Here is a 144,179-nt window from a genome sequence, read left to right on the forward strand (position 1 = left end):
ATACATACCATACGTGTCTTTCTAAGTCTGTGTTATCTCACTTAGGAAGATATTATCAAGTTCCATTTATTTCTGTACAAAATTTTTAATGTCTTTGTTTTTAATAGCCGAATAGTGATCCACTGTGTACATATACCACATTTTAAAATTCATTCTTTATTTGAGGGCATCTAGTTGTTTGCAGTTTCTGGCTATTACAAATAAAGCTGATATGAACATATTTGTGCAAGTGTCCCTGTGGAATAGTTGGGTATCTTTAGGGTGTATACCAAGGAATGGCAAAGCTGGGTCTTGAGGTAGAGCTGTCCCATTACTAGAGAAACTTTCTGAGAAACTTCCAAATTGCTTTCCAACGCGGTTATACAAGCTTGCACCTCCATCAGCCATTGGAAGAGTGTTTCTCATGCTCTGCAACCTCATCAGCATGTGCTATCATTTAAGTTTTGATCTTAACCATTCTGACAGGTGTAAGTCGAAATCTCAGGCTCACTTGATTTACATTTCCCATTATTATCCTTGAATAGTGATATTCTGACTTCTTCCTTTTCAATTTGTATCCCTTTGATTGCCATTATATGTCTTATTGCTCTTGCTAGAATTTCAAGTACTATATTGAATGGATAGGGAGAGAGTGGGCAGCTTTGTCTTCCTAATTTTAGTGGAATTGCTTTAAGTTTTTCTCCATTTAAATTGATGTTGGTTATTGGCTCACTGTATATTGTTTTAATTATACTTAGGTATGTGTCTTTTATCTCTGATCCCTCCAAGACTTTTAACATAATTCTGGATTTTGTCTAAAGCGTTTTCAACATTTAATGAAATGATCAGATGGATTTTTTGTTTTGGTTTGGTTTGTTTTGGTTTGGTTTGTTTTGGTTTGGTTTGGGTTTTTTTTGTTGTTGTTGTTTTTGTTGTTGTTGCTGTTTTTGTGTTTGTATTAGTTTGTTCATATAATGAATTATGTTAGTGGATTTTTCTATATTGATCCATCACTGCATCCCTGGAATGAAGAAAACTTGATCATGATAGATGATGTTTTTTATGTACTCCAGGATTCAGTTTCTGAGTATTTTATTGAGTATTTTCACATCACTTTTCATAAGAAAAACTGGTCTGAGTTTCTCTTTCTTTGTTGAGACTTTGTGTGGTTTAGTTATCAGGGTGACTGTGACATCCCAGAATGAGTCTGGCAGTGTTCCTTTTGTTCCTATTTTGTGGGGTAGTTTGAGGAATATTGATATTATCTCTTTTTTGAAAGGCTGGTAGAATTCTGTACTATAACTACCTTGCCCTAGGCTTTTTGTGGTTGGTAGACTTTTAATGGCTGCTTCTCTTTTCTTAGGGGTTATAGGCATGTTTCAATTTTTTATCTGATCTTGATTTAACCTTATTTTGTGGTATCAGACTAGAAAGTCATCCATTTCCTTAAGATTTTTCCAATTTCTTGGAGTATGTGCTTTTTAAATAAGACCTAGTGATTCTTTGAATTTCCTCTTTGTCTTTTGTTGTCTCCTTTTTCATTTTTGATTTTATTTATTTGGATACTGTCTCTCTGTCTTTTAGTTAGTTTGGCTAAGAGTTTAGCTTTCTTGATTTTCTCAAAGAACTGACTCTTGATTTTTAAATTTTTCATATTGCTTTTTTTATTTCCCATTGATTGATTTTAGCCCTGATTTTTATTATTTTTGCCTTCCACCCATCTTTAGTTCATTTGCTCCTTTTTTCCTAGATGTTTCAGATATACTTTGAAATTGCTGGTATGAGAACTTCCTAATTTCCATATAAAGGTACTTAATGTTATAAGCTTTCCTCTGAGCATTGCTTTATTTGTGTCCCATAAATTTGAATACCTTGTGTCTTCTTTTTCATTGAATTCTAGAAAGTCTTTAATTTCTTTCTTTATTTCTTCCCTCACCCAGTGATCATTGAGTAGAGAGTTGTTCAATTTCCATGAGTATATGGACTTTCTGGTGTTCCTGTTGTTGTTCAATACCAGGTTTAATCCATGAGGGATCCGATAAGATACAAGGTGTTATTTCAATTTTCTTGAATCTGTTGAGGCTTGCTTTGTGATTGACTATATGACCAATTTTTTAGAAGGTTTCATGAGATGCTGAGATTTGTTCTTTTGTGTTTGGGTGATATGTTTTGTAGATGTCTGTCTGTTATGTCCATTTGGTTCATAGTGCCAGTTAGTCTCATTATTTCTCTGTTTAGTTTTTATCTGGATGACCTGTTGATTGATAAGAGTGGGGTCCTGAATTCTCACACTATTAATGTGTGGGGGTTTTTTGTACAATTTAAGCTTTTGCAATATTTCTTTTACAATTGTAAATGCCCTTGTATTTGAGGCAGAGATGTTCAAAATTCAGATATTATCATGATAGGTTTTTCCTTTTATCATAGGAAGTGTCCTTCTCTGTCCCTTTTGCTTAATTTTTCTAGAAAGTCTATTTTATTAGATATTAGAATGGCTTGTTTCTGTTGCTTCTTGGGTCCATGTGCTTAGAAAAATTTCTTCTACTCCTTTACTCTGAGGTAATGTCTGTCTTTATTGCAGATGTGTATTTCTTGCAACAGAATGGTGAGTTCTGATTTCATATCCATTCTGTTAGTTAACCCATGTCTTTTTATTGGGCAATTGAGTCCTTTTTTTTTTTTTTTTTTTTTTGAGAGATGCTACTGACCAGTGATTGTTAATTCTTATTATTTTGATCTTGGTGAAATACAGAAAGTCACTTCACATTCATTAAATGGATAATCCACAAAGAAGAAGACATAATTCTAAACACATACACATCAAACACAGGTGTATCTAATTTCATCAAACAAACCCCACCAGATTTAAAACCATAGATTAATTCCAACATCATTTATTTCAATATCATATTTTATTTCTTTTATACTACATGGTCAGTTTTGAAGAAAGTTCCATGTTCTGCTCACAAGAATTCCTGTTCTTCAATGTTTTGGTTTTTTATAGATGACTGTTAGAGGTATTAGATTCATTATGTAATTTAGCATCAATATTTCTCTGTGTTTCTTGTTTGGATAACCTGACTATAAGTAATGGCATTACTAGAGATTACCGAATGTATACCAACCCCTGGAGACAAAATATATATATATATATATTATCAGAAGGTAGGTCACTTACAAAATGAAAAATACAAAGCAAACCAAACAAACAATCTTCATATAATGAAATAAAAATTAAAACATGTTAATACATAAATATTTCGGGCACAAAAATGGCATACCCAAGCACAAAATTTATAGCTCATCATAATGTGCCAACATAAGAAAATTTAAGAGATCTAAAATTATTAATTTAATAATGTATCTTCAGGCCTTGGAAAAACAAAAAATAAATACAAAAGTAAAAAATAATAGATGGCAACAAATGATCAAATTCTGAGAAGAAATAAATAAAACAGAAACTGTGACAAATACCAAACAATGCATAGAATCAATGAAACAAAATTTGATTCTTTGAAACAATAAAATGAATGACATACTCTAAGTCAATTTTTTTTCAAATTGAAGAAAGACATGATTTAACACAGTTATAAAGCATAAGGAGACTTTAAAACAGATACCCATGAAATTCAGGGGAAAAAATGGAGAACTCTAAAAGAAACAGATTAATTTCTAGATAAATAATATATGACAAATTTAAAACAAGAAACAAATTATTTAAACTTATCTACAAACAACAATATTGAAGCAATAATAGAATGTTTCTCAAACTAAATACAGCCCAGAACTCAAAAAACTTTATGAAGAACTTCAAGGAATTATCACCAGTATTACAGAAGTTATTCCATGAAATGAAAAAGGAAGGAAAGCTTCCAAGACCCATTTATGAAACAATTAGAGAGAAATGTTTTCTTTATTACATTCTTTAATAATTTTTAATATTACATTTCATTTTTAAAATTCACCCTTAACTCATTTAACTTAAATATATAGCGTTAATAATCTTAAAAGATATATACGGTGCAAGCTAAACTTTTAGAATCATAACCAAGTATGCATTTAAATCTTTTTTCTATATATCATTTTGTTGAAATAATACCTCCAACAGAGCGTGATAAAATATCAAAGAAAGTGTGAAGGATCCTGTAGTACAGCAAATTTCCTTCAGGTACCAGCTTGTGACCTTGAGGTAAGAGTCGATCTTAAAGACTTTATGCTAAAGTTAAGATAAACATGTTCTTGTTTGGTTCATATAAGTGCAGTTCTAGGAAGTTATAATATAGCAAAGAGCACATAACCTACTTAGTGGATGAGTTGGTGTTCCTATTGTTATGAAGAGACACCATGACATCATGACAACTCTTTTAAAGGAAAATGTTTAACTGGGGCTGGTTTACATTTTTTCAGAATTTATTCCCTTGTTGTCATCATGGGAAGAATGGCAGGGTGCAGGCAGGTATGGTATTAGAGAAGGAGCAGACAGCTCTACATCTCCATAGGCAAGAGCAGGATGTGAACTGGCCTGAGATGCTGAGACCCAAAACCCTTCCCTAGTGACACACCTCCTCTACCTGCTCCAACAAGGCTATACTTTCTTTTTTTAAAAAAATATTTTTATTATAACATATTTTCCTCAATTACATTTAGAATGCTATCCCAAAAGTCCCCCATACCCTCCCCCCCACTTCCCTACCCTCCCATTCCCATTTTTTGGCCCTGGCATTCCCCTGTTCTGGGGCATATAAAGTTTGCATGTCCAATGGGCCTCTCCTTCCAGTGATGGCCGACTAGGCCATCTTTTGATACATATGCAGCTAGAGTCAAGAGCTCCGGATCTGGTTAGTTCATAATGTTGTTGCACCTACAGGGTTGCAGATCTCTTTAGCTCCTTGGATGCTTTCTTTAGCTCCTCCATTGGGGGCCCTGTGCTCCATCCAGTAGCTGACTGTGAGCATCTACTTATGTGTTTGCTAGGCCCTGGCCTAGTCTCACAAGAGACAGCTATATCAGGGTCCTTTCAGCAAACTCTTGCTAGTGTATGCAATGGTGTCATCGTTTGGAGGCTAATTATGGGATGGATCTCTGGATATGGCAGTCTCTAGATGGTCCATCCTTTTGTCTCAGCTCCAAACTTTGTCTCTGTAACTCCTTCCATGGGTGATTGTTTCCAATTCTAAGAAGGGGCAAAGTGTTCACACTTTGGTCTTCGTTCTTCTTCAGTTTCATGTGTTTTGCAAATTGTATCTTATATCTCAGGTATACTAAGTTTCTGGGCTAATTTCCACTTATCAGTGAGTACACAACATTTGAGTTCTTTTGTGATTGTGTTACCTCACTCAGGATGATGCCCTCCAGGTCCATCCATTTGCCTAGGAATTTTAATAGCTGAGTAGTACTCCATTGTGTAAATGTACCACATTTTTTGTATCCATTCCTCTGTTGAGGGGCATCTGGGTTCTTTCCAGCTTCTGGCTATTATAAATAAGGCTGCTATGATCATAGTGGAGCATGTGTCCTTAAATGCTCAGCATCCTTAATCATCAGAGAAATGCAAATCAAAACAACCCTGAGATTCCACCTCACACCAGTCAGAATGTCTAAGATCAAAAATTCAGGTGACAGCAGATGCTGGCGAGGATGTGGAGAAAGAGGAACACTCCTCCATTGTTGGTGGGATTGCAAGCTTGTACAACCACTCTGGAAATCAGTCTGGCGGTTCCTCAGAAAATTGGACATAGTACTTACGGAGGATCCCACAATACCTCTCATGGGCATATATCCATAAGGCTATACTTCCTAATAGTGCCAGTTCCTATGGGCCTATGGGGGCCATATTTATTCAAATCACCACTGTGGAGATAGGCATTTTCATGAGGAATTTCTGAAAAAAATTTTCAAAGGGATTGTTCCTAGTTCTATAAGCACTTCATGATTTGTTCCCTTTCACATATACATAGATGTTAATAACAAAGATTAAAATATAAGGAAATGTAATGGCAATTATAGCAAGATAAGTATTTTGATCTCTCTCTCTTTTTCTCTGTTTAGGGTGATAGCTATCAAAAAGAGCATAGAAAAAGATTTTTGGTAGGTGCCTTAATGAAGTTGATCTCTACTTTCTGTATACCACTCATGGTGAAAGAGTATGATGACATGTTTAGACTTAGGAGAATACATTGTAATAGATAGTACCATAATGGAAGAAGTGGACATAGCTTCTAAATATAGTCCTTTGTTTATGTCAATGTAAATGCCAAAGATGTAATCATCAAATGATATGAATGCCAAAATACATTTTATCTATTAACGTCTAACTATATTTAAGTAATGTTTGCCAAAGATGAAGAAGATAATAAATATGATGAACAACAGAAAAATCTATCAGAAAGACATGGGGATATTTTAGACCAAATGTTACATGCTTATATATTATAAAGAAAAGAGGTTTACTCTGGCTTATCATTCTAGATCAAGGTCAAGGGACTACATCTGGTAATTGCTTTTATGATATTAGAGCACTGAAGAACAGACCATTGTATGCTCAAAGACAGAGAATATAGCACTCTAGCCAAAACAGCATTTATGGATGATATATTCTCATGATAGCTTATTAGCATATAAGGCCACTAATGCATAAGCCAATTAACACATTTGTGAGGGCAAAGCCCTAATCATCTCTTAAAGATATCACAGAGGACCAGCTCCTAATATCCCACAAGGCAATTAAATTTCAGTATGAGTTTTGGAGGGAACAACCGAGCTGAAACAGTAGCAAGGAAAGCTGCAATCCCTTAGCTACCATTTACTGTGTATGTTCACTTACATATTCTGCAACCTACTACCTTCATCTCTAAAACTGTCATGGATGGTATTGAAATAATGCTATGATTACTAGTGAGCTGAGTAAAAGATAATGAACTTAACCAGTAATAATAATATCTTAACAGTGCTCTCCATAAGCCAGTCACTGATATGTGTAGTCATCAAATTCTGTATGAAAAATGATACTGTATTCATTTCAAGAAGCTTACAAGTACAAGTAAAAAGTCCATATAATACAAAAATCGAATAATAACACAACAATATTAAATGGTTAGAATCAGAAAGTAGAACGTAGTAGCATATGTGGAAAATATATCAAGTCCTTAATGTGTTTGACCTGTGAAACAGAAGAATAATTTAGTTACTACAAGAAGTTAAACATTCTGGTGGCTTCAATAGATGAAAAAAAAAATGAAAAGATACCCTTCTTAACCTTAAGTAGACTCTAATTAGAAGCTTATTTGGGAGCTGATACAAGTTCTCAAAACATTTATTTGTAGAATGAATGAAGGATCTGGCAGCATTTGTTTAAAAAAACAGATCTAGTGGGAAATTGATTATTACATTTAAATATCTGAAAGGAGTCAGAAGCACAGATGAGAGATCCAGCTGAACTGCCTCATATCCCAGATTTGTTTCCCAACAAAAGGATTCCCTCACCCTCCCCAACCCTCCCATCACACTTCCCATCTTGCTGTCCCCTGCTCAGGTACTGACCACATCTTTCAAAAGAGATGAGTGACCTGCCTGCCAGCTGAATGGCCCCATTGCCTACATTCTGTTCCCAAAGACTCATCTCTCCACCACTCCCACCTCACGGCTCACCAATGGCCTGGTCCCTGGCCCTAACTCCACAAGACTTCAGCTGCTCAGGTGCCAGTCAGAAGAACAGAGACACCCTGCTGCATCAAAGGTGAAGTTAGTCATGAGAACTTCATCCCCCAACCTAGACAAAGACTCCCTACTAGATCAGAAGTCACACAGCCAAATCTAGGCCACAAGATCAGAAGATGTAAGAGGAAGAGGAAAGAGAAACCAATGAATATACTACTTGTCCAACAAAGACAAATTCAGAACTCAGCACCTAGAACTATAATCATCCTAATCTTCAGTGTGAGATCACAATCAACAACATCCAGGGCAGCATGGCACCAACGGAGTCCAACTATCCTAAGACTGAAAGACCTGAATACAGCAGTGCAGCTGAAACACAAGAAAACCACCTTAAAACACACTGTATGAGGATGATAGAGGTCCTTAAAGGGGAAATGAAAGAAATCCCTTATTGAAATCAAAGGAAAGACAGTAAAAAAATATTAAAAATGCCAAGAAAACCAAGAAAAAAAACATAGTAAATGAGACTCTTCAAGATCCAAAAATGGAAATAAAAGGCATAAAGGACACACATTTCTGGAAATGGAAAATCTAGGTAAATGAACTGGACCTGTAAATACAAGCATCATAAAGAAACTACAAAGAGATGGAAGACAGACTTTCAGGTGTTGAAGATAGGATAAAAGAATAGATTGCTTAGTCAAAGAAAATGTTGAATTTTAAAATTTCCTAACATAAACCATCTATGAAATCTGGAACACTATGAGGAGAACAAAAATGAGAATATCAGCAATAGAAAAAGAAGAATCCAAGCTCAAAACACAGAAAATGTATTTAACATAATCATATAAGATTTTTCTAATATAAAATACATGCCTACTGTATTACTATAGTATACCCTGTAAAACTTGTAATCATAGATGAAAAAAACAAGATACTTTATAATAAAGTGAAATTTACACAATACCTATCCATAATTCCAGCCCTATAAAAAGTAATACAAAGAAAATATCCTAAGGAGGTTAACTATACCCAAAAACACTTAGGCAATAAAAAATCTTACACCAGCAGAACTCAGATAGGGGAAAAATAGACTCACAGACATATAGACACAGATACAGACACAGACACAGACACAGACACACACACACACACACACACACACACACACACACACACACACACACATATGCACCACCACCACAAAGCCAACAACAATAGCAATAACAACAACAGTATAACAGGATTTACCAATCACTAGTCATTAATATCTTTTAACATCAGTAGATTCAATTCTCCAATAAAAAAGATACAGGCTAACAGAGTGGGTACAAAAACAGAATCCCCTTCCCCCCCAAAAAAAACCCTAGAATCCATCCATCTGCTGAATTCAAGAAACATATTTCAACATCACAGTTAGACAGAACATCAGAGTAAAGGGTTGGAAAAAGATTTCTCAAGTAAATGGGAGCAAGCAGGTGTAGCTATTTATAAGAGAAACATTACTAAAACTTAAATCAAGCATCAAACCTCACACACCCATAGTAGGAGACTTCAATACTGTACTCTGCCCAAGGGAAAGGATATCCAGACGAAGAGTAAACAGAGAAATAATAGAGCTAACAGATGTTACGAATCACTTGGACTTAACAGGTATCTACGGAACATTTTATCTAAACAAAACAGAATAAGTCTTCTTCTCAACAGCTCAGAGAACTTTCACCAAAAAAACTTATAACATATTCAGTAACAAAGCAAGTCTCAACAGATATTAAAAAAAAATTGAAATAACCTCATGTCTTCTATCAGACCACTCCAGATTAAAGCTTGACATGAACAACAGAAACAACAGAAAGAATACAAAGTTATAGAAACTGAACAACACCCTACTGAAAACTACAGAGTCAAGGTAGAAATTTAAAAAAGAAAAAGAAAAAAAAGAAAAGAAAAAAAGAAAGAAAGAAAGAAAGAAAGAAGAAAGAGAGAGAGAGAAAGAAATTAAAGACTTCCTAGAATTCAATGAAAAGGAATGCCCAAAATACCCAAACTTAAGGGACACGATGAAAGTAGTTCTTTTTTTTTTAAATTATTTTATTTAAAATTTTTTTGCTCTCCCTATTACAAAAGAAAGTTCATAGCACTAAGTGCCTTTATACTAGAAACTTATCAGCAAACCATAAACCTCTAGAACAAAATGAAGCAAACACATCCCTAAGGAGTAGATGTTGGGAAATGAAAAAACTGAGGACTGGGATCAATAAAATGAAAGCAAAGAGCAATACAAAGAATTAATAAACGAACTAGTTCTTTAAGAAACTCAACAAGAGAGATTAGCCCTTATCCAAACTAACTAAAGACACAGTGAGAATATCCAAATTTAAAAAATTATAAATGAGAAGGGGACATAACAACAGACACTGAGAAAATCCAAAGAATCATTAGGACATACTTCAAAAAACCTGTACTTTACAAAACTTGAAAATCTACAAAAAATGTACAATTTTCTCAATAGACACCAGTTATCAAAGTTAAATCAAGATAAGCACACAATTTAAATAGACCTAATCCCTAAGAAAATATAAGAAGTCATTAAATCACTCCAACCCCCCCAAAAAAATCCAAGTATCAGATGATTCTCCAAATAATTCTACAAGATTTTCAAAGAAAACATAATAACAATACTCCTTAAATTATTCCACACAAGATAAATAAAAAGAACTTTGTCCAATTCATTTTATGAGGCTACAGTCACAGTGATACCAAAACCACACAAAGATACAACAAAGAGAAACACAGACTAATTTCGCTCATGAATATTGATGTTAAAATACTCACAAACTGAATCTAAGAATACGTCAAAAAATATCAACCACCATTATCAAGTAGTCTTCATCCCAGAGATGCAGAGATGATTCACATACAAAAATCTGTCTATGTAAGACATATATAAACAAACTGAAAGAAGAAAATTACTATCTTCTCATTAGAAGCTGAAAAAACTTAGACAAAATTCAATACCCCTTCATGATAAAGTCTTTGAAAAATGAGAGATCTATAGGACATACTTAATCATAAATAAAGGCAACTTATACTAAGGCTATAGCCAACATCAATTAAATGGAAGGAAACTTAAACCAATTCCACTGCAATCAAGGAACAAGACAAAGCCATATCTATTCAATATAGTATTTGAAGTTTTAGCTAAACCAATAAGACAACAAAAGGATATAAATGGGATACAAACTGAAAAGGAAGAAGTAAAAGTTTCTTGCTTTGCAGATGATATGATAATATTCATATCTGACCTCAGAATTCTTCTGGAAACCTCCTAGAGCTGATAACACCTTCAGTGAAGTGGCTGGATACAAGACTAAGTAAGGGGGTAGGTGAAGAGGGTTTTCAGAGGGGAAACCAGGAAAGGGGATAACCTTTGAAATGTAACAAAGAAAATATCTAATTAAAAAAAATCAATTGGTCTCCTCTATACAAATGACAAAGGTACTGAGAATGAAATCAGCAAAATAATATGGTTCACAATAAACACAAATGTTATAAAATATCTTAGGGTAATGCTAACCAGGCAAGTGACAGACCTATATGATATAAACTTCAATTCTTTAAAGAAAGCAAATGAAGAAAATATCAGAAGATGGAAAGACCTCCCATGCTCATGGATAGATAAGATTAATATAATAAAAGTATCAGTCCTACTGAAAGCAATACAATACAAATTCAATACAATTTTTATCAAGCTTCCAACACAATTCTTTTCAGACTAATCTATGAGATTAATCCTAGCAAAGACTCTGGCACTGGCCATTTTCTATAACCAGGAAATAACTCAGTAAAGAGATTAGAACATCAACCCAACCACAATACCTTTAACCCACAGTTTGCCCTGTCTAAGTAGTGTTGTGGGTCCAAAGCTTAGGAAAATTATTATCAAATTACCAGCAACTGATAGGAGCAGATGCAGAGTCTCATGCCCAAACATTAGGCAGAGTTTGGAAAGTCCTGGGGAGGCAACAGAGGAAGGACTGGAGGAACCAGATTGGTCAGAGACACCAAAAGGGCATAAGAACACAGGACACAAAATCAACTGACCAGGACTCACTGGGGCTCACAGAGATGATCTAATCTAGGTCTACTTTGTATATATTATGGCGAATTAGTAGTTTGTGTTCTTGTGGAAAACTTTAATAGTGGGAGCAGGGGCTGTCCCTGACTCTTTTGCTTACTCGTGGGACTCTTTTACTGGGTTGCCTCATCCAAACTTGATGTGATGGTCTGTGCCTGATCTTACTGTACCTTGTTATGTTGTGGGTATTGATATCACATCATGATTTTCTGTCCCTTAAAATCTTTCTTCCCTCTCTTTCACAATGTCCCTTGACCCTTAGATAAAGCAGTTGCATTGTATATGCACCCCTAGTCATTTATTCTCTGCATTTTTCCAGCTGTAGATCTCCATACTATCCTCAGCACGAGGACAGAGAGCACTAAGAATCCAGAACATGTCCAGGGTTGGAAGCAGCACATTCTTGAAACTTTGTAAGAAAGATGGTAGCTTTGATCTATTAACCAAAAGGAGTAACCGTGTGAAGAAGACATTTCTGGTTTCTTTAACAACTCAGTTGTGTCATGTGATGTTTTTCTAGAAGTGGTCTTGGGAGAGGGCATGTAATGTTTTGCTGAAAACAAATACTAGAGAGGGCAGATGAAAGAATATAAATGGAACCCCACAAACATTGGGAAAATGTTCTTGCATGGCTATGCCATGCAACATTTTGCCATGGGTCTTTGCTGGTCTTCACTGGTCTTCGCTAATCTCCAATTCATAGAGAGAAGCCACCAAAGGACTTGTCACAGTATTTCAGCTGATTCTGACAGCTTCCACTGACTTTGGAATTTGGCAGAGCCTTGCTGTTTCTGCTGGATTGTGCTAATCTTACTGATTTGCATTTGTTGTTTGCTATTGAGCTGGACTGCAGGTATCCTGACAATGAAGAGTGGAATTGCCCCAAAGGAACTACTTCTAAGGGTCCTCTAAACCCCTTTCCTCTTAACCTTCTTTTTCCCCTACTTCTGTTTGGTTGGTTAGAAGGGAGGTTGAAACGTTTAAGAACCCTAAATAAAGTAGGTTTTAAAACAAATCTAAGTCTACAAAGTAGCAACAAAATAACTTTTATAGTTGGGTGTCACCACAATATGAGGAACTATATTAAAGTGTCACAACACTAGGAAGTTTGAGAAGTTGTAGACTACAGTAATTTAGGAACATGGCAATAGTCTGCTCTTCTTTAAGGTGTATGGCCTTTTCAGCTATAGGTAGTTGACTAAATTTATAGTATCAGTAATACATTTTTCTCCCAGCAAATATGCCTTAAGTACAACTAGATAGCTAATGGTTACCCTCAAGATATAAGTGCCTCATTTCACCACTGTGGATATCTTGCTGGTCCAATCGTTGATGTGGTTGGCAGGTTTTACATTTAGGTGGAGCTATTAGTCTTTTTCCTTGGTGGCTTGCAGAGCACCTTAGATAGTGTGAGTGCTAGTCTTCACGGAGGAGGATTTCACATCAGTTCTATCTTGATCCCTCCAAGTCCTATGTATGGAGTGTGTGGTATCTTCAGTAATTTACCTTCTTATTTTTAAAGAGATCTACCAGAATTTCTGATGTATTTATTTCAAACCACCTGAAAATAAAATTCAGAGAACAGCTTTTAGGTCTTTTTATAAAAACTTTAGAACTGTGTAAATAAATAAGTTTATATTCATACAAGTTTTTTATTCATTCATAAAACCAACTGTAAAATATGCAATGTTATTATGTTGAATTATGTATGTTTTTAGTGAGTCTGTAGTAGCATAGTGAATAAGTAAATATAGTAAAATCTTTATCACATTGAGGCATTCAGAGTACTGCTGTTTGAATAAAAAGAGTTGGCTAGAAACAATTAAGCTTTTTGGAAGATCCTGAAAGCTTTGCTATTTTTTTTTCTATTTATTCAATTATGTGCTGAGTGTTGGAGACCAGCCAGTCAAAATAAAATATGTAACTTAAATTATATTAAATGGTTCTGCATGAATGTACTATAGACTTCATATTTTTATAAAATCTTTCATCATTTTTGCATTTGTTACAGGAAGATTTAGGTACCATCACTCCCATAAAACATTTTAGAATTCCAGTTATAATTATATGCTACAATATAAATTTCAACTATGTATATATATAATAAGAATTAAAGTATCTTAAGTGCATACAGGAATTCTATGGAAGTTAAGATATTCCTAACCACTAATAAGAATGTCGACTGTTCAGAGAAAATAGAAAGAAAATTTCTCTAGCTGCATTGAAAATGGTTTTTAGTGTTAGTCTTCTTGCACTAGGAAAACCTTTGAATCCATAACCAGTGATATGAAAGAAATAAGCAGATGTCATTTATCTTAAGAAAAATTCTACTTGTACTACTTTTGCATTTTTAAATCTTTCTACCTTCTTTGGGAAATTGTTTTGGCAGAAGTGGAAATATTAATGATAAGCACTCATATGGTTATGGTGTATGAAACTTCCATTCCCACCCAGTTTTTCACTCCATACCTTATTTGCTTTTAGTCAGTTCAAAGGTATCTGTTAGCAAAACTGAAGCACTCTTCAGAGGTACTTGATGGAGACACGTCTATCTACTACTTGCCTCACACCCTAATCTTTCTTCCAGACAACTCAAGCATTACCTAGTTCTCTTCCTCACACATCTGCCTTCTGCATACATTTATCCACAACATACAAGCATATGTTTTCATACAGATAGGGGATATGATGCAGTCATTAGCTCACAAGGCCCAGGTAAAACAATCGGAATGGGGACCACAACAATTCCCAAGTTAAAACAGGAAGAGTAAAATAGATTGTCAACTTACGGAATTCTCTTACAGAGATACCTTAGAGATTCCTAATAGTACTTTGTAGAGAAATTTCAGTCTGCCAACAATTAAAATATTTAGGAAAATAGATAATTATGAAAATGGAATAAAGTTAATATCAAACCAATAAAATATGTTTACATATAGACTTGTATACATAAATGGGAGTCTAGTACTCTGTCTCATAAAACAGGCATTGATTGTCATAGCTTTTCTCCAATGCAATTTATATACCTGCTGAGAGCAAATCACAAGAAAAGCATGTGACCCTTGGTCAGAACACAGTTGTGTTTAGTGGGAATTTTAATAGACACAGAGGAAAAAAAAAAGATTTAGAGACCAAAGCTTCTCAGTTGGAATGAAAATTATTTCTACAAACAGGAAACTCTTCTCTGCATCCAGAAGGCAAAAAGACAGGGGAGGCCCTGGAAAAGCCTGGCCACCGGTCAAAGCTCACAGTCAGTCTGGGGTCAGAACATAGTCTACTTGACATTGAGAAGAAGGAGGTGGCCTTATGTATCAAATCCTATAAGAGGCTATGTATATTGCAAGCTCTTCATTTTAGGATACTCTAAAGACTAGTGAAGGGGTTTAGGGTTTTTGTTGGTTTAGTTTTGTTCTCTATACACTTAAGAATTTGAATTTAAAGATGAGTTCAAAATGAGAGACAAAGTTGGGGTAAAGAAATAAAAATCAATGCCTTCCTTAAGTAACAGAGAGAGTGCTCAATTAGCTATTTACTGGCTTCCAGTGCAGCTGCAGGGAGGCATTTACTAGTGCCATTAATGTCACTGTTTCTGCGAGGAGAGTGCCCTGGAGTTCTGATTCTCACTAACTGCAAAATGAGGTCTCAGAGAACAAGAAATTTACCACTTCTCAGTAACCATGAAAAATTGTTTCCGAAATGTGGCCCCAATTCAGAGGGTGTTGTAGGTCAAGAGCAGATGTCAGAAAAGCTGCCTGGCTGTAAAATGTGAGCCAAGCTCTGGCAGGTACGACTTTCTGACCGAGAGGCCTGTGGCAGGGAAAATCTGTTCTAGGCTGCACAGCAAACAACCTGTCATATGCTATGGGATTCCTTCTCGACCTTCTGGTGCTTCCTTGGAGACTAAATTTACCTAGAACACAAGAAAGTGTATGCACCAATTGTACTTTTTTAAAAGAAGCAAATTATGAAAATAAAAAGAGCATATTCACGCAATTATCATTTTTACAAAATGTATGTTTCTAGGGACCAGTGTTTAAATGTTAACTTGCTATCTTTATTTTTGAGAAGTATGATTTACATTGCTTGCATTTCCGTTGCTCGTCATTAAAAAGTCACACCAGGAGTTTCCACCTCAATTCCTATTCAAGCATGGAATATTCCGCTCCTTACCTAGGTACACCCTGCTGTCTACCATAGTCAACTCTGCTTCCTGGGATGTCCAAAGTACACGATTTCACAGGCTTCCCAAGGTTTTGTCCTTTGCTTAAAGCCATGTTCAAGAGAACCATATTGGATTATATTTGCTACTCACAGAGTGGGAATCATGGCAATTTGACATTCTTCTTACTGAGCAGGCCAGAGAGATTTCAGAACAAGTTAGAAAAAAACAAGTTAGAAAAAAAAAAAAAAAACACCTCTGTGGTAGGTGCCACAGTGGAAGATGAGACACTTGGCTAGGGCTTTGACAACATAAATGTCAAAACACACTGACAACTACCATGGCTAAGTCTTGGGGACAGAGAGAATAACTGAAAGGTGGGGAAATGCTTAACGGTTATAAAGAAAGAAGATAGCTACAGCTAGGAGGAAGCTTTGAACTGGAACACCCTGGGAGTTTACAGAGACTGGGGAAGAAGGTTTTTGAGCCAGAATGCTCAGGGCCTTTTGATATGTCTTATAGGTATCTGTTAACAAGGGATGTGATGTCCAGTTTGCCCCATAGGTGAGGGAATAAGGAAGGGGCACTTCCTGGAAAAGAGACACTCTTTCACAGGTTGCTAAAGAATGCTGAGTATAAGCTTTTATCTATCCTGCCTGAGCTGAGCTCAGATTATCATGCTGGAATCTGTCAGTGGCACTGCCATTTTGTGGGGGTTGGCAGTTGGGACCTGATGATCGGCAGGTCAGATGGGGAGGCAGTGATAAGACATGATATTGCATTTCACACATCAGTTTAGATATAGGAGAGTAGAAAATATTTAAAGTATGCGGTATCATAACTTCAACTTATTTTTTTTTTTTCTGGAACAGGGTGTCAACTGTTCAAACTAGTGACCTGACTCACCACTGCTGTGCTAAAGGCCATCCAGCTCAACTGTTTGAGCTGTGTAATGTATATACAAAGGTGCCACAATTTTGCTGCTGAGTGCAACTGGTATGGGAGTTCCTCTCGGCTGTTCTTTCTTAGATGCTGTAAAACCAGTCTCTGACTTTTACCACATCACATTCAGTAGGAGTCCAGATTGCAAGATAATTTCCCCGTTCATAACTGGTGGAACATCAGTGTGCTGTGGTGCTTCCAACACTGAGTGCAGTGTGACTCAAATCTCAGCTTGAGCATTCCTTGCCCTTGTAACATTTATCACTCTCGCTTCTCTGAATCTCATATTTCCCTCTAATACCTGTCTCTCAGGCTTGTCAAAAGATAGCTAATAAAGTAGGTAATGTACAGCATACATGGACAGCTTTTATTATTGCTAACCATTTTTTAAGATTTATTTATTTATTATATGTAAGTACGCTGTAGGTGTCTTCAGTCACCCCAGAAGAGAGAGTCAGATCTCATTATGGATGGTTGTGAGCCACCATGTAGTTGCTGGAATTTGAACTCAGGACCTGTGGAAGAGCAGTCGGTGCTCTTAACCACTGAGCCATCTCACCAGCCCTTGTTAGTTGATTTTGTTTTGTTTTTCTGGAGGTTTGGTGGCCTACCACCTATGCAAGCCCAGGCACAAGAAATAAATAAGTAAAGATCTCAGAAACACAAATCTGGGGTTGGTACTAGCTGGCCCGCTAACCATTTTTTTACTGTCCAGTTAGCCTTTCTCATTGATATGTAACGTTAGGTCTATGTAGTGTTACTATATATTATGTTGACATTGGAAACTGAGAGAACTAAAAAGATGTAACGAAATTTTCTTGTAATATGAGTAAACTGAAATTTTCAAAGAAAATAGAGTTGGACCAGACACTCAACAATTGCCACCTGTAACCCAATGACCTCAATTACAGTAACAAAATTAGAGAAGAATCACTGGGTGAGTATTTATAGCAGAAGTATTTCTAGCAAACCCTATTTGTTGGAGCTGGAGAGAAGGTTCAGTGGGTAGGTTCACTTTCTGCTCTATGAGATGATAAGAACTCAGTTTTCAACACCTATATTGGGATAGCTCACAGATAGGAGTAATTCTATCTCTAGGGAACTGGGAACTTACATTTTGTTCTGGCTTTCATGGGCACACAGACACAGACACACAGACACAAATACACACACACAAGTAAGTAAATAAATGAATACAACCAAACCAAAATAAGCAGTGTGATTAAATTAATGCTACCCCACCTCCCTTCACAAAGCTCAAATTATCCTGCTTCTCTTTCCCATTTGTCCACCATATGCTTGCACATTGTGGTGGCACCAGCTGCAGGTGGGCCATGTAGCTGGTGGCCCTTTGATGACCTCCTCCTTTAGTGCTGAGTGATGTGGTAGCAAGTAGGCCTCTAGGTGTCTACCATCTGTCCACGTGGCATGGCAGTAGGCAGGCCTCTGTGTGTCTACACACTTGCTGTGCAGCAGAAGGCAGGTCTCTGGGTGTGCTTCCCAGGCAGTGCGGTGTTGCATGGTGGTTTGTGGGTCTCTGGATTCCTCTTGACAATTAACTTTTAACCTTCACTGCTGTCTGCACAGCACTGGGATACTATAATTACCTGCTTGTCCCTGACTTCAGCAAAGCACCCAGATGTCCCCAGCCCACGGCTTGTCAACATGCTACATTTTCTAAAGAGGCAATCCTGCACTTTTAAGTATCCCAAGGTGTCAAACATCCAAAGTTTCCACACTATATATTTGGAGAAAAAAAGCTAATTAATTAATTAATAAGAAAAATTTGACATAGGGAAGCAGACTACCCGGGCCTGACCTGGGACACAAGCCCCTTCCGCTCCACTCGAGCCCCGGGCTACCTTGCCAGCAGAGTCGCCTGACACCCACAAGGGCCCAGACAGGATTCCCCACGGGATCCTAAGACCTCTAGTGAGTGGAACACAACTTCTGCCAGGAGTCTGGTTCGAACACCAGATATCTGGGTACCTTCCCTGCAAGAAGAGAGCTTGCCTGCAGAGAATACTCTGCCCACTGAAACTAAGGAGAGTGCTACCCTCCAGGTCTGCTTATAGAGGCTAACAGAGTCACCTGAAGAACAAGCTCTTAACAGTGACAACTAAAACAGCTAGCTTCAGAGATTACCAGATGGCAAAAGGCAAACGTAAGAATCCTACTAACAGAAATCAAGACCACTCACCATCATCAGAACAAAGCACTCCCACACCACCTAGTCCTGGGCACCCCAACACAACCGAAAATCTAGACACAGATTTAAAAACATTTCTCAAGATGATGATAGAGGACATCAAGAAGGACATTCATAAGTCACTTAAAGAATTACAGGAGAGCACTGCTAAAGAGTTACAGGCCCTTAAAGAAAAGCAGGAAAACACAGCCTAACAAGTAGAAGTCATTAAAGAAAAACAGGAAAACACATCCAAACAGGTAATGGAAATGAACAAAACCATACTAGAACTAAAAAGGGAAGTAGACACAATAAAGAAAACCCAAAGCGAGGCAATGCTGGAGATAGAAACCCTCTTGCTTCAGAAGCATCAGAAACAGAATACAAGAAATGGAAGAGAGAATCTCAGGTGCAGAAGATTCCATAGAGAACATCGACACAACAGTCAAAGAAAATACAAAATGCAAAAGGATCCTAACTCAAAACATCCAGGTAATCCAGGACACAATGAGAAGACCAAACCTACGTACGGATAATAGGAATAGATGAGAATGAAGATTTTCAACTTAAAGGGCCAGCTAATATCTTCAACAAAATAATAGAAGAAAACTTCCCAAACATAAAAAAAGAGATGCCCATGATCATACAAGAAGCCTACAGAACTCCAAATAGACTGGACCAGAAAAGAAATTCCTCCCGACACATAATAATCAGAACAACAAATGCACTAAATAAAGATAGAATATTAAAAGCAGTAAGGGAGAAAGGTCAAGTAACATACAAAGGAAGGCCTATCAGAATTACACCAGACTTTTCACCAGAGACTATGAAAGCCAAAAGAGCCTGGACAGATGTTATACAGACACTAAGAGAACACAAATGCCAACCCAGGCTACTATACCCGGCCAAACTCTCAATTACCATAGATGGAGAAACCAAAGTATTCCACGACAAAACCAAATTCACACAATATCCAGCCCTTCAAAGGATAATAACAGAAATGAAGCAATACAAGGACGGAAATCACGCCCTAGAACAAGCAAGAAAGTAATCACTCAACAAACCAAAAAGAAGACAGCCACAAGAACAGAATGCCAACTCTAACAACAAAAATAAAAGGAAGCAACAATTACTTTTCCTTAATATCTCTTAATATCAATGGACTCAATTCCCCAATAAAAAGACATAGACTAACAGACTGGCTACACAAACAGGACCCAATATTCTGCTGCTTACAGGAAACCCATCTCAGGGAAAAAGACAGACACTACCTCAGAGTGAAAGGCTGGAAAACAATTTTCCAAGCAAATGGACTGAAGAAACAAGCTGGAGTAGCCATTTTAATATCGGATAAAATCGACTTCCAACCCAAAGTTATCAAAAAAAGAAAAGGAGGGACACTTCATACTCATCAAAGATAAAATCCTCCATGAGGAACTCTCAATTCTGAATATCTACGCACCAAATGCAAGGGCAGGCACATTCATTAAAGACACTTTATTAAAGCTCAAAGCACACATTGCACCTCACACAATAATAGTGGGAGACTTCAACACACCACTTTCATCAATGGACAGATCGATCGTGGAAACAGAAACTAAACAGGGACACAGTGAAACTAACTGAATTTATGAAACAAATGGACCTGACAGATATCTACAGAACATTTTATCCTAAAACAAAAGGATATACCTTCTTCTCAGCACCTCACGGGACCTTCTCCAAAATTGACCATATAATTGGTCACAAAACAGGCCTCAACAGATACAAAAATATTGAAATTGTCCCATGTATCCTATCAGACCACCATGGCCTAAGACTGATCTTCAATAACAACATAAATAATGAAAAGCCAACATTCAAGCGGAAACTGAATAACACTCTATTCAATGATACCTTGGTCAAGGAAGGAATAAAGAAAGAAATTAAAGACTTTTTAGAGTTTAATGAAAATGAAGCCACAACGTACCCAAACCTATGGGACACAATGAAAGCATTTCTAAGAGGGAAACTCATAGCTCTGAGTGCCTCCAAGAAGAAACGGGAGAGAGCATATACTAGCAGCTTGACAACACATCTAAAAGCTCTAGAAAAAAAGGAAGCAAATTCACCCAAGAGTAGACGGCAGGAAATAATCAAACTCAGGGGTGAAATTAACCAAGTGGAAACAAGAAGAACTATTCAAAGAATTAACCAAACGAGGAGTTGGTTCTTTGAGAAAATCAACAAGATAGATAAACCCTTAGCTAGACTCACTAGAGGGCACAGGGACAAAATCCTAATTAACAAAATCAGAAATGAAAAGGGAGACATAACAACAGATCCTGAAGAAATCCAAAACACCATCAGATCCTTCTACAAAAGGCTATACTCAACAAAACTGGAAAACCTGGACGAAATGGACAAATTTCTGGACAGAAACCAGGTACGAAAGTTGAATCAGGATCAAGTTAACCATCTAAACAGTCCCATATCACCTAAAGAAATAGAAGCAGTTATTAATAGTCTCCCAGCCAAAAAAAGCCCAGGACCAGACGGGTTTAGTGCAGAGTTCTATCAGACCTTCAAAGAAGATCTAATTCCAGTTCTGCACAAACTATTTCACAAAATAGAAGTAGAAGGTACTCTACCCAACTCATTTTACGAAGCCACTATTACTCTGATACCTAAACCACAGAAAGACCCAACAAAGATAGAGAACTTCAGACCAATTTCTCTTATGAATATCGATGCAAAAATCCTCAATAAAATCCTCGCTACCCGAATCCAAGAACACATTAAAGCAATCATCCATCCTGACCAAGTAGGTTTTATTCCAGAGATGCAGGGATGGTTTAATATACGAAAATCCATCAATGTAATCCATTATATAAACAAACTCAAAGACAAAAACCACATGATCATCTCGTTAGATGCAGAAAAAGCATTTGACAAGATCCAACACCCATTCATGATAAAAGTTTTGGAAAGATCAGGAATTCAAGGCCCATACCTAAACATGATAAAAGCAATCTACAGCAAACCAGTAGCCAACATCAAAGTAAATGGAGAGAAGCTGGAAGCAATCCCACTAAAATCAGGGACTAGACAAGGCTGCCCACTTTCTCCCTACCTTTTCAACATAGTACTTGAAGTATTAGCCAGAGCAATTCGACAACAAAAGGAGATCAAGGGGATACAAATTGGAAAAGAGGAAGTCAAAATATCACTTTTTGCAGAAGATATGATAGTATATATAAGTGACCCTAAAAATTCTACCAGAGAACTCCTAAACCTGATAAACAGCTTCGGTGAAGTAGCTGGATATAAAATAAACTCAAACTAGTCAATGGCCTTTCTCTATACAAAGAATAAACAGGCTGAGAAAGAAATTAGGGAAACAACACCCTTCTCAATAGTCACAAATAATATAAAATATCTTGGCGTGACTCTAACTAAGGAAGTGAAAGATCTGTATGATAAAAACTTCAAGTCTCTGAAGAAAGAAATTAAAGAAGATCTCAGAAGATGGAAAGATCTCCCATGCTCATGGATTGGCAGGATCAACATTGTAAAAATGGCTATCTTGCCAAAAGCAATCTACAGATTCAATGCAATCCCCATCAAAATTCCAACTCAATTCTTCAACGAATTAGAAGGAGCAATTTGCAAATTCATCTGGAATAACAAAAAACCTAGGATAGCAAAAACTCTTCTCAAGGATAAAAGAACTTCTGGTGGAATCACCATGCCTGACCTAAAGCTTTACTACAGAGCAATTGTGATAAAAACTGCATGGTACTGGTATAGAGACAGACAAGTAGAACAATGGAATAGAATTGAAGACCCAGAAATGAACCCACACACCTATGGTCACTTGATCTTCGACAAGGGAGCTAAAACCATCCAGTGGAAGAAAGACAGCATTTTCAACAATTGGTGCTGGCACAACTGGTTGTTATCGTGCACAAGAATCCGAATCGATCCATACTTATCTCCTTGTACTAAGGTCAAATCTAAGTGGATCAAGGAACTTCACATAAAACCCGAGACACTGAAACTTATAGAGGAGAAAGTGGGGAAAAGCCTTGAAGATATGGGCACAGGGGAAAAATTCCTGAATAGAACAGCAATGGCTTGTGCTGTAAGATCGAGAATTGACAAATGGGACCTAATGAAACTCCAAAGTTTCTGCAAGGCAAAAGACACCGTCAATAAGACAAAAAGACCAACAACAGATTGGGAAAGGAACCTTACCTATCCTAAATCAGATAGGGGACTAATATCCAACATATATAAAGAACTCAAGAAGGTGGACTTCAGAAAATCAAATAACCCCATTAAAAAATGGGGCTCAGAACTGAACAAAGAATTCTCACCTGACGAATACCGAATGGCAGAGAAGCACCTGAAAAAATGTTCAACATCCTTAATCATCAGGGAAATGCAAATCAAAACAACCCTGAGATTCCACCTCACACCAGTCAGAATGGCTAAGATCAAAAATTCAGATGACAGCAGATGCTGGCGTGGATGTGGAGAAAGAGGAACACTCCTCCATTGTTGGTGGGATTGTACAACCACTCTGGAAATCAGTCTGGCGGTTCCTCAGAAAATTGGACATAGTACTACCGGAGGATCCAGCAATACTTCTCCTGGGCATATATCCAGAAGATGCCCCACTGGTAAGAAGGACACATGCTCCACTATGTTCATAGCAGTCTTATTTATAATAGCCAGAAGCTGGAAAGAACCCAGATGCCCCTCAACAGAGGAATGGATACAGAAAATGTGGTACATCTACACAATAGAGTACTACTCAGCTATTAAAAAGAATGAATTTATGAAATTCCTAGCCAAATGGATGGACCTGGAGGGCATCATCCTGAGTGAGGTAACAGATTCACAAAGGAACTCACACAATATGTACTCACTGATAAGTGGATATTAGCCCCAAACCTAGGATACCCAAGATATAAGATACAATTTGCTAAACACATGAAACTCAAGAAGAATGAAGATTGAAGTGTGGACACTATGCCCCTCCTTAGAATTTGGAACAAAACACCCATGGAAGGAGTTACAGGGACAAAGTTTGGAGCTGAGATGAAAGGATGGACCATGTAGAGACTGCCATATCCAGGGATCCACACCATAATCAGCATCCAAACACTGACACCATTGCATATACTAGCAAGATTTTATTGAAAGGACCCAGATGTAGCTGTCTCTTGTGAGACTATGCCGGGGCCTAGCAAACATAGAAGTGGATGCTCACAGTCAGCTAATGGATGGATCACAGGGCTCCCAATGGAGGAGCTAGAGAAAGTACCCAAGGAGCTAAAGGGATCTGCAACCCTATAGGTGGAACAACATTATGAACTAACCAGTACCCCAGAGCTCTTGACTCTAGCTGCATATGTATCAAAAGATGGCCTAGTCGGCCATCACTGGAAAGAGAGGCCCATTGGACCTGCAAACTTTATATGCCCCAGTATAGGGGAACGCCAGGGCCAAAATGGGGGAGTGGGTGGGTAGGGGAGTGGGGGTGGGTGTGTATGGGGGACTTTTGTTATAGCATTGGAAATGTAAATGAGCTAAATACCTAATAAAAAATGGAAAAAAAGGAAAAAAAAAAGAAAAATTCACTGATGCACAGAAGGGCATACTAGAATATGAATAAGCATACTAGACAACTAGACATTTCTTTATGTTAATCTTAAAACAGAGCTGTCAGTGTTTATATTTAATGTTTTAAAAGTGTTTTATATTGTTATTTATGTGAATCTATGTCTGTATGCCAAGGGTGAGCAAGAACCTGTGGGAAGCAGAAGATAATATGGATCCTCTGGAACTGGAGCCACAGGTGGCTGTGAGCTGCCAACCTTAGGCATGAGGAACTAAATTTGAGTACTTCGGAAAAGAAGAAAGTCTTCTTATATCTGGAGAAAGCTCAAGAAGGCTTTAACCATACACAGAGTTACAGGCAACTGAGGGACACTGAAAGTAGGAGAAAGTCTTCCTTGAGGAAATACGCACTAATTGCCTACTTAATATCAAATTGTTCAACTTCTTAATACCCATTTCCTCATATAACCCTCTAGACAAGTCGATAGTGATAGCTTTCTCTAGCTTAATTTCACAGGAAGAAAAGAAGAATTTGAGACATCAAATAATTAGAAGAAACCAGAAAAAAATCCTCTCCATTTTATTTAGACTTGTTAAGAAATACTTTAAAATTAAATAAAAAGGAGGTAATGCCTGAAAAACATTTCCCCATGGACTGAGCATTCTGCTCATCGCCCGCCTTTATTCAGAAGGTAAGGAACCTGCCCAGGCTCAGAAATGTGGCTTTTCCTTCAGCTCTCAATATCACGTAAAGTGTGAAACCCAAACTCAGCACAGAGAGCCACAGGGAGTGTCCCCGACCATTAGACCTGTAATAGTGTGTGCTGCAAACATCAGACTAGAAACCACTTCCGTCAAAGTGTTTCCTATAACTCTTTCTCCTGAAATTCCTTGTAAGACTTTCTTTAAATTCTTTCTTTACGTAGATTCATGTTTGCTTTTCTTAGTTAAAAATACACAACCATCTTTAACTGAAAAGGGCATTCATTTTAAATAATACGTAAGATTTGTTTTTATTTGACTTGGCAATTTTAGTGTACTGTTTATAATGAATAACATGAGATGTGCAGCTAGAATGCATCTGAACATGTTTATAGAAGTAATTTAGAACTATACTATTTTTCCATAAATAAAAATCTTACAATTTGCAGTGTCAGTTACTTTAAATTCCTTTTTTTATTACAATAGAAGAAATGGCTTTTAAAGCTAAACACATTTGTTGTACAAATGAGAATGTTCTTGCTTTTCATAAAGTATGTGGCATGTAAGACATCATCTGACATTTTATGTTCTGTGCTTTGAGAAATGACAATTATATTTCTCACATCCTGAGGTATACCATTAGGAAGCATAATGGGAGTGTCCTGGTATTCTTTGGGGCAAATGAAGCATGCTATTGCTCAATATGAGAGTTCGTGACGGCACATTGAGTGTGTTCATTTTCAGATGGCTCAAGACCAGGTAGCTTCCAAACACATCCAATTAGGTATGAAATGAGATTTAATTTTTCTGATGCTTGATTTTTCTCATCCAAACATACTTCAAAGTAAAAATATGCTAACTAGGCTTTACTCTTCTTTACTTAATCTGGGTGTCTATACCCAGTCCTTTTCTTTTGGTATGTTTGGATACAGAGATTCATTGCATTTTTTTGGCTTTTGTTATTAATCATTGGTGTGTTTTTCCTCTTTTATATCGCAGAAACTCAACACTATGAAAAGATAGTTATTAATAATAACACTTTCCATTCTCCTTGTACCTTACTTTAAAAATAGTCTTTGATGTGTTTGTTTTATCAGAAAACCATCATGTGAGGAAGACTTTAGTATCTTGTTATCTGTGACATTCGTTCAATTATTGAATGACACTACTCCAAGCAGTTCTATTTAGCATGGAATGAGGATCCTTTTCTCCCCTGGAATTGCTATGAAAATTGTGCACAGTTCTTAAAGGAAAAATTCCTTGAACTCTGTGAGAAAAGGCATAGGATATTTCATCATTCCCCTTTAACCTAAAAATCCCATAGTGTACCATCTACTGAGCACAAAATACAGTAAAAGATCCAATGGGGAAGAGAGTGAACCACATAATGAAATATCTGCTCTCCAATGCCTAATGTTTTCTCCTGATGAGACACAGGTACCTGCGAAGTGTCTTTGGGGGAGGGTGTGTGAAAATATTTTTGTTAGATATTTTCTTTATTTACATTTCAAATGTTATTCCCTTTTCTACTTCATCTCTGAAAATCCCCTATTCCCTTCCCCTCCCCCTGCTCACCAACCCACCCACTACTGCTTCCTGGTCCTGGCACTCCTCTATACTGGGACATAGAACATTCATAGGATCAAGGGTCTCTCCTCTCATTGATGACCGACTAGGCCATCCTCTGCTACATATGCGGCTAGAGCCATGAGTCCCATCTGTTTTCTTTGGTTGTTGGTTTAGTCCCAGGGAGCTCTGGGGGTACTGGTTAGTTCATATTGTTGTTCCTCCTATGGGGCTGCAAACCTCTTCAGCTCCTTGGGTACTTTCTCTAGCTCCTGCATTGGGGACCCTGTGCTCTGTCCAATGAGTGGCTGTGAGCATCCACTTCTGTATTTGTCAGGCACTGGCAGAGCATTGCAAGCTGGTACAAACCACTCTGGAAATCAGTTTGGCGGATCCTCAGAAAATTGAACATATTACTACTGGAAGATCCAGCAATACCACTCCTGGGCATATACTCAGAAGACACTCCAACTTGTAATAAGGACACATGTTCCACTATGTTCACAGCAGCCTTATTTATAATAACAAGAAGCTGGAAAGAACCCAGATGTCCCTAAACAGAGGAATGGATACAGAAAATGTGGTACATTTACCAGTGGAGTACTACTCAGCTATTAAAAACCATGAATTTATGAAATTCGTAGACAAATGGATGAATCTGAAGGATACCATCCTGAGTGAGGTAACCCAATCACCAAAGAACACACATGATATGCACTCACTGATAAGTGGATATTAGCCCAGAAGCTCGGAATACCCAAGTTACAATTCACAAACCACATGAAACTCAAGAAGAAGGAAGACCAAAGTGTGGATACTTCAATACTTCTTAGAATGGGGAACAAAATCCCCATGGAAGGAGTTACAGAGACAAAGTTTAGAGCAGAGACTGAAGAAATGACCTAGAAAGGATCTTATGTTATTTTGAAAATCATTAGACATCTGAGATTCAGCATCTGTCCATCCATTGTTGGTCTGGATAAGTCATAACACATGTCACACTCACTTCCTTCCAAGATCACAGCCTGACAGCTCTGGAGACCTTCTTTCACAGTCACCTTGTAAACACAATGGGCAGCCTGTCTGGGAAGGAAACCAATATGAACATATGCTGTGACACAGGCACACCATAGAGTGGAGATTCTGACAGCTCTCTTATCCCAGGCATAGAATTTGACCAAAGCAAGCATTGCTCTTTGTTTAAACTATGAGGATTTATCCCACCAGAAATGTACTGCTTCCTCTCTAATATAGTCAAGAAAGAAAGAAGATATATAATGAGTAACTGCTCTAAATTCAACCCAAAATATGTAAAAGAAATATGTGCAGTTACAAGTATTCCTGTCACAAAAATCTATATTTCTATATATACTTCCCTGAATAAAATTGGAGAAATGAGGTTCTGTATATTCTTTTAAAAATTTAGCTCTTGTATAAAACCAATTTGTACAAGTTCTGAATTTTAAAAAGCACCAGACTTTATCCCAGGATGGAAATTTTTGTTCTAGAGTTTAACTAAAATTAGTTGTATTTTTAATAGAAACATTCAATGTTGTGTGACCTCTCCCTGTATGTAGATTGCCATGTGATCTGGAGGGACTGTCTTCTAGGAGCACTGAAAAAAAAGGAAATAGAGGAAAGAACATTATTGGATAAAATTTGATGTTCTCAGACATATTTGATTATTCAAAGATCTTTTTGGACTTTCTTCATTGATCCATAATTCTTTTTGTTTGGTTGGTTGGTTTGTGTTTTTGTTTTTGAGACAGGGTTTCTCTGTGTAGCCCTGGCTGTCCTGGAACTCACTTTGTAGACCAGGCTGGCCTCGAACTCGGAAATTCGCCTGCCTCTGCCTCTGGAGTGCTGGGATTAAAGGCATGTGCCACCACGCCTGGCTGATCCATAATTCTTACATGATATTCTGATGATCCCGCTAGAACTGGACCTTTTATATGAACTTTTAGAAGCTAAGATAATTAGGAAGCTATGCAACCTTATGGCTTTGGAAATAGAAGCAATGGGGTCACTGATCAATCTATCTAGATAGGCTACATCTGAGACTGTGATCTCAGGTTACCTGTAATCAAGTAATCAAATAGTATGATCTTTTCTGCATTCAAAGTTGAAAAGAAGTACTCTAATTTCACACCAAAAAAAGTCAATGGATATGATTCTTTGTGAGAGTTTGACACTTTTCTTATAGACAAGTTCTGAAATATGCTACCTGGAAATAAAGGAATGAGCAAGAGTAGTCAGAATAAAATATGTTCAGTTTTGAACACAAATGTCAAAAATGCATTTATCACAAGAACTTAGCCTTTCATAGATGCTATAAAGTTATAATGCATATATATAAGCCACAATGTACATATAAATTATATTTCATTTATATATAAAAGCTGTTATATATATATATATATATATATATATATATATATATATGAATGATAGATGCACACACATACACACACATATATACATATATATATATGTATATATATATATATATATATATATATATATATATATATATATATATATATATATGGAGAGAGAGAGAGGGAGAATATGCATATACATGTGCACAAATACACTAGTTTGCATGTGGAGATCAAGATCAATTGTCAACATTTTGTCTTCTCAATAGTTCTCATTATTATCATTCAACAGACTTCTCACTGAAGCTAGAGTTCCCTAATTCAGCTAAGCTAACGATTCATCAGCACCAAGAAGTTTCCATTCCTGCCTCCCCAGTACTGGGATTTTCACTAAGCATCATTCTCACTAAGCATCATGCCCCATTGCCTGGGCTTTGCACGTGAGTACTGAGAATAGAACTCATGTCTTCTTGTTTGTGCAGCAATCACTTTATAAAACTGAAGCAATTCCCAGCCCATAATCTTATATGGCTTATATTACATAACTCTTTACAAAACTATTTCTTGGTGTAAAGAATTCTGAATGCTGAAGATATGAATAAGTGCAGTGTATTTAACACAATCAAAAGCAACCAAATAAATTAATTAATAAAGTGATGCAGTTAAAATATGTCAAATGAATTCAATATAAAATTTATTTCTTGAGCTAACAATCTAGAGAATAAAAAGTCACATGTAGTACACACTCATCTTCTTTAGTCTCCAAACCTATTCTTAGGTTGTTTTGGAATGTGCAAGTTTTATCATCATTAGTATTAATTAAAATGAGCAGAAAGAAGGACAGGAAATCAGTTCTTCCCAAGGGGACCATTACAGCACTTTGACTGTAAAAACTCTTTGATATTTATACAGTCACATTTTAAAATTCTCCACAAAATGTGCAAAATAAGATTTAGAATCAGACCACTATACATATGCTCATTAAGTTAAAGGAATATTGTGCTTGACATTCATTTAATGCCAGCCACATTTTCCCAAGTAAGAAAAGTAGTTTTGGCTATTTACATTTTTAAATAAGATAAAATATATGATGATAAGAAAGATATTAACCAATTAAAGTAAGCAATAGCTCTTACTGCATGGAAGATTGTAGATAAAAATAAATCAAACACTTGTACTTTGTAACTCAAATCTAAGGTAATCATTCTATTAAGATCACAAGTGAAGCCCCACATGGATAAATTTATTTCTCACGTTATCCTAATAGACAGCCAACAAATGCCATGTTAAAAATCTTAACATCTATTTCTCTAAGTTCAATTATTAGTAGGCCAAAGAAGAAACTGAAATGATATGACATTTCTCAGCTGCAGAAGAATTTTCTACACGTGGACCACAAGGGAATTTTTTTAATAGAAATAACTCCATATATAGATACAAGCTCATGATTAGTTTATTGATTTTAGTTTTGTTTTATTGCTTTGCATAAGGTTTGAAATAGTGAAATGGATTTAATTAAGGTGAGTGTTCTTAGCACTATGTAGTAACATCTGTTATTTTAACAGTCTTACTTCCCAATGGAGTCCAGTGAAAATGCAAGGACTACATGACTTCTTCCCGTTGATCCACTGCAAAACAGCCATATTCTAGTCATCTACCATGTTATATTTAGATAAAACATTTTCTCTCCCTCTCTTCTGATATAAGATAGAAGTGTTTTGGTGGCCCAGGTGATTAGTTAATATACTAGCCAAACTCAGCTCTTTTGATTGTAGATGTTCTAAAGCTGCCCCAGGCAATTCATGAAGTTTCTAGAGAGCCACAGTCTTTGTTACATCTGCTTTCTTTTGGCTTTACAAACCTGTTCCCTTCGGTAGAGATAAGAGATCTACCACTCAGTCAGGACAATTTTCGTTCAGTGTCTTTGTGTCTTTAGCTTCAGATAAAGTTAGAAGAATTATGTAGATTAATGAACACATGTTGAAATAAATTCCAGTCCAAGTTCATTTTATCACTTATTAACAAGATTAACTCACAGTTTGAATGACATATAAAAAGACTTAGAGCTTGAATACTAATGTATACAAGAAGCAAGATAATTAAATACAGCATTAGTGGCATTAATGCATTCAAAGAGAATGTCCATGGAAGTCTTATGTAAATTTTACTACCAGCAATGTTATTCTCAATGATTATTTTGCTATTTCTACCTCAACCTGTATATATAAAATATACTATAGACAAGATAAATGGGGCATATTATAGCACTGTCTTATATTTCAGCTATTTGACAAATGCTACTCTTTAAGTAGCTTTGTTGTGTGCTCCTTAACTTGAACATCCAAGAGAAAGATTCTCTCCTCTATGAACATTTCCCTTCATGGACTCAAAGTTTTAGCTCTTTTTTTTATTCATCTTTGGAATGAGCCTACTGCCTTTAGACTTTAATTTTATTTTCACTATGAAAAGTATGATTATCTCCCTCTCCCTCCCCCTCTCCCTCCCCCTCTCCCTCCCCCCTCTCTCTTGCTCTCTCTGTATATGTACATATATATATATATGTGTGTGTGTGTGTGTGTGTGTGTGTGTGTGTGTATGTATATGTGTGTGTGTGTGTGTACATATTTCTATAAATATGTTTTTTTCATGTAATGGAGAAAGTTACATTAAGAGGAATATGTCAATCCGTTTAAACCTTGTCACCTAACGGTTCTGATATCAAATGAGCAAAGTAAGTTAAAGCAAAAATTAGCCCTTTGTGAATTCCCATGCAAAGAAAATCATCATTATTTTGAATTTATTTATAAAAGATCACATTAAATTGAGGAAAATGGATAGCTCTGGTTAAACAGCAAACATTGGGGGGGAAATGCACTGCCTGAAAAAGAAAACTCTGAAATGTAGAATAAAAGACGTTGATACAGAGTGAGCATCCCAGAGTTGGATATTCAAAACAAGTAGTGGGCCAAAACTTCATGCTTGAATATTACAGGGTGCTGTCCCTGTAAAATAATAACCTGAAGATGTATAAAGATGTTCTCACTCCTTATAATGTCAAGATGCTACAGGCTTAAGATACCGGCTATACTACATGCTGTGAGGCAACATACCCACCAACGAATTCCCTGAGCCACTGTAAGCATAGAACTCTTATTAACTACCAATAAGATAAAGAAAAATACCTAAGTGGATAGGGAAAGTAATGCTCAAAGGCAGAAAGTGGCCTAGGCAGGTGGAATAAAGAACCCACTTACTGAGACTGAGCAGTGAGATACCAAACTTTGGCCAGAATCATCACTCTACTAAATGACGATCTTTGGTACCCACCCAAAACTATACCCAGCACTTCAATAGAAACCCTCAAGATACAGACCTTCTTTACACTCCACAGTGAACTATCAAAGTCCTTTTATCATATAAAATTCCCAGAAAGAACTAGGTGGTCTCGGATTTTATGAAAAGGTAAACATGATTCTCAACACACCACACCAATTTGGCAACCACTAACTAACAGAGGAAGCAGAGTTCACACATCATCTCACCTCTGGTTTTGTGACCCTGTACTTTATTCACCTGTAAACTGGGTCCAAGTGACATCATAAAAGGTTCTAAGCCATCCTTGTGGTTTCTGCTTATTATGAGGGAATTATTCCTTGGTTGCTACCACATCAGTCTTCCACCCCATGACAAAGATTGTTAGTAACACATGAGCCTGGCCCATATGGCTCCCAGATCATATCCCCTCATATTAGTGATTTTGGTTATATTTAGAGTCCCTAACCTAGCCCAACAATGTATGTCTTTACTGAAGTAGACAAGTTTTATCTCTGAAACAAGAATATTTAACTTTAACTCATTTTAGAAGACATACTCTGTTTTTAGCTTTAGAGTTAGGAAGGCCAATAAATAGTATATCCAAGTTTTATTTATTTTTGCCTTGATTTGCATTTTAAATCTGATCCCTAATGGAAAGCTGTGGCTTCTACCAGAGACTGATAACTTAAGGAATCACCAAGAACACTTATCCTCAGAGAAGCATACGACAGTCTGCAATACCAAATAAGGATGAATCTGATGACTATTCAGGAGATAAAACTTGCTATGCAAGCTTTAGGACCTGAGTATAGACCCACAACACTCATCTCAGAGTGCAGTGAAGCGCCAGGCATTGACAGTCTCGGTGCTGGGATGGGATAAGAACAGACACATAGATCCCAGGATTTCACCAGCCAGCAAGGTTAACGAAAACAAGCACTAAGTTTCATGAAGAACTTTGTCTTAAAAAGCCACACCTCATTCCTAACCCAGAAGCTATCTCTAATTGGTAACTGCTCAAAATATTAGTTTTCTCTCACATTCTCTCTAGGTATACAACTCAGTCTTAATGGCAGGCCCTATAGCCAGCAGTAAATGGTAAATACAAAATGAACTAAAGAGCATTTTTGGAGGTACTATGTCTTTTAGTGCTTTGTCAAGGCTTTCTTTTTATAATTTTTTAAAACGTTACATGCCCTTTGTGTGTATAGTAGTGTTTCTTATTTTGTGCCCGTTGGAATTTCTCTGTGTTTGTGAGGATGTGTCTCTGCATCTACATACATTTCTTATGTTTTTCCTTTGGCTCCTTTACTTCTGTTCATTTGTCTACTCTGACTCTTCTGTAGTTATGGTCCAGTTTTTCCTCCCAGGTATATACACATAGACAAACTATTAATTCTGGGGGTTACAATAATATCCCTTCTTATTTTCACAGTTTTTAGTAATTATTTGCCAATTATTGAACTATTCTCTCTGTTAATGGCCTGAAATCAATAATGTTGGCTGTGTTCATGTTCAAAACATGTATGAACACTCTTATCTTTAGAAAGAAGTTGTATAAATCACACAACTCTATAAGTATTTCAACATTTTTTTATGCTCACAATTCAGAAGCTAACCTACCATAGTTGAAAATTACAGGAACCTTAAGTAGATAATTATCTTTGTAGGGTTAGTTTCCTCTGGGGAAGCTATTTTTACCTGAACAGGTTAGTGAAATACATTTCTCCTAAGAAAAATAACATTTTAATCCATTACAATCTTATATTCAGTCTGATTTTAAGCAACTTAAAAAAAAAAAGATTTAAAATATGTTAGTCAATGCCATAGCCTAAAGCTTTTCCCTGTTCAACATCCTTAAGAGAATTTTTCTTTTTTTTTTAATTAGGTATTTTCCTCATTTACATTTTCAATGCTATCCCAAAGGTCCCCCATACCCACCCCCCCCAATCCCCTACCCACCCACTCCCCCTTTTTGGCCCTGGCGTTCCCCTGTACTGGGGCATATAAAGTTTGCAAGTCCAATGGGCCTCTCTTTCCAGTGATGGCCGACTAGGCCATCTTTTGATACATATGCAGCTAGAGTCAAGAGCTCAGGGGTACTGGTTAGTTCATAATGTTGATCCACCTATAGGGTTGCAGATCCCTTTAGCTCCTTGGCTACTTTCTCTAGCTCCTCCATTAGGGGCCTTGTGATCCATCCAATAGCTGACTGTGATCATCCACTTCTGTGTTTGCTAGGCCCCGGCATAGTCTCACAAGAGAGAGCTATATCTGGGTCCTTTCAGCGAAATCTTGCTAGTGTATGCAATGGTGTCAGCATTTGGAAGCTGATTATGGTGTACAAAATGTAAGAGAATATAACACTTCTAATATAAAACTTAAAAAATTGTATATTATTAAAATCTTTTAGAAAAAAATAGAAGACAGAATGAGGACAGTAATCACAGTGATAGAAAAAAAAAAATTAAGTGAGTTCAAGAACTTTCCCAGGCCTGCTGTGAGCCAGTGTCCAGGTCATATCAGGGAAGGAAGCCCAGAGAGAAGGCATGGCAAATGATACCCATGCACAAAGCGTTACAGACTCTAAGAAATAAGCAAGGGTTAGGAGGAGAGTAGCTGCTCTGCGAGGAGGGTAAAGAGAATAAAGTTCTAAGATTGGTACCAAAGAAACAAAAGAATTTTAGAAAGAAAAGTCCCTCGTTTTTTTCCACAACACCCAGTGCTATTCTCCCAGTGTGGAATTAGTGGACTGCAGGAACCTGGAGCCTCTGCTAAAACAAAGACAGGACCTCAAAAAGTATCTCACTGTACTTTAAGTATGATATATTAAAAAAAGGAGAGAGAGAGAGAGAGAGAGAGAGAGAGAGAGAGAGAGAGAGAGAGACTGAGAGACTGGCATACATCATACACAACAGCTACGTTGTCAGAGGAAGTTGTAGGGAACAGAAATGATGAAATCAGAAATGAGCAATCACAATCAACGTTTAATGCCTCAGACAAGATCTATTGCTTAATCAGAAACAGGAATCTTGATGCACACAAGATACCATACAGGTGCTAAGAAAAATCTTCTCAGCACTCGACCACAGCAGTAGCAAGAAGCCATTGTAAAAGGATACTTCCTGCACTTGCAACCATGCAGTTCTAGAAGCAAATCTCCCTCGCATTCCAGTCTGTTAACCTAAAGCATGTGCCACAGGGCTAGAGACCTGGCTTGCAGAACATTAATGGGTAAAGGTTAAAACTTTGCACAGTGTTCTATGAGGTATAAATTAGTTTGAGTCTCCCACTGGAGTAGCTAACATAGAGAAACTCTCTACACTACATCCATGCAAAGAGCTGCATCGAGCGCAGCTCTGAATGTACACCCTCTTGTGATGCATAGAGACAGTTTCTATACCTGTAGCTGAGTGGTTACACAGAAGGCACATGAATCTAGATGAGACATAACATAGTTAGTTATAGGCTGAAAGAGCCACCCCATATCTTCCCTCTACTTTCATGTGCCCTTTATTTAATGTCTAATTTCAACTTAGTTGACTAACATTGACTTGTCCTCTACTCAGTCTCATTCTTCCTTTGTGGATTTATTTTGTTACTGTTGTTTTTATGTTTGTTTTTGAGATGGGCTTAGCCTGAAAATGCCCCAGTTTCCCAAGTGTTATGATGAATCTTGTTTTGGGGTATCAGATTGCATTTATTTTATAGCCTTTGCTTTCATTCCACTTTTACCCGAAAGTCTTTTATCATCTCACTGCACCTTTATCTTTCCTTCCTATTTACTTTTATGACTTTTATTATTTAATTGAATAGTAATCACTAGTCTTTCTGTACATATTTGTTTCACATTGGTGCCCTTATAACCACACATTAGTACATGCTGTACGAACTGTTGCTCCTTTATTCCCCCAAATCATCAAAGTAGAGGGACAGTTACTATTTTTTAAGATTTATTTATTTATTTATCTATTTTATGTATGAGTACACTGTAGCTGTCTTCAGACACACCAGAAGAGGGCATCAGATCCCATTACAGATGGTTGTGAGCCACCATGTGGTTGCTGGGAATTGAACTCAAGACCTTTGGAAGAACCGTCAGTGCTTTTAACCATGGAGCTGCTTTTCCAGCCCAGGGATGGTTACTTGTAATTAACTATTTCTACATTTTTATACTGGACCTCTCCACCAGTCATAGCTGCCTTTGCCATTCCTTTTCTACTCCAGAAGTTGGGCTCAAGATCAAGAATGGATCCCTGAACATAGTCTTTCATTTCAACCAATGATCTACACTTGCAGTCCATTGAGGAGAAATGACAGTTCAGTCATACTAATCTAGCATTAACATGTAGATATTAAACTGGGAATATGACTTAAAATGTCTAACCAAAGACATCTCAGACACTCGGATATCTCGTGAAATTTATCTTGTAAGGCACAATAAAAATAAACAAACAAAGGAACAATAACAAAAATGCTATAATATCAGAACCCTGGAGCAATAGTTCCTGCAGCTCTTTCCCACAGTTCCCTGAAATTTTATGAGCAAAATCATAGCAGCAGATATGTTATAACACCAGGTGCTCCATCTCTCCATGCCACCCACCATGACTGAAGACAGCAACCTTCTTCTCCACATTCAGGACAGATTTAGGGTTTGGCCTACACTCATCACACAGGAGGAGCTAGGAAAGTTGAGCAGATTGTTGCAGAATGGATGAATGATGTAGATTGTTCCACTCAGAGGAAACCACAGAAGTTTCTGTACTCAGTGTCTCACTCTTAATATGTAAACTTTTACATATTGCTCTACAGTGCTAATAAAAACTACATTCCGTTCAGTTCTATAACTCCAGCTGCCTATGTAATCTCTCTTTTCATGTCTATTCTACAAAATTTATTCAGCCAGACATCTTCTGGTTAAGAACTTGTCTTATGAGGAAGAAGATGAACAGGAAGTGTTCTGAGTTTATGATGTTTTGCAGGCTGCACTGAGTTTGCAAAACCATAGAGTGTCTCAGAGAGACACTTAGAGAGAGAGAGACAGAGACAGACAGAGAGAGATAGACAAGAGAGACAGACACATAGAGATAGACATATAGAGAGAGACAGGGAGAAAACAATTGAATTGTTTCTTTCATTTTAATCACAGAGATAATTTAAAGCCTGGAATTTTTGAACTGAAATATATTTACTATTGGCTTTAGAGTAAAAGCAGGATGCGTGATGATGATTTGTTTACTGTCTAACTGAAAGAACTATAGCTAGACACACACATGCACACCCACATGCACACAGTGTATACGTGGATAGAAAAACAAAAGAAATAAGTTTTAAAACTGAGGGTTTTTTTAGTGTAAGCAACAGCAAATAAAGTGGAGATTTCATATAAACCACTGAACTGTTATGATTTTTAGTTTAAAAGAGCTGTAATGCATTTTACACTGAGAATATGTAATTCTGATCGCACTCATGGAAAAATTGTGCAAACAGTGAATAAGCTGATAGCAACACATAGGCCAAAGACGGAGATTTTCTTTAAAAATAAAATAAATAGAAACTGTTGGATGAAAATAGTTTAAATCCAGAACTTGGAAGAGGAAATGAAGCAAACCTAGGGATGTTGTCATAACAGTTATTGAAGAAGCCATGGAAGATGATTATGGTCATGTGCAATGAAGAACTAATTTTCTTTTTCTTACCTCTCAAGGTGGGCTGACTTGGGCATAAAATGAACAAGTGTTCAAAGTAAAGTATGAAACAAGGACTTACTGTGTAAACTTTGAAGGATAATAGCAAATAATAGACCTTTTAGAGAAATTTTAAATGAAGGGAAACAAGCGAAGACTTCAATTTTATTTCTAGCATATCTATGGTGTGTAAGTGTAGTGCTTGCTGCTCAGAAGGGTGAGGCAGTATAATCAACTGGGACTAAGATTTCAAGACCACACTAGGCAGCAGAGTGAGACCACAGTCAAAACACATAAGCATCAAATTCCTTTTATTGTTCGAACTCTTCCGGAGAGCAATCAAATAGTGGAATCATACTTTGTTTAGGGAAATATTTTATTCAACAGAGAGAGAGACAGAGACAGAGACACAGAGAGACACAGAGAGACACAGAGAGACACACACAGAGAGAGAATAAATAGAATTAGAATGATTTTTTTTTTGTAAATGAATCGTGTAATTCCTAGGAATGGTCATGTCTGGTTTTTGAAAGCATAGAAGGAAGCTCTGTATTTCTTATGAAAAACTATAGTTAAGTATGTTTTTCCTCCCTAAAATCAAATTCTAATTTTATGCTATCTGTATATAAATGGAATTTATAGAAAATCCAAAGAAGAGGTAGTGCTAGTCAGTGGAACCAGAACCACCATCAAGGCAAATCCTTCATCAACACGTAATTACATAGAATAAAAGTAAACGTGGTTGCTGGGGGTTGAGAAGAAGAAGGGAAACAAGTCTGCACTGAGATTCCAGAAACATGTTAGCTTCTTGCATTCTTGGAATATATTATTATCCTAATTAAAAACTAAAGCAAAGAAAAGCAATTTAGAGTAACGTGATAATGTACAAATGGTCTGAAATACTTGATGCTACCACAGGTCAATTTTATATGCCATGTTTACAAATGCGATCCTACTTTATACACATCTACACTAAAGTAGTTATCTACAAATCCATAAATATCTCTAAATCTTTATAATCTTTTAGAGAGTAAGATAACATTTGCCTTTATAAAAAAAAAGTAAGTGCATTAAGCAGGTAACTTTTTGTATTTTCTGAGGAGATATCACTGTGAGAGTAATGTGATGAAATGATTCAGAATATCCACTAGAGAATCTACCAACAAAAACTGCTAAAGGATATTCTGTATCGAATGAGAAAGCCTTACATTAACCTAATGCAATATTTACAGTAAAATTATACAAAAATTAATATACCATATACAAGTATTGTTCATAAACATATTATTAACAAAAAGGTTATCAAAATGAAACATACACATATAAAAACATTTACTTAGATGTAATGTAGGAAAAAGTACTATAAAAATAATAGAAAAACAATAAAAATCATCAACCAAAAAGACTAAGTAGGCTATTTCTGAAGAATGAAGTTGGTGTTTATGAAAATGATAGGACACAATAGAATGATGCCTTTAAAATGCTTAGATTAAAACAAGTTCTCACACTGAATTGCTTCTCAGAGGAAAATTCACCTTTTAAGGCAAGCTAAAAATTACTTATAAATATATACAATATCATTCAGAGAAGTTGTGAAATTCACAGAAAATATGCCTCAAAAAGAAAGAAAAACTCGAGTCGGGCAGTGGTGGCACATGCCTTTAATCCCAGCAATTGGGAGACAGAGGCAGGTGGATTTTTGAGTTTGAGGCCAGCCTGGTCTAAAAAGTGAGTTCCAGGACAGCCAGGGCTACACAGAGAAATCCTGTCTCAAAAAGACAGAAAGAAAGAAAGAAAGGAAGAAAGAAAGAAAGAAAGAAAGAAAGAAAGAAAGGAAGGAAGGAAGGAAGGAAGGAAGGAAGGAAGGAAGGAAGGAAGGAAGGAAGGAAGAAAGAAAAATTCAAGGAAGTAATGAAATACAAATTGACAGAAACTTGTACGATGTAAATGTACTCACCTATTGTGTGCTTTCAGAGATAAATCTTGGAATTAGGACTCTTTATAGATGCCACATTCTATTATGTATATGTGCCACTTTTTCCTTATCCATTCATCTGTTGAAGGACATTCATGCTTACAGAGTCTGCCTTGGCCATGGTAGGAATGGAATGACATGGTTCCCACCCATGGGACAGAGTCAACAGGCATGGAACTGTACAATTGTCTAGGGCTGCTGTGGGCATAGGCTTCTTTGTATAACGTACATATTTTCACTTTCCTTCGCTGAAAGTCCTCGGGTTAATGTTAATGACTCCATGATAAGTAGAGGCAGCACAGGTCTAGGAGCTGACGGTGTGGTTGTCTTTATGGTAAATACTGGCACCTTCAGGACAGCCTTTAAGGCTTTGGTAAAGAACTCTTAAAAACATGATTTCAAAAATATAGAATTTCTCAAATCTGCAAAATTTAAGGGTGCAATGTGAATCGTATAAGGTGTTTCATTGATCCTTAGGAACAGAGGCCACTACACTATGAGGCAGTTTGTCAGAAAGACACAAAGACAGGCAGATACATATGCAGGGAGATTCCTTAGTTCAAGGTCAGCCTGGGACATAGCTAATTTAGGTCCAGGCATGATCAGAAAGGAGATTCCAGGGTAGGGTCCCACCTAGCTAACTTAGTTTGCTTATGCGTGCTGTCTCTTCCTAAGAGTCAAAGGGCTAAGGTCATGGAATGCTAATTTGTGGGATGGTCAAAAGGGAACCTGGGACAAAAACTGAATTGATTTGTAAACAAAGAACTTGGCCCTTATTCTCCATGAGATGTCCTAGCAGTGAAAGGTAGCATTTCTTTGGAATTTTCCTCTAGCAAGACCTGAGCTGTCTGGAGATCTGTGGAGAGCAAAAACAGTTCTTCAAGGAATTTTTCTAACAGGATTTCCGATTTTAGTCAGAAAATCCATGGAGACCAAACACAGCTCTTTTAGAATTTTTCATCTCTCTTTTAGAATTTTTTTTTTTCCTAAAGGATTTCTGTCCTTGGTCAGAAATTCCAAGAATTAGAGATCTGGCATGGTTCTTTTAAGATGCTTTCTAGCAGCTAACTAGAGAAAGTGCTCTGAAGAATGAACACAGCTCTTTTAGAATGTTTTCTGACACTCTGAATTTAATTGGAAAACCCAAGAATGACGTTTAGAATTTTTTCTAACAGTGTTTCTGATCTGGTTGGAAAATCCAAGAATTTTTATAGCAGCTTTTCTGACTTTGGTCAAAACACCCATGAGCTATCCAGACATTTTACTAGCTGAGAGAACTGTCTCCAGCAGATAACTAGCTGTCTCACCCAGGTATTTTTAGAATAGCAAAAAAAAAAAAAAAAAAAAAAAAAAAGAAAAGAAAAGAAAAAAGAAAGAAAGAAAGAAAGAAAGAAAAGAAAAGAAAAGAAAAGAAAAAGAAAAAGAAAAAGAAAAAGAAAAAGAAAAAGAAAAAGAAAAAGAAAAAGAAAAAGAAAAAGAAAAAGAAAAAGAAAGAAGAAAAAGAAAAAGAAAGAAGAAAAGAGAAAAGGAAAATAAAGCTGTCTAGAGCACAGCAGAACACAGGGAACAATCTGAGGAGCTGTCTAGAGCAGAGAACAGTGCCTAGAGCTATCTACGAAGCTATATTGAACAAAACACAAGTCTTCAGCTTGTGATCCACTATGTGACATTGAGTCGTTTGTTTGCCCTGCTTTCAAACACCCCTTCTCTCAGATTCCCTCTCCAAGCCAAAACTGGTCCTTGGCACATGTGGCTGGCTGTTGTCAGTAAGGCAACAATGAACATTAGTGAGAAAGTATCTGGGCAATGATCATTGCTGTGCAAGCATCTGTGGAATAGGATGCTGAGCATTTTGGGCACATGTCAAGAAGTAATAAGGCAAGTCATGTGGTAGATTTACCTTTAGTTTATCAAAAAGCTGGTCTACTGATTTCAAGTGTGGGTGCAGCAATTTTTATGACAGCTAACAGTATATGAAAGGTCCCCTGTACTGGGTGGTTTTACGTCAACTTGACACAAGTTGAAGTTATCACAGAGAAAGGAGCTTCAAGAGAGGAAATGCCTCCATGAGATCTAGCTGTAAAGCATTTTCTCAATTAATGATCAAGGGGGGAGAGCCCCTTGTGGGTGGTGCCATCATTGGGTTGGTAGTCTTGGGTTCTATAAGAAAGCAAGCTGAGCAAGCCAGGGGAAGTAAGCCAGTAAGTAACTGGCTTACTCCATGGCCTCTGCATCAGCTCCTGCTTCCTGACCTGCTTGAGTTCCAGTCCTGACTTCCTTTGGTGATGAACAGCAGTATGGAAGCATAAGCTGAATAAACCCTTTCCTCCAACTTGCTTCTTGGTCATGATGTTTGTGCAGGAATAGAAACCCTTACTAAGACATCCCCCTTCCCCACATCTTCACCCTCATTTGTTGTCAGTTTTGTTGAACTTTCTCTTTCTGTGATAAGATAAAATCTCAGTTATTTTAATTTTCATTTCCCTAATAACTAAGTATGATGCACCTAAGAAAGACCTAAAAAAGGTATTTCTTTTTATTTTTCCTATGGAGAACTTTATGATTAGTTCTATACCACACTTTGTAATAGGATCACTCATTTATTTATATGAATTTTTTGTGTGTATATATATTTTTAAAGTTAATCCTCTCTAGGATGCATACCTGTCAAAGATTATCTTCTGTTCCCTGTGTGTTTCTTCTTTGCTTCATTATTTTTTTTTATTGGTAGAGAAACATTTTAGTTTTATGAAACTCCACCTGTCAATTGTTGGCTTCAATCCTTAGGCAAATGGAGTCCTATCAGAACATCCTTTTCTACATTTTTATCTTACAGGATACTGTCTTTGTTTTTCTCTAGCAGTTTAGGTCTTCATTTCCAGGTTTTTTTTTAATCTACTTGGATCAAATTTTATACATGGTAAAATATGGTTTTATTTTCATTCTTTCGTGTATGGACTGCAGTTTTCCCAGATCCATTTGCTGAAGATGTTGTCTTTTCTCCAGTGATTGTTTTTTGCCACTTTCTCAAATATCAGATGGCCATATTTACATGTACTTATTTTGGGGTCTTTTCTCTTGCTTGATTATTCTACACACCTGTTTTTGTGACAGTTCTACATAATTTTTATTGCTGCACAATATTACTATATCTTGAAGTTTGGAATAGCAATATTTCTAGTATCATTTTGGCTTTGCTCACAACTGTTTGGGTTATGTGGTGTATTTTCGGTTTCCATATGAACCTTTTGAAATTTTCCTATTTCTGTCAAGAATGTTTTGGGGATTTTGATGGATCCACCACTTATCCCCAAATTTAAACAGCACATCTTATAAAATCATTCATAATTTATTAAGAAAGGGGCATTCTTTAAGAGAAGTAACTAAAGCAGCTATATACTGTTACTAATGTTTAACTTCACTTTTAAAATTTTGCTTAATCTTTACATCAACATAATAGGGAAATGCTCCCCCTTAAAAAAAAAACAAAAACAAAAACAAAAACAAAAATACGGTTGACAGAAAAAGATGGGACGATGCCAGTTGATGTGCTGATATGAGCAGGAGAAATTTAGCTTGATCCACCCCTAAATGAAGAGTTACAGATAGTCAATGGCTGCTGACAACAAATCTGTTGTCTCCCTATGAGAGTTATAAACCCAACCTATGAGGGTCAAGCTCCCACCGAGGTTGTCTCTTCCCAGGCGGTCATCCCTGCAAACATGTACATATGAGCAATGTTAAATGAAGTCAACAGGTTACATATTCATGTGTGCATATAGAGCTCCATACACATTGAATTTAGGAAAATAGGGAGCACTGTGGAATGGGATAGAGATGGATAGAAGTGATAAAGATACATTGCTCTTGGATGAAATTATCAAATACAGTTTTTAAATGCTTACTCTTTTGTTCTGGTTATGAATCATATCCTTTAAACAATGTAGCTTGTACTAGAGAGCAAAGGAATCATGGGAATATCCAGTGTAGGGCCATGTAAATCAGACTCTTTTCTTTTCTTTTTATTTTAAACTCCAGATTTTTTTCCCCTCCCGGTCCACCCTCCAACTGTTCCATATCTCATGCTTCCTCTCGGCTCCTTTGTCTCCACAAGTATGCCCCCATCTTCAACCTCTACGCAGCCATACCTCTAAACTCCCTGAGGCCTCCAGTGTCTTTAAGTGTTAGGTGCATCTTCTCTGATTAAACCTAGACCCAGCAGTCCTCTGCTGTATATGTGTTGGGGGCCTCATATCAGCTGGTGTATGCTGCCTGGTTGGTGTTCCAGTATCTGAGATATCTCCTGGGTCCAGGTTAATTGAGACTGCTGGTCTTCCTACAGGGTCATCCTCCTCCTCAGTTTCTTCCAGATTTTCCCTAATTCAACCACAGGGGTCAGCATCTTCTGTCCATTGGTTGGGTGCAAACATCTGCATCAGGCTTCTTAAGTCTGAGCCCATATATCGGGATTATATAATCTTTTTCCTAAGTATTTCTCTTTCTAAAATCAGACACTTGAATTCAAATCATGTACTCCTCCTTAAGGTCACGAACTTTGCTTCATTGTGATTTATGCGGTATAGTCAGAGTCTGCCTTACCTGAATGGTGCTCCACAAAGAAGGTGGGTATGTCTCAAGCTACAGAATCAGTAGGAGGCTGCATGCCCCTGTTGGTGCTGATAGACTCTCCACTTGTTCTACGTAAAAACAAGTCAAATCCTTCATTGATAGAATTCATTCAAGAAACTGTCCACAAAAATTATCATGGGCATGTTTTAAATTCAGTTATTAAATGAGACTATGGGAATGAAAACTGTGAAACTTTAAAAGAGTTATGAAAAAGTATGACAATATATTAAAATAAATTCTAACTTTATTTTGGAGACAGCAACATAAAACATTTAGATATTATAAAAATACTTTATTAAAATGTGCAGAATAAAAACATTAAAGATGTGTGGGAAATTGAGAGGTTATTGAGAAAAATTGTGTTGAGAGAGACTTCAATAATGGAAGCTACAATGAACTGTCATATTAAAAATAATTAGACAAAAAAAAAAAAACCTGTCAATTCAGATGGGCTATGTACCCTACAAATCTTGGCACCTTTCAAAATTGAGAGGAAAAAAATCATTTTCACAGAGAAATGGGGATTATAGTTAACATAATTTTAGAAAGAAAATGTTCATGTAGAAATAAAGAGCAGAAAAACAATCACTGTAGCCTATTAAGAAAAAATTACATTCGAATGATGAGAATATTGAATATAGCAATGTACCATTTAAGAGGTGATAAAAAGATACAGGACCTGATTTCTGAGAGAAAAAGATTGAAAAGAACATTAGTAAACTTCTGTGGGCCCTGGATTTGTTTGCTGCCTGAATGTAAAGATGGTTTCATAATGAACACGCTCATCAAACCCATTAAGCTACACCATTTAATGGGTTTAGATTAGTGGAAAGAACTTTAGAGAAAAAGTAAAAAAATTAAAATGGCAAAAAAGAAGTTGAGTCAAGCAAATTTTGAGAACAGCAAAGAAAATGCTGCTTTTGGCCCTGTTATATCAAACAAAATAGACTCTAAGGTGACAGTTATTAAAAGTGATTTAATACAGCTGTGATAAGGCAAGAGAATCCAGAATCTCAATTTGTCCCCAGACAGTACATTGTGGAGGACTTCTGATATTAAATCTTATAGTCAGATACTTCATAAATATGCAGCTATATTGACAAACCTCCAACTACAGTGGCTCTTTCAAGATGGAACTCTTAGTAATTGATATTTAAGGAGACAGAAAGTTATTGAAGTGTACATCAAACAATTAGATTGCAATTGTTGTGTAAGTACAAGTGAAAACTCCACTGATATATCACCAAACTTAAAGAGTTGCTATTATCAAAAAAGACAACAGGAGCTGGGAGGCTATGGAGGAAAGAGAATCTCCTTATGCTTTTGATGCGAATACAGGTTAGTACAGCCAGTTCAGAGGTTTCTCAAAAATTGCAAAAAACAAAACAAAGCAAACAAACAAAAAACCAAAAGACAAAAAACATTACTTCCATAGCATTCAGCATCTGCACTACTAGGTGCTAGTATATGTCTAAAGGAAATGAGAGTGAATCGAACCCATCCAAAAAGAAAAAAAGACAAGAGAATGGCCATATTTTTATAGCACTATTTCGAGCAGTCAAGAAATGGAAACACCCAGTATGTCTCTAAATGAAAAGTAAGTGAAGTATATGTAGTGTCTGTACAAGATGGCCATAAAAAAGAGTGAAATTCTACCATTTACTAAAGTCAGGTTGCAAATGGTGTTCATCGTGTTAAGGAAAATAAGCCAAATAGAGAAGGGCAAATACCACATGGTTTTATTTGTAGGTTGAGACAGTTAACAGTAGCCAAGAAAAGTAATGGTTAGAGAACGATGACGAAAGGTTGATCAATGGGTATACGTTTCTCCTAGAAACAGAAAATTCTGGGTGCCATAACTTAGTCGTCAGACCCTGCAGGTATATCTAAGCTTTGATATTTCTATATGACATTGCCATCTACCAACTTATACTTAAGAATTGCACACTATAGTTACAGAAAGTAGTCACAAATAAGCTCCTAAAATTTTAAGTAAATTTTTTAAACGTTGTCCAGTTGTTTTCAAAGACATCCTTGACCTTATAAGACACATTAGTCTCAGCTTGGAAACACCTGCTAAAGACTAATTATGTGCTGGTCATTTGAAGATGTAAAACAATAAATGATTTAGAAAAATTCTACCACACAGATGTGATGCTTGCATCTTGTTTAACCTGGTCTGTGTTAGTGGCTATTTTATAAATGGTTGTTGCAGTTTTTCCCCTAAACCACCTAGCTCCCAAGTAATTGAGGCTGGACTATTATACTTATTTAACATGCTTTAAGGGCCCAACTGGATAGTATGACTCTATTTTAGTCCTCTAAATTAATCTGTTTACCTCCCAGTCAATATGCCAGGGATAGTTGCATTTTAGTACTGATCTGACCCTCTGGGCTCCCGGTAATTTCTCATGGTGTCTCCTATACTCTCTACTAATGGCGAATCCCCTCTTCCTCTCTCCTTTCCCCACCCCTGGCTGGGAGGAAGTACAATCCTAATCTTCCCCTGCTCAGTCACTGGCTGATCAGCTTTTATTGACAAATTAGAGGATAAGTGGGGAGCAATGTTTACACAACCTTGAGACAGGAGATACTTAGAAAAAGGAGTGCAACCAGATATAGGGGCACAGAAATCAGCATTAGAATAACACAAGGATAATATTTACACAGCACACAATAACATTATGTCTACAGGTTTGAACACTGCACTGTGTATGCCTGTTTTGGAAGTATCATTTAATATGTAAAATGGCACCTCATTTAATATGTAAAAGTTGTGTATATAAGTTTTCAAAATATATTTAATTTAAAATATTAAAGTGGACAGATTGAGCAAAGTAGAAATCCTACCTCCTCCTACTCCACAAATCAAAGCTTGTTATTAGTAAACACTGCAAGTATGAGCCATATCTCAATTCATGTGTAGTCTGCTACTTCCCACTGCGTTTCTACAGCATGAATGGCCGTGCATATACTGAAACAAAGAACTATCCTATAAGAGAAATATGAGAAGCATCTATAAGGTGTGGCTTAGCAACAGCTTGACAAACTCTGCATCACACGGCCTCATCACTTCCAAGAACCTTAATATACAAGTCTTTTGTTTGTTTCTTTGTTTTTCGAGACAGGGTTTCTCTGTATAGCCCTGGCTGTCCTGGAACTCACTCTGTAGACCAGGCTGTCCTCGAACTCAGAAATCTGCCTGCCTCTACCTCCCAAAATACTCAAAAATGGAAGTATGTTTTCCTCTGCTGTTTTTTCTCATGGTGTATAGATCCATTCCTAAGACGGCACTCACGGTTTCTTTTCCACAGACTGTTTACTACTGGAAGGCGCTGAAGAATATGTTAGAATGAAGAGATGACTGAGCTACTGGATGGCCACATCATCTACCATCAGATTTTCGTTTTGCATTATAACTGGTTTTTCAGTGATTTGGAATAATAGTTGCTATCGTCAAGTTATATACTTGCTAGCTTTCTTTTTCTTTTTACACCTCTGAATGTTGAACCCAGAGCCTTGTACACAGTACACAAATGCTCTATCACTGACCTACAGTTCTGGTATAATTTCCAAATGTTGTATCGTTACTATGGGTATAAAGGACGACATATTCTCTTTAAAGTTATACTACAGAAAGAAAACTAGGCTTTTGCAAAGGGTAAGATAAAATATGGAGGGTCATTTTGGTCACATAGAGTAGAAATTTAGGAAATGCATGTTTTATGTACCTACAAAACTCCGGATACTTAGTTATAGCTATATATTAAGGGCTATATATCTGTTTAGACAAGACATAGATACAAAAAAAATCATTTCTGTTTAAACTTGTGTTTTTGTTAAAATGTACTTTTTTGAGAAGTGCACACCCAATGCTTTAGGAGAAAATCTATTCTACAGTTTTTCCTGTGCATGATGCTTATCACCTGGGTTGCCTAGCTTTACTTGAATTCCTCAAGGAAAGAACCTGAGGTGGCCCAAATCCAAGCTCTGGCGTATTTGGAAATTCTTTGTTGTGTACCTTTTTCCCACGAAAATCTTAAATCATAAGCAACTTTATCAGACTTCTCTAGCTCTTAAAGTAAGATGACCCTGACTTCTCAATCGACTTTATTAGTATATTTGTAATTTCATCATCAGGATGGGGGGAAAATCTCAAAGGCTTCATGAGGGTATTTGGTGTTTCTCTCAAATTTTTATCTTTTTCAAATCCAGTTCAAGTGGAGCAAATCACTATTTATTCAGAGCTGACTTACAATTAAAACAGACTGAGTATCTTACGTTAATAACACTTAAGCTCTAAATCACGATGGTTTCTCCATTTTCAGTTTAGTTCTAGACAATACTGTTCCTATGAAGCACCTTCCAGATGGAGTGAAATGCTTCAAGTGTACTTATCATCTCCCTTCAGCAAGTAGAGACTTTAGCTGACTGCCAGTGTGGGATAATTCTTTGATCGCTAAGACTCTTAATGGGGTGAGTTTTATAACCTTAAAAGACCATTTTCTATATTAGTGTTAACTGAAAGTTTCTCTGAATTCTGTGAGTCATCTTGTTTATTTTCCATCCTAGATATAGCGGAAGTGGCTAAAATTTGGTCTCCTCGTGGATTCTTTTCTTTCTTTGCTCTCACAGTATTTGTGTTAAGGTAATAGGCTGCATTATATCAAACATCATAAACATCTTTTTCATTTTTTATCTTTTCTTTTATAACAAACAACTTACTAAGTCTCAATAGAATGCAGACAATGCAAATGAAATTGCGATGAGTATTATGTAAATGGAGCCACCTTTCTACAACACTTATATCTCAGCTTCCAGGTTATTTGAGTCACTGTCAGTGGAATCATTGCTGTCCTCATAACTTTGAGACCAAGAGTCTCCTTTGCCAGTGTGCAGCAGGAGTATTCAGTGGGATGTGATAGACTGCCTAATGTGGATGAGCAGGGTCCAGGAGAGAGGAAAGAACCTAGTTATATGATGATGGTTCCCATCACCTAGGATAACAGATGTAGAAACCTTAGTGTGAGTTTTTCCACCCTCCCTCTGCTCCAAAATGTGTTTCATTAATCACCCAGCATACTGCCTGACTTCAAATTCTTTTGCCTTCATTTTGACAAGAATATGAGCCTGAGCATAAGGCCATGGTAGAAATAGCTTGACAGACGTGAGTTAACAAAGAACTTCCAAGGCTATTTGTGTAGCTCCAGATTGTTTTAATTGCAATAATAATTTTATTTTTTCTACAACGACAAACAGGCTTTATTAATTATGGTGACCTTGGCAACCACGTCCATGAGTTATATTTTCCTCTGCCTTATGAAAATGTGGTCCTTATTTTATTCAATGTACTTTGTGCATTGTTTCTTTGCTGGCCATTTACAAGCCTTTAATCATGAGGCTAGAATTCTGACTTTCTTTCTTGAAGTATTTAATGGTCCAATGCCAGATTCTTCTCTTCTGTCTACTGGGAGTTCTTTAAAAGCTGAAAGAGTCATTCTCTCTGAAATATGGAGCATTCCATCCTAATGGAGGAGTTAGAGTGTGCTAATTCAATCAATTTTCTGGCATTTGGACCCAAGTATTCTTCAAGAAATCTCTACAATAATGATCCTGCACCAGCTTGCTACATCCATAGCCTCAAACTTTTATGCATAGAGCTTATTGTTCTTGATAACAACTTGTCTTTTCTTCCATACTTTGTTCCAGTTAGCTCATGTTTACTGTGTTCTGGGGGAGAGTCATGGAAACCGGCTTGATAGTCTGGCGGAATCTCAGAACGCAATGGTAAGTAAGGATGGAAAAACATGTCAGACCTGACCTGCGTGTTAAGGATTGTGAGTTTCAGGCTTGCTATGTACTATTGGGACTTCAAGGGGTAGACTCCAGTGAAGTTCTGTAAGGCCCAAGGATTGTGTTACTAATTGTATCAAGAATGTTACAGATGCATTAACATAAAGCCACAGGAGAAATGTATGGCCTAAGTTGCTTATTCTTAATAATCATACCATGTATGTGAAGGTATATCAAAGAACTGCCCTAAGCATGGGAAAATGTGTTCCTGGTTAGAAGTGTATTTTATATTTCAGTAGTCAGGCAAAAGTATGTGTCCCAACTCTATTGCTTTAGTAAATTGCACAAGGAAAAATCTGAGCTGAAAAATTGTAAATAAGGGGAAGAACTGTATTATAAAGCAAGAAACAGCAAAATTAATGACTCATAGAACACAGTACGGAAGAAACAACATAATGATATCTACAGTGCATATTGAAAACTCCCTAGCAGGAAGTATTAAGCTAATGAACATAGTCAAAGGAAGAAGGTGGATTCTGTACTTTGTGTATCGTGCTTTGAACAGTGACAGTACTAGCAAATGTATCTTATCCCTAATCAGATATTTTCCTCAAAATTCTGTCATAATTTTCTATAAATAGATGCCTTATTTTCATTTCATTTTAAATTTCTAAAATTATTTAAATACAATTAACATTTTGAGAAACTCACTTAAAAAAAAGAGTAAAGTTTTTTCTTATAATTTTTCCTTTATATAAAATTTTAACTCTGACTTTTGAGATCAATACTATATTTTTATGGCTGTGACAATCAAATTAGCATTTAAAATGAGTTTATCTTGGTTAGCTCTTGGTTAGCACTTGTAAAAGCTTCCTATTTGTCTAACAATATCCTTATTTATTTATTTATTTATTTATTTATTTTACTAACAATCACAACTGGTTGAAAGAAATGTGTCAAACTTCCAAGTCCTCATTATTAGTAAGTTATGGACATAAGATCCAAGTTCAGACCTAACTACACAAGTTTTTCTTGTCTATCTCAGAAGATAATTTCTTGACATGAGTAGTTCTTCTAAAAGTGTTGAAGCTGGTATGAATAGAAATTTTAGGACCTACATATTTTCATTCTTAACTATATTACCCTAGTTTTGCTTTAATATTTAAAATTTCTATCTGAAACAATTACTCTTAACTGAAGATGCAATGCAGTAAAGCTCTATTTTGCTAGGCTTTATATGGAAGGAGGTTTATCTGTGGTTTCCAAATATCGCCATGGAAGAATTCACTACCACAGTAATCACTGGTTGTGTACCATCTGCTCCCATGTATCATAGTCAATCCACCTAAACACTGACACAGATTGCGTTTCCTCTAACGAAAAACCAACACAATACTTCTGCTTCACTTAAGCTCCCTAATAAGTAGGTCAGACAGGCTCTGGGTGCACACTTTCTCTGTCCTAGAGAACTTAAGGAATTGCTTAAGTCAGAGGTGCAGAAAATGTCAATCATGACCTGAATCTGAGCCTGCAGCTTCTTTAATGCTTGGTGAGACATTGTTGAAGATGGAGGAACCTATTCTTTCCCAAGGCACTGTGAGAAGACCAGTATGATTTTTTTGGGGGGAGGGGGGGCATATGTATGTATACATGTCAAGCTGGCAATGGCAGCTAAGTCACAAGAATAGAAAAAATTCTTTGCTGAATAAGAGCTCAGAGAATCATTTGAGACACCCACCCAATAAAATGAGAAGCAGGATCCTACCCTACAGAGTCAGTTCAAATTCCCTAGTAATAAGACATCACTCCCTTTTATAGCTCTGCCATCATACCCAAGCTGAGTTCAACTTTGGCATGTCTTCCTTTCATACAAACCTGATATACCAGCATCAATGCTCCTGCAGGACCTTCCTAATGCTTGCATCGAAAACCCACACTGCACATGCTCTAACTCATGTGTGGCCATGCTTATCTTTCACTTTACTGCCCAATACCAGAGATCAGAATGTTCAGACTAACTATAAATGCCCAAACAAGTATATCTGCACAGAGGAAAAAAAAAAGGTTAAATCAAAGATTATTAGGGTGATTTTGTGAGAAAAAAAAAAGAGAAAAAATGTAATAAATCCCCCAAGTTTACAAAACAACCACATTTCAGTTTCACATCTGACTGGAATAAGTTAGTAGGAAAGATACATTTCTACATATGGAACACAGAATGATGCTGAAAACCACCCAAAATTGGGCCTGGAGAAACAGGTCAGAGTTTAAAAATATTTGCTTCTCTAACAGAAGACCAAAAGTTCAGTGCTCAGCAACCAAAGTTCATTGTCTGCACTCAGGGAAGACAGAGCACACCTTTTATAGCTCTAGCTCTAAGGTATCTAAATCCTTCTTCTTGTGTCCTCGAGCACCACACTTGAGAACACACCCACCCACACCCACACCCCCCCACACACACACAAAATAAAATAAAATAAAATAAAATAAAATAAAATAAAAATAAATGTTGATTAAAAGAAAAGAAAACTACTCAAAGCAGAGTTTCATGGCACAGCATGCATTCTTAGCTATTGCTCCTTATTCTAATTCTTTTAAGAAACAGGCAGTAATGTGTGGGGGAAGAACCAGGAGAAAGGGTGCTTTGATGTGGTTTCATAACTACAAGAAAGAGCATTTGCCCCACTGCATTAGCTTCTTCCCCCTTGGGAAGTTTAGCCCTGGAAACCACAGTTATCAGAATAGTTACACAGACCACACACACAAGGTTTCTGGAGTGTGTGTAGCTGGATTGCACTACTGAACAGATTGCATCTATAGGAGTAGGATCTGGAGCTAAACATCTGTATCTGTGAGGTTCTCCATCCATCACACCCAGTACCTAGGCTATATTATCCATCCAGTCGTTCCTTCCAAGGCATGGCTGAACGTCGACTCTTCATACACAAAACTGTTCACTCTTCTCATTGCCTTGAGATATTTAAAAGTATGGTGAAACATTTTGAGATTATTTATGGGATTATGACTCTGTGCCTTTTTCATAGAACCCATTCATAGCAACATACAATTTTGGAAGGAAGACATTTTGCTACACCTGCCTTGGTAATATATTTCAAAACAAAGTACGTCTTCACTTTAAGCACTGAGAAGAATGTCTGCTGCGATGGAGATGTGCTGTGTCTGTGCACCATAATAAAATTGTTCTGTTCCAATTAGCTTCAGAGTACTAATATCCATTTGCAAATTTTACTTGAAAAGTGTTTTGGGTACTTAAATTGTTTCATCAAAGAAAAGTTGTTGAGAATTTCTCCCCACCAGCTACATGCCCCTATTAAAAGAGTTTCCACTAATAAGAAAAAAATAATAAGCATTAGTGAAATAATGAACAGCACTTAAACTGCCCTTCCTTAATTGAATCCTGTAATTACAGGTTGCTATACAATTAGGATCGCCTTATTTAATAATGCCGGGACAAGTGTAAACACCTAGTGCATCTCATAAGGTTAGGTAAAATGTGTTATATTTCATTCTTTTCATGAATTACCATTACCAAAAATGGGCACCAAAGCCTTTATAATAATAGCAGGAACTGCCATATCAAAACCTTTACTGTATTGTCAAGCATCGAGAATCTTCCTCATATTACCTATGCTGTGTTTCATAAACACCAACGTCTGTTTCTAATCTCATGTCATATAGTCAATCCATCTCTGCTGAAAGCCAAGAGAAAAGATGAGCTAATGTCACAAAGCAGAGTGCCTGCCCAGAGAAGCTGCTAATTATCAGGAAGGCAAACTGCTCTCCTGGAGACAGACAGCCCAGACGGTGGATGGTGAGCATGCCTTGTTCATCACCTGCTTCTCTTAAAATCTATTTTTAGGAAAGACTGAGCTGCAAAAGTCTGAAAGAGTAGTGTGCATTGTAGCAATTGCATCCGTGGAATTTATGAATTGCATTGATTTTATTTGCATTCTAATATATATATCCACTAGTATTACTATCAACAGATTGCTATGAATCTTACTGAATAGTTTTCTTACTCTTTCATTATCTAGATGGGCTTATTTCTGACATTTTTAATCAGAATTTTGAATTGAAGAAGGATGCAGTTTCCACTTAAAAGCAAAATTAGCCTGATTAGAGTTCATCATTATTTCTCTTGTGATAGGTACTTTTGATATACAATTTAATTGGAAATATGCCTTTACAATTTGAGGGTAAAAGCCTAATATTTTACCTGTCCATGCTGTTCAGTTATCAGACAATATACTTTTTATGAAAGAACAGGAAGTTTCCTTTGAAATATTTCAGAGTGGATATAGGAAAAGTGATGATTTTGAGACTAGTCGAAAGGTAAATGTGTCAGCTTCAGAAAAGATAAAGATTAAAATAAAGAAGAGTTAACAATAGCAAGGAAACTAGTTGCTAACAAGTTAACAAAGTAGAAGAAATGGAGTTAAATTCTAGAATTAAGTTGTGCGTCTTGCAGGGCCATGGGTGTAGGGGAAAGAGGGGAATTGGAGAGAATCTATGTCCTGCCAGAGTTCCTGTGCTCTTGGTAGGCGGACGTGGGAGGACTGCACACGCTTTCCTGGGAGCCCTGGGTGGGCATCTGGCTGTGTTAAGCCACTGAGCCCACACGGTGGGTAGTGCACAAGGGGCAGCCCCAGGTACCAGGTTAGCATCCTCCAGCATCCCACAGTGGATACTGTGGAGGAGCTGAGAACAGAATAGGGGCCCTGGACAGCACTCACCCCGAAAAGGAAGGGAAGAGAGGGCAGGGGTGGGAATGGGGGCGCTGGTTTTTTCCCATGCAGGTGAGAGTCCTTAGTCAGGTCCCTGGCTGCAGCTTAGGAAGGCCTTCTGTCAAGAGAAACTGTTTGATAGATGATAGTTTTGTGGTCTGGATGATCTTGGCAAGTTTAACTGATAGTTAGAAGCACCAAGATTACATCCAATAGAACTGATTCTAAATTATGACCTAGTTTGACACGTCATCTTGAAACTTGCACCTCTTTCCATTCTTTCTACAAACTATAATGACCTATGAACAATGTTAAAAAAACAGTCTACAAGGTCAGACAGTATGAAAGACAACATCATTATTGGTGAGAGGCAAGAATGAAGTATTGGAAGCAGAAAAGCAGATGCAGGAGTAGAGGTGATGGTTCTGTGACAGAGATGAGTAGGAAATAGAATTAAAAAGAAGAAAGACTTTGGGACTTATAGTCACCAGACCCTTCTGAACAGAGTGATGTGAGCTAAAGATGTAAACACAAAGGAGTGAACAACCTCATCTACTGCTCTTAATCTAGATGACCGACTGCAGATTTTCTCCCCAAAGGCATAGATATTGGGATAGATTAGGATAGTTGAAAGAATGAACATCATAGGAAAATTTATGCACCAAATTTTCTTCTTCCTTCATCTCCAATGCCAGAAGCAGAAAAACTAGGTTTATACCCAGAAGGCAAAAGATAATGAAACTTTCTAGGCAAACTAGAATCTAGAAAAAAATATACATCTAGGGAAAAATTAAGCCAGATATTGATATGTAAAAGTTTCTCAAGTATGAAATGGCCAGACCTTGACTGATCATTCATCTGCAAAAAGGTATCAATTACTCTGCCTGTGCACATAGTTTTTGACCAGGACTGTATTTCCTGTTTCCTAATTAAGGCTTCAAGAACACCTGATAAGCTTCTAAAGAGTAAAATAATCAGAAAAAATATGGCAGAAAAGATAATCCCCAGAAATAATAAGGAACATGCTTCATCCAAAAAGAGGGGGATTATTTTTTTTGTTAAAAGTACATATGCCTTAGTCAGTATTCTATTACTGTGAAGAGATACCATGGCTACGACAACCCTTTTAAAGGAAAATGTTTAATTGTGGCTTGCTTGAAGTTTCATCAGAGTTTTAGTCCATTGCATCAGGACAGAGAATATGATGGCTTGCAAGAAGGCACAGTACTGAGAAGTAGCTGAGAGTTCAACATCAAGCATCACTGGCAGCAGGAAGAGAGAGTTACTGGGCTTAGCTTGGACCCTTGAAATCTCAAAGTCCATTGCCAGTGACACACCTCCTCCAACAATGCCATAGCCCCTAATTCTTTCAAATAGTGTCAGTCTCTGGTAGCCAACCATTCAAATTGATAAGCATAGGGAGACCATTTTCACTTAAACTACCACATTTGAACTACCCTGGTCCCCATAGGCTTGTAGTCACATCATAATGCAAAAATGCAAGTCAAACTTCAAACGTCTCCATAATCTTTTAGTGGCCACATTGTTTAAAAGTGCAAAATTCAAAGCTTGTTCTGAGATTCAAGGCAATTTCTTAACTGTAACCCCTTGTAAAATCCAAATTAAAAAAAAAAGATCATGTGCTTAAAATGGCACAGAATACATATTTTCATTTCAAAATGGAGGAAGGAAAACACAGTGAGAAAATTCTGGATTAATCAGGATGTAAAATCAGCAGGGCACACTGCAAGTTTGTTGTCTTCCTGTTGTTGTCAAAGTGTTCTTCAGAACTCCATGTCCTTTCAGCTTTGTTGCCTGCTATATAATTCTCACTCTTAGGTTGGTTTCACACCCAGTTTGCAGCTTTTCTGGGCAGTATCCCATGAGTCTGGCATCTCGAATATCTTGGGGTCTCACAACACAATCCAGGTCTCACAATCCTCGCTGCACACAATGCCCTTTCTGTGTCTCCATGCAGAGATATGCCAACATGTGTCTGATCTCAGTGGCTTTCCAGTCACAGGGGGAGATTACATAATCAGAATAAGTATCTACTCCAGGAAGATTAAGCAGTATACTTTTCATCAAGTAAGACATCCAATGTAATCATCCTGGTACCAGGTTGCTGGCTGGTACCCCAGGGAATGGTGCCATATCTGGGCTTCCATGATGGTCTCTGTGGTTGGCAGATCTGACACTTGGCAATAGCTGCACCCAGCTCAGGTTTTAGTTAGTGGAAATTTCTTAGAACAGTGACTAAAATAGAAGTTGGTACCCAGGAGCAGGATGTTCTACTGATAGGTCTGATTGATCATGTTGCTTGTTGCCAGAACGTGGACTTTGGGGTTTTGGATTAAGAAAGCAGTTAAAAGCTTTAAGTGGGACTTAAGAGGCCATATTAATAGGGTCACAGAAGACAGTGGTGTTGAGAGCAAAGTAGATTATGATAGTCTGGCTCAAGGAGTTTCAGAGAAAAAGAATATTCATAAGTAGCCTAGAGACAATTCTTGTAATGTTTTGCTGAATGGAATAAAGGGGTACTATCATCAGGGCAGCCCCATAACTGGTACCAACTTCTGTCTTAGTCAAGATTCTGTTGCTGTGAAGAGACACCATGACTATGTCAACTTTTATAAACTAAATAATTTAATTAGATCTTGCTTATAATTTCAGTAATTTAGTCCATTGTCATCAGGCCAGGGAACATGCATGTTCTACACAAAGATCTGTAGACATCAGGAAGACAGAGACACTGTACCTCATTTGGGACCTTGAAACCTCAAATACAAGCTCAGTAACACACTTCCTCTAGCAAAGCCACACCTCCTACTCCTTTCAAGTAGTGTCAGTCTCTAGGTGATCAAGCATTCAAATTTATGAGCCAATGGGGAGCATTCTTATTCAAACCACCACAGGCAAGAAAAAAGAAAATTAAATAATGTAGAAGAATTTTTCAGATATTCAATCTATGAAAAAGAAATTTTAGGAGACACGGATCTAGAAGTTTGATAAAGTATGCACAAAGTATGCTCTTACTTTTTATAAAGTAAGAGCAAAGATGATGCTAGGTTTTACAAATGTGTGGTCAGTGGACAATGGGTAAGAATATTGGTGGGAAGGGTCAAGAAAGTGTTACTGTGAGTAAAAATAAAAATATATTCTTTATGTGCATGAAAAATCAATATTATGTGCCATTTATAAATGATAAGAAATGAGTGGCTACCTTAATTTAGCTGTGTGATGTTGTATTTGTGAGCAAATTACAAATATTTTTTATGTCAAAAGTAACTTAAAGTCAAGTAGTCCAAACAATGAATAGTAATCAATTATGAAAATGAAAGTGTTTTTAAAATATGTTTATGTTGTTTTCAATAAATTTGTCCTACATCTTAATTTTTCATAATAGTTTCAATTTTGAGTTATCCTATAGAATAATTTATTCTTAAAATTAATTGTAGTCAACACAAGAAATTGTAGCAATAGTATCCAACACTGTAAGTAAATGTGAAGAAAGAAAGAAAGAAAGAAAGAAAGAGAGAGAGAGAGAGAGAGAGAGAGAGAGAGAGAGAGAGAAAGAGAGGGAGGAAGAAAGGAGGGATGAAGGGAAGGAAGGAAGGAAGGAAGGAAGGAAGGAAGGAAGGAAGGAAGGAAGGAAGGAAGGAAGGACAATGTTTGGTTATTTTGGAAAAACTCATACAAATATATATATATCATCTATCACAATGAAAACGTAAAGCATTAGAAAAACACAAATTATAAGATGATAACATAGGTTCGAGTCAGTCTATCATCAACCAATCAGATATTTCTTATCTCATCTGTGACAGCTTGCAACTACTTTGTTATCCTTAAATACTGACATCTTTTCAAGATCTTTGAGACCAGCCTTAGAACTCAGTATTCATTCCAATACCTTATTCATCTTTCTAAAAAAAATTTAGAAGAGAGTTTGTGTGTATGTCTCTGTGTGTCTCTGTGTATATCTATACATTTATGTCTGTCTATGTACATGTTCACACCTGAATGTGTGAATATGTGTATATATACATGTCTGTATCTGTGTTTATGTGTATCTGTGTACATGTTCATGCCTGTGTTTGTGTCTTCGTGTGTGTGTGTTTTCTGTCTCATCACCAGAGACACACATCATTACAGCTTTCTTAGGCACAATTTTTCTTCATTCAAAAGGAAAATGTACTTTTGTTTTGAAATATTTTAATTCTAAATCTTCCCAAGGCAATCTAGAAGTATCCCACAATAACTTTTTCTAACATTGTTTCTATTTTCGAGGGGGTTTTTATCACCTTTTATTCAAGACCCAACCTAGTTTTTCTATATTTCTTGTACTGCCTACTGCCAAAGAATATCACTCCAGATATTCAGTGGGAGGTGTTGTCATGGTGTATGGCATCATCTTGTTAATTTTTCCCAGCATTGCATGATTTGAAAATCATAGAAATGAATTGAAACAAGACATTGGACCAAGATATGTGAACAGGCAGTGAGCTTATGATAAAGGCCAGGTCCCTGAGGCACAGATACTCAATTCCTCATGAATATTTTCACTTTGTCAAGGGTAATAGTTTTCATTTTTAACTCATCTTACTTCAGGGGAGTTTTTGATGTTCTTAGCTGACAGATAAGAATCATTAAGTCCTTCCCTTGCTTCACTGTAGCACACGCTAGCTATTCAGCTAAGAAGTTCCAAGTAGTTTGCCCCCATCAGCTGATCTCAACCTCACCTACTACTAAACCACTTTTGTTCGATCTCCCCTGCCTTGATGCCAGGTTCGATTACTTTTAAGTACTAAATTCACTTTCACAGAAGTTTTAATAGCTTGTGCAGGATATAAAATGTGGCAGTGTTTTGTACACATAAAAAGACATTTCATATTTTATCATGTTATATGAGTAGATAAATAATATAATAGAGTTGAATGCACAGTAAGAGTCAGTTGCACCAGACTCCTATTAGTTCATGTGATGATCCTGTGTATGATGATGACAGTGGCTCCTTTCAGGCTTCATTTTCTTATCTGTCGAGCAGCAGCATTACAGCTACCTCAGAAGATGGCAGGTATATTTCAATGATTGTAACAATGTCTGGGTCCCAAAAAGAATGATAACTAGCTACTCTCACACAAGTGTTACTTTACATTCTAGTGTTACAGAAAGCAATCAAGAAATTCCTCTGTGCTCAATGAGAACATGCCTAGGAATTAAAGACACTGAATGTAATGTGGTAAAAAGTAGTAAACATTAGTAGTTGTCATAATATTAAAAATAGACCCTAATTCTGTTGTAGTCTGAATAGATGCATAAAGAAACTGCATGGATGAAATGGAAGAAAAGATTATCTTCTTCAAGGGAAAAGGGTAGTGGAAGAGAGTCTAGGAAAGCTTCAAGTAGAAAGCTGCTTTTCATTGTGGAGAAGAGATAAGGAGTGCCGTGAAGTGGGAACATCACACAAAACCACATACATATAGAGGGTAGACTGTGCACAGAAGTCAGATGACAGTCCCACAATAGGAGAGGAGGCTGAACAAGGGCTTTGAGTGACATGTCACAGTATCATAACTATTTTGGCAGCAGTAGGGAGTCACTGATTCCTTGTTAGGAGAACAATCTAATGACATCTGTGTTCTAAAACAGAAGCTTGACTTGCAGCTTGGAGACAAGGGATTCTGTTCTACATTAAAGTAATGAGAAAGATAGATGTATGTTGTGGAACAGAACAATGTGACAGTTACTGAAATGAGATTAATGCTGGTGGAACCCTATTGGATGGCTTTCGAGATGCACTTAGGGGTGCCATTTGATAGCACAACTTGGCAAATGGTGAGAGAGAAACATGTGCCTATAATTATCACCCATGAAAATGTAACGGGTCAGTCCAGTCAGGCTTTCTGGGAACATTTTTCTTTGGGTTTCATTATGGGAAGGAGAGTCAGGAGTAAAGATGGAAAAGCAGTGTTTTCATCCTGATCTCCTCTCCTCAAGGCACTTCAAGGATTCCAAGCTTCCAGACATTTCAGAGCCTTTATAATTCCTAGTTTTTCTACCCAGAAAAGGAGCTTGCATTTAGAACTTTGAATATGTTCTAAGTCTGGCCTTCTGAAAATGCTCTAGAGAGAAAAAGAAAAGTTAGTTGCTGAGGACCAGCAAACAAGGCAAACAAAGGGAGATTTCCTAGCTCTGGGGACAGTAGAACTGTGTTCCCAGCTGGATGACCTTGAACAAAGCACTCAGCATCACAACAAAGAAGCATCTGCAACCTGTGTGCAGGGAGATAAGACAAAGGATACCTACCTGCCTGCCTATCATTGAAAGGAAGAACTAATTCATTTGAAAAATTCCCTGTGAAAGAGCTTTGTGGTTGTCAATTATAAGCAGAGGATTGTGAGTGTAGATGGATTGCAGGTGAGAAACAGTGATTGCTCTCCAAAGCCTGTTTATTTCATAGGCTTATTCACATTGTGGAGGCATGCATAATTTACCAGAGGCTAAATCTAGTCCCTTAATTTATGTGTGCTAGATGACCTTCCTATATGGAATTGTAGAAGAACATAAAATCTGAACCATTCCAAAATGAGTTTTTCATTAATGACTTTATTAAGCTGTGAGCCCCTTAAGGGCTTACATTGTATTACAAGATCCAAGTCCTCACATCTCTCATCTCTGAGACAAACACAGCAATACTTGTTTCACCATAACTATGTGAAACAACATAGATAATAAAATTTAGCAGAATAATAATCCTAGAACTTGGTTCTATAAAACTGCCTCCATTCCACATATGTATTCATTTATTTAGCAAGTAAGTCACACATACCTAGTGTGATAGGTATCTTTCTAGTATTTGAGCCAACATAAATTAAGAATGGTCAGATTCCTGCACTCACAGAGCCTGTTTGGGGGGTGGGAGGAGTAAATAAGAAAATAGCAGAGATGGATGAATCCTGTGAGGATGTTAGAGGTGCTGTGGAAGCCTCATCAGTGACATGACGGCAAGTGATAAAGGGCTGCTTAATAAAGGACATGTCTGAAGATATAGAACAGATTTTAAGGGTGTCAGGGAATTATCCACCAGAAAATCAAACACATAGGAAGCTCCTTTTCTGAGTAGACAAGCTAAGAAGTATAAAGGCTCTGAAATGGCTGGAATCCTGGAATCCTTGAAGTGCCTTGAGGAAAGGAGGGCAGCATGATCAAACAAGAGGGATATGTCAAAGAAGGGCTGGCCTGAAAGTCAGGGAGGGCGAGACACTTTGAAGAGCTTGCATTTCACTCTTTTTTTTTTTTTTTTTTTTCAAGACAAGGTTTCTCTGTGTAGCCTTGGCTGTCCTGAAACTCACTCTGTAGACCATGCTGGCCTCGAATTCAGAAATTCGCCTGCCTCTGCCTCCCAAGTGCTGGGATTAAAGTCGTGCGACACCATGCCCGGCTTTGCATTTCACTCTTAATGCGTTGGGAAAACAGTGAAAGATTGCATATAGTATGCAATATGTGATAATGTTCCTAATGCTGTCTTTTATACAAGCATTAGAAAATGAAGATTACAATTTTAGCTCTTATAATTTATATCCAAAATCATGCAAATAGTACACAGACATACACATAATCAAAAAAAACCCACATGCATAAAATAATTTTTTTATCTTTTTTTCATTTTTTCGAGATAGGGTTTCTCTGTGTAGCCCTGGCTGTCCTGGAACTCTTTGTAGACCAAGCTGGCCTCGAACTCAGAAATCTACTTGCTTGTGCCTCCCAAGTGCTAGGATTAAAGGCATGTACTACCACTGCCCGGCAATAAAAATAATTTTTAAAAATATTCATTATTTGATAGATGTGGTCAGTTCATAAAGCAATGAAATCAAGAAATATTATCATATTTAATATAATAAATATTATATTAATGTTAGAATTATTATATAATACATATATGAAATATAACTTATAATTATCATATTATATATAATAGAGATAATAAAAGAAATATAAGTTCCTTATTGAGTATGGCATATATCTATGGACACTCATGCATGCATGTAGAGGCTAGAGAAGGACTTAGATGCTTTCCTCTGTCACTCTCAACCTTGCTTTCTTGAGGCATGTCCTCTCTCTGAACCTGGCACTCAGCATTTTTCAGCTAGGTTGAAGGACATCAGACTCCAGCAGGTGTCCTCCTCCCTGTGCTAGAGTTACTGATATATATGTAGCTATGGCAATTAAAAAAAATGATGCTTGGTATCCTAGCTCAGAATTTTATATTTCAATGGCAAGGATTCTTACCCACTGGGTGATTTTCCCTGGCCAGAGATGCAATTTTCTGAATGCTTTCCATTAATTATAAGGTTCTTCTTAAACCTGGCTTATTGCATCATTTTTCATAAGCTAGATATGCGTCTTTCAAATATGCATCTTTCAAATAGTGTCTAAATGGCTTAATACTCTCACACAAAGGACAGACTCAAAAAAAAAAAAAAAAAACAGCTCTTTACTGCCACAGTGAAGTTCTGCTATCTCTGCTTTCCAATTTTTCTTTCTAAAAAGATGAGAAAGTGAACAAATAAGAGGAGGTTAGCTCTCCTACTGACCTTTGTGAGCACTAAGAGGTAAATTTCTTTGCTTGTCCAATTTAGTTAACAACAATTTAGAAGGGCCAAAATGCATGCCCTACAGTTCTCACTCTCGTATTTTCTGTCTTCTGTGGTCTTGTCTTCAGTTCTAGCTTTGTGAGTCCTGGGCCCAGTGCAGATTTTTCTTTGCCTGGTGGAAACTCCTCTCTGCATGACTACGTGATGACTTTCTGCCTGGCTGGACTCTTCTTTACATCCATTTTGATTGTCTGATCTGTCTCTATTTTCTCATCCTCTCCTAGAGAGTCAACGAATACAAATTATCAGGTGGATTGTGTCAGGACAAAGCAATGGTTCTTCCTGTGGTTTTACTATTTCTGGATATACTCTGAGCTGTAGGTGTGAAGATATATACTAAATGCAAATGTGTAAAGCACTGGACTGACAGGGTGGCAGAAAATAAATCTATAGGATGACACAGCTAAGTTAACATGGACACAAGAAAATGTAAACAGAAACTACAGCAAAGGTGATTGGGAATAAGGCTGTTCCTTTTAAATTTTCATCTGGGGGTAACTGTGAAAATAAGAGTCATATTGTTAAGAGAAAAATTCATAGGATCTTTTAGTGCTTGGCAAACACCATACAAACTTACAGTTTTCTGACTGTCCACTGCCTGTCATATGCATGGTCTGTTTTGATTTTCAAAACTCACGCTCATGGATAATTTAAATATTATCACGGCCAAATCTCAAGCAAGTTTGCATAAAAAAGAACCTACTTTGAGGTCAAACCAGTCTGGTTCCAGTATCTGATTTGGTAACAAAGTAGCTGTGTGGCCTTAGGTGTGCAGACATACATATCTAGAAGGCTATGAGAAGGAGAGCCAACTAAGCCTCTTTATGCAGATAATCTACCACATTTCCCCTTATCTGGTACCTATAGAAGACATATTACAGTGGTTCCCATTAAAATAGTTTGGGAACACTGAACTCTATAAGTTTGGAATATTTTACGCATTACCTTATCACACATAGTACATACTAAGTGACTTGTAATAGGCCAAATTTCATCTATACTTCTGGATTGTCGTGGAAGACTGTAGTAGCTAAAGTTGCAACAGGACATACATAAGCTTTCACGGAAGGTACATTTCTCATTCAAGCAACTCCACTGATATCACACCCTCCCTTTTCTTCCATCTATTTTACCATCACATGATCAAAAATACTCTATGTGTAGCAGTTAGGGTTTTATAAGCTTTTTATCCTTACTCATGGGTTTTTGGTAATTTCTGATTTCTTTTGTGTCCTTAGCAATCACATTGCTAAGCTCAGCTCTGCACGGGTTGAGGAAAAGCCTCTCTTTGAATTAGAGGTGTAAGATTTATATAGAGCAAGAGGGTTTAGACAAGAGTCCTAAAGCATCTTTTGAACCCACCCACTAACAGTGGAGTTTTACCTCTATATAGACTCCATTACCCTGTTCCATATAAACTTTTATCTCTTTAGTTTCCCAGGCAGAATCTCTTAGTCTAAGAGAGAAGATGTAAGCAATCTTTTCACAGAGCCTACATCTCCAAGGTAACAGGATTATTGAGGTCACAGAACTGTTTTGTTTTGTCCTTTCAGAGCATTACAAATTTAAGTCAATTACTTAGAAAATCCTGTTTTACTAGAGTCTGGACTCTGAAACAATCAGAGTTCTTGTAGTAAAGGATTATTTTTCATGTTTAGTAATGGGCAGGGGTCAACCAGATGGGGACTCTGGTTTTTTCATGTCCAGCTTGAAATGGTCCCCAAGCCTCTGTTTGCCTTTATAGCTTGCTTGGAAAACTTACTTGCATGAACAGCCTTGTAAGCATTTTGGTTTACAGATGATTTGCTACATATTCCAGAGGATGGTAACTATGCTTATTCTTGTCTCCTAATCTTTCACTGTGTTATACTTACTTATGAAGCTTCCATAAAACAGCAGTCCTCATCAATAAGAAAAGAGCTCCCACATCTTAGAGTGTGTTGCTCATACAATTATTGCTCAGTAATGGCAGCAAGGGTGTCCTCTCACTGTGAACTTTCTAAGCTCTCTGATTGTTTTAGGTACTTTTCTGTTGTACAGCAAAAACAACTTAATGAAAACAGTTCTACTGTGGCTTACATTTTCAGAGGAATCAAATTCATCTTGTGGCAAAGGTAAGCTGGATGATCATATTTTATACATTTTCAAGAGCAAGAGAATAGGAAGTAGGATAAGGTTGTAAACCTTTGAATTCCTCCCTTAGTGATGCACTCTCTATAGTTAGCCTCTACCTCCTAAAGGTTCCATAACCTCCCTACACAGTGCAGCCAGTAGGAGACTATGCATTATAACACAGAAGCTGATGAGGAACATTTCCCATTCAAATAATTCCACTGATACAACACCTTTTCTTTTCTTCCATCTATTCTATCTTCATATGCTCAACAATGCTCTGTGTGTACACACAGAAGCGCAGATACAGGCTACCCTCCTCAAGTTTGTCCTAAGTGAGCAATTACAGAATCGTGTGAGACAACAGTAACTGAAGGGAAGGAGTCTTTGAGGTAGGAAGAGTGTGAGATGGGTTAGGTAAACAATAAGATTTGAGCTGGGTCTAGAGAGGCAGCGAGGTTCTCTTCTAAATTTTCTACTACCATCCTACACAGCCTCACACACACAAAGACCCTTAGACTTACAACTGTCTTCATATTGGTTCTGTCACAAGCTTTCCAATAAAATAAGCACTAGTATCCTTTCAAATCTACTTCAAACTTCACACCCAATTTAATTACTCTTCTGTATAAATCTCTTGAAATATACGGTCCACTACAGCACATGTATGCCACACTGGTACTAGCCAGCATTATTTTCATCTGTACTCAGTATTGGTTCTTCACATCACATATTCTAGAGTCCTGGTTCTCTGTATGTAACCTGGTATTTTTAGGTGCTTGGGAATATTAAATGATTTTTAAATGGGTCATTAAATACCTGAGCAGCAATTTATAAGAGAATTTGCCAATGTGGGATGTTTTAGGTCATACAGCTGTGTGGAACATACATTACTATAAAATTTTTCTTCAGATTTAGTAGGTTAAAGTAGCCATAAGCCACTGTTCTTAAGTGAAGATAGTTGTCTGACTCAGGGTCATTGATAAACTACCATCAAATCATGGTCAATAACTGCAATCATCCCCAGCATTAATGGGAAATGCCTGGCTTCCAGACTTTGTCACATAGGTCATGGCAGAGGCAGCTTCCTGTAGAGGGTTTGACATATATGTAGTCAAAACCAGCTAGAGACAGAACATACAGCAAGCAGGCACCAGAGTGAGAAGGACTATCTTTTATCTTGCTATGAAATCTGTACTTTATGCAAGTGATCACGGAACCTTCTATGCAGCTATCAAATGACATGTTCACATAACAAAATATTCTGTGTGTTTCATCACACTTGAGATGAATCTATAGGAATGGATTTTGGTAAATTAAAAGTATGGAAGCTGGGTTAAAGACAGTGACACTGTAAGATAGGGCTTGCTTAGTAGTTTCATTTGTTAAAACTCAATAAATGTTTTGTTCCTACATGAAAATAATAATCAAAAAATGAAAGAAAGAAAGAAAGAAAGAAAGAAAGAAAGAAAGAAAGAAAGAAAGAAAGAAAGAGAAAGAGGGAGAAAAGGAGGAAGTGGAAGGGAGTTAGAAAAGAAGAAAGAGGAGGGTAGAAGTGGAAATTGCTTAGTTATATATAGTTCTAACTTTAAAACAATTTTGTTATATGTATTTAAAACAATTTTGTTATGTTTTACAGCATAGTGTTATAGAATATGTACTGATAGTAATATGAGCAAATTAGCCATATACAATTTTCATAATTACTTTTTGTAATAAGAAATGAACTATGATCATTATGTGTATATGTATATTCTCAGAAAAATGGGCAGTCACATAGACACACACAGACACACAGACATACACACACACACACACACACACACACACACATACACACACACATACACACACATACAGACACACACAGAGACACACACACAGCATTACAGTAAAGAGTTGTAAGACAGTTTGAAGTATCATTTATCCAGAGGTTTGCAACAGAAGTATGTGCCCATGTCATCAAAGTCATGCACAGATTTAACAACAATTAGGAGAGTAAAGATATAAGATAGTGGGTTGCAAATCAGTACTCTATACTTGGTTCCACAACAGAAAAAAACACAGTAGTAGAAGAACTGAAAAGGCCAAGTTTCTGTGATTTAAATGAGTATCCTCAAAAGTCCATGTGTTAAATGTTTGATCCATGTAATATCAAGAAATGGTTAAATTTATGGAAGGCTAGTAGGACATATGAAGGCCCTTAGGTCACTGAGTGTGTGCCCCAGAAGAAGACACATGGACTGGCCTCCCAGCTTTCATTGCTTCTCCCTGATGATGCAGGTGCTTACTTCACCATGCTTTCTTGCTGGGTCACCACACTCACCAAATCTCTAAAGCAAAGTTGCCACTGGATCTTGGCTTATAATCACCAGATGCATGAGTGAAATATAGCTTTTATGTCTATAAAGTTTATGACCTCAGGTGTTTCACTATAGTAATGAAAATCTTAATTATCCAACCAAAGAAACAGATACAACTGTCAGTTAACAATAGTGTTCAAGTATTAATTTCTTGATTTCAATAATTATACCATGTTAGCATGAGATTTTAACTTGATAGCAAGCCTTCAAGTCTTCTGTAAATCAGAAATCTAAGCATTTATAAATGAAATGCTTAAAAAGTAAGGAAAAAAACCCAGAAAAATAACCCATAACATTTAGATTTGTAGCTGACAATTCCAGAACTAAGTTGGATGTGAAGGTTTCTTTAAATCATTGGTCTTATTCTATTGAGAAAAACAATTTAGAATTGAGCTGTGTGGGTGGCAGCATTCAGAAACGCTGCCAGACGACATGCGGCATCAACTCTGTGGGGAGACAGAAATCAACACATCTCAGGAGCATTTCTATAATGATGAAATAAGTCTGAAAAATCTCTTTTGGAAAACCATAAAACTGTGCATTAATCTAGCAGGATATCAGTGATTTTTGTCCAGAGATGCATAGCTTGTGTTAAAATAGAAAGTAAAGTCTCTTCACGGATGGGCTGGTACAGTTTGTTTTTCTCCTGAAAAGTAAGACAGGTGGAGAGAAGTGTTAATACCCGGTTGCAGGTGGAAATGCTGTTCATTGGCTGACTTTTAAAGCTACTGCTAGCTTTTCCACGAAAATTGAGATCACGAATGAGTGAATTTTTATAATCATAGATTTCTTTAGATTCAGTTGGTGACTCTCAGGGTATCTACTTGAGTCTTAGCTGTGGCATCTAGTTCTAAAGGCACAGCATTGACTGGTGATATAGCTGACTGGTAGAGCACCTACCTTGTTTATGGTGAGTTATGCTTACCACCTCTCAACACCCATATAAGCATTCATCAAGAGGGAGATGGCCTGTAAGACAGAAGACAGTTCTCACCAGGGAACTGAACTGGCCAGTACATCACTCACATATGCTCCAGCCCTCATAACTCTGAGATGGACATTCCTGTCATTAAAACATCTTGGTTTATGGGGTTTTGTTAAGGTAACTAACCTGACCTGCGAAACAAAAATAACTGAGAAAATAAATGAATGCACTAAATAATTATGAGGTATAAAATACTTTGATTAGAAGAGAGTCAAAATACAAAAGGAATAGCCAGTAGTAGAATTTGGAAGTCTTAATGATAGGGAGTGGGTAGGGTAGCGGTACAGATTCAGGATCTTTTAACATGCAAGTTTTGAAGTAATTTCCAACCCTAATAAAAACACTCAATCCAGCTATTATACTTATAAGCTATATGCCTAGATTGGGCAGATATTTTACTGTCCTCACTTATTCCCCAGCTATGAGATCCTTTGCTATTTGAAGTTTTTCCTGGCCCTGGCTCACAACATCCAAGAGCTCAAATCATGAGAGCAAGGAACCTATGTGATAGGCAGACAGTCCACTGCCATGATTCAGTGATAGTGTCAGATATTAGTGAAGCAGCAGCTAGGAAAACAAAAACGAAACCAATATCTTAGCTGTGGGAAGCCACATGTGCCGTTGCAGTGTGGCACTGACTACTGCTGGCCACCACGCATAAGTTTGGACAAACAACCAATGTGTACATATGCAGTAAAGCTTTTTGCAAAGACACTGCCTGGCCCGGGCATGATAATGAGGCTTTGAGAGTATAACCAATCAGATGTGAGACATGCAAATGAGGTATGATAATGAGGCTCTGTGAGGTACAGAGAGAGAGAGTAGCCAATCAGATGAGGAACATGCAAATGAGGCGTAGTGCATAACCAATCCGGGTGTGAGACACGCCTCTCCTAGGCCTATATAAGCAGCACCAGTTCTGGTCTCGGGGTCTCTTCGCCTCTGCAATCAAGCTCTCCCAATAAACGTGTGCAGAAGGATCCTGTTGCAGCATCGTTACTGCTGGCCAGTCCAGCGCGCGCAAGAAGTGGTGCCGAAAATCCGGGACAAGAAACATCTTCAGGCATGAGCGAAGACTCCCTGCTACAGGGAGGATTCAGAACTGCATCACGGGGAAGGAGCGGTTAATAAAGGTTCCCGTAAAACAGACTGCTGAGAAGGATCCGGCATGGATTCAGAACTCTTCAGCTGGGGAAAGGTGGTACCGGTAAGTCTCCCAAATTGATCCCCAGGTTAAAGGGGGATATGTTTTTTAAGAAAAAGAAAAGGGAGGAAAAATAAAAGGAATCAGTGATAAAGAAAAGGAAATAGTAAAGGAAAGGAAAAGGGAAAGGAAAGGAAAAAAAAAGGAAAGAGAAAAGGAAAAGAGAGAAGAGAAGGAAAGAAAGGATTGAGACGATAAGGTTCCCGGCTTTGGGACAAGTTAAGGTTCATGATTTATGCTTTTTTCTCCCATTGACCCTTTGTGGGTAGGTCTGATAGTTTTGGTCTTGTTTGTTCTGATATATGGACTCTGTTACTGTTTGAAACTGTGTGTACAGGCAGTCAAGACAGGTCAGAAAATCCTTACAGAGCAACAAGAAAGTATGTCGGAAGAGGAGAAGGGCTTAAAAAGAAAAAGGAAAAAGAAAGGAGACACAGTGTTATCAGGTGGACCAGAAGAAGAAAGTATACAGCAAACTTATGGTTTGCTTAATGAAACTTTAAAAAATAATGGCTTGATTATTGCACCAGAAAAGGTACAGCAGTCTAATGTTAGTCATTTTCTAGGAGCCACTATTACTTTACGATGTGTCACCCCACAAAAGATTAGTATAAGAAAAGATCATCTAAAAACACTAAATGATTTTCAAAAATTATTAGGAGATATAAATTGTATTAGACCTTATTTAGGGATCCCTACTTCGGAATTAAAACCTTTATTTCAAATTTTAGAAGGAGAATCACATATTACCTCATTGAGACAATTAACACCTGAGGCTTCTGATGTTCTTAGGAAAGTAGAAAAAGCGAACGAAGCAGCACAGTTAAATCGTATAAATGAGCAAGAACCTTTGTACCTATGCATATTAAGAACCATAAATTTGCCAACTGCTGTGTTATGGCAAGATGGTCCTTTAGTATGGATACATCCACATATATCCCCTAATAAGACTATAGAGCATTATCCCACTATGGTAGCAAACATGGCACATAAAGGGATAAAAACTTCAATAACTCACTTTGGAAAAATGCCTGATAGCATAATTGTCCCTTATACTGTCGCACAAATGCAAATATTGTGTGCTACTATAGATGAATGGGCCATTCTTAGATGCAGTTATTCTGGTTTAATTGATAATCATTATCCTAAACATCCGTTATTACATTTTATGTTATTACATCCAGTAATATTTCCAAAGGTAATGGCTAATACCCCTATAAAGGGAGCCATCGATATTTATACAGATGGATCCAAAACAGGAATTGGAAGTTATGTAATCAATGAAAAGGCTGTAAGGTTGCAATTTACACCAGGAGCCCCTCAATTGATAGAATGTTTGGTGGTTTTAGAAGTTTTTAAAAGATTTCCTATGCCCATAAATATTATCTCTGATTCTGTTTATGTAGTTAATGCGGTTCTAGCATTAGAGACTGCCGGAAATTTTAAGCAGTCTAGTCCAGTATCTGAAATTTTGAGGAAAATACAAAATTGTATTTTGATGCGTGAGCATCCCTTTTATATTCAACATATTAGAGCACATACATCATTACCTGGACCTATGGTTAAGGGAAATGCAATTGCTGATTCAGCCACCAGAGACATGGTTTTCCTATCACAAAGTTCTATAGAAAGTGCTAAGAATTTTCCTCAGCTTTATCATGTCCCTGCTTCTACATTACGACAAAAGTTTAAGCTTACACGAACAGAAGCCCGAAATATTGTCCTACAGTGTGGTAAATGTGTAGAATTTATTAATGCACCTTCCGTGGGTGTTAATCCTCACGGATTGTGACCCCTAGATGTTTGGCAAATGGATGTCACGCATATCCCATCTTTTGGGAAATTACAATATGTACATGTATCCATCAATACCAGTTCTGGTCTCCTACATGCCTCTCCCTTGACAGGGGAAAAAGCAGTTCATGTCATATCTCACTGCCTAGAGGCTTGAGCTGCATGGGGCAAGCCCCTAGTGTTAAAGACAGATAATGGTCCTGCATATACTTCTTCTAAGTTTAGTCAATTTTGCAAACAAATGCAAGTGAATCATATTACTGGATTGCCCTATAATCCACAGGGCCAAGGCATCATTGAGAGAGCCCATCGCACTCTGAAACAATATTTGCAAAAACAGAAAGGGGGAATAGAGGCTATGATGACAAAGATGGCTCTATCCCTTACAATATTTACTCTTAATTTTTAAAAATTGGATGATGCTGGAAGATCACCAGCTGAAAGGCACGGACAATGGCCTCAATCGCCCAATGAAATGATCAAATGGAAAAATGTCCTTGATAACAAATGGTATGGCCCGGATCCTATCTTAATCAGATCCCAGGGAGCTATTTGTGTTTTTCCACAGGGTGAAGAAAATCCACTTTGGGTCCTGACGCATCTGACAAGGACCGTGAAAGAGCAAGATGAACCCCAAGATGTTCCTCCTGCTCCTGATAATTGAGACCGGGATAAGTATACCTTTGTGGGCCATAGTAAGATCATGGCCAGTACCTTTACCAGTACATTCCAATTCTTCTACCTAGCCTTTGTTTTTTGCAAAGGAATGTTTTTTGGATGTGCCTTATGCACGACAAACTCCTCAAGAGCCACGGGTGTATAAGAGTACTAGTTTTCATTTAAATTATACATTATGCTTTGTGCATAATGTAGATAAACCTTTTACACCCTGTATATTTTTTAAGAAAAAGATTATCTCTAATTGGGCAGATCAAATTAATACTGCTGACACTATAAGTCAGATAGCAGAAAAAACGTCTGAGGCATTGCTTACCCTGCAAAGGGTGGATTCTCATATCGCCTCAGGGTTAATGTTAGTGAATCGGAGAGTGGATATTTTACAACATGACATGGAACAGATGATGGATGTCATACAAATGAGTTGTGTGGCATCCACTTTGCATGTGTGCATTACTCCCAATAGGTATATTAATAATTCTTTTATTAAAAGTACAGACCTATCGAATTACCTGAAGGGGAACTGGTCGCAGGAGCTGGAAAGGTTGCAGACAAGGCTGCAGATACATATCCTGAACCTTAATGGGACCAGAGTGGAACCAGTGACCCTCGGAGACTTTACCTCTTGGCTTACCTCTGCTTTTTCTTACTTTAAGGAATGGGTGGGAGTGATTTTGTTTGGTGCTGCCATATGCTGTGGACTGGTGTTCATGCTCTGGTTGGTATGCAAATTCAGAACCCAACAAAAACATGACAAGGTGATTATAACTCAGGCACTTCTAGCTATTGAAAACAGCTCCTCCCCTGAAATTTGGTTATCTATGCTCAAGAATTAGTCAACATCTGAGTTCTCTGCTCTTGCACTCCACGGCACTGAGATGAGAGAGACTCAATGATCATTGATCAGCCCTTGCACATCACTGAGGTTTCCTCATTGCAAGCGATAGGGTGATCATGATTTCCCCACTAACTCATTTTTTAGCTGGCCTCTTTTGCAGAGTTCGCCCTAGGTCATTTAGCAGTTACTGTCACACAGTACTGCGGTATCCAGAGATGGGCAACTTTCCTCATGCACAGTCCAACCTAAGATACAGGGCCCAGTGGCAATAGGGTTACCCTATGACAGGTAAGGCTGTGACATTAGAGGAACGACCTAAAACAGGAGCCACGGCGGATGGACATAATTGCACAGGCCTAGTCCAGCCTCATTTTATTAAAACAAAAAGGGGGAGATGTGGGAAGCCACATGTGCCGTTGCAGTGTGGCACTGACTACTGCTGGCTACCACGCATAAGTTTGGACAAACAACCAATGTGTACATATGCAGTAAAGCTTTTTGCAAAGACACTGCCTGGCCTGGGCATGATAATGAGGCTTTGAGAGTATAACCAATCAGATGTGAGACATGAAAATGAGGTATGATAATGAGGCTCTGTGAGGTACAGAGAGAGAGTGTAGCCAATCAGATGAGGAACATGCAAATGAGGCGTAGTGCATAACCAATCCGGGTGTGAGACACGCCTCTCCTAGACTTATATAAGCAGCACCAGTTCTGGTCTCGGGGTCTCTTCGCCTCTGCAATCAAGCTCTCCCAATAAACGTGTGCAGAGGATCCTGTTGCAGCATCGTTACTGCTGGCCAGTCCGGCGCGCGCAAGACTTAACTAGGTAGAAACTGACCTGAGAATCACAGAACCCAGTGTGGCACAAGGACAACTGAATATGGCAACATATCAGGTTGCACTGTTGATAATTGAAAATGTACTGGAGCACACCATGACAGCAGCTAGACAGTGCTAGGCTATTATCAGGTAGCAACAGGAAGCTGTACAATATTCCTGGGTATAAGTGGTCCTGTGGCAGTTAAGTACCCACTTCTCTAGCACTACTACGGTTGAAGCCACCTTCCAATCTGAGCTCACCAAAAACATTCCCCCCACCCCTATCCCTACTAGTTTTGAGAACTCTTCGGAATTTTTCATCTTACATATATATATGTGTGTGTGTGTGTGTGTGTGTATGTGTGTGTGTGTGTGTATGTGTATGTGTATGTGTATATGTGTATATGTGTATATGTGTATATGTGTATATGTGTATATGTGTATATGTGTATATGTGTATATGTGTATATGTGTATATGTGTATATGTATATGTATATGTATATGTATATGTATATGTATATGTATATGTATTTCACCTAATCAGGATCTACCTGGCTTTAGCTATCAGAGGATGGGAGGTCTTGACAGACAGCCTCCTTTGATTACTTCTTAGAAGAGGAAGAGAAGGAAAGATGCCTATAAGACTCAGCAGACAACTACCAGAGGGTTTCAGGCTTGTGCCACCCTAGGCAGTGAAGTACCTCAGATGCCCATTGCTCAGACTCTAGGATTTGGCTTCCAGCTGGAGGCAAGGAAACTGAGTCCCTCAATAGCCTCCAAGATGATTTTAGCAGACTTCATTTTATTTTCCTGACCTAGGATGATTAATAAAGGATATAAAATGAGAAGATGAGAACAACAACAAACAATATTATTTATTCATGGTTTACATCTTGTATCATTCTCATCTGGACAGGACCTCTCCTGCATCAGGGTAGAGTGATCATGAAAGAGGAAGCAACCAAAAATGGACCTTTCTGACATGTTTCCAGGTCTCTCTGTGGCCTGATGCTACAAGGGCAACAATTAAAGAATGAGAGAAAAATCTGAGGATTGCTGATCCTAGTCATCTGAGAAAAGTTTGTTCTGAAAAGTCTGTCCTCTCCTCCCTTACTCACGGGTAAGCTTTCCAAGCCTCTAGCTCCATCCGTACCATTACCAACAATCTCTATAGAAACGAAAATAGTCTTTATCATGAAAATGTGATGCTGCCCAATGAAGCATGTTAAGCCAGGGAGTCAGAGACAAAACATTCTTTCCAGTTGATAATTTCAATACACCAGGCATGTTGTGAGATAAAACTGTCAACATCAAAGAAGAAACTAGGAAAAAAAAAAAAAAGAACCTTTGCTTCATTCAATTGCCTTGCCTTACATAACCCTGGCATGAATTAGAATGGACTTAAGAATGGAGTTCACATGAAATTTAGACCATAAAGATGATCAGATCACAATTATTTACTGCAAAACATTTACATTCTTCTAAAACTTACAAAGCATGAGCAACTGTGGGACACAGCACATTCTCTATCTGCATAGGCACTGACTTTGCATCCATACCACCATGAAGCAACATACTGTGTGGGCCTTGGAATTTTAGAGGCCCAGGCTCTTGGCCTGCCTTATGTCACGTGTTGGAAAGACTCCAAACCTTATAATTATTTGGGTTTTAGGCTTACTAATCTAGCTGTTTTTCCCCAGAAGATAGTTATTCGTAGATCAACTTAGGGACTTTGAATGATTTTCAAAAATTGTTAGGTGATATTAATTGGCTTCTCCCCTATTTAAAGCTTACTACAGGTGAGTTGAAACCTTTGATATTCTTAAAGGGAGTTCTAATCCTACCTCCCCTAGATTTTTAACCTCAGAAGGCTTGCTGGCCTTACAACAAGTGGAAAAAGCTATTGAAGAGCAATTTGTCACTTATATAGATGACTTTTTGCCTTTACATCTGTTAATTTTTAATACGATTCATATGGCAAAAGTCTCCTCTAATGTGGATACATTCGAGGATTTCTCCTAAACGTAATATCTTGCCATATTATAAAGCAGTAGTTCAGATGATTATCCTTGGAAGGAAGCAGGCTCTAACTTATTTTGGCAAAGAGCCAGATATTATTGTTCAGCCTTACAGCGTAGGTCAAGACTTTGCTGAAACAGCACAGTACAGATTGGTTGCTTGCTCAAATAGGGACAGCCACTACCCTCAAGATAGGTTGATAAAATTTTTAAATGTACATGAGGTGATATTTCCTAATATGACCTCTTTACAACCCTTACACAATGCTGTTCTGGTGTTTACTGATGGCTCCTCTAAAGGGAGAGCTGGATTTCTTATAAATAATCAACAGGTAATCATAAAGACTCCTGGCCTCTCAGCTCAATTAGCAGAATTAACAGCAGTACTGAATGTCTTCCAGTCTGTGAATGAGGCTTTTAATATTTTTACTGATAGTTTATATGTTGTACAATCGGTATCCTTATTGGAGACTTGTGGTACATTTAACCTTAATACGCCAGCAGGATCCTTGTTTTCACAATTGCAAAACATCATTCTTGCCTGAAAACACCTGTTCTATATTGACCACATATGATCTCACTCTGGTCTTCCTGAACCTTTAGCAGCAGACAATGATTGCATCAACAGAGCTCTAATAGGAGAGGCTTTAAATTCAGATCCTGTTGCTTTGGCCAAACGTGATCATGAAAAAATTCATCTCTCTAGCCATACATTAAGGCTCCGACATAAGATCACTAAGGAGCAGGCAAGAATGATTGTAAAACAATGTCCTAAATGTATTACATTATCTCCAGTGCCACATTTAGGAGTAAATCCATGAGGTCATATTTGGCAAATGGATGTAACTCATTATGCAGAATTTGGAAAATTAAAATATAAACATGTTTGTATTGACACTTGTTCAGGGTTTCTTTTTGCTTCTCTACACACTGGAGAGGCCTCTAAAAATGTAATTGATCATTGCCTACAAGCCTTTAATGCTTTGGGATTGCCTAAACTTATTAAGACAGATAACGGGCCATCCTAATCTAGCAAAAATTTTACTTCATTTTTTAAGGAATTTGTTATCAAACATGAGACTGGAATTCCTTATACCCCCATGGGACAAGGAATGGTTGAACGTGCTCATCGCACTTTAAAAAATTGGCTTTTAAAAACAAAACAGGGGCCGTTATATCCCCCAAGGTCACCAAAGGCAAATCTTGCTTTTGCTTTATTTGTTCTAAATTTTTTGCAAACTGATGTTAAAGGTCTGTCTGCAGCAGATCGCCACTGGCATCCAGTTACTTCTAGTTCTTATGCCATGGTAAAGTGGCGGGACCCACTAACTAACGAATGGAAGGGTCCAGACCCGGTCCTAATATGGGGAAGGGGCTCGGTCTGTGTTTTTTCATAAAAAGAAGGCAGAGCGCAATGGCTGCCTGAAAGATTAGTTCGTCAACTGGACGCAGATCCTGAATCTCCCAGTAAGTATGAGTCTGACCTTGATTATGGCTAAAAATCCTCTTTAGCCAAAAAGTTAATTTGGAGCACAGCCTCCTCTCACAGAAAAGTTACAGTCTTTCTGTGATTCTCAAAGCCACCTCCCTCACACCAGGAGCTCATAGTCTAAGCTTGATTGTTGCTAATTTGCAATGGAATGGAGTACCTGGACTTCCCCAAAGAAGCTTTCGTACTGTTGCTTTTCACTGTCTCCCACTTTTTTCAAGCAGGTTAGTCAATGCCCTTCAGCCTGACTGCAGCAGGTGTGTAGCCTCGCCTCCAACAGCGCAGGTGGCAGTTATTAATCTATATGAAGGAACATTTTAAGTACATACTGTGGCTTTGGTATGAATTGGGAATAAGGTGTGCTATGAGGGCTGGACAGTCAAAGACGGACACCCAGATCTCGGGACCATACCAATCTAAGACAGAGGTACATGCCAAGAGGCTGTGGCTGTTAATAACACACCACAGAGCCATGTATTGTGTGAAAAATACACAAGCAAGCTGCACATAGCCTCCATGACAGAATTTGGATGGTTTGGGAAGATCTAAGATTTTCTAAGTCAGGCATGGCCTCCAGCCACCATAACTCCCAGGCAGGACTATAGAGCATAAATAAATTGTATGCCCCAGTCCAGTTATTTTTATTATTATAAACATGGGGGAAAAATGTAACACCCCCCCCCCCCAGCCTGAAACAGGCTGATCCAGATTTTGACCTTGCTGCCACTAATGAGATTGCCTAGGGTGGAGCCTTCCTGCTTAGATGACTCTATTGTTCTGCCACCTGCCACTGCTCCTCCAAGACACTGCTACATGCTGAGAGGCCCCTGAGCTATTCTGGAGACTACACCCTATCCTGCACTTAGTCACCTGAAGCTGGTTCCAGGCTCCAAGAATGGATTATTGGGGGGATGGACCTCCCCCCCCCTTTATAAGCACAGCTTTCTATTAAACATTTGAGCTTTGATCAAGAACCTTGACTTAGCTCCATTTTTCTCTCAACAGTCTAGTTTTCTCTCTTTCAGCTCCAGTCTGCCTCCCAGGTATACCCCGTTTCTTGTGAGTCGAAGGTCAGCTGTCAAGAGTCACAACCATGCCAATAGAATTGCATTCAATTCTGTAGTCAGTTAACAGAATAAAACTACTAGGCTCTCCCTAAGGATCTATGACCTATCTAGCCAGAGGTTCTTAGTCTCTATAATGGTACTAGGTATGTGTTTCAACTTGTGGAGAATGACTAAAATTCAGTCAAAATGTAGGTGGTTACCTTCATGACATTTATCCAACTCTTGTAGCAGTAGGTATGTCTTGCCAGGCCATTAATTATTCGCATAGCTCACAGATGTCACTGTTTGCTGATGGTTACTTCTTTCCTCTGATAGAGTGCATACCATTTTCCAGTACTATGAAAGCTGATCAGAAGGGATAAAGTTTCTATGTCAGTGCCAGCTGGACTTTTCTTCTTTCTATGGCTTGGATACATGGTATCTGCAGCAATAGGCTCTTACCATCAAGTTGTGGAAGGCAACCAATACCATTGAAGTAGCCAGTAATGCTTAGAGGCCAGTTGGAAGTTCCTGGCCAACAACTCTTTAATAGGTAACTTATTTCTAGCATTTGGGTATTTATTTGTTAGTGTTCAGTATCTATAGCAGCATTGTCACCCTACTTGAGAGTAACTCCATTTTTATTAGTTTTATATGCTCATATAAAAATATTCATAAATACGTACATATGTGTGTATATTGAGATATTATACAGTAAGAACTCATGATTTATTCAAAAGACGCTTAGTATATTTATTCCTCCCTGTAATACTTCCTTCTGCTCTACTTTCCAATCTCCCAACTAAATCTAATTCTGCATTTCATTTTAAGACTTTACACCATTTATTTTTCCTCTCCATTGAAAACAGACCCATGGCCCCTTACTAATTTCCTTACATCTATGGGTTTTCCAAATGGAGCATACTTTATGAAGGTTCAAAGCTAATATTCAAGAAATGAAAGCGGACATAGAAGGCTTGTCTTTCTGGATCTTGCTTCCTTCACTCAGAAAGATTGTTTCCAGCTTCATCCATTTAGTGTAAATTTCATAATTTTATTTTATAATTTTTGTATTATGGCCCAAATCCTACTTCATTATGTAAATACAACACATTTTCATTATCTATTCATCAGTTGATGGCTACCTAAGCAGTTTCCACTTCTTGGCTATTGTGAATAGAGTAGCAGTCCAATGAACATGAATAAATCGCAATAGTAGGATATGGAGGTCTTTGGGCGTGTATCCAAGTGGATATATGGTAGGGGTATTTCTAGCTTTTGTAAGAACCTCCACATTCATTTCCATTGTAGCTTCAGCTGTTTTCATTCCCACAAGTAGAAGCGCTCCTCTTTCCCACTTCCATGTTAGCTTTTGTCATCATTTGCTGGGTTTGTTTTAGTTTTGTTGTTGTTGTTGTTGCTGTTGTTTTGGGTTGGTTTTTCTTTCGCTGGTTTTGTTTTGTTTGTTTCTATCTAGGCCATTATGTCTGGGGTAAAATTGCATCTCAAATTAATTTTAATTTGCATTTCCCTGGTGGCAGAGGATGTATTGTAAAACATGTTTCTCTGCTCTTTAAATTTCATCTTTTGAGAACTCTGTTCAGTTCCAGGCTAAATTGAGTTGTTTAGGGTTTTTGTTGTCTGTTTTGTTTTATTTTGTTTCTATGGGTAGTGTTTTGGTTATTGCTTTCTGTATAGTCTAGATAGTAACTCTCTGTAATGCAAAGCAGATGAAACTTTCTTCTCATTCTCCCAGTTGCCTTTTTACTCAAATGTGTCCATTTGAATCATTGGTACCTACCATGTCATCCAATTATGGTTTCTGGAGTCCTCTAGTCTCTCTCTGTTTTTACTGTCATCTGGAAACTGCACCCCCCAACTGTTTTTCCTGTTCCTTTCCATCATTATCAAATCTAGGGAAACTTAATAACTTTCATTCCTTGCTTTGCTCTGTGTTATAAGTTGGTTTTTTCCTTCACCTCTGTGCAGAGAACTAAATTTTGTTCTAACTCTGGCTTTTTAAAATGTCTTCTTTGTTCTGCCTTTCTCTAAATGTATACAATTCCTAAAGAGCTATTTTCATACTATTTTTCTTTCTTAACTCCAATACACAAAATTTCCATAAAATCAACACCCTCAGTCCCAATCCTGTGGCCATTATGTTACATTCACTTTGGTAATTGGTCTCTGTCGATTTCTTTGTAAAGGTTTACTTATTTGTATGTGAGCATATATGTACTTGTGTGTACAAGTACCCTATGTCCTCCCCTGTCATTCTCCTCCCCTGTCATTCTCTTCTGTTATTCTTGGCCAGGTAAGAAGCTGGTAAGCTCCCAAAACTCTTCTCTGCTATATTCTGCCTTATAGGTGTGTGAAAATATTTTGCTTTCTTTGTCTCTGTGCATGCCTTGATGTCTATGTGAATGTGTGTGTGTGTGTGTGTGTGTGTGTGTGTGTGTGTGTGTGTAAGTGTGTCTTTGTGTTGTGTATGCTTAGATCTTGGCTTCAGACTGCATGAGAGTGTGTCTTTGTGTTGTGTATGTTTAGATCTTGGCTTCAGACTGCATGATTGCTGAAAAAGCACCCTCAACCACTAAGAAATCTCTACCCCAGTTCTGAATATACAATTTTTATATACATACAAGTTTTCTTTGGTACTTACTACTGAAATTCATACATGAAAATAATGTTAAGTATGTAACAATCTGAATATATACTTACAACTCAGGAATCATTAAGGAACTGTATACTTAAGAGAAATGGGTAAACACGTGCACCAAATAACATGCACAAAGTAAAACCATATTAATTAATGTATTAACAGACCTGGAACAGGACTGGCATAGTGGTGTCTACCTAACATCCCCAGTACTTGGGGGATGAAGCAAAAGAATAACAAATGTTAGACCACTTGGAGCTACAAAGTCAGACTGAGCTGTATATTAAGATTTTCCAGTAATGAAAGAAAGAAAAAGGAAGGAAGAACAAAAGGAAGGAAGGAAGGAAGGAAGGAAGGAAGGAAGGAAGGAAGGAAGGAAGGAAGGAAGGAAGGAAGGAAGAAACCCATTGAAACATTGAAGCAATCCTAATGCTTACAAATAGGAGAAATAAATAAATCTGCAGACTGTTCTTTCAATACAAGACTATAGAAAAACTTACTGGCAACATCAACTTAGAGGCATCTGAAAGCAGATTATTGAGTAAAATGAAGAAAACATAAATAACTACAGGCAGCTTTATTTCATTTAGATTAATGAAAGCAGGCCAATCACAGTTCTGAGGAATTCAGTTTAGAATGATGGGACTTAAGGCAATGACTACACAGGTGTGTCCAGTCCACAAAATTTCATAAGCTGTGTATATAGATGCTTAATAGTACAATTGCGCTACATTTACTCTTTGATCCTGTGTTATCCTTTATTAAAGCCTTTTGTTCAGTGATTTCCCGAACATAATCTCAAAGATATCAAGCCTTCAAGTTGCTCCCACACTGGCCTGTAACAACAGAGCCATACTTTCCATGAACATTTCAAAGTCCTCTCCGTCATTACTCAGACAGGGAAATGTTTTCATCTTTCTCAGAACAAATAGTTAGAGATATATAGTTGTCACATCATTGTCAGCTGTACTAAATAACACTGGAGAGAAGTCATAGTTCAACTAAAAGAAACCTGCAATTAACTAAACATTTCAGTGTCATTTCCAGTCTGCATTGTTTATGTTTATTCTGATTCTTCATGAGAATATTGACAGTCAAGTTCCTTAAAACCTTAAATTACCTGCATGATCGTTCAGAAAATTGCTTTCTGGAGTTCAGTCCCTTGTGACTTCATTTTAATGTGATTTTTATAATTTCTAATAATCCACTTCATCATAGGAACTCTGAAGGTAAATTGTCTTTAACCCCTCTTACATGAATGAAATGAATGTGGTAATTGTGCTAAAATGCATTTGCTATTAAAATGAAGTATTATTGTGAGAACATTCCCTTTTGCCTATTAATTGGATTTTCCTCACAAACTAGAGGAGACAAAACCAGAATTAATGGTCATTTCTAGAGAATGTTCATCAAAAAGAAAAGACTGAGCCTACTTTTGAAGGGAGTGTTATGATCCTATATTAGAAATTTAGATGCAACATTTAGAAAAGCAGGATGCTTTCATAATGATACAAATGTAATTCTCTGTGTTTCTTTGAATAAATGTGATATATTTCCAAAGCTACCTTGCATTTCAAAATTTGCCATCTAGTCCAGGTGTCTGATATTTATCTAGGTTTTCATTCTTTTCATTTCAACAGTCATTACTTTTGTGTAATACTTTGGCAATGAGCTTTAAGAGTCTTCCCACCTCTGCCTCCCAACGATTTATGTTTGCATTTTTGTTGATGATGGAAATCTGGACTCAGACACTCAAGCTTTTTGAATGAGCTCTTTACCAACTGGCCCATCCCTCTACTGTTGTTACATGTATGCCTTTCCTAAATCTTTAAGATAAACTAAATACAAACAGTACATTGTTAAAACATGCAGAAACAGGAGATGGCGAGATGGCTCCTTGGTTAAGAATAACAATGGATAAATTAAGGGAAGGACCGAAGTAGCAGAAGGGGATTGCAACCCCATAGAAAGAACAACAATATCAACCAACCAGACTCCCCAGAGCTCCCAGGGATTAAACTACCAACCAAAGAGTACACATGGAGGGATCTATGGCTCCAGCTATATATGTAGCAGAGGATGGCCTTATCTGGCATCATTGAGCGGGGAAGCCCTTGGTCCTGTGAAGGTTTGATGCCCCAGAGTAGGTGGATGCTGGAGCAGTGGATCAGGAGTGGGTGGGTGGATGGGTGTGTGGAGGAGCACCCTCATAGAGATAACAGGTAGGGGGGATGGGGTGGGGGGCTTTTGGAGGGGAACCATGAAGGGAAACAACATTTGAAATGTAAATAAATAACTAAAACCAGCCAACCAAACAAACAAACCACTTCTTACTCTTTCAGAGGGTTCTAGTCCCAGAATGCCCATGGCAGGTGATAACTCCTTTGGATTACAGAGGATATACTGCCCTCTTCTGGCCTCAGAAGGCACTGCATACATGTGGTGCACAGGCATACATGCAGCAAAACACCTATTTATAAACATAAAATATTATTTCAAGAATAATTTTTAAATATTTTAAATCAATAAAAGTAATACTTGAAATACTTAATTTTCAGTGGTTTACTTTGATACACGACGATGTTTTAGAAAACTAATCTTGTCCCGACTTAATTTACACATGGACCATAATTTAATCACGTATGAAAATTGAAACTATACAGTGGTTGCTATATCTGAGCACATATTATTGTTACCTGAGAACTTAATATATTTTGGGATATTAGACAATAGATATCTTAGCTTTTTATTACTGAGAAAATAAGTTTAAAATAATCTAATTAGAAACAGAAAAACCACAATATCCCCTTCAATGACATACACAGTGACTTACCTGCCTTCTAGTCCAAACCACCTTTCAAATACATTACTGCCTCCATTTAGTACCATGATCAGGAACAAAGCTGTAAACACCTAGGCCCTTGGAAACATTTCAGACCCAATCTATACAAGTACCCCACCTCTGAAATCTGAGCTGATCTGGGAAGGGACTGGCAAGGGAATAGTCTGACAGATATCCAAGTAATTGAAATAATACTGTAGTGCTGAGAAACATTGTTGTAAATCTAAACTATAACAGCTCAAATAAAGCAGAGAGGCCTCCCAATTTCTTTCACTTATCATTGGATACAAGCTGGTAAAATCAAAATCACGATGGTAATACAAAATACTCTTGATTTCAAGTATTTATTTTTGATTTTACCAATTTGAATGTAAAATGATGCAGAAAGCATTCTCATGCTTCTCCTGTTCCCCCAAAGATGGATGACTAGGAACAAGATAACAGTGAACATAAAGGGGGAGTGTTTGGATTCACAGAAAGTGAGTGCGTCCTTATTTCAAGTAAAGCCTTCAGTGATTTCCCCTCCTCCACATCCTTCAGTCCTTAACCAAATGAGAGGGAGTGCAGCAGTGCAGGTTGAACAGTTAGCAAAGGGTTCTTGTGGGCTGAGGCTGGGCTTAGGGGAACCCTCATTTGTAGCATTGAATATTCCTATCCTGTGCATATCCCCATCGTGGTTTAGTTCTAGATACCAGCAGTTTTGCAGCTGGCTTGAACACTTTTAGAAATTTAGTAAATAAAAAATATAATCACATATAGTATATATGTTATATTATATATATATGTTATATTTATAACAAAGTTAAAATAGGGCATACGCCACCCAATTTCTTTCAAATAACATAAAAAAATCACTATGGCAATATAATATATATTTATATCTCTATATAAATATATATGTAGAATATAGTATAGTGCATAGGGTCTAGTATATATTAGTATATACTATATACTATATATTATATACTGTAATTATATGCTATAAAATATAGTTATGTATAATATATATTATATAATATATTATATACTAACTATATAGTAGACACTATGCAATATATAAATATATGTGTATATATATGTGCTAGTATATACATATACTAGCAATCTACTTTGAAATTTAGTACATTATGCATCAGAGTTCTAGGCTAGAAAGAATTCAGTTGTATATGGCAAATTACTTAAGATATTTACCTACAAATAGTAATCTGAGGATTTGATTCACAGTGTATTAGAGAAACTTTTCCCAGGTGAAGATAACACTTAATTCTATTTCACCCAATGCTGAGATGAAAAATATTCAGATTTGTCAGAGAAAAAGGGGAAACGCTAGAACTTCTAAGTGAAAAGAGCAGAAGGAAGGGCTTCTACTGTAAGCTGAACTTGGCAGCAAATCTTGAGAATCACAGAGTAGTTGGAGCTCTGATGAGAAAAGTCCAAAGAACAATATGTGTTGTTATCTCAACCCATCCACTGTTGTACAGAAAAGTAAATGTTAACATCAGCCAGCTCAGTAGTTTGCAGGACTGAAGTCAGTAATGGATGTGCTGCAGGCTCCACTCCCTCAATGAATCGAAGAAGAGTCCATTCTACAGAGGAACAACTATCAGAAGTTCCTGATGAGGATGGGTGTCTGTGTACTCTGGCAAGATCTTAGACCTTAAAAAGGTCTCCACTAGGGGCTGGAGTTCCAGCAGAAATAAATGGGGGCTTAGGGCTGCCAGGCTACAACTTCCTTATCAGTGTGTTACTGTTAGAGGCTGAGAACATACAGAAAATGCAGCATCCTTCTACAGCAGCTTTGTGGCGAGGCAGCAGGGCATGGTGCTAAGGCTTAACTCTAAAACCCTTTGTTTTGTGTTGCTATAGTTTTGCACATCAGCTTTCTTCTCTGTGAACTGGAAGGAAGAATTAAACCAACATTAGCAGGGCACTGCAGTGTTTGAAGATGTACCAAATATATACGATAATACGTGGATATAACATTTTTTTTTAGCTAGAGAAAAAAAAGTATCAGTGAATGATAACATAGTTGACTTGCATTATGTAATATATACTTGTGTGTAATATATACTTGTGTATACATAGTTGACTTGCATTATGTAATATATATACTTGTGTTGACTGAGCAAAAACATTTCAGTGAAACCTAATCCAGAGTTGAACACAGACAACTGGGTCTTGAAGTTCCTGTACTCTTCATACCTGTTTGGCCTCGTAATGGGAGGGGACAGAGCAGCTCAAGTAGATTTTTTTCAGATGTTCATAATTTTGGGAGCAGTTTGAAATGTCACAGCTGTTTTGTTTTGTTTTCTATTGTTACAACTGAACAAGGAACAAAACTGAGATAGTTGTCTGAACGACAAATTGCTCCTCCTGATCTAATTTAGAGACAGAATGTTTTTTAGCAGACTTTCTCGCTTTTGTTCCTTTCTCCCACACAAGCCTAAGCGAGAAATCCAGACAAGGTAGTCTGAACAGCTAGTGATATCATGTCTGGATTTCAGTGTCCGACTATACCATTCTTTATAACCCTGGGGCCTGTGCTCCAAGCCATGGCCTGTGGCATCAGTCTCTCAGAATTCGGGTTGGTTTCTTCCACATCTGTCCTGACCCTCCTTCTCTTTGAGAATATTTCCCAGGAACCTGAATGTGTACACTATGACACATATATACTGTTAAGTTTGTGGTGGGAAGGAAGTATTACAGTGGTAGATGACTTTGGGAAATTATAGTCTATGCAGTTTACTAATGGAACCTTGAGTACTCTAATGTACACTGGGTCTCAAGGAAGGCATGTAAAAGGAAAGAGATGGAAACAACTTTAGACATGAAGCAGCCCTGGTCCACTCACAATATTCTTAATAATGTTTATTTTTGTCTTAAGTCTACTGCCTATATGCTTTTGTGCTTTTTTTTTTTTTTTTTTTTTTTTTTTTTTTGCTGGCTGCTCTTGCAAACTGAGCTCAATAAAAAAATATACCATATTATTAACTGAAAACACAATTCATGCCGGTGGATAGTAAAATACAAACATAAATTGAATACTGAATACAAAATTGAAATTGAAAATTAATACGAGGTCTCTGCTTTGGACTCAATTGGTGGATCATCTTTTAAATCAACAAAATCTGTTTTAAAGCAAGAAACAAATTTTTCAAAGCATCTAAAGTAAACAGATACCTGGTTGATTGGATAAAATCCTCTTAGGATAATTGTAGCAACAAATAACATTTTTTACTTTGGATCAAAGCATTATAGAAATGAATTGATGATTAAAAAAATATTAACAGGTGAACAACGACCTAGTATAATAATACTTTGTATAGAAATCCAATTTAGCTATAAATTGTATATTCCTCTTTTTCAATGGGAAACTTTCCGTTCATTTTTCTTCTCTCTCTTCACCACTCCCATGTTCGATAAGGGATGCCTTCAGGTTGCATCTTTGCACATTGGCTGCATCTTTTAATTGTCCATTTTTACATGTATGTTGTTACATTGTGAATACCTGGAGTTGGTTCTTTAGTTTTTAGATTTAATTTTGCCTTTGGCACTGTGTCTCATGGAGATAAAATGTACATTTCTTCAGCCTGAAACTGAGAACACAGAGAGCTCCTTCAGAAAAAAAAATTCTCTTGCAAACTGAACTCAATAACATCAATACTATGTTATTAACTGAAACCATGATCCCTTTCAAACAATCTTTGCTTGTAAGGAAAAGATATGAATGTTAAGTAAAGCCATCCTCTTAGCTACAATACTGTGAATGGAAACTAATATCAGCTAAGGGATACATGGTGTCATTTCACTTTCTCTAGGAGAATTCAATCAGATAAAAATACCAGAGGATAAAACAAGGGTGGGGTATTGTACTAATAAAGTGACTCTGGATTGCCTTTTCCCCGCAAATGACTAAAAATTAACACATGGTAAGACACACTCTATTGGCTCCATAACATAACTAAATGAAAATAACAAGACCTCCTGTTCATTTCATCAATGGTATTACTGAGATTTTTTTTCAAAGTGCTCAAGTATCTAGTTAAAAGAAGCAATATATTATGTTTGTTATTTAAGATTATCAAGAAAGTAGATCAAATAGCAACATAGCTCTATAAGGATCTATGATGTTTAGTGTACAACTAAGAGAAATAGAGAGATAGTTAGATTTCTTTTACTTTGTAAAGATATGGTATATATCAAAATGTTCTTGTTTTTGAAGTCACAAATTATTATTTTTAAAAGAAAGTATGACTGAAAATATCCTTTATAATCTAAGAAAGCACTGCCATTGTTTCTTATTTGTGATGTATATTGGTAATGTTTGCCAACATTTTAGGTTTATCTGAAAGACGTAGCACTGTAACTAAGTAGTATCCTGTATTCTAACAAAAGGAACTGCAACCACTTGCTGATATGGGTTGAATTCAGTGAAACCATATGATCACAGACAAAGTTAATACAGTGAGTAAAATTTTGTGTAAATATACCCCATTTTCTGTACCTTTTCCTCTGTTGAGGAATATCTGGGTTCTTTCCAGCTTCTGACTATTATAAATAAGGCTACTATGATCATAGTGGAACATGCATCCTTATGACATGTTGGAGCATCTTCTGGGTATATGCCTAGGAATGGTATAGCTGGGTCCTCCGGTAGTGCTACGTCCAATTTTCTGAGGAACTGCCAAACTTACTTCCACAGTGGTTGTACCAGCTTGCAATCCACCAGCAGAACCCAGATATCCCTCAACAGAGAAATGGATACAGAAAATGTGGTACATTTATACAGTGGAATACTACTCAGCTATTAAAAACAATGAATTCATGAAGTTCTTAGGCAAATGGGTGGACTAGAAAATACAACCCTGAGTGAGGTAACCCAATCACAAAAGAACACACATGGTATACACTCACTGATAAGTGGATATTAGCTCAGAAGCTCAGAATACCCAAGATACAATTCACAGATCAAATGAAGCTCAAGAAGAAGGAAGACCAAAGTGTGGATGATACACTCCTTCTTAGAAGGGGGAACAAAATATTCATGGGAGAAAATACAAAGTGTGGAGCAGAGACTGAAGGAAAGGCCATCCAGAGACTGCCCCACCCAGGTATCCATCCCACATACAGTCATCAAACCCAGAAACTATTGTGGATGCCAAAAAGTGCTTACTAACAGGAGCCTGGTATAGCTGTCTCCTGAGAGGCTCTGATAGTGCCTGACAAATACAGAGGTGGATGTTTTCAGCCAACCACTGAACTGAGCACAAGGTTCCCAATGGAGGAGCTAGAGAAAGGACTGAAGGAGCTTAAGGAGCTTGCAGCCCCATAGAAGGAACAACAATATGAACCAACCAGTACCCCTAGAACGCCTAGGGACTAAATCACCAACCAAAGAGTACACATGGAGCGACCCATGGCTCCAGCCACATATGTAGCAGAGGATGGCCTTGTTGGACATCAATGGGAGGTCCTTGGTCCTTTGAAGTCTTGATGTCTAAGTGTAGGGGAATGCCAGGACCGGGAAGCAGGAGTGGGTGGGTTGGGGAGCAGGGGGAGAGGGAATGGGATAGGGGGTTTTTGGAGGAGGAGACCAGGAAAGGGAATAACATTTGAAATGTAAATAAAGAAAATATCTAACTTAAAAAAAAAAGAAAAAAGAAGGGGTGATAAAGCAAAAAACAAACAAACAAACCAAAGCCAAAACAAAAACAAAAACTAAACAAAAAGAACAACAACAAAATTGGTTGACAGTATAAGCTACTATCAGTTGATATGTAATAAAGCCTTCCTAGTGTTGAGAAAGAAAAGAAACACAGGCAAGGATGAGAATGTGAGACAGGAAAGTATACTCTTCCTACTTTAGAACAATCCAAAAAAATATAATGACTGCCTTGATTTGAAACGTTCGAATTTATTTAAAAACCAATGGTACTGCTAAAGATTGAGATAAAGCTATTTTCATAATAAAAGAATTTTGGAAAATATACATTGACTATGAATGTGTAAGCAAAATGTATGTGCTTTTAATATAGTTATAACATCAAAATATAGATATTTTATTCTGTCATTCAAAATGATAGCATCATTTAGAAGTATTATTTTCAACAAGGATTTCAAGACCTAAAAGTTTTATTTAATTATTATGCAGTTGCAGTATATAAAACATCAGAACAAGACATTACAAATGAGAAGCTGAAACTAATATACAAAATGCAAAACCATCGAATCTATGGTTTTCAGAGATACTTTTTCAAAAGCTCCATAAAACAGCAGATCTCCTTTCAACTTCCAACTGGCTCCCTGAGTCGTCTCTGCCTAGTAGCAACATAACATTAAAATCCTTTGCTGCTGTGAGACAAATATTGTCTTAATATTTGTGTTCCTTCTTTATGATCAGCAATTTGGTTATTAAAGAGATTTGGCAAATGCTTTAGCTTGACTGCAGATGCAGGGGAACAGGCATTAATCGTCCAATGTGAATGAAAGCCAGAATAATAACTATGCTAGTTAATAGGATGGCAAGAGGCACTGAACCACTGTGGACAAAACAAAATGTGTGAATGAGTCACTGGCTGGATAGCACAAAATGTCAATTTCCCCAGCAAGGTTCAGCAGAAAATAGAAATAATTTGAAGTAAGGAAAAAAAAAAAGTGTTGATGTGTTGTGCTGAAAAGCCTTTGAAAAGACAGGCTTCTCTATGTGAGTGGAATATTAACAAACTCAGCATCCCAGGAATGCTAACAAGAAACACAGGCCCTGGTATAAGTCTGTGCCAAGCCAGCATCAGAAACAACTTGCATGGATTGTAGCCGAGCGGTTTTGATGAGCTGTCTGATGCCTGACAGGGGAAATACATAACTAGTTGTTCATCCACCTTTACCTACTGGCATTCCAAAATCTCAGAGGATTTACTGTAATAGTCTAAAAGGAGGCAATCACTTAAAATTAAACTTATTATTAGACTCAATGAATTTATTACATAACTTGTTTTGACATATATTTCTCACAAAATTAATATTTGTGTGGAAGTGTAGTTATTCTCGACCTAATTAAAAAGCTTTTAAAGTAAGAAAAACCCCAACAATACCAATGTTCCATTACTGTTTGGGGACCTTATGGAGAGCTGACAGTAATGTATACTGATGTAGCTACTACAGAAATCAGTATGCAAATTTCTCATAGCAAAACCTAAAAGTAGAAAAACCAAATATACTACTTCTAGGTACATACTCAAAGGACTTTAAGTCAACATTAAGAAAGATAATTGCACATCCATATTTATTGCAGTACTACTCACAGTAGAAAAATTGAAATTTGTTTTTTTTAATTGAGTATTTTCTTTATTTACATTTCAAATGTTATCTCCTTTCCTGGTTTCCCCTCTGCAAACCCCCTATCTCATCCCCCCTGGAAATTTGGCTGTTATCCTTAAATCACGTGAATGAAAAAGAATATAATAATAATAATAATAATAATAATAAACAATAATATATGTCATAAAATTTTACATGTAAAATATACATTATATCAGATATACAAATATATCAGAGAATTTTCTTCATTCATCAAGAATGAAATTGAATCACTTACTGAAAAATGAATACAACTGGATGGAGATCATTATGTTAAATGAAATAAGCTATATTCAGAAATACAAACATCACATTTTCTCTCATTTCTGATTGCTAGAAGTCCTTATAGATAGTAAAAATATGTATACAGCATATGTAGAAATAAGTGTCTGTGTGTGTGTGTTGTGTGTAAAATAAAACCAGGGGAGAAATTAAAGGAGAGAAGCAAGAAGGAAAAGAAGACAGAGAAACTGAAAGAAGAGTGTGGATGAGGGTGAACATGGTCACAGTCAATGATATACTTAAAACAATTGTCTGCAAAACCCAATACTATGTACAGAGAACATATGTTAATTTAAAAATGGTTAAGTTCAAGATGTAATGAATAACTCTAAATGATTTTTTTTCTAAGTAGCATCCAGGAGAAGATTTGCTAATTTATTCAAAGCAGTCAAGGCAGAGTATTTGAATGAAAAGAGAAAAAAATGAGTCAAATCAAAAAAGTGAAAAAACAAAGTGGACTGAAGGAAAAGCATTTGACTACTGGGACTGAGGCCTAAGTGCCAAGTACTGAAATTATTACAAGAGCAGGGCTTACACTGTGAAGGCAGAGGGCACTCAAGAAGAGGAACTCAAAAGCTATTTTTAAAAATGAAATCAGTGAAGAAAGCTGTGTAAAATACCTGAAAACATTTCAGCAAATTATCATCCTAGTAAGTACATAAATTTATAAAATCACCCATTAGAAAATGATTTTATTGAGATGTGAATTAGTTTAAGGATTTAGTGCAATCTCAAACAAAATCCCCATTTAACTCTATCTAAAATTCATAAGGTGATGAAAAGGATCGAGAAAGCTAACATGGCTTTTAAAGAGACAACAATATTGGAGGGCTGGTACTACCTACTTTGAGAATATCTGACTTACAGATTTCCTTTAAAGTGATCAAGTGGTTTCCCATGTACACCATTAATTGATTCTTTTCAACAAAGACCAAAGATAATCAATAGGAAAGAACAGCTTTTCCAACAACTGGCCTATTATGAAAATATTTATCTTTGTCCTTGGTTAACATTACAAATAAAACAAACTTCAAAATAGATTATAGATCTAAAGCAGAAAACTCAGGAGAAAAGAAAAGAAAAGAAAAGAAAAGAAAAGAAAAGAAAAGAAAAGAAAAGAAAAGAAAGAAAAGAAAAGAAAAGAAAAGAAAAGAAAAGAAAAGAAAAGAAAAGAACATATGTACTACCTGCCTTCCTTTGCTCTGTTGCTGTGATAAAACTCTGACGAAAAGCAGTTTAGAGAGGTAATGGTTTATTCAACTTACCCTTTGGGATCACAGTTCATTATCAAATGAAGCCAAGGCAGAACCTCAAGGCTGAGATCTAGAGGCAGGAAGTGAAGCAGAGATATTGGAGAAACTCTCCTTACTGGCTTCCTTTCCTTGACATTTTAAGTTACCTTTCATTCAGAACCCAGGCCCATTTACCCAAGATATCATTGATGATACTTGGAGGGTCCTCTTACATCAATTAGCAATCAAGAAAATGTTCTACTGACATTTAAATATGCCAATCAGATGGGGTTAATTCCTCAATTAAGGTTTCCTTTGCCCAGGCTCGTCAAGTTGACAACCGACATTAATTATGTCCTGTCTTAATTGGGCAAATCATTCCTAGGACACAACATTGCCCATAAAATGGAAATTTAGCAATGTGCCAACCCAAATTAAAAACATGTGCTCCTGGAAATCCATCATTAGAGGATTCACATGTAAGGTGCATATTGGGAGAAAGTAGTCACAATGTATGGCTGAGTAGACTGCAGAAAAACTGTTTCCCACTTAGTAATAAAAAGAGAATAATTTATATTTCTTTAAAAATGTCAGATTATATTTAAAAAGTCTTACAAGGTATGACTAGGAGAAGCTAATATGAACTAGAAAGATGCTCAAAATCACTAGTCACTAGGGAAATGAAAAAGTAAAGTCAGAACCATGCAATTGTGTATGCTCGTTAGAGTAACTCAGGTTTCAGAAGTTGACATGATCAGGTATTAGAGAAGATTTGCAACTTCCAGAATTCTTGCAGTGTTGGAGGCAATGGAAGAGAGGGTACATAATTTTTAATGTGGGTTTATAGTTTCTTGTAAAACGAAACACATAGTCAGTTGCCCATTAGTGAATACGTGGAAAAGTTTCTTCCATACTGAACATGTTCAGACTTCTTCCTAATTATGATTCCCCAGACACTGTAGTATTACAAATCTTTTTGTTATATTTTTTTAATTTTTTTAAGGTTTTAGAGCTTTATTGTAGAAAGGCAGGGGAAAAGAGAGAAGGTAGAGAGAGGGAAAGAGGCTGGCCATGAAGAGAGGTGTAAAGAAAGAGAGGGAAGGAGGGCTAGAGAGTAAGGAAGGTGAGAGCTTAAAGAGCTAGTATTACAACTCTTTACCTTCTACTTACATTTTATTAGCTACTGTGAATAACATAAAGACATATGAGAGGGAGTGTTTGTGTTACATACAAATACTATGATATTTCACATGGTCGACGTGGGCATGCCAGACTTTCTTCATGTTTATAGGAGGTCCTAGGGATGAAGGGAAATCTGCATTTACCATAGGATATAGAACTTTTGCTCCTAGGTTATACATAATGTTGTATAGCTATTTCCTCTGATAATGTCCCTCAGTGGATTGAGTACTCCTTAAAATGCAGGAAGTAAGCACAAGAAACAAGTTCTAGAAAGTGAAGAAAAATAAGATGCACATGGCTCTTTCACCAAGGTTAATTATGCAGTCTATGAGAAGGTTATATAGGCCGTGAGAACCATTGTGCCAGGAAACTCTCACGTCAGCCTAGCTGTTCACACAAAAATTACCCAAACTGCACTAGGGATGTAGCTTCTGTGAGTTGTGACCTATGATGCTGTGGTTCCCTTGAGTCTTCCATGTACCAATAATGAAAGTAAGCTCATGACATCACTAAGCTAGAGTTTGTTAGGATTTTGGTTGTTTTTTTTGGGCAGAGGGTTGATCATCAGCACCTTGATTAGTGTGAACAGACATTTGCTCATGTCTCCTTCAGAAATGTCAGACAATATTCAGGATTCATGGATATATATATCCATATGCATGGGATGTTTATATCAAGTTCATTCATAATGGAACCGAAGTGCTAATAACCTAAGTTCCCACAGTAGGTAAATAAACACATGGATTAGACGTGCTCATAAAATAGAAATATGACATAGAAGTGGAAAGAACCTTAGATCACAGCTCCTTTAGCTGCTAATCTTTCTCCAAATCAAGTCATGCCACTGGCAGTCAGGTGCCATACGTGATGTAACCTCTGTTCTCAAAGATCTTCCCTCCCTCTTGCAATGGTAAGCTAACCCAACTCCTCTCCATCATACCAGACCCATGATAACTTTGCATTGTAAAGTTACTCTCTAGGTTATTACTCTCTTGTCTAGGACCTTTCTCCACGCCATAGGCCATTTATTTCAGGCTAGTTATATGGTATGGAATTTACTTCTCTTCCCAGAAACCCCGTAAGAGTCGGAAACTTTTCTCCCTCAGCAACTTAGGAAACTAAGGAACCCGAAGCGCTTGCTTTTCCCTTTGAAGTTCTTCACACTCCTGCGGGCGTGGTCCTCTGTTTCCTAGTATTCTCACTTCAAAACCCCTGTCATATTGTCTAAGATGGTTGTATCTACTATTAAGTTTCTCCTTGGACCCCCAAGCCTGCTTGTACACCCTAGGCTGTGAAACAATAATTCCTAATAAATCTCATCCAAAGGGTAATTTGTCTCTTTCCATGAACTCCCGGCTCTCTCTAAAAATAACTAAGTATTAACACATAGAAATCATACCCAAGAAGCTGAAGGGGTCTGCAGCCTTATAGGAGGAACAAGGATGTGAACTAACCAGTAACCCCCAGAGCTCGTGTCTCTAGCTGCATATGTAGGAGAAGATGGCCTAGTTGGCCATCATTGGGAAGAGAGGCCCCTTTGTCTTGCAAACTTTATATACCCCAGTACAGGGGAACGCCAGGGCCAAGAAGTGGGAGTGGGTGGGGAGGGGAGCAGGGGGCAGGGAGGGTGTAGAGGACTTTTGGGATAGCATTTGAAATGTAAATGAAGAAAATATCAAATAAAAAATTAAAAAAAATCATGGCTAAAACACTCAAAGGTTAGTTCTTAAAAAGAAGCAGTAGACAAAGAAGGTTCACTCAGAACTGGATTTTCATGAAGTTCTAGATAAAACTAGTATAAAATGGCAGAAGGAATATGCTTAGGAATTAGAGTGGGTGAGCAGTTACTACGAAGCACGAAAGGTCTTACTTTTTCCTTGTGAATACTTCTATCTTGATGGTGAGGCTGAATGTCCCTGTGAAATACCACAGATAGCAACAGTAAGATCCTAAACACTACAGCATCAAACCTCCCTCTAATTCTGTGTCTATCTATAGATCAGAGCAACTTTCAGATCTCATCAAAAAAGATTATGTGTGTGGAGGGGGTCAGTTATAATAGACGCAGACAACACTGAGAAGGAAAGCACACAGAAGTTCTTTTTAATATATATTTGTACATATTTCTTAGGAAGAGAAAACTGAAATAGACAACACATGCAGAAGTAGTTCAGAATATTCATGAAGAAAGCAGCCAACAGTAGTACCCACCAGTAAACCCTGATCACTATAATACAGATGGCCTATCAAAATAAGGCCACTTATTGATAGTAAAATGAGTGTCATGTAACCAATCAACAATGTTCTGATTGGTTTTAGAGTCCATGAGGCAATTCATGCTTGGTACTGTTAACTGCCAAGAACTTGTGAGAGACTAGGACATAAGCCTGTGAAGGAAACCAGTACTATAATTCTGCTAAAGGAATTAGTAATAAATTGTACCTTAAGTTCTTATCTTTGTACTCATAGATTAGTGTATCTCTCATACTTCATGAGATATGTCTTTTTTTTCAGTAGATGGAAATTAATACAGAGATATACAACTACCCATTTTACAGAAGAGGCTATGGAGTGGTCACTCTAAATAGGAAAGCTATATCACACCCCTCTCAACAAGGCTACAGAATACTTCTAGAAGAATGGATAGAAAGGTTCTTTTTTTTTAAATTTTTTATTAGGTATTTAGCTCATTTACATTTCCAATGCTATACCAAAAGACCCCGATACCCACCCACCCCCACTCCTCTACCCACCCACTCCCCCTTTTTGGCCCTGGCGTTCCCCTGTACTGGGGCATATAAAGTTTGCGTGTCCAATGGGCCTCTCTTTCCAGTGATGGCCGACTAGGCCATCTTTTGATACATATGCAGCTAGAGTCAAGAGCTCAGGGGTACTGGTTAGTTCATAATGTTGTTCCACCTATAGGGTTGCAGATCCCTTTAGCTCCTTGGGTACTTTCTCTAGCTCCTACATTGGGAGCCCTGTGATCCATCCATTAGGTGACTGTGAGCATCCACTTCAGTGTTTGCTAGGCCCCAGCATAATCTCACAAGAGACAGCTACATGTGGGTCCTTTCGATAAAATCTTGCTAGTGTATGCAATGGTGTCAGCGTTTGGATGCTGATTATGGGGTGGATCCCTGGATATGGCAGTCTCTACATGGTCCATCCTTTCATCTCAGCTCCAAACATTGTCTCTGTAACTCCTTCCAAGGGTGTTTGTTCCCAATTCTAAGGAGGGGCGTAGTGTCCACACTTCAGTCTTCATTTTTCTTGAGTTTCATGTGTTTAGGAAATTGTATCTTATATCTTGGGTATCCAAGGTTTTGGGCTAATATCCACTTATCAGTGAGTACATATTGTGTGAGTTCCTTTGTGAATGTGTTACCTCACTCAGGATGATGCCCTCCAGGTCTATCCATTTGACTAGGAATTTCATAAATTCATTCTTTTTAATAGCTGAGTAGTACTCCATTGTGTAGATGTACCACATTTTCTGTATCCATTTCTCTGTTGAGGGGCATCTGGGTTCTTACCAGCTTCTGGCTATTATAAATAAGGCTGCTATGAACATAGTGAAGCATGTGTCCTTCTTACCAGTTGGGGCATCTTCTGGATATATGCCCAGGAGAGGTATTGCTGGATCCTCGGGTAGTACTATGTCCAATTTTCTGAGGAACCGCCAGACTGATTTCCAGAGTGGTTGTACAAGCCTGCAATCCCACCAACAATGGAGGAGTGTTCCTCTTTCTCCACATCCTTGCCAGCATCTGCTGTCACCTGAATTTTTGATCTTAGCCATTCTGACTGGTGTGAGGTGGAATCTCAGGGTTGTTTTGATTTGCATTTCCTGATGATTAAGGATGTTGAACATTTTTTCAGGTGCTTCTCTGCCATTCGGTATTCCTCAGGTGAGAATTCTTTGTTCAGTTCTGAGCCCCATTTTTTAATGGGGTTATTTGATTTTCTGAAGTCCACCTTCTTGAGTTCTTTATATATGTTGGATATTAGTCCCCTATCTGATTTAGGATAGGTAAAGATCCTTTCCCAATCTGTTGGTGGTCTTTTTGTCTTATTGACGGTGTCTTTTGCCTTGCAGAAACTTTGGAGTTTCATTAGGTCCCATTTGTCAATTCTCGATCTTACAGCACAAGCCATTGCTGTTCTGTTCAGGAATTTTTCCCCTGTGCCCATATCTTCAAGGCTTTTCCCCACTTTCTCCTCTATAAGTTTCAGTGTCTCTGGTTTTATGTGAAGTTCCTTGATCCACTTAGATTTGACCTTAGTACAAGGAGATAAGTATGGATCGATTCGCATTCTTCTACATGATAACAACCAGTTGTGCCAGCACCAATTGTTGAAAATGCTGTCTTTCTTCCACTGGATGGTTTTAGCTTCCTTGTCGAAGATCAAGTGACCATAGGTGTGTGGGTTCATTTCTGGGTTTTCAATTCTATTCCATTGGTCTACTTGTCTGTCTCTATACCAGTACCATGCAGTTTTTATCACAATTGCTCTATAGTAAAGCTTTAGGTCAGGCATGGTGATTCCACCAGAGGTTCTTTTATCCTTGAGAAGAGTTTTTGCTATCCTAGGTTTTTTGTTATTCCAGATGAATTTGCAAATTGCTCCTTCTAACTCATTGAAGAATTGAGTTGGAGTTTTGATGGGGATTGCATTGAATCTGTAGATTGCTTTTGGCAAGATAGCCATTTTTACAATGTTGATCCTGCCAATCCATGAGCATGGGAGATCCTTCCATCTTCTGAGATCTTCTTTAATTTCTTTCTTCAGAGACTTGAAGTTTTTATCATACAGATCTTTCACTTCCTTAGTTAGAGTCACGCCAAGATATTTTATATTATTTGTGACTATTGAGAAGGGTGTTGTTTCCCTAATTTCTTTCTCAGCCTGTTTATTCTTTGTATAGAGAAAGGCCATTGACTTGTTTGCGTTTATTTTATATCCAGCTACTTCACTGAAGCTGTTTATCAGGTTTAGGAGTTCTCTGGTGGAAATTTTGGGGTCACTTATACATACTATCATATCATCTGCAAAAAGTGATATTTTGACTTCCTCTTTTCCCATTTGTATCCCCTTGATCTCCTTTTGTTGTCGAATTGCTCTGGCTAATACTTCAAGTACTATGTTGAAAAGGTAGGGAGAATGTGGGCAGCCTTGTCTAGTCCCTGATTTTAGTGGGATTGCTTCCAGCTTCTCTCCATTTACTTTGATGTTGGCTACTGGTTTGCTGTAGATTGCTTTTATCATGTTTAGGTATGGGCCTTGAATTCCCGATCTTTCCAGAACTTTTTTCATGAATGGGTGTTGGATCTTGTCAAATGCTTTTTCTGCATCTAACGAGATGATCATGTGGTTTTTGTCTTTGAGTTTGTTTATATAATGGATTACATTGATGGATTTTCGTATATTAAACCATCCCTGCATCCCTGGAATAAAACCCACTTGGTCAGGATGGATGATTGCTTTAATGTGTTCTTGGACTCGGTTAGCGAGAATTTTATTGAGGATTTTTGCATCGATATTCATAAGAGAAATTGGTCTGAAGTTCTCTATCTTTGTTGGATCTTTCTGTGGTTTAGGTATCAGAGTAATGGTGGCTTCATAAAATGAGTTGGGTAGAGTACCTTCTACTTCTATCTTGTGAAAAAGTTTGTGCAGAACTGGAATTAGATCTTCTTTGAAGGTGATAGAACTCTGCACTAAACCTGTCTGGTCCTGGGCTTTTTTTTTGGTTGGGAGACTATTTATAACTGCTTCTATTTCTTTAGGGGATATGGGACTCTTTAGAAGGTCAACTTGATCCTGATTCAACTTTGGTACCTGGTATCTGTCCAGAAATTTGTCCATTTCGTCCAGGTTTTCCAGTTTTGTTGAGTATAGCCTTTTGTAGAAGGATCTGATGGTGTTTTGGATTTCTTCAGGATCTGTTGTTATGTCTCCCTTTTCAGTTCTGATTTTGTTAATTAGGATTTTGTCCCTGTGCCCTCTAGTGAGTCTAGCTAAGGGTTTATCTATCTTGTTGATTTTCTCAAAGAACCAACTCCTCGTTTGGTTAATTCTTTGAATAGTTCTTCTTGTTTCCACTTGGTTGATTTCACCCCTGAGTTTGATTATTTCCTGCCGTCTACTCCTCTTGGGTGAATTTGCTTCCTTTTTTTCTAGAGCTTTTAGATGTGTTGTCAAGCTGCTAGTATGTGCTCTCTCCCATTTCTTCTTGGAGGCACTCAGAGCTATGAGTTTCCCTCTTAGAAATGCTTTCATTGTGTCCCAAAGGTTTGGGTACGTTGTGGCTTCATTTTCATTAAACTCTAAAAAGTCTTTAATTTCTTTCTTTATTCCTTCCTTGACCAAGGTATCTTTGAGAAGAGTGTTGTTCAGTTTCCACGTGAGTGTTGGCTTTCTATTATTTTTTTGTTATTGAAGATCAGCCTTAGTGCATGGTGATCTGATAGGATACATGGGACAATTTAAATATTTTTGAATCTGTTGAGGCCTGTTTTGTGACCTATTATGTGGTCAATTTTGGAGAAGGTACCATGAGGTGCTGAGAAGAATGTATATCCTTTTGTTTTAGGATAAAATGTTCTGTAGATAACTGTCAGATCCATTTGTTTCATCACTTCTGTTAGTTTCAGTGTGTCCCTGTTTAGTTTCTGTTTCCACGATCTGTCCATTAATGAAAGTGGTGTGTTGAAGTCTCCCACTATTATTGTGTGAGGTGCAATGTGTGCTTTGAGCTTTACTAAAGTTTCTTTAATGAATGTGGCTGCCCTTGTATTTGGAGCATAGATATTCAGAATTGAGAGTTCCTCTTGGAGGATTTTACCTTTGATGAGAACGAAGTGCCCCTCCTTGTCTTTTTTGATGACTTTGGGTTCGAAGTCAATCTTATCAGATATTAGGATGGCTACTCCAGCTTGTTTCTTCATACCATTTGCTTGGAAAATTGTTTTCCAGCATTTCATTCTGAGGTAGTGTCTATCTTTTTCTCTGAGATGTGTTTCCTGTAAGCAGCAAAATGTTGGGTCTTGTTTGTGTAGCCAGTTTGTTAGTCTATGTCTTTTTATTGGGGAGTTGAGACCATTGATGTTAAGAGATATTAAGGAAAAGTTATTGTTGCTTCCTGTTAGTTTTGTTGTTAAAGTTGGCATTCTGTTCTTGTGGCTGTCTTCTTTTAGGTTTGTTGAGGGATTACCTTCCTGTTTTTTCTAGGGCGTTGTTCCCGTTCTTGTATTGGTTTTTTTCTGTTATTATCCTTTGAAAGGATGGATTCGTGGAGAGATAATGTGTGAATTTGGTTTTGTCGTGGAATACTTTGGTTTCTCCATCTATGGTAATTGAGAGTTTGGCTGGGTATAGTAGCCTGGGCTGGAATTTGTGTTCTCTTAGTGTCTGTATAACATCTGTCCAGGCTCTTCTGGCTTTCATAGTCTCTGGTGAAAAATCTGGTGTAATTCTGATAGGCTTGCCTTTGTATGTTACTTGACCTTTTTCCCTTACTGCTTTTAGTATTCTATCTTTATTTAGTGCATTTGTTGTTCTGATTATTATGTGTCGGGAGGAATTTCTTTTCTGGTCCAGTCTATTTGGAGTTCTGTAGGCTTCTTGTATGTTCATAGGCATCTCTTTCTTTAGATTTGGGAAGTTTTCTTCAATAATTTTGTTGAAGATGTTTGCTGGTCTTTTGAGTTGAAAATCTTCATTCTCATCCACTCCTATTATCCGTAGGTTTGGTCTTCTCATTGTGTCCTGGATTTCCTGGATATTTTGAGTTAGGATCTTTTTGCATTTTCCATTTTCTTTGATTGTTGTGGCGATGTTCTCTATGGAATCTTCTGCACCTGAGATTCTCTCTTCCATCTCTTGTATTCTGTTGCTGATGCTCAAATCTATGGTTCCAGATTTCTTTCCTAGGGTTTCTATCTCCAGTGTTGCCTCACTTTGAGTTTTCTTTATTGTGTCTACTTCCCTTTTTAGGTCTAGTATGGTTTTGTTCATTTCCATCACCTGTTTGTATGTTTTTTCCTCTTTTTCTGTAAGGACTTCTACCTGTTTGATTGTGTTTTCCTGTTTTTTCTCTAAGGACTTGTAACTCTTTAGCAGTGTTCTCCTGTATTTCTTTAAGTGAGTTATTAAAGTCCTTCTTGATGTCCTCTACCATCATCATGAGATATGCTTTTAAATCTAGGTCTAGGTTTTCGGGTGTGTTGGGGTGTCCTGGACTGGACGAAGTGGGAGTGCTGGGTTCTGATGATGGTGAGTGGTCTTGGTTCCTGTTAGTAAGATTCCTACGTTTACCTTTCGCCATCTGGTAATCTCTGGAGTTAGTAGTTATAGTTGACTCTGTTTAGAGATTGTTCTTCTGGTGATTCTGTTACCGTCTCTCAGCAGACCTGGGAGACAGATTCTCTCCTCTGAGTTTCAGTGCTCAGAGCACTCTCTGCTGGCAAGCTCTCTTACAGGGAAGGTGCGCAGATCTCTTGTTTTTGGACCTCCTCCTGGCCGAAGAAGAAGGCCCAAAACAGGGCCTTTCTCAGAAGCTGTGTTGCTTTGGCAGTTCCCAGAAGCTGTCAGCTTCTGTGGTGCAGACTCTCACCTGTGCAGACTAAATTCCTAAGTTCCAGGGAGTCCCGGAATCAAGATGGCGACCGCTGCTGCTGAGGCTGATGCCGCCTCCCAAGCCAGGTGGACACCTGTCCTCTGGTCCGGAAAGTGGCCGGCTGTCTGCGGCCCGCCAAGGGTGCTGCCTCAGCGGCTCTGTGCTTCCGCCTGTCCCAGAAGCTTTCCGGTTCTCTCAGATAGAAAGGTTCTAAGAGCCAGATACAGTAGATAAATGTGTTGCACACAATAGGGTTGTTGAGAAAATGATATCACATACCCAGCAAAGCACAAGCAGAAGATTTATAAAAGGTCAAGTCACCCAACATAGCTGTATGGATCAGAAAGGGGCTCGTCCTGCCCCTAGCTAAGAAATTATTGGAAATTGATGGCTATTGGAGAAAGGAAAGTAACTCTTCTTTAAGGTTAAGGCTCTTGCAACATTATCTGTGCTCCAGTAGCTGGTCTTATATTCTTGGACATATAGAGATCACTAAGAGGACTCAGTGATTTTGTTCATTTGAGAACATATATTTGGAAGGAACAAGAGGTGGGGGATGGAGGATAACTTGGAAGAGAAAGAATTGGGGCTAAATTTGATAAGTATACATTGTACATGTACAAAATTCTCAAAGCATAATATATTTTAAGGAATCCTATGAAAAGACCAATACAGCAGTTAGAGTGTTGATGTATGTGGACAGTTAAGTTTGAAACTGAGGGGAACTCTTCTAAGAATTTAGTTGCCATAGATGGACAGTGGTACAGTGTCTGAAGAGGTAAATTAGTTGAGATGATGCTACATTGGTCATGAAAAAAAAAGATAGTTAATGTAGAGGAAGCCTGAACTGTAGTGAATTAAGGAAATGAATAGTAATTGTTAGCAATCATCAGCATGGAGTCTCTTTTATCATGAGTACTTAAGAGTAAAGGAGAGGAGGTTATGTAACCATCAACAAAACGTGTTTGTCTAGAAGAGATCTTCAGAGGCAAGGAGAGGGCACTTGTATTTAATAACAACACTATTCCTTTATGTTAAGTAACAGGAGATATAGAATAAACCAGAAAGATACATCTGATAATGATAACCAACGTTCTAAGGACCTGGTTAAGTGTGGAAATAATGGTATTTGTACTAAGAAATCTCACACACAAGAGCACTAGAGAAGAACATAATGTTAATTTTAAGGCTAGATCTCACGAAACAACTGCAGTCAAAGGGCAGACATTTATGGAATCGAGAGAAACTTGGGTAAACAACCATGAGTTCCAATAAAATAATTCAGTGAAGGGGAAGCAAACAGAACAAAAGCGGTAGTTTTGGAGACAGAGCTGGACAAGAGGGACATAGGACAAGGGGGAGGGGGCTTTGGGAATAATGGAAAATGTTAAAAAATACTCAAGTGCAGCATCTTCTATGAAGACAGGGATCAAACATGAGTTTAATAATTATGACCAGATATCATTAACTGCACCACATAAAGGTAAAGTTGGAGCCTTACGGACTGCTGAGCAATTGTGCATATCCCTCTTACTGATGCTACCACTAATCACAGGGACATAGAATATTAAAGAAAGAAATGGTTCTTATCCTTCAGTTCTTAATCCACATCATGTCAAATTCTGACTCAGTGGGCTAAGTCAAATTAATTTCTACAAGAGTACAACTATCTGGAAGCTCTAGCAGAAAATACGGCCCTTGTTTATTCTTCTTTTTTGTTTTTATTTTATTGATGCTATTTGAACTTTTTAGATGGTAGTTTTTTCTCCATCTTCAAGAACATTTATCTTTTATCCTCTTTGCTTCATATTCCCTTCCTTACTTTCTGCTTCTTTTTCTTCCTGCCTACTTCATAAGGTATCTTAGTCTTACATTAGGATAACCAGTATCATCTCACAGTCTAACCCAATTTCAAAGTGGCTTAAATTGACATATTCACAGATTCTGAGAATTTAGATATGGGTATCTTTAGAGAGGCCATTATCTAGCCTACCATAAATGGGGAATTCAGAGAATGAATACACTTGTATGTAGTGCTTTGAGCATTTGGACTCATTTTAAAAAATGTTCAATGATTACAGGACCTTTTATATTGTGGACTGGAGGAGGGCTCCATAATCTGGAGTGGAAGGCTTCCATAACAGGTGTTAATTTCTTATCATTCTGGAAGATGGAATCCCAAGCTCTAGGCAATCCTGGGACTACTTATCTCTCACTTTTGCCTTATTGCTGCATTTTTCTTCTTTAGGAACCCTAACCATGTGACCTCATTTAATACAAATTAAGTCTGGAAGTTCCTTGTCTTTGGCCTACATGCAGCATAGTAAAGAATAAAATAATTGGGGGATGAGTCTACAAAACTGGAGTGATGTATGTAGATACTGCAGAAATAAAAATAAATTAGAAACATAATTATATTTGAATAGATAGAATTCTATATGACATAGTAATATAATATTAAAGAAAACATGTGAGAAATGAAAGAGTCAAAGATAGCACATATAATTATTTTAATATGAGGCCCACTGAACAGTCTAAGACCTAATGTTCTATTTTTGTAAGATACTCCTCAAGTAGAAAATTCAAGAGTAAAGTAAAAAGACATACTAAAAAGTCTCATCATTTACAAAGCATGACATAGTTGGAGAGCTTGACAAAGTCACAGAAGTTAGTAGAAGTCAGAGGACCAATTTTTTTTTAATATGATGGTACAGAACTGTGTACCAGGAGTGGTCACCTTTGCCTATTGACCTGACTTGACAATGAAGACAGCTAGATTGGTGTTACAAGCTACAACTGGGAGTTTTTGTAAAGATTGCTGGATTGAGCAAGATTGTTCTTAGTGTACCTGGACTGCATCAAATCCTTAAAGGCACTAGATAGAACAAATAGGGAAAGATGCTTCTGTCCCTGAGTTCCTGTTTCTCAGATCTCCAGACTTACATAGGAGCCATACTATTAGATCTGGCTCTCAAGACTGCCAGATTTTATCACCGAAGCCTCCCTGTGTTCGATTCTCCTGCTTTAAGTAAGCACTTACTGGGTAAATTCAGACAGGTATGATTAGGAGTTCACCATCAGCATTACAGGTCTTTGAGCTGTCGTGCTAGATTTAACCTTTGCAAAAATAATTGCAGTACTTAAATATATAATCTTTCTAAGATATTCCATAAGAAGTTACTCTAAAATTTTATAGTGGGGGAAATATTACTGAGAAAAATCCCATGACATTATTTTGGTTTTTTTCTCTGCATAATATACTCACTCAATATATTTTAGTTACACACACATTGGAAGTGGTGTCAATTCACACATGTGACAGCATTCTATGCTTCACTGGAAGAAGAATTTCCAAATGATGTCTTCAAATGAAGGTCAGAAGGTCACAAGATACTGTTTTTTGCTCATTCTCTTTACTTTGTCATTTTTTAAATTTGCAAGGACCCGACCTCTAGTGTTTCTTCTGTTTGTGCTAGAAAGTCTGATCTTAAAGTAGTCTCTACCTCAAGGATGTACCAGTTCATGTACTGGAAGTGTTCATCATTGATTGTATTATCATATGGGATGGTGTTTGAACTTCTATTTTCTATGTCATAACAGTTTTATTATAAGAATTTTACAAACTAGAACTGCTTTTGAAGATGGCATTATACGACCACATACTTATTTATTGATGTATATTATGGTTCATTGTTTTTTATTTGTATTTTATGATAATCAAATGATTAACATAAACATTGCCTCAAAAGTACCTCCACTTCCTTCTGCTACCACAGATCCTATTGTTAAAATCCACTGGCATCTAATCTTTCCCTCTTTTAATTAATCAGTGTTTCTTGGAAGGTTGACATGTGGAGAAATGAGCTGTGGCAAAACTCAGAATGTTCTGTCAAGCAGAGAGTCAAAATAACCTCAGGTATTGCTGAAGATGATATGGAATCCAAGTTTTATAAGTGATGCTAGGGAAAAAAAAAACTAACTGATATTATTAGAACTGGTTAAGCCTCTCATCCATTCCTGGCCCAAACAAGGATCCTGGAGCAATGGGATCTGCCTCGTGTTTTTCTGGGATAAGCCTAAGACAAGGGCTTAAGTATAATGTACATTGGAATTCCTGGCTTGAATATGAACCGGTGGAAATAGGCAGACATATGAGAATGCTCAATGGAACTCAAAGGTAGGATATGCTACTCATAAAATCCAGTGCAGATACTCTAGGGAATACAATGGTTTTTACATCTATTTACCTGTCTGATGTTTTATCTTATAAAATTGGTTTCCAGATTACAGTAGAGTAGTATATGGAATTAAATTAGTGAAGGAGGGAAATATTACATAACTAAAGGATCCTTGGTGCAGGAAGGATTTTTGACTTTGCTTTCTACACTGTTTCTGGGTGAGAATGTCACACAGTATTGTTAGATTTTTCCAGTGACTGAAACCTTTCAGTGAGGCATTGGATTTGTTTGTGAGTTGTCAGGGCACTAAGGAACATTTGATCTTTTGTGGAATACTTCACTTTAGCAGGATCTTCCTCAGTTATTCAAAACAGTAACATCTTTTTCACTCTGTTATCAAAGTAACACATCATATGTGATAGTCTCAGTTCTATTTCCAAGTTAAATGTCCTATCATATGAAAACTTTCCCTCCATGTTCAGAAGTCTGTTTTGACAGTCTTCATTGGACATAAGAAACATAATTGCAAGAAGCAGTGAGAAATAGAGGCCAAATTGGCTACTTTAGGGTCTCTGAAAGTTTGTCAAATGTTTCACATAAACTCTGTACAATGCTGTTAATTTTCAGAAACAGCCTTTGTATATTCAAAAAATTTTCATGAAAGGTAAAAGCTATATGAGAATATTGGTTGAATGGGAACTATTCTGTACTTGGTTAACTGAACACACAATTTTACTGAAAACAAACTAGGAATCATATTTTAACAGTTTAACTCAAAGTACAGTTAAGCAGCTTTAGATGAGTTAGCACAACACTATTTCTCTTGTCAAACTCAGTTGAGAGCATGAGACCAAGAATCGGTCTGAATGGTAAATGACATTAAGAATGTAGACCTAGCACCTATATTTTCTGTTACTCTTCAAAGCTGAAGAGAAGTACTCTGTAATCAGTGAAGAAAACTGCTGCATCACATCTACCACCTACTGAACACTTTTGAGCATTGGATGCTAATTGACAGTGGATTAAATATGCATTTTAATGTAATATACTGTTATTGAAAAACTATAGTTTCAAGGTAAATAATTTTTGATTCTTTCTCTAAATCAAAATAATTCAGCTCCAATCTGTACTCCATTCCTGGATGCTGGGATTTTTCACAGTTTCATAACATACAGAGTAAATATATTAACAGAGGATTAATAGTGGCCATGTTGTTTGGGAAGATCTTTGCTTTCTACTTATAAAGAGTAAAATATGTGTTAGAAAATCAGTGTATTAAAAGGATGTTGAAGCCAGCCAGTAGTGGCGCACGCCTTTAATCCCAGCACTAGGGAGGCAGAGGCAAGCAGATTTCTGAGTTCTAGGGTAGCCTGGTCTACAAAGTGAGTTCTAGGACAGCCGGGGCTATACAGAGAAACCATGTCTCGAAAAGAAAAAAAAAAAAAAGGATGTTGAGGAGTTTGAAATAGGCTAAGAAATGGATGTTGAGGAGTTTGAAATAGGCTAAGGAATGTGAATGACTAGAAAGGAGGTCAAAGAGGAAAAGGGAGACATGAATTCCCACTCTTTGTAATACATTGACATGGACTTAGGATACTTTTCTCTTCTGTATGTGGAATAATAATATGTTAACTACACTAGACAAAGAGCAGAGTTTTTTGAAATTTATTTTCATGAAGAATTTGCTTCTAAAATGCACATTTTCTTAATAAATGGACGTTGTGCAAAGATATTTGTCATGACAGTTTTAATGCACCATGGCAGATATATTTATTGTTCAGTTCAAATCAAATCTGTTTTAGTCCTTGAGAAGTTATTCCTTTTATTCAGAGACTCTACTTCAGGTTTAGAGGCTGAAGAAAATAGAAAACTCAAGTGGATGCTCAAACAATTGCTACTTGGTAAAATGAACAAGTACACTTGCACATTGGGAGAAACATCATTAAGGGTTTTATTTAGATATAATGACAATTTCAGTTAGAATTGCTTTGAAGCCTTAAGTGTGGATTCATTATCTCCCATAATGGCATAAACGATACATTACAAAGGATAAAATACTGCATTTATTACTCAGCTATAATAGTCAGTGTGAAATATATACTATGTGAGATATCTTGCTTATACTGCCATCTTATTCTTATTTTTTATGTTTTGGTATACTACTTTCAACGAGATAAATTTATCCAAGCCACAGTGAAGGCAAGTTATTAAGACTGGTATTTGAAATTAGATTTTTCTTATGCTATATTCAATAATCTTTTTCCTGTAATAATAATATATGTCATCGCAGCTCTGAAATCCTAGTGAATCTAACTCCTAGAAATAATAATCCTATTCAGCTTGCCACTTAATTATTTTCATGTAAATGAGTTACTAGCTCATTCATTTCATGATCTGAAACACAGTTACAGGTATTTCTTCTATCCTTTGTAGATGTGTTTAGTTGTCTCTAGATACTGCCTTCAAGACTCTGTGGTATTAACTGAAATTTCATATTATATAATAAGCTAGACATTTGGCAGATTCTCTGCTTCTATAAAGAGGATGTTTCCTCCTCGTGACTGAAGCTCAAGTCAACTGACACTTTTGTATGCTATTTTAAAGGAAGATCACTTGCTGAACTCACATCACCTGGTTCCTGAATTTCATATGAAGACGATGACTGAACCAGATACTTAAAATGTTATTGAAGCTCGAAATATAATTTCCCTTTGCAGATATCAATTTATGTGGTCGGAGCTGGTACGTGTTCAGTGCTGTGCTTGTAGTCTCTGCTGATAGAATTCCTTGTTTCAGTATACCAACAATTTTGGTAGTATATTTTAGTTTAGTTACATGAAATTTTTAATTTTAATAAAATCTCAAAAGAAACATTAAAAACACATGAGGGAATTTATTTGATTGAATGCCTAGTTTCTAGCATGGTTATTTCATACTGGTTATTCTATTGTTGTTCTATTGCAGCTGTACTACTGTCACAGCCTTCTAAGCTATGGATGGTACAGTGGAAATGAAGAACTCTCACTGATCTCCATTTCTGTTGTATGGCTTGATTGCTGAGTCACATCATCCAAGTTTCCTACTAGCATTTCATAGGGCAAAAATGACCACAAGACTCTCCCTAACTGCAAATAGAGGGGAGCGAAGGGGCCGCATAACCAGCTCTTTCTCTTGGCCACCTATAGATACACAGATACCATGACTCAGCTGTATATTATTGAGTTGCCTTTCAGAGCACAGAACACAACAGTTTTCCTTTAAGACTGTTGCGAGTGCAGCTTGCCCAGAAACTAGTGCACTGAATTCACTTACGGATGACAGACTTTTGCCTTTTATATTAAATTGTTTTACATGGCTAAAACCTTGTGACTATTTTATGAGATTGATAATAATAATTTACATTACAGTGTTGAAACAAAAACTATCAGAGATCATTAAATGTCCTAAAATGTTAACGCTACTTGGGAATAGAAGTGAGATTTTGAATGAGTCTTTCTGAAAATGAGACACTTTCTTTCAACTAAATATCTTATATCTCACTTAATTCTGTGCTCCTCAAATGAGACAAGCCCAGGCATTTCCATCTGTAACCTTCAATTCCTTCTCATGAAAAGTGCTCCCTAGCCATACATCACAGCCACAATGTTACCGCTGATTTCTTTTCAAATCCTGATAGGAATGAATAATACCAATTTTTAATGATTCTAGGAATGTATGAAATTATATGTGAGAAGTGAGTATTAGTCAGAACTGTATGGGAAATCAATGGTTCTTACTTATGTGTGGTCTTTGGTAGAAATGTATAGAGTTCTATTAATCTTATTATTCTTATCTAATAATCATTATGATCTAAGTATAATAATTGCTACCAGGTACTAATTATTGTAATTCTTGGTATGTAGAAATCTTATTTCCCTTAAACCTATACATTTTAACAATTGTAAAGTATAATGATTTTCAAATTCCTTTATATACAAAGTGAAAGAACATATTAATCTATCTTGATTTTATTCTTTGAAATCTTTAGGATAACCTAGAAAATTTTCAGGAAATAAAATTCAGTCGTGTACCAAATATGAACTTAGATGAGTTGAGTTACTAAGTTCTGATGAACTTGGGCTTTTCCACTAATAATTAAATGGTGATTATTTTTAGTTTTGATATATTTATATGTAACAATTTCCTTACACTCAGTATCTCTTTAAAGACCAAAATTTGTCAATTGTGGTTATTAGGAACAGGGTTTAAATTGTATGATAAAAATGAGTGATACAAATGATGGACAAGAAATTGATGTTTTTAAAAATCATAATTTTGAGTTTAAATGGTTTATCCACTAAATTCACCTTTGTAACTAGTTTCTATTAGTTTATATTTTATCTGTTTTGTTTGCAAGTCAGTTTGTCTTTAAAGCCCTATGTTCAGTGTACCACATGTAATGTTGACCTAGCCATAGAACAATAGCCCAATAATCTTAAATGTCCACTATTCAAAAAAAATCATTTGATTAAGAATAATTCTACTTGGGACCCACTCTGTTTACATTCTAGGTGTAATTTTGCCACAATAACTAATTTGACTTGTCAATTCAATGGGAAAAAAAGTAAAGAATTCCAAATGGAGGGAGGAAGCTTATAGAAGGAATAGGGACAATTTTCTATATGAGCATTTTTACATTGCTACATTTGTAGCTGTAGTGAGAGTGACTCAGTGGTCAAGGACTGAGGGTGTTACATGGCAAGCGACCACAGGAACTTCCCAGCTTCTTATTGTGGCAGATGGACCTTAACAACACTGCAGGAATAAGGAAAAGCAAGGCAGAGAACTTGGAAAAGGCACTGAGACTGCTAGTTCACAGAATGTATTCTGGTGAGAAAATGAAATACAAGAGGCCTGAAATAGAAACCATTGAGTGTATATTGAAGACAAAAAAAAAAAAAAAAAAAAACCCTCACAGAATTTTTCTAAGATATGTGTTTATGTATCTGTGACATAGAAAAAAATATAAGAAATCAAAAATTCAAAGTTTTCTTTCAAAACCACACTTAAATTATCATTTTCAAGCACTGTTACTTAAATAATTAGACCTATCTTTTTAAAAAATAATATACCCTTTTATGGACAAGGCATTCTTAAGAATTGACTTATGGAAAAAAACTATGACACCTTAGATTCACAAGACAATTATTGAAGATTAAGGGGAAAATGCAATGTTTGTTTTATGTGCTCAAATGAGACCAATTCTTCCATTGGCGCAAACTATAACAGAAAATATGTCCATGGACACACATTCATATATTAGAAGTGGCCACTGACAACAAAAGTCAAACACATTGTTTAATGATAAAAATAATTGTCAATATGTACATAGCAAAATATAATAAGAACATTCTTAATAGAGAAAATCAGTTCAAAATATCATAATTATATCTGCTAAATACTATGATATACTTGAAAGAATAATATATAAGTAAATGTTGGAACTCAACAGAAAATGGAAATACCCATACTTACAGAGAATATCTGTATTATGATTGAAATATGACCATAAATTAGCAATATATACTGAGGAATTGCAATAAATGGTACTTAGTTGATTGAATAAGCACAGAGGAGAAGTGAAATCTGACAAATATATCCCAGTGAATATATGCTGTGTACACTGTATTCTATTCATATATCCAGAGAGGTGCACATTGAAGAAATAATGAAGAACCAAGCAGAAAAGTGCCCAGAGGATGTTTACAAAATGCCTTTGGTATTAACTGGTTTGGAGTAGACTTTTTAGAACATGAGAATTAATCACAGGGAAAATCACCAGTAAAATGTTACTTAAAATAAATGATATTCTTAAACCCAACTACTAGAACAGATAAAAAAAACAAGAGAGGTAAGGACTCTAGTCAATGAAAATATGAAAATGGTGTGGGGACTCTCACACAGTTTTGATTAGTTGTAGGTTGAAGAACCATTTTTTACACCATTTTCATGTTTACCCAAGAGAAAATACTTAAACCATATTTATGATACTGTATCTATACACTAACTCAGCCACTATCACAAACACCAGCGTCAGAAAACAAGTGTAGGCACGATTCCTAATACTTAATTCAGGCCAAGAAATATGAATTAATTTTAATTGAGGTGAGTGATATTTCCTTTCAGAAATCTAAAATGAAAAAAAAAGTCCAGTTGAGAAATTAATATTTTCTTTCACTTAAAATGAAACAATTTATTAGTCACCTCCTAATCCTGCTTGGTAAGGGCCAAAGAAACAAATTACAAGAAACAATTCTTATCTTTAATCAAAATAAAAGACACAAAGAGACAAAGAAAAATCCTACATTTCAGTACCTCAGAGACAAATGGAGGAAAGCCCATTAAAAGCACTGAATCAGAAAAACATTCATTTCTTACATATTTTCAGCAAAAATACTATTCATAATTTGGAAAATACAGGAGAGATCATGTTTGATGTTTTATCACAAAAGAGCTGGACTTAATTTTGTTAAATATACTCTTTCAAAACATTATGAGAACTTGGACATGGAGAAATGTCTCAGCAGTTAAGACCACTGAATGTTCTTCCAGAAGACTGAGTTTAATTCCCAGCACCCACATAGTGACTCCTAAGTTTAACACCAGTTCCAGGCAATCCAACACTCTCCAAAACTGCCACTTTGCTAGACCAGCATAATTTCCTGCAACACTTTATAAACTTTGTTCTTACACTCATAGATAAGTGTGGCTACCACTCTTCATCAAAGAAGCCGGGGGGTGGGGGGCAGGAGTAGAACCATACAACCAGATAAAATACAGAAATCAACAGAAGGTAGGGAGCCCAGTCCCAGTCCCAGTAGATGTATCTACAACTTCTGCATTTATGGCTTAAGGAAGACTGCGGAGAAAGTGACTGGAAAGATTGAAAGAGCTAGAGTAATAGACAATTGGCTATGAAAGTCTTTGGAAAATTAGTTGCAGAAACAAGACCATAACAATGACAGTACCAATAGATATGTTAATATGGGAGAGGAAAATATTGGGGTATCTTACCTCTAGACAAAGAACTACAGAAGACAAATGGCTTATAGGTCTCTCTCTCTCTCTCTCTCTCTCTCTCTCTCTCTCTCTCTCTCTCTAACACATACACAAAAACACACACTGAGAGGAGAGAGAGAGAGAGAGAGAGAGAGAATGAATATGGTCTGAGAGAGAGAATGAATAGGGATAGCCCCCCTAATTGGTTATCCAATACACAGTGGACAGCTCTGAAACCATGTACAAACAAACAAAAATTGAGTCATTAGTTTGTGTGTGTATATATATATATATATGTATGTATATATATATATACATACATATATATATATATATATATATATATATATATATGCACATGCATGTGTGTAAAACAATTAAAGAGAATGTGGCTATCAATTTGAGAGTTGGAAGTTGGGTACAAGACACATGGATTTGGTGGGGTAGAACTTGGAAAGAAAGGGAAAGGAGAAAGTGACATACTATACTTTAATAAAACATAAAATAATTTTTAGATCTTTTAAAAATCTGCAGTTAGTTGATAAATATTGTCTAACAATGGTAGTAAATTCCTGAAGCTGAGAAAGCAGGGACGTTACACTGCCTCTTTTCAACTCAGCTAGCCAAGAAGCAGAAGGACAGGGACCTTAAAGTGTGACTCGGTAGTAAATAACCCTAAGTAGTTATTTCTCATGAAACACTAGACAATTTCACATCCTACACTCCTGTTTGAATGTAAGATGTCACTCATGGTCTCGTGTGTTTGAACACTTGTTCCTCTATTGCTGGTGCTTTTTTGAGAAGTTGTAGTATTTGTAGGAGGGCATAGCTGGAAAAAGTTGGTCACTGGAAGTGAATATTGAAGGATTTAACCTAGTCACACTTATGGTTGCTGTCCTTCTGTGTCCCTATCCAGCTGAGTTGTAAAGAAGCAGCATACTGTCCCTGGTGCCCCAGCTTACAGTTGTGAAGAACATATCAGGAGCCAATATAAATCTTTTCTCCCTTAAGTTGCTTCTTGTCAGTTATCATGCCATAGAAGTGAGCAAAGTAACCCAAATACTCTATGTACTTTATCTGCATTCCTTTACTAAAATGCACACAGACCTATTACTGTGTTGTGATGGAACCAAGTCATTTTGTCTTATGAGAACCTCCTATCTTGTTTTTAGGAACTTAAAAATATGGTTGGCTTTCTATTGGTAGCTTAAAAATCAACTACCCTAGGGACACATGTTATCTCTCAAATCTTTCCCACAGCCTCAAGGGCTATCCTGAAGGTCACAGTGTTTACCATATTTTGCTAAGGACATTAGACACACCCTCATGTTCCAGACTTGTGCCATTTCAAATTATCATAGAGTCATTAACTTTGGCAGGAAGAACACTCTCCAATAAACTTGTCAGGGAGAATATTTCCTGAAGGAGGAATATAAATTAAATTATGTATGTGATTATACAAACAAGTTTTATACCTAAGAACCTTCGATATTTGTGGAGGCCCAGGCCCTGCTAGCTCTGTTCCAGGGCAGGAATTGTGTCGTGCTGTCCATTTTGCATGGCAGGACTTGGTAAACAAAGGCCTTTTCACAGGAGGCTTCACATGTTACACATGTTTCATTCAGCTTGGGCATGATATGCCATACAAAAAGAAGCAGATTAATAGAAACCATTTCTTGAGATAGGTTCTCACTATATATTCATATCTGGCCTGAAACTCAATGTGCAGAAGAAGGTGTCCCTGAACTATGTATATCCAACTGTTTTTGCCTCCATGGTGCTGCAATTGAATGCATGCATCACCCTAATTGCCTGGAAAATACTTTTGTATCATTGTTGAATTAAAAATTCTAGGCCAGTAATTACAGTCAATCACCACAATTATAAGACCAAGGCTTAAGCTGAAGTTAAATTCCTAAATTGCTTTAATTTCTGTGCATATTCAACTAATAACTTATAATTGTTGAATCGAGAAAACAGAGAAATATTATGTAATTCAATATACTTAGATATTGTGCTTATATTCTCCATTTGTCTACCTTCCAGGAAGGAACTTCTTGGATCTTGGTGAAGTTATAGCTGTTCTCCTATATGTATGTCCTTATAGTTTGGCCATTTGTCAACAGGTTTTTCATCATTATAAACTTTTTTTGATGTTTAAACTTACTATTGTATTTTGCACTGTTGGGGGTTAATTGTGGTTTAGGAAATAAAGGTCTACTGAAAGAGACCTTTCATAGCTTTGTATTGAGCTTAAATGCTTTTGGTCACATATGTAATCTTATGCAAACTGTTTGCTGAGAACATAGCTGTCTAATATTATATGAAGATGCAGAAAAACCTCAAGAAATATGACACTGGTTTCAACTCTTTTTGCTTCACTTTGCAGATAGAAAACACAATTGACACCACAGAATAAAATAACTATTAGAGTGATTTTGGTAAATGTGAATATCAAATTAAAATAGTGTTAATAATTCATAAGGAATGTTATTTTCTTTTTATAGAAAATGCAAATATAACTTTAAATTGGAATATAATTGCTTTCATTCCTTTAGGTATTTTTACTTTGTTTCAGGAAAGATGTAACTAAAACAGTAAATAAAATTGAATTTCATCATATTAAAATTCACAAAGCAAATCTTTCCTTTATTTGAGGGTAGTAAATCCCAAATCCAAGCTTTTGTCTTACCATTGTCCACTTTTCTTGGTTAAATTATGTTTTTCCATAATTTCCTTCTTGATCCATTTATAGTTAGGAGAGGCTAGGAGACTTTTCAGAAACCTGCATTTTTCCTCCAGCTTCTAACACCTTTGTTCTATGTGTTTGCATATAGTTCTGGAAAGAAGGACCTGATTTTCCACAAGGTTGCTCTCTCTTGTCTCATCCCAGAAGCAAGAATATTTGATAGAGTTTTCAGTTCTTTTGCATAGCATTTTAGTCTATGCTTTTAGGTTCTATTTCACTCTTGATATCTCCTATTTATACATATCTTTCCCTCTCGGCTTATTTTATTTTAAATGAAAACAAACAAAAAAAGTAGAAATAGCAACAAAGTAAAGACAGCTTTATAGCAATTCCAACCAGTAGTTTAAGACTAAAGAAATATGTCCTTACCACTGGCTAACCCTTAGTGATATAGTTGTCCTGAACAAAACACAAGGCACCTAAGTAAAAAATGCAAATATAAGACACATAACACAATTACCAAAAATATCAGATTTGGTCCATCAATAGCAGATATCTACATCCACAGGTGAATTCCACTCCTTCTATTTTCTGGGTTAATCTACAATCTGGAACACCTCCAGCACCAACACATTGAAGAGAATTCTAGCTGTTATAGATAATTAAAAAGGCTGTGGGGAAAGTTACCTATTCTATACATAGGCAAAGAAAATCTGTTTAGGTTTGACCTTGTTAAATTTGCTAAGTGAAAAGAAATCATATACTTTGCAATAATTCATTTCAAAATGAAGGGAAGAAATTTAATTATTCAGCACAATAGGAAACCCCATATGGAAAAGGAGGAAAATATTCCATAACAAGCTTTATTTCCCTCCCAAATTAAAGAACATAGTCAATGAAAAAAATAGAAATTATTTCAAGATAATATGAAGAATAATGAAGTTTTATTTAAGTCGATTGAAGATAAACAGTGCTCTACAACATTAATATACAAATTAAAGGAAATAAAGTATTACAGTCATGGCTGAAACCTAATTGCAGTCACAAACTATACAAGTCAGTCATAATTATGACAGAAGACAAGAAGACAGCACTGTACATTTGAGAAAGAGAGAGCTTGAGGATACTGAATGGGATACTGAGAAGTGTTGGGCAGTGAGCGCCAGAGAAATAAAGGGAGTGGGAGAAAACCCGCATCCCACCAGAGTTCCAGTGCTCTGGGCAGGCAGACACAGAAGGACTGCCACATGCTTTCCTCATGGCCCTGGGTGGGTGTCTGGCTGTGTGAAGCCACAGACACCAGCTCGGTGGGTGGTGGACAAGGGGCAGTCCTAGGTAACAGGTTCTCTCTCAGTCTCGTGCATCTCACACTGGATACCACTCAAGAGCTGAGAACAGAATGGGGGCCCCTGGAGGTGACACAGGCTACCCCAGGGCCGAAGGGATGAGAAGGCAGGGGCGAAGGGGGCCCTAAGTGGTTTCCACGTGGGTAAGAGTCCTTGGTCCTGTCCATGGCTGGAGCATAGGAAGGTCCTCAAGCGGGAGGTTAGACACGGCTCATTAGGTGAAAGCCTATGCCACCATTCAAGCAAGGTAGGCCTTGATGAACAGAGACAGTCTATGGTTTTAGAGCTTTATTGTGGAAAGGCAGGGAGAAAGAGAGAAGGTAGAAAGAGGGGGAAGAGAGAGAGAGAGAGAGAGAGAGAGAGAGAGAGAGAGAGAGAGGCTAGAGAGGAGAGTAAGAAAGGTGAGAGCTTAAAGAGAGCAAGGAGGGGCCAAGCAGCCGCTTTTATAGTGGGCTGGACTATTAGGTAACTGTGGGGAGGAGCATACTTGGCTATAGTCAGGTAACTGTGGAGGTGGAGTCTAGCCAGAATGTCAAAAGCTTGGTACATGTCTGTGTGACTTATAGTCACAGAATTATGGAGTTGGGGGCTCTGTGGTGTCAGGCACCTGACTCTAGGAACATGGCTTACTTTTCTGTCCCTTGTAGAATTTTCTACTAGGTGACCGGAGCAAGCCTCATTCAACCAAAATAGGCTGTGTATTACGGCCCCACAGAGAAGGTTTTTGTTTGTTTGTTTGTTTGGTTGTTTGTTTGTTTTAAACAGCATAGACAATGTTATAAATGAAATGTTATAATAGGGTTTTTCTCCACTGAAATAAAATAACTGGATTTTATTCTTACAAAAGTATTTGCAAACGTGTGTGTGTGTGTGTGTGTGTGTGTGTATGTTTGTAGTGTATGTATGTGTAGTGTGTGTGTGTGTATGTGTGTGTCTATTCATCCACCCATCTCTGCCTACAAAGAAGTAAAGATAAAGAATAAAAAAAGATTGCACATAGTAAACATTCCTGGTGATAATTAGCTCCACAACAATGCAATATATTCTTCATCAAAAATGCTTCTTATTTCTACCTATTCTTGAAATAAGTGTTTTCCCCACATTTAAGCAGTTATGCCAAGATTGATTTTAATAAACAGATTTGAATATTGGTATCTTTTCCTATCTGTACAAGTTTTCAAAGTTCACAGTTTGTTTCCTGAGTCCTTCTCATTAACACGTATTGTTTTTGAGAAGAAATGTTAAGGAACTAGTGTGATAGCATGTTTCTCACAAATATCTGTGGGATAGGTAGAAATAGGGGACTACCACCCTGGAAATTCATCCCTAATGGCTACCTTTTAAAAGGTAAAAGATGATTGTCTTCTTTTGATGTAAAAATAAATATTAGATTTTCATGGGGATGGAGAGATGGCTCAGCAGTTAAGAGCACTGGCTGCTCTTCCGGAGGACCTAGATTCAACGCCCAGCAGCATTCATGTGGTAGCTGATAACCATCTACAACTCCAACTCTGAAGAATCTAATACCCTCTTCTGGCCTCCTCAGTCACAGGCACTCTACAAATGGAGAGGCATTAAGTGGTCTGGTATACTTTCAGCTTTAAGTCACTGTCAGACCTGAGACTTCTTGTAAAGCTTTCTGACATTCCTTGGCTAATTTTTAGTTTATTCAAAAGCAGAGACATAGGCAGAAACTATGATTAGGAAGCCTTTTTATTGGTTCAAACACAAAGGTTCAAAATTGTATTTAATTTCTAGAATAGATTTGGGCATTTTTAGATGGGTCTGAGCTCACAATGATGTACAACAAATGCTTTCTTGTAAATAGAATTACTGATCCCCAGAGCAATTGCTAAGATTTCAAAGTCCATCTAAAAAGACTTATCCAGTTATTGAGTTGCATGTATATGATTAGCATTTAATATATTTTAAAGGGAGGTTTCTAAAAAAACATTTTATTAAACATTTTCAGTTAATAATCTGTAGATATATCACTACCCAATGTACTAGAACCAACAAGATCAAGCTATTTTTTTAATCTAAAACAAATTTCAATGAGCATTAAAACTGTTAAATCTCCTTAGCAACAAGGAAAGCAAAGAATAAAATCTAAATTTATTTATCAGTTAAGACACATTAAAAATATTTTCGACATAAGTTAAGAAGATATAGAAGGCAGGTGTCATAAAGAAGAAAGTGGTATAATGGATCAGAAGTGCTTCACGGTATGAGAGGCAAAGGTACAAGGAGAAAGGGAGGGAGGACTACCACTAATGACCTTTCCAAAATGTGTTATAGTAGGTCTTCTCCTCTTGAAATAAAATATCTGCATTGGATTGACATAAAGGAATTTGGGGTGTGTGTGTGTGTGTGTGTGTGTGTGTGTGAATTAAAATGGTGTTACCCTATAACAGGAGAAACATGCCCCTTCTAGATACCGTAGATTATGCTGAAAGTGAAGCTACTGCATTTCAAGATTTCAGTCAATGGGGTCCCATAGAATACTCCCAAGCATTGTAGACCAATGTCTTTGTTCTTGGTCATTTAGAACTTAATACTATTGTTGAAGACACTATAACTTGAGTCAGAACAGAAATCAAATTATTACCAACCTGGAAGCCTTATCCCTACTATAAAGTTTATACTATCAATGGATGAAAGCATCCTACATAAATTAGATGTCAATATAGCTCTTTTTATTTATTTAAGCTGAACTAATCTCAAAATTTATGTTAACAAAAAACTAAGTTAGAATAAAATCATATGTTAATAAATGCATTTATGAAAATTTTCTTAATATAATTAATTTAAAATAAATTCCTAAAATGTTATTTGTGAGGTTATCTATGTAAAGACTCAAGAAGAAGATATTTGAAAGTCAAAGTCAAGACACTAGCAAAGATTCAGCAGATAAAAAGTGTCTGTTGTCAGATTTGATACACTGAGTTCAGTCTTCAGAACTCACAAGGTGAAAAGAGAGAGAGAGTTCTCATAAATTATCCTCTGCCTTGTACATACACACAAATGGAGCAAAAATAAAAGACAAAAAACAAAAACAAAAAACCCAGAAAACCACCAACAACAACAAAAACAAAAAACCAAAAATCCCTTGCAAATAGGTTGAGATGAGCTTGTATTATTCTGTTTCTATAATATTCATATTTCCTAAATTTACTCCCAAACTGTGCATTTATTCTTTAATCAAAAATAAATAAAATAACATGATTCTCTCTAATAGGTCAAACTGGTATTTGGAAGAGAGTGATGTTTGATTTATTTGGATCGTGTGGCTTAAATACAACTGAAAAGAGGACATGTATCTACTTGGTGCGAACATCACTAGTGGGATGCTCTTGTGGATAGTTAAGTCATCCATTTCAGGTGGGAACAGGAAGAATGCAGAAGATGAAGCACTGCTAACCTGTTCTTAATTGTCTGAGACGTTTCAAATATTTAACAAGAGCTAGGAGTTATCTAATATCTCTTATTGAAAAAAGTAAACATCAAAAATCTGAAAGTTTTGCTTTTAATTCCTTTTTCACTTTTTTTTATGTTAAGGAAATTAAGCATTCACATAAAGTGTAAAAAAATAAATATCATGGAGAGAGCCTATGTGAACTCATCCAGCTTTTCCACTCCTACAGATTACAGTCAAAGATCAACCACAGGACACTCACAGGGGTGGCACAGGTCGGGGGAACTTCATCTCTTATATTTTACCAGAAGTACCACTTGCATTACTCTTTCAATGAAATGCCAAAGAAACTGCATGAGTGTGCGTGATTATAATCCCAGCACTAGGGGGAACTGAGGCAGGAGGATCATAGTTTGAAGTCATTCTCTGACTGCACAGGATGGATTTCAAATACTGTAGGTAGTAGCTAACCTCATCTCACGCCTGCTGTCTAGGAGCCAGAAACCACTCTATTTTATTATTTCAGTCATCATATGTGGGACTCCAATACAGTTCACTGCTTATTTCCTAGCACGTATAACACCTTAGCTTTGTGCTTAATCCCTACCTGCCAACCCCTTATAAAGGCTTATACAAGTAAAATTACATCTCAGCGCATGTGGTCTTTGGGAATTGGCATTCAGAATAAGCCTGAAGGTGCATCCACACAGTCATTTATCAATAGTCACTTTCTTTGTATTGTGAACAGTGTCCTATGATATGGGTAAACCAATTTTGTTTAACTATTTATCCACTGAACTGGGTTTTATCCAATTTCTCACAATTGTAAATATAGTTGTTATGAATATTTGTTCATATTTTTGTGAGTCGTGGTTCTCTAATTTTTCTACAACAAATGTCTGGGAGTATAACCACTGAGATCCATGGCAATTGTATGTTTAGATATTTAAGAAACTGCTTAGTAGTTTTGCATAGGGGCTATATCATCAGACATTCCCAACAAAATTGTGTAATGCTGTTTCACCAATGAACTTATTTAGTACTTATACTGATTTTATTTCATCTATTTTAATTCATAATTTAATTATAAGAAATATATTATTTACATAGCATTCTATGCAATAAATTTATGTGGAAGACAATTCAAAGCACAGCTTTTCCCCTATTGATGCCCATTTATCCTAGCATCATCTGAGAAAGCTTGTCTTTTCAGAAATTCCAAGCCTTTTTCATATTTGAGGAAAGTCACTTGGCATTTTTGTGTAGTACTATCTCTGCAATCTTTGCTTCGATACATAGATATATGTGTCCACCCTCACCTAATTCCATATAGTCATGAAAATCAGAGTAGAATCAGTGGGTGAGTGTTTTCAATATTGCTTAAGCCATACTATTTATATTGCCTCTCCATATAAATTTTATATTGATCTATAACAATCGCTCCTTTAAATCATGATAAAATTTGTACTAAATCTGGTGTTAATTTGAGGACATCTTTAATTTATTGTCTTTTTTTCTGTAAGTATGATATATCTGCATTCATTTACTGTTCCTTATATGTTTTGACCAATATTATGTAGTTTTTGTCTAGTAAGCTCTGTATACACATTATTACATTCATACTAAAATATTATAGTTTTAACACATACATATGACATTATCTTTTGAGATTTACTGTGTATATATCCCTGCTAGTTTCCAGAAATGTAATTGATTTCAGTTATTATTGTGTAAACTACAAAACTGTTGACCCTAGATATTCCTTTTATTTTTCTTACTTTGTTTTATAGAATTTCATGGGATTACCTGCTCATGTTCCATAGTATCTTAAAACACAAAGTTTTTATTTTTCTCTTCATGTCTATTTACTTGTTGCTACTTATACTCCTGGGATCCTCTGACAAGAACAAATATGGCTAAAGAAAAAAAATGCTTGAAGTGTATAATTGTTATACCTAAAAAACATATATTCTTCTACCACAAAGTATATAGTTGTACTTGCAGATTTTCAAAGGAACAGAGCTGATAGGATGAACACAGACAGACAGACAGACAGACAGACACACGCAAGCACACAAGATTTATTAGATTGGCTTTCTGGGATGATGAGAGTAGTCTGATAATGGCTGTCTCGGGGCAAAGAGGCTGAGAATCCTGTAGTTGGTCAGACCATGAGGCTGTATGTCTCAGCTGTTTCATCTTATACTGGAGCTGGGGTCCTGTGGAATTCTTGGAGAGCTGGAAGTCTTCAGTTTGTTTTGGGACCCGAAGAAGCTGAATTTAATTCTGGCTGCAGCAACAAGATAGAGCAACTTGCCAGTGTTTGTAAGGACACACGTGCAAGAAGAACGGATTCCTTCTTCCATGTGCTTTTATGTGGGATGCCACCAGAAGGTGAAGCCCAGAGATGAGTGGGTCTCCATGCTCCAAATAACCTCATAGAGAAACTTCCTTCACAGGCATTTCTAGTAGTTTATGTTTTAGTTGAGTCCAGATGTAGTCAAGATGATAACCGAGAGTAACCATCACAGCGGTTATTGTAGCGTTTTCATAGATTCACTTTATTAACTGGAAGAAGCTTCCCTGGATTTCTGGCTTTGAGCTTTTATCATGAGTGAGTGCTGAATTCTGTCAAGTGTTTTTTTTTTTTTTTTTCCTACATTGATTGATATGCTCATATGTGCTTTTTCTTTTTAGTTTGTTAATGTGATGGACTAATTTCAATTTTGAGGTTAATTCTCAAATACGGTTAACAGATTTGCAGCTCTGAGATGAATTCAATCCCACAGTGGTGTAAATTGTTTTTATATATTGCTCACTTCTTCCCACCTTCTGTTAAGGATCTTTAAAAATATATTCATGATGATATTACATCTATTGTTCTCTCCATACCTCCTCTCTCTGGACTGCTTCTACTTAATTTTGGCAAAAGGATTACATAAGCTCTATAAAACAACTTGCAAGTGTTGATGTGTCTTCAACTTTCTGGAAGAGATTCTTCAGAATTACTGTTATTTATTAAATATTTGGTACAGTTTTCACCTAAAAATATGAGCTTAGATATCTTTAAATGTTAAGTTCTTAAATTTTAATTTTAATTCCACCCCCAAACTTATCGAAATTAAGTGTTTTCACTGGGTAGTAAGCTAAAGCTTGTGTTTTTAAATGTCTTTTTTTTTTAATTGGATGCTTTGTTTTTTTACATTTTAAATGTTATCCTCTTTCCCAGTTTCCCCCCTCCCCCAAAACCTCCCTACTACCTCTACCCTCCCCCTGCTTCTATGAGGGTATACACACACAGACACACACACACACACAGACACACACACACACACACACACACACACACACACACACTCACCTCACTCACACTCACACTCACTGCCCTCAAATTACCCTACACTGGGACATCAAGCATTCACAGGACCAAGGGCCTCTCCTCCCATTGATGCCCAACAAGGGCATCCTCTGCTACATATGAAGCTGGAGCCATAAATTGCTCCATATGAACTCCTTGGCTCGTAGTTTAGGCTCTGGGAGCTCTAGGGAGTCTGGTTGATTGATATTGTTGTTCTAACTATAGAGTTGCAAACCCCTTCAGCTCCTTCAGTCCTTTTTCTAACTCTTCCATTGGGGACTCCCAGTGGCTGCTCAGTCCAATGGATGGCTGTAAGCATTGGCCTCTGTATTTGTCAAACTCTGGCAGAGCTTCCCAGGAGACGGCTATATCAGGCTCCTGTCAGCATGCACTTCATGGCATCCACAATGGTGTCTGGGTTTGGTGACTATATATAAGATGAATACACGGGTGGGCAGTCTCTGGATGGCCTTTTCTACAGTATCTGCTCCACACTTTGTCTCTATATTTCCTCTCATGGGCATTTTGTTCCCCCTTCTAAGAAGGATCGAAGTATCCACACTTTGGTCTTCTTTTTGAGTGTCATGTGGTCTGTGAATTGTATCTTGGGTATTCCGAGCTTCTGGGCTAATATCCACTTATCAGTGAGTGCATACCATGAGTGTTCTTTTGTGATTGGGTTACCTCACTCAGGATGATATTTTCTAGTTCCACCCATTCGCCTATGAATTTCATGAATTCATTTTTTTAACTGCTGAGTATTACTCCACTGTGTAAATGGACCACATTTTCTGTATCCATTCCTCTGTTGAGGGACCTCTGAGTTCTTCCCAGCTTCTGGCTATTATAAATAAGGCTCCTATGAACATAGTGAAGCATGTGTCATTATTACATGTTGGAACATCTTCTGGGTTTATGCCCAGGAGTGGTATAGCTGAGTCCTCAGGTAGTATTATGTCCAATTTTCTGAAGAACCACAGAACTGATTTCTAGAATCTGTATATTGCTTTCAGCAAGAAGGGCATTTTTACTATATCAATCTTGCCAATCCATGAGCATAGGAGATCTTTCCAACTTCTGAGATCCTCTTCGATTTTTTTCTTCATAGACTTGAAGTTCTTGTCATACAGATCTTTCACTTCCTTAGTTTGAGTCACACCACGGTATTTTATATTATTTGTGACTATTGTGAAGGGTGTTGTTTCCCTAATTTCTTTCTCAGCCTGTTTATCCTTTGTGTAGAGAAAGGCCACTGATTTGTTTGAGGTAATTTTATATCTGGCCACATTGCTTAAGTAATCATCTGTAGGAGTAGTCTGGTGGAGTTTTGGGGGTCACTTTAGTACTATCATATCATATGCAAATAGTGTTATTTTGACGTCTCTCTTTCTAATTTGTATCCTTTTTATGTCCTTTTGTTGTGTAATTGCTCTATCTAGAATTGCAAGTACTATATAGAATAGATATGGAGAGAGAGGGCAGGCTTGACTAGTCCCCGATTTTACTGGGATTGCTTCAAGTTTCTCTCCATTTAGTTAGATGTTGGCTACTGATTTGCTGTATATTTCTTTTACTATGTTTAGGTATGGGCCTTGAATTCTTGATCTTTCCAAGATTTTTAGCATGAAGGGATGTTGAATTTCATCAAATGCTTTTTCAGCACCTATTGCAATAATCATGTTTTTTTTTCCTTTGAGGTTGTTTATGTATTGGATTACATTGATGGATTTCCATATATTAAATATATGAATTCCTGCATTCCTGGGATGAGTCCTACATGATCATGGTGAATGATCTTTTTGATATGTTCATGAATTATGTTTGCAAGAATTTCATTGAGTATTTTTGCATTGATGTTAAGAGAAATTGGTCTGCAGTTCCCTTTCTTTGTTGGGTCTTTGTGTGGTTTAGGCATAAGCATAATTGTGCGTTCATAGAATGAATTGGGTAGTGTTCCTTCTGTTTCTAGTTTGTGGAATAGTTTGAGAAGAATTGGAATTAGATCTTCTTTGAAGGTCTTATAGAACTCTGCACTAAACCCATCTGGTCCTGGACTTTTTTTGGTTGGGAGACTATTAATGACTGCTTCTATTTCTTTAGGGGATATGGGACTCTTTAGATTGTTAATCTGATCCTGATTTTACTTTGGAACCTGATATCTGCCTAGAAAATTTTCCATTTCATCCATCTTTTCCAATTAGTTTGAGTATAGTGTTTTAGAGTAGGATCTGATAATTTTTGAATTTTCTTGATTTTCATTGTTATGTATCCATTTTTCATTTCTGATTTTATTAATTTGGATACTGGCTCTGTGCCCTCTGGTTAATCTGTCCAAGAGTTTATCTATTTTGTTGATTTTTCTCAAGGGACCATATCCTGGTTTTGTTGATTCTTTGTGTAGTTCTTTTTGTTTCTAGTTGATTGATTTCATCCCTGTTTTTGATAATTTCATGCCATCTACTCATTTTGGATGTATTTGCTTCTTATTGTTCTGAAAATGTCAGGTATGTTGTTAAGCATACCTCTCCAGTTTCTTTTGGAGGTACTTTGAGCTATGAGTTTTCCTCTTAGCACTGCTTTCATCATGTCCCATACGTTTGGGTATGCTGTACATTCATTAAGCTCTAAAATGTCTTTCATTTCTTTTTTATTTCTACCTTGACCAAGTTATTATTCAGTAAAGTGTGGTTCACCTTCCATGCGTGTGTGTGGGGTGTGTGTGTGTGTGTGTGTGTGTGTGTGTGTGTGTGTGTTGTTTTCCATTGTTTTGGTTGAAATTTAAAACCAGCCTTAGTCCATGATGATTTTATAGGGTGCATGGGATTATTTCAATTTTCTTGCATCTGTTGAGGCCTGTTTTGTGAACAATTATACTGTCAATTTTAGAGAGGGTACCATGAGGTGCTGAAAAGAAGGTATATTCTTTTGTTTTAGGATGAAATGTTCTACAAATATCTGTTAAAATATCATTTGGCTCATAAGTTCTGTTAGTTACATTGTGTCTCTGGTTATTTTCTGTTTCCATGATCTGTCCATTGTTGAGATTGGAGTGTTGAAGTCTCCCACTATTATTATGCGAGATGTAATGTGTGCTTTGAGCTTTAGTAAAGGTTCTTTGATGAAAGTGGATGCCCTTACATTTGGAGCCTAGATGTTCAGAATTGAGAGTTCATCTTGGTACATTTTCCTTTGACGGGTGTGAAGTGTCCTTCCTTATCTTTTTTGATAACTTTTGGTTAAAATTCAATTGTCTTCTATATTAGAATGGCTACTCCAGCTTGTTTCTTGGGACCATTTGCTTGGAAAACTGTTTTCTAGTCTTTAACTCTGAGGTAGTGTCTCTCTTTGTCACTGACGTGCGTTTCCTGTGTGCAGCAAAATGTGAATCCTGTTTTTGTATCCAGTCTGTTAGTCTATGTCTTTCTATTGGGGAACTGAGTCAATTGGTGTTATAAGATATTAAGAAAAAGTGATTGTTGTTGCCTTTTATTGTTGTTGTTACAAGTGGAGTTTCCTTTGTGTCACTATCTTATATTGGGTTTATTAAAAGAAGATTAATTTCTTTCTTTTTTTAGTATGTAGTTTCCCTCCTTGTGTTGGAGTTTTCCAACTATTATCCATTATAGGGCTGGATTTGTGGAAAGATACAGTGTAAATTTCATTTTGTCATGGAATATCTTGATTTCTCCATCTATGGTAATTGAGAGTTTTGCTGGTTATTATTTCTCTTAGGGTCTATCTGACATCTGCCCAGGATCTTCTGGCTTTTGTAGTCTCTGGAGAGAAGTTTGGTGTAATTCTGATAGATCTGTCTTTATATGCTACTTGATCTTTTTTCCTTACTGCTTTTAATATTATTTCTTTGTTTAATACATTTGGTGTTTTGATTGTTGTGTGACAGGAGGAATTTCTTTTCTGGTCCAATCTATTTAGAGTTCTATAGGTGTCTTGTGTGTTCATGGGTATCTCTTTCTTTAGGTTAGGGAAGATTTCTTCTATAAATGTTTGAAAATATTTACAGGCCCGTTAAGTTGGGAATCTTTGCTCTCTTCTATACCTATTATCCTTAGGTTTTGTCTTCTTATTGTGCCCTGAATTTCCAGGATGTTTTGTGTTAGAATCTTTTTGCTTTTTGCCTTTTCTTTGACTGTTGTGTCAGTGTGTTCTATGGTATCTTCTGCTGATAGAAGGATTCTCTCTTCTATCTCTTGTATTCTGTTGGTGATGCTTGCATCTATGACCCCTGATCTCTTTCCTAGGTTTTCTATTTCCAGAGTTCTCTCCATTTTTTATTTTTCAATTGTTAGTATTTCCATTTTTAGATCCTGGATGATTTAGTTCAATTCTTTCACCTATTTGGTTGTGTTTTCCTGTAATTCTTTAGGGGAATTTTTGTTTCCTCTTTAAGGGTTTCTACCTGTTTACCTGTGTTCTGTTGTATTTTTTTTTAAAGGGAGTTATTTAGGACCTTCTTAAAATCCTTTTTCATCATCATGAAATGTGATTTTAAGTCAGAATCTCGATTTTCTGTTGTGATGTGGTATCCAGGACTTCTTGTGGTGGGAGTACTGGGTTCTGATGATGCCAAGTAATCTTGGTTTCTGTTGCTTATGTTCTTATGCTTTCCTCTCACCACCTGGTTATCCCCAGTGCTACCTGCCCTCTGTTGGATCCTGTCCCTCCTGTGATCCTGGTTGTGTTAGAATTCCTTAGAATGCAGCTGTCCCTGTGATTCTGTAATTCTAGGATCCTATGATCCAGAGATCCTGTATGTGTCAGAGTTCCTGGGATTCAAGCTGTCTCTGAGATCCTGAAGTCCTGGTGTGACCAAGTTCCTGAGAGCCTGTGATCCTATGATCCTGGGCATGCTAGAGCACCTGGGAGTCATGCTTCCTTTTGGTTTTGTAGGACAGGGTGCAGAGCTAGTGCCCAAAGTCTGCTCAAGACACTGGCTAAGACAGGAAGGCAAATTAGTATGTTTTTACCTGAAGTTCTCACAGTTTTGTACTTACTGACACAATCTTTGTTATTTGGCAGATAGGTTCTGTTTTACTCTTTAGCTAGTGACTGCATTCTTGTTTCTTTCTTCTGTTTTACCATCATAAGTTTTCTATTCCTATACACTATTTAAAAGGATATCATTGTAGAAAATTCTCAACCAGGCTTAGAAACCAGAAAAAAAAAAAAACCTACTACAGAATATATACATATTACTTCCAACTTTGACTTTTTTACATTTTACAAATATATATTTTATATTATTATATTTATATAATATATTTTAATTGAAGTAAGAAATATCTGTGATGATGCATATTGCCTTAACATAGTCCTGAATCATTTCATAAGGCTATATAATCTTTCACACCAATCATTTTAAAACCCCTGTTTAGGAAACCAAATTGCAACATCTCTCTGAGAAATTCTTTTTCTTTCATCCCAATTAGCAGATATTTGGAATATTTGGATATTTGGATATTGTTTCCTCATATTGGAGTCTGTAGTTTAACTTTAGTGGAGTTCCAATAAGTTTAATGTTTTGTCAGATAAAAAATCTTTAAACAAAATACAGACAGGATAATTTTTTCTATATTACAGGAATTTAAGTACTTGATTTGTAAGAGGAATAATTTAAGACAGTATACTATCTGTCATAAGCAATGGTAATAGTCTTCTGGTTCAATTCAGTTCCCTACTAGATCCCCAAACTTACTAAAATATCACTAATAATTGTGTGATGGAGAAATACATTGAAGGAGGCAGATATTTAATGTGTTTAGTCCTGAAATCATTGCCATATAATTTATGAATATGTGTCCATCCCTAAAAGATAGCTAATAACGTATTGATCAAAGAATTGAAAATAAATTACATATACTTTTATAAATGTATAAAAATTTATGAGTTCTTCCAAATTCTTTTCTTTGAAATAAGATGCTAACTGAATGCAGGAGACATTTCAACGCAGTCTAGAGTTGACTAATGAAAATAGCCTTACTGGTAGGAATTGTTACTAAATGGTAGAGCACTGCTTAGCATGTGCAAGGATCTGGGTTTAGTTTCTCACACTGAATATATATATATAGAGAGAGTGTGTGTGTGTGTGTGTGTGTGACTAATAACATTTCAATCCTGTTTCCACTTGACCATATTTTTATTTAAATCTTTAAAAACAGTTCTGCTTTGGAGAGATCAGTAATTCAAGGCCCATACCTAAACATAATAAAAGCAATTTACAGCAAACCAACAGACAATATCAAATGAAATGGAGACAAACTTAAAGGAATCCCACTGAAAATGGGGACAAGACAAGGATGCCCAATTTCCCCATATCTATCAATATAGTACTCAAAGTGTTAGCTAGAACAATAGAACAATAAGAAAGCAAAAAGAGATCAAGGGGATAAAAATTGGTAGATAAGAAATAAAGATATCACTATTTGCAGATGATATGATACTATACATAAGCGATCAAAAAAGTTCTACCAAAGAACTTCTCCAGCTGATAACAAATTGAGCAAAGAGGCTGGGTATAAAATTTACTCAAATAAATCAGTAGCATTCTTTTATACAAAGGATAAACAGGCTGAGAAAGAAATTAGGGAAACAATTTACTTCACAATAGCCACAAATAATATAAAGTATCTTGGGGTAACTCTAACTAAACCAGGGAAATATCTGTATGACAATAACTTCAAATGTCTCAAGGAAGAAATCGAAGAAGGTCTCAGAAAATGGAGAGATTTCCCATACTCATGAATTGGCAGAATTAACATAGCAAAAATGGCCATCCTACTAAAGGTAATCTATAGATTCAATGCAATCCCCATCAAAATCCCAACACAATTCTTTAAAGACATGGAAAGAACAATTCTCAAATTCATCTGGAAAGGCAGCAACAACAAAAAATCCAGAATAGCAAAAACAATTCTTAACAATAAAAGAGCAGTTGGGGGAATCACCATCCCTGACCTCAAGCTTTACTACAGAGCAATAGTGATAAAACCTGCATGCTATTGATACAGAGACAGACACATTGATCAGTGGAGTAGCATTGAAGATGCAGAAATAAATCCACACACTTACAGTCACTTGATATTTGAGAAAGATGCCAAAAATAAACAGTGGGGGAAAAAAGCATCTTCAATAAATGTTGCTGGTCAAACTGGCTATTTGTATGTAGAGGAATGAAAATACACTCACATTTGTCACCTTGCACAAAGCTCAAGTCCATGTGGTTTGATGACTTCAACATAAAACCAGATAGACTCGATCTAATAGAAGAGAAAGTAGAAAAGAACCTTGAACTCATTGGCACAGGGGGAAACAGAACTCCAATGGCTTATACTCTAAGATCAAAAGTTGATAAATGGGACCTCATGAAACTGGAAACCTTCTGTAAGGCAAAGGACATAGTCAATAAGACAAATCGGCAACCTACAGATTGGGGGAGGTGGGGGGGGGGGAGATCTTCACTAACCCCACATCTGATAGAGGGCCAATATCCAAAATATACAAAGAACACAAGAAGTTAATCACCAAAAAAACAAACAACCCAATAAAAAAAAAATGGGGTATAGACTAAACTGAGAACTCACAACTGAGGAACCTTAAATAGCTGAGAAGCACCCAAAGAAATGTTTAAAGTCCGTAGTGATCAGAGAAATGCAAATCAAAACGACCCTGAGATTACATCAATTAGAATGGCTACGATCAAAACCTCAGGTGACAACACATGTTGGAGAAGATGTGGAGAAAGAGGAACACTCCCCCATTGCTGGTGGGATTGCAAACTGATACAACCACTCTGGAAATGAATCTGGAGGTTCCTCAGAAAATTGGAAATAGATCTACCTGAGGATCCAGCAATACCACTCTTGGGAATATACCCAAAAGATGCTTCACCATGCCACAGGGGCATGTGTTCCACTATGTTCATAGAGGCCTTATTTGTTGTAGCCAGAAGCTGGAAACAACCCAGATGTCCCATGACAGAAGAATGGATACAGAAAATGTGGCTTATTTACACAATGGAATGCTACTCAGCTATTAAGAATGAGGACATCCTAAGTTTTGCCAGCAAGTGGGTGGAACTAGAAAATATCTTGCTGGGCAGTCGTCGTGGCACACGCCTTTAATCCCAGCACTTGAGAGGTAGAGGCAGGCAGATTTCTGAGTTCGAGGCCAGCCTGGTCTTCAGAGTTAGTTCCAGGACAGCCAGGGCTACACAGAGAAACCCTGTCTTGGAAGATAAAAAAAAAAAAAATCATCCTGAGTAAGGTAACTCAGACCCAAAAGGACATGCATGGTATGTACTCACTAATAAGTGGATATTAGCCAAAAGAAAGAAAGAAAGAAAGAAAGAAAGAAAGAAAGAAAGAAAGAAAGAAAGAAAGAAAGAAAGAAAGAAAGAGGGAGGGAGGGAGGGAGAAAGGAAGGAAGGAAGGAAGAAAGAAAGAAAGAAAGAAAGAAAGAAAGAAAGAAAGAAAGAAAGAAAGAAAGAAAGAAAGAAAGAAAGAAAGAAAGAAAGAATGCCGTTGGTCCTCTGAGCCAGTGGTGACATGAACGACACAGACACCAAGTCGGGCTCACACAGCAACTTTACTTTGGCCTTTTTCTTTTACAGCTCTCTTCCCCAGCAGCTTCTTCTTCTACTCCTACTTGCAGCTTTACTTACAACAGCTAGCTTCCACTACTGCTTCTCTTAAAACAGCTTCTCTTACTCTACTTCTACTCACAGCAAGGGCTAAAACTACTCCTTTCACTACAACTGGCTTCTACCTAGGGCAAGGGCTAAACAACTCACCTCCTTCTAGCTCCACCCCACCTCATCCAATCAGAATTCACACATGCTCCAAGCATGGGCTTAGGTCCTTCACAGATAGGCTGACAGGTCTGGATCACGAGGAACAGTCCAGCCTGGCAGGCAGCCCATGCATGCAGCCTCACTGCCCACGCTCGGGCAAGGCAGTAAACAAGTGGGTTTCATGGGGCCTGAGGCCGCACCCGCAACAGAATACCCAAGATACAGTCCACAGAACTCAAAAAGATCAAGAAGCTGAAGTGCCTAAGTGAGGACACCTCAGTCCCACTTGCTATGAAGAAGAAATCAGTCACAAATGGGGAGGGATGGAGGAGCCTGGGAGGTAAATTGGATGGGGCCGAGGGAGTAGGGGGGATAGGGGAACCTGATCTCATATTGGGTGAGGGAAAAGGACTGAAGCCCTGAAGGCCAGCATTAAGAATGGAAACAGACAACCTCAGGAGGTTGGGAAGACCTGGAAGGGGATTGACTCTCAGGACTCAAAGGGAGGGACCTTAGATGAACTGTCTGTGAATAAGGAGAGGGAACTTATAGAGCCCACCTCCAACAGAAAGACAGGACATCAAATGAAGAAGGGGGCATCCCGAAGTCAAAACTCTGACCCATAACTGTTCCTGTGTAAAAAAATTATGGGGATGGAAATGGAGAGAATCCTGAGGAAAATAACGTCCAGTAACAGTCCTAAAGAGGGATCCAGCTCAAGGGCAGGTCCCAAGGCCTGACACTATCACTAAGGTTATAGAACACTCACAAAAAGGGACCTGTCATGACCGTATCCCAGAAGACCCAACAAGAGATAGAGGCAAATAGTTGCACCCAACCAATGGACAGAAGCTGCTGAACCCTTTTGTTGAATTAGGGAAAGACTGAAAGAAGCTGAGGAGGAGGGCAACCCTGTAGGAGGACCAGCACTTTCAATTAATCTGGATGCGTGAGATTTTTCAAACACTGGACTACCAAACAGTTGATACATACACCAGCTGATATGAGGCCACCAACACACATACAGCAGAGGACTGCCAGATCTGTGTTCGTTCAGAGATGATGTACCTAACCCTCAAGAGACTGGAGGCCCCAGGGAGTTTAGAGGTCAGGTGGCTGGGGGGTGAGGACATCCATGTTGAGACAGGGGTATGGAAAGGAGGTATGGAATGTGGGGCAGTAGGAGGGTGGACAGGGTTTGGGGGGGATAAAATCTGAAGTGTAAAATTAATTAATTAATTAAAAAACCAGTTTTCCAAATAATTTTTCTAAACTGTTGCAAGAGTATAGCAAGGCTTGGGACATGAACATCACCTGTTACTCCCTTCTGTATTTTTATCAGTCATCCCTTGATTACTTAGGACAGTCGATACAAAGCCACTACTGTAGAGGTAGTATCCACATTGCCATTGTTTGAGAGATAATGACAAGAAATGATTATACACAATTAGTACACAAACCTTTTTCAGTAGATTATGACCTTTTGATTTGATTTGTCGCTATGAAGTCTGAAGAAATGACTGAACGAGAGAGGCTTAAAGATGTATAGTGTTCTGGTCTGAGGCCACTCAATGATGTGTGATTAAGCTAGTTGGGTGTAGGAAGGATGCATATCATGAGAGCAATGGACAAAGATCAGAAAGAGGACTTTGGGGGAGACTAAACTTATAATTTGGTCTTTAGATGGCCGTTTCCTAGATGGTTCAACTAATGGGATTTCATTTTAATGAGAATGAGAACTTTTTTTCCCCCTTTGGATAGCTCAAGAAAATAAACAAAATTCAAGATGGATTTTTTAAAAATTGTTCCAACATTTTGACTCATCCTTTGAGAAAACATCTCATTAGATATTATCATAGAAAACAGAAAGCATAATGTAACAGACTTGTAATTACTAATGTCAAGCATTTAAACATGTTAAGCTTTGTCATAATTGTTTTGCAATTCTACAATGAAATAACTAGCAACGGTAAATAGTATTTTAATTTGTTTACTCTTCAAATTTGCCTTCTTGTTTAATTTTTAAAATTTTTGAAAATTTCATACACACACAGGCTGGACTGAGGCCCCTGTCACATAGTGGGAGTAGGAGAGGGCTGTCTTGTTCTGCCTCAATGGGAAAGAATGTGTCTAATCCTTCAGAGACTTGATATGCCAGGGTAGGGGGATAACCAGGGGGACCTAACTTCTCAGAGGCAAAGGGGAGGGGGAATGGATCAGGGACTCTGTGAGATGGGGAAAGGAAGGTGGAACAGAGTTTGGAAAAATTAATTAACTAATTAATTAATTAATTAATGGAAAGAAAATTTGATAAATCTGTACGGCTTTTACATTTTAATTTTCTTTTTTAGGACCATTTTTAAGCTTTACATTCTAACCAGGTGTTAAAATATAAATGGTTATAGACAGGTATTTTTTCTTTGTTTAATTACAAGTACTTCCCATTATTATATCAAAATACTATATTTTTTATTTTCCTTTTATACAATATGTTCTGATTATAGTTTTCCCTCCTTCTACCCCCTCCTCCCCCCCGCAACTCTTCCCCACCTCCCTTCCCATTCATATTCACTTTTTTTTTTTTTTTTTTTTTTGGTTTTTTGAGACAGAGTTTCTTTGTATAGCCCTGGCTATCCTGGAACTTACTTTGTAGACCAGCGTGACCTCAAACTCAGAAATCCACATGCCTCTGCCTCCCAAGTGCTGGGATTAAAGGCATGCACCACCATACGGGGCTTCCAGATTCACTTCTTTTTTTTTTCTTTAATGTCTTTTATTTTCTTTTTTTTCCACTTTTCATTTTTTTTAAAATTGGGTATTTATTTCATTTACATTTCAAATACTATCCTAAAAGTCCCCCACACGCTCCCCCACCCTCTCCCCTACCCACCCACTCCCACTTCTTGGCCCTGGCACTTCCCTGTACTAAGGCATATAAAGTTTGCAGGTCCAATGGGCCTCTCTTTCCACTGATGGCCAACTAGGCCATCTTCTGATTCATATGCAGCTAGAGACATGAGCTCGGGGAGGGGGCGAGGCGGGGGGGAGTACTAGTTAGTTCATAATGTTGTTCCACCTATAGGATTGCAGATTCCTTTAGCTCCTTGGGTATTTTCAATTGCTCCTCCACTGGGGGCCCTGTGATCCATCCAATAGCTGACTGTGAGCATCCACTTCTGTGTTTGCTAGGCCCCGGCATAGTTTCACAAGAGACAGCCATATCTGGGTCCTTTCAGCAAAATCTTGCTAGTGTATGCAATGGTGTCAGAGTTTGGAAGCTGATTATGGGATGGATCCCTAGATATGTCAGTATGTAGATGGTCCATCCTTTCATCTCAGCTCCAAATGTAGTGTCTGTAACTCTTTCCATGGGTCTTTGTTCCCAATTCTAAAAAGGGGCAAAGTGTCCACACTTTGGTCTTCATTCTTCTTGAGTTTCATGAGTTTAGCAAATTGTATCTTATATCTTGGGTATTCTAAATTTCTGGGCTAATATCCACTTATCAGTGAGTACATATTGTGTGAGTTCTTTTGTGATTGGGTTAACTCACTCAAGATGATGCCTCCAGGTTCATCCATTTGCCTAGGAATTTCATGAATTCATTCTTTTTAATAGCTGAGTAGTACTCAATTGTGTAAATGTACCACATTTTCTGCATCCATTCCTCTGTTGAGGGGCATCTGGGTTCTTTCCAGCTTCTGGCTATTATAAATAAGGCTGCTATAAACATAGTGGAGCACGTGTCCTTCTTACCGGTTGGAACATCTTCTGGATATATGCCCAGGAGACGTATTGTGTGATCCTCTGGTAGTACTATGTCAAATTTACTGAGGAACTGCCAGACTGATTTCCAGAGTGGTTGTAAAAGCTTGCAATCCCACCAACAATGGAGGAGTGTTCCTCTTTCTCCACATCCTCGCCAGCATCTGCTGTCACCTGAATTTTCGATCATAGCCACTCTGACTGGTGTGAGGTGGAATCTCAGGGTTGTTTTGATTTGCATTTCCCTGATGATTAAGGATGTTGAACATTTTTTCAGGTGCTTCTCAGCATTTCAGTATTCCTCAGGTGAGAATTCTTTGTTTAGCTCTGAGCCCCATTTTTTAATGGGGTTATTTAATGTTCTGGAGTCGACCTTCTTGAGTTCTTTATATATATTGGATATTACTCCCCTATCTGATTTAGGATAGGTAAAGATCCTTTCCCAATCTGTTGGTGGCCTTTTTGTCTTGCTTACAGTGTCTTTTGCCTTGCAGAAGCTTTGCAATTTTATGAGGTCCCATTTGTTGATTCTCGATCTTACAGCACAAGCCATTGCTGTTTTTCAGGAATTTTTCACCTGTACCCATATATTTGAGGGTTTTTCCTACTTTCTCCTCTATAAGTTTCAGTGTCTCTGGTTTTATGTGGAGTTCCTTAATCCACTTAGATTTGACCTTAGTACAAGGAGATAGGAATGGATCAATTCACATTCTTCTACATGATAACCGCCAGTTGTGCCAGCACCATTTGTTGAAAATGCTGTCTTTTTAACACTGGATGGTCTTAGCTCCCTTGTCAAAGGTCAAATGACCATAGGTGTGTGGGTTCATCTCTGGGTCTTCAATTCTGTTCCATTGGTCTACTTGTCTGTCGCTATACCTGTACCATGCAGTTTTTATCACAATTAATCTATAGTACAGCTTTAGGTCAGGCATGGTGATTCCACCAGAGGTTCTTTTATCCTTGAGAGGAGGTTTTGCTCTCCTAGGTTTTTTGTTATTCCAGATGAATTTGCAGATTGCCCTTTCTAATTTGTTGAAGAATTGAGTTGGAATTTTGATGGGGATTGCATTGAATCTGTAGATGGCTTTTGGCAAGATAGCCATTTTTACTATATTGATCCTGCCAATCCATGAGCTTGGGAGATCTTTCCATCTTCTGAGATCTTCTTTAATTTCTTTCTTCAGAGACTTGAAGTTCTCTTCATACAGATCTTTCACTTCCTTAATTAGAGTCACGCCAAGGTATTTTGTATTATTTGTGACTATTGAGAAGGGTGTTGTTTCCCTAATTTCTTTCTCAGCCTGTTTATCCTTTGTGTACAGAAAGGCCATTGACTTGTTTGAGTTAATTTTATAGCCAGCTACTTCACTGAAGCCGTTTATCAGGCTTATGAGTTCTCTGGTGGAATTTTTACGGTCACTTATATATACTATCATATCATCTACAAAAAGTGATATTTTGACATCTTCCTTTCCAATTTGTATCCCCTTGATCTCCTTTTGTTGTCGAATTGCTCTGGCTAATACTTCAAGTACTATGTTGAAAAGGTAGGGAGAAAGTGGGCAGCCTTGTCTAGTCCCTGATTTTAGTGGGATTGCTTTCAGCTTCTCACCATTTACTTTGATGTTGGCTACTGGTTTGCTGTAGATTGCTTTTATCATGTTTAGGTATTGGCCTTGAATTTCTGATCTTTCCAAGACTTTCATCATGAATGGGTGTTGGATTTTGTCAAATGCTTTCTCTGCATCTAAGGAGATGATCATGTGGTTTTAGTCTTTGAGTTTATTTATATACTGGATTACGTTGATGGATTTCAATATATTGAACCATCCCTGCATCCCTGGGATGAAACCTACTTGGTCAGGATGGATGATTTTTTTGATGTGTTCTTGGATTCGGTTATTGAGAACTTTATTGAGGACTTTTGCAGTGATATTCATAAGGGAAATTGGTCTGAAGTTCTCTATCTTTGTTGGATCTTTCTGTGGTTTAGGTATCAGAGTAATTGTGGCTTCATAGAATGAGTTGGGTAGAGTACCTTCTGTTTTTATTTTGTGGAATAGTTTGTGAAGAACTGGGATTAGATCTTCTTTGAAGGTCTGATAGAACTCTGCACTAAACCCATCTGTTCCTTGGCTTTTTTTTTTTTTTTTTTTTTTTTTTTTTTTTTGGTTGGGAGACTATTAATGACTGCCTCTATTTCTTTAGGGGATATAGGACTGTTGAGATCATTAACCTGATCTTGATTTAGCTTTGGTACCTGGTATCTGTCTAGAAACTTGTCCATTTCATCCAAGTTCTCCAGTTTTGTTGAGTATAGCCTTTTGTAGAAGGATCTGATGGTGTTTTGGATTTCTTCAGGATCTGTTGTTATGTCTCCCTTTTCATTTCTGATTTTGTTAATTAGGATGCTTTCCCTGTGTCCTCTAGTGAGTCTGGCTAAGGGTTTATATATCTTGTTGATTTTCTCAAAGAACCAGCTCCTGGATTGGTTGATTCTTTGGATAGTTCTTCTTGTTTCCACTTGGTTGATTTTGCCCCTGAGTTTGATTATTTCCTGCCATCTACTCCTCTTGCTTGAATTTGCTTCCTTTTGTTCTAGATCTTTTAGGTGTGTTGTCAAGCTGCTAATGTGTGCTCTCTCTAGTTTCTTTTTGGAGGCACTCAGAGCTGAATTTCCCTCTTAGAAATGCTTTCATTGTGTCCCATAAGTTTGGGTATGTTGTGGCTTCATTTTCATTAAACTCTAAAAGTCTTTAATTTCTTTCTTTATTCCTTCCTTGACCAAGGTATCATTTACAAGAGTGTCTGCAGCTGATGCTCAGGCAAAGCCCTCCTGGGCCAGGCGGACACACCTATCCTCTGGCCGGGAAGGTGTCTGGATGTCTGGAGCCGGAAAAGAGGGATGCCTCAGAAGCTCTGTGGCTCCTGCCTGTCCCAGAAGCTGTTAGCTTCTGTAGTCCATACTCTCACCTGTGCAGAATACTCTTGGCAGAGTCCAGGAACCAAGATGTCTGGTGCAGATGTTCAGGCAAAGCGCTCCCAGGCTGGACGGACACCTATCTCCAGATTCACTTCTTTTCTCTCTCTCATTAGAAAACAAAAACAAAAAACAAAAACAAACAAAAAAACAGGTTTCTAAGGAATAAAATAAAATAAAAATTAACACATCATAGTAAAACAAAACAAACAAGAAGACGAAAATGGTCTGAGAAAAGTCAGAATAAACAAATATAGACACAGACACCCACTTATTGGCACAATCAGGGATCTCATAATATAATAAACTGAAAGCTAGGAAATATATGGTAAGACCTGTCGGGCAAAAAGAGAATACATGTTATTCCTATTATATATTTACATATAATATACTAATGTATATATTTATAGTGCATGTAATATTTATATATTAAAATAATAATTTTGAGTACAGTAAGGTACTCCACATGCTACTGACGAATACAGGTAATACTAATCCTTTGATTTACAGTGGTGTCCTGCCTGCAAGATAGGCTAGTGCGATGGTATATATAATTTATATTCTTATATATAATTTATTTATATAACTATTTATTATATATTTGTTATTTATATTAATACTCTATATTTATTCTTTATATATTTATAGATAATATAAAATAGTATATACTTATGTGTGAGTGTGTCTGTGAAAGTAATGATAATTGCTAAAAATTTGAAAGTTTTTGAATCAACATTATGAGACCCAGAACCTCCAAAGATGTAGCTGAGTTCATTTTGTTAGTCACCTATTGCTCCAGCTCTGCATTCAGTCTATCCTTAGAAGTAGTTTGTTTCCCAAATGGCATTCTTAGAAGAAACTAAATTATCACTTTCAGGGGGCTCTCCCCTTGCTTTTGGGTTAGGGATGGGGCATGTGTCCACTTCTCCTTTCAGCTCTAAGACTCCATGTGGTACAGACCCACGCAGGCCCTGTGCATGCTGCCTCAGCCTCTAGCAGTTCATTTGCTTTGATCCTACTGACTAAGTGAGCCTCGTTTTCTTTCTGTCCTTGGTTCCTTTTGGTTCTTACACACTTTAGGCATCCCATGTAGTGCTGAGTATTCTGAGGTCTCTCACTCTGTATGTCTGGCTGTGGGTCTAGATATTTGCTTTTGCTGATTTACTAGTATAGCAGAATATCATCAGGAGTCCTTTCACAGTTACTTTCCTTTTTTAAAACCAATATTATTTGATTTCACTCTAGGTCTCTGGGCTTTCTTGTCTCAGCTTCTTGGTCACCCACACATTGTCAGGTATAGGTTCTACCTCTTATAGTAGGCCTTAAGTCAAATTAGATTTTTTAGATGTCTAATGAGATAACTTTTTCTATGTCTATTGAGATAATCATGTGGTTTTGTCTTTTATTCATGTGGGATTACATATACTGATTTATATATGATGAACCATCCCTGCATGTCTGGGATGAAGCCAGGCATGGTGAATAATGAATGATTTTACATGTTCTAGAATTTGGTTTGAAATTTTTAATCAAGAATTGTTTTATCATTGCCATCAGGGAAATTGGTCTATAATTTTAATTCTTTGTTGTGTCTTTATGTGGTTTGGGTATAAGGGTAACTTTAAATCAATATGTCATTGTTCTATTTGTTCCTACTTTGTGGAAAAATTTGAAGAATTAATTGATATTTACTCTTCTTTGAAATTCTTATAGAATTATGTAATAAAACTGTCTCTATCTATCTATCTCTCTATCTATCTATATATCTCAAAGTTTCAAATTAAATAAACATATAAACCTCAAGTTAAATAGAATCAGTAGTACACACGTAATTATTGAATCTATTTTACTTAAGGTTTATTTGTTTATTTAATTTGAAAAATTGATCTTGCTTTATATTTGTTAAGTGGCATGTATTAAGAAAATTATCCATTTACCTTAGAATTTCCAATTTGGGATACTACAGGTTTTCAAAGTATATCCATATGATTTTCTCAGTGTCTGTTGGTTGTTATATTCCCTTACATTTTTATTTTTATTTATTTGAAAATTATCTGTCTTTTAGTCATTTTGGATGAGGATTTGTCAACCTTACTAATTTTCCTCAGAGAATCAAATTTTTGTTTCATCGAGTCATTGAATTGCTCTGTGTTTGTTTATGTTTTATTGGTTTTAGCCCTGAGATTGATTTCTTGCTGTCTAATCCTCTTTGGTGTAACTTCTTGTTTTTGTTTTTGTTTTGTCTTAAAGCATTCAGGTATACTGCTAAGTTAGTAGTAATGAGATTCCTCCCACCTCCCTTTTTCTTCATTTTTAAAAATTTAATTTTATTTGTAATTCATTTTTACACTCCATATTCCATTCCCCACCCCTCCCTATCCACCCTCCAACTGCTCTACATCCCACACCGACTCCCCATCCCACACCGCATCCGCATCCCCATCCCACTCTGTCTCCACGTGGATACCCCCACCCCCACCCCACCTGATCTCTAAACTCCCTAGGGCCTCCAGTCTTTTGAGGGTTTTAGGTACATCAACTTTGAACAAACACAGACCTGGAAGTCCTCTACTGTATGTGTGTTGGGGGCCTCATAACAGCTGGTGTATGCTGTCTGTTTGGTGGTCCAGTGTTTGAAAAATCTGGGGGGCCAGATTAATTGAGACTTCTGGTCCTCCTACAGAATCACCCTTCTCCTCAGCTTTTTTCAGCTTTCCCTAATTCAACAAAAGGGGTCAGCTGCTTCTGTCCATTGGTTGGGTGCAAATAATCTGCATCTGACTCTTTCAGCAGCTTGTTGGGTCTTCCCAGAGGGCAGTCATGATAGATCCCTTTTAGTGAGCCTTCCATACCTACTTCCCTTTTTCATGTAGGCACTTAATGCTTGTCATTGTATTCCACAGGTTTGGGTGTGGTGTGTATTCATTTTCCTTCAATTCTAGAAAGTTTTAATTTCTA

This window comes from Mus musculus, chromosome 3, assembly GCF_000001635.26.
Source record: "Mus musculus strain C57BL/6J chromosome 3, GRCm38.p6 C57BL/6J".
Classification (NCBI taxonomy): Eukaryota; Metazoa; Chordata; class Mammalia; order Rodentia; family Muridae; genus Mus; species Mus musculus.